Source organism: Pseudophryne corroboree, chromosome 9 (assembly GCF_028390025.1).
Source record: "Pseudophryne corroboree isolate aPseCor3 chromosome 9, aPseCor3.hap2, whole genome shotgun sequence".
NCBI lineage: Eukaryota > Metazoa > Chordata > Amphibia > Anura > Myobatrachidae > Pseudophryne > Pseudophryne corroboree.
This window is the reverse complement of record NC_086452.1, coordinates 479,111,700-479,255,878: the sequence shown is the minus strand read 5'-3', so window position 1 is coordinate 479,255,878 and position 144,179 is coordinate 479,111,700. Positions and strand designations below refer to the sequence as shown.

General features: G+C 51.1%; 2 protein-coding genes across 3 annotated transcripts; both read right to left on the bottom strand.

Annotated features, from left to right (window-relative positions):
- Positions 1-27,731: 27,731 nt before the first annotated feature.
- On the bottom strand, positions 27,732-99,967 carry USP4 (ubiquitin specific peptidase 4). Of its 2 annotated transcripts, none has more exons than XM_063941434.1 (22): positions 99,694-99,967; positions 95,680-95,807; positions 94,807-94,937; positions 94,608-94,734; positions 93,319-93,464; positions 90,777-90,835; positions 90,250-90,411; positions 77,973-78,084; positions 77,705-77,878; positions 76,355-76,513; positions 76,045-76,269; positions 75,876-75,959; positions 75,702-75,796; positions 70,692-70,880; positions 47,632-47,720; positions 47,258-47,497; positions 46,735-46,805; positions 46,238-46,353; positions 46,003-46,152; positions 42,196-42,299; positions 42,034-42,122; positions 27,732-28,517 (listed from the first exon to the last, which is right to left on the bottom strand). In XM_063941434.1, exons 1-22 carry the CDS (start codon positions 99,849-99,851, stop codon positions 28,365-28,367), a joined length of 2,961 nt encoding a protein of 986 aa, XP_063797504.1. In that variant the 5' UTR covers positions 99,852-99,967; the 3' UTR covers positions 27,732-28,364. The 2 variants fall into 2 exon arrangements, with proteins under 2 accessions (XP_063797504.1, XP_063797505.1); XM_063941435.1 differs by lacking the exon at positions 99,694-99,967 and adding an exon at positions 98,332-98,437.
- Positions 99,968-104,853: 4,886 nt separating this feature from the next.
- Positions 104,854-110,155, bottom strand: LOC134958687 (uncharacterized). The gene is made up of 4 exons (XM_063941436.1): positions 109,442-110,155; positions 108,988-109,360; positions 106,492-107,454; positions 104,854-105,007 (listed from the first exon to the last, which is right to left on the bottom strand). Exons 1-4 carry the CDS (start codon positions 110,025-110,027, stop codon positions 104,872-104,874), a joined length of 2,058 nt encoding a protein of 685 aa, XP_063797506.1. The 5' UTR covers positions 110,028-110,155; the 3' UTR covers positions 104,854-104,871.
- Positions 110,156-144,179: the final 34,024 nt, after the last annotated feature.

Below are 144,179 nucleotides of genomic sequence, written 5' to 3'. Positions count from 1 at the left end.
CAATGTTAGTGGTATGATGAAGACCTCCAGGTGCTCAGGGCCCCCAACCAGGAGAGCAGCCAAAGGTAAAACCACGTATCTAGCACACGGGAAAGAACAGGGGAGGGGGGGGGGGGGGGGGGCTCTACAGGTGAGAGGAAAGCCCCTTCCTCCGAGGGATAGAACATAGGCCCAAATGTATTAAGCCTTAAAAAGTGATAAAGAGTGATAAAGTACCAGCCAATCCGATCCTAAATGCCATGTCATAGGCTGGGTATGAAAAAATAACAGGAGCTGATTGGCTGCTGCCTTCTCTCTCCACTTTATCACTTTTCAAGGCTTTGTCCATTTGGGCCATAATCCTGACCGAGCAGGTGACTTACCTCAATGTACAGTCATGTCACAAATACCGTCACTACAGTCCATGTAACAAAGGACAGGGGGAGGCCAAACACCTCCCAGATTTTACAGGTTAAGAAAAAGCCAAGGTAAGCGCTATTCACCATGTTAGTACATGATCTAGAAGAACATGGAATACACCTTATGCACGATGTGGTCATTTCTTGGCACAAGCAGCCTTCAGGTCATTAGTGGTTCTTGGTGGATGTGTGTAGACCTCAGCTCTCAGATGGCTGCGTAGAGGCCTCTCATGAAGCTGTCAGATGGCCCAGTTGGCTGCGTAGAGGCCTCTCATGAAGCGGTCAGATGGCCCCGTTGGCTGCATCGAGGCCTCTCATGAAGCTGTCAGATGGCCCTGCTGGCTGCGTAGAGGCCTCTCATGAAGCTGTCAGACGGCTCCGCTGGCTGCGTAGAGGCCTCTCATGAAGCTGTCAGACGGCCCCGCTGCCTGCGTAGAGGCCTCTCATGAAGCGGGCAGATGGCCCCGTTGGCTGGATAGAGGCCTCTCATGAAGCAGGCAGATGGCCCCGCTGGCTGCGTAGAAGCCTCTCATAAAGCGGTCAGATGGCCCAGTTGGCTGCGTAGAGGCCTCTCATGAAGCGGTCAGATGGCCCCGTTGGCTGCATCGAGGCCTCTCATGAAGCTGTCAGATGGCCCTGCTGGCTGCGTAGAGGCCTCTCATGAAGCTGTCAGACGGCTCCGCTGGCTGCGTAGAGGCCTCTCATGAAGCTGTCAGACGGCCCCGCTGGCTGCGTAGAGCCCTCTCATGAAGCGGTCAGATGGCCCCGCTGGCTGCGTAGAGGCCTCTCATGAAGCTGTCAGACGGCCCCGCTGGCTGCGTAGAGGCCTCTCATGAAGCTGTCAGACGGCCCCGCTGGCTGCGTAGAGGCCTCTCATGAAGCGGGCAGATGGCCCCGTTGGCTGGATAGAAGCCTCTCATGAAGCAGGCAGATGGCCCCGCTGGCTGCGTAGAGGCCTCTCATGAAGCTGTCAGACGGCCCCGCTGGCTGCGTAGAGGCCTCTCATGAAGCGGGCAGATGGCCCCGTTGGCTGGATAGAAGCCTCTCATGAAGCAGGCAGATGGCCCCGCTGGCTGCGTAGAAGCCTCTCATGAAGCGGTCAGATGGCCCCGCTGGCTGCGTAGAAGCCTAACATGAAGCGGTCAGACGGCCCCGTTAGCTGCGTAGAGGCCTCTCATGAAGCTGTCAGACGGCCCCGCTGGCTGGATAGAGGCCTCTCATGAAGCGGGCAGATGGCCCCGTTGGCTGGATAGAGGCCTCTCATGAAGCGGGCAGATGGCCCCGCTGGCTGCGTAGTAGCCTCTCATGAAGCGGTCAGATGGCCCCGCTGGCTGCGTAGAAGCCTCTCATGAAGCGGTCAGACGGCCCCGTTAGCTGCGTAGAGGCCTCTCATGAAGCTGTCAGATGGCCCCCGTTGGCTGTGTAGAGGGTCCATTCACCATTACATTATTTCCTAAAATAATGATTAGCAGTTACCAATCGTTTTCTTATAACCACTGAAATTTGGGAGGTTATTTTTGCTGCACCCTGTGTAATATACCCGTATAACACTTCCAGGCGCACAGACCGGAGTAACCACACGGGGAGGTTTCATGTGCATATGAGGACACTGGGTAGGCACGTGCAGGGCTGGAAACATGGAGGTCACTGGTAACAGAGTAGAAGCAGTGGTGCTGTATGGATCCAGTCAGAATCCTGGCATTCGGGATCTCAGCACTCCGATTATCAATGCCGGGATCCTGAACGAATGTCTGCCATGGCAGCTGAGAGGTAAGCCGTGGCGGAGGTAGGAGGAGGTTACGTTTAGGCTGTGGGGGGGAAGGTTAGGCCGTGGGAGGAGTTAGGCTGCGGGGAAAGGGGAGGTTAGGGTTAGGCTGCGGGGAAAGGGGAGGTTAGGGTTAGGCTGCGGGGGAAGGGGAGGTTAAGGTTAGGCTGCGGGGGAAGGGGAGGTTAGGGTTAGGCTGCGGGGGAAGGGGAGGTTAGGGTTAGGCTGCGGGGGAAGGAGAGGTTAGGGTTAGGCTGCGGGGGAAGGGGAGGTTAGGGTTAGGCTGCGGGGGAAGGGGAGGTTAGGGTTAGGCTGCGGGGGAAGGGGAGGTTAGGGTTAGGCTGCGGGGGAAGGGGAGGTTAGGGTTAGGCTGCGGGGGAAGGGGAGGTTAGGGTTAGGCTGCGGGGGAAGGGGAGGTTAGGGTTAGGCTGCGGGGGAAGGGGAGGTTAGGGTTAGGCTGCGGGGGAAGGGGAGGTTAGGGTTAGGCTGCGGGGGAAGGGGAGGTTAGGGTTAGGCTGCGGGGGAAGGGGAGGTTAGGGTTAGGCTGCAGGGAAAGGGGAGGTTAGGATTAGGCTGCGGGGAAAGGGGAGGTTAGGATTAGGCACCATCGGAGAGGGTTAGGATCCGACTGCGGGTAAGGAGGGTTAGGGATTAGTGGTAACATCCTTACCTAGTAGGTGTTGGGATCCTGAGCGTCAGGATGCCGCTGTCAGTACTCTGACTACCGGCATCCCGATACCATCCCACACTGTATTACCTGCCCCGTTGCTGTAGGTTAGTGCACGTTAGTTACCCCTGGAGGTAAGAGAATAAGCAGTAGCGCTGTATTACCTGCCCCGTTGCTGTAGGTTAGTGCATGTTAGTTACCCCTGGAGGTAACAGAGAATAAGCAGTAGCGCTGTATTACTTGCCCCGTTGCTGTAGGTTAGTGCATGTTAGTTACCCCTGGAGGTAACAGAGAATAAGCAGTAGCGCTGTATTACTTGCCCCGTTGCTGTAGGTTAGTGCACGTTAGTTACCCCTGGAGGTAACAGAGAATAAGCAGTAGCGCTGTATTACCTGCCCCGTTGCTGTAGGTTAGTGCATGTTAGTTACCCCTGGAGGTAACAGAGAATGTAACAGGCGTATTGCACATTGTTATATACTCCAGCAGATGGAGATTTCTGCCAGACACAGGACCGTACATTATGATGTATAACCAGCACATCCCCACATTGTAGTTACACAGCCATGTACAGCCAAAGCCTGACCCTGACAACACCGGTATATACGTTATGAGAAGAACTTACCGTAGATAACAGTATTCCTCCTATAGTCCACAGGATCCACAGGATAACATTGGGATATGATGACACAACAGCGGATTTGCACCAAACGGTCAAAGCTTTTCGGCCTCCCAGCATGCAACAGGCCTGTCCATATATCCCCGCCTCCTGGCTCAGACTAATCAGTTGTTTTCCCAAAGCTTAAGGTAGGAGCATCATAAATAGCCCTAATCAGGTGAGAAGAACACAGCAAGTGAAAGGATACTCAAATCAGGTGCGTCAGGGTGGGATCCCTGTGGACTTAGAGGAGAAATCGATTTATCAACTTACCGTAACGATTATTTACGTAGACGTAACGTCTATCATAACGATTATTTCTCCTGCAGGGTCCACAGCTCATCCACAGGATAACAGTGGGATATCCCAAAGCAATTTAGTGGTGGGGACGCTCCTGATTGGACAGGAGAATCTTTTACCCGAATTCAGAGTCATGAGAGGCAAAGGTATCCAAGGCATAATGTCTAGTGAATGTGTTAATGGAAGACCATGTGGCTGCCCTACATATCTGTTCAGCAGAAGCACGACGTTGTGCTGCCCGTGATGGACATTAGCCGTCACAGGGAGATCAGCCTAAGAATATGCTTCCGAAATCATCATCCAAAGCCACCTCGCCAGTGTCTGCTTTTCAGCAGGCCATCCTCTCTTATGAAATCCGTGGAGAACAAAGAGAGAATCTGTCTTTCTGATGCACTGGTACGATCCATGTAGATCCTTAATGCCCGGACTACGTCCCATAGAAAGGTCCGGCCCTTGAAAAGCCGGGACTACAATTTCTTCGTTAATGTGGAATTTAGACACCACCTTAGGAAGATACCCAGATCTAGTTCTGAGAACTGCTCTATCTGGATAAAAAAAAATCAGAAATGGAGGACGACATAACAATGCCCCTAAATCTGACACTCTTCTAGCTGACGCCATAGCCAGTAGAAAGAGAACTTTAGCCATCAACCATTTAAGATCCACTTTATTAAGTGGTTCATATGGGGCAACTTGAAGGGCCTTTAGGACTAAGCTTAAGTCCCAAGGCACTGTAGGAGGAACAAAAGGAGGTTGAATGCGCAGCATTCTCTGGAAAAAAGTACGCACATCCTGTAGGTTGACAATTTTCTTTTGGAACCATACAGTCAGTGCTGACACTTGCACTCTCAAGGAAGCCACCCTTAAACCTTTATCTATTCCTGCCGGAAGGAATGCTAAGCCTCTGGAAACTCAAGACCTAGGGTCCATTTTCCGTTCACTGCACGAATATAGGCCTGCCATATTTGGTGATAAATGCGTGCTGAGGAGGGTTTCCGTGCTCTGAGCATTGTTTGAATTACCTGTTGTGGGAATCCTCTTGACTCCAGGATAGAGGTCTCAAGAGCCACGCCGTCAAAGACAGTCGATCCAGATGTCTGTGATAACAAGTCCCTTGAATCAGGAGATCTGGACGTTGAGGGAGTAGGAATGGAGCATCCATCGACAGCCTCTACAGATGTGTACCAATGTCTTCTGGGCCAAGCTGGAGGTATTAGTATCACGGCACCTTTTCCTTGTTTTACCTTTCTCACCAACCTGGGTAACAGGATGATCGGAGGAAACAGATACGCCAGATGAAAGTCCCATCTCACCGACAGGGCATCCACAAAGATCGCTCTGGGATCCTTTGTTCTTGATCCGTATGCGGGAACCTTGTGATTCTGACGGGATGCCATGAGATCTATCTCTAGCAACCCCCATCTGTCAACCAGGGTCTGGAAGACTTCCTGGTGTAGAGCCCATTCGTTTGCATGAATGGTGTGCCGACTGAGAAAATCCGCTTCCCAGTTTAGGACTCCCGGAACGAACACTGCGGACAAGGTTGGAAGATGAAGTTCTGCCCACTTTAACGTGTGACTTACTTCTTTCATTGCTTTCTGGCTGCGAGTTCCTCCCTGATGGTTGAGGTACGCTACTGCCGTTGCATTGTCCGAGTGGATTTGGACTGGTTTCCCCTGAAAGATGTCCTTTGCCTTGTATATGGCCCGAAGTTCTAATATATTTATTGGCAGGCAACTTTATTCCTTGGTCCATTGCCCCTGGAAGCAATTTCTTTCTGACACTGGCTGGCATCCGTTGTCAGAATTTCCCAATCTGATATCCAAAAGGGTCTCCCTTTGTCCAGATGAGATGTCTGTAGCCACCAGGCTAATGACCTTCTAACTTCCAGAGTAAGGACCATAGTCTGCGTTATCATCATCTGGTGAAACCCATTCCATTTGGTGAGGATCAGATGTTGCAGAGGCCTTGAATGGAACTGAGGATACGCTACCATGTCGAATGTTGATGCCATCAATCCCATCACACGCATTGCTGCGTGAATGGATACCTTTCGACTGTGTTCAAGCTCCTGGATCCTTAAGTGAAGTTTGGCTATTTTGTTCAGAAGTAAAGTTACTCTCTGAAGGCTCGAATCCAGTACAGCCCCCAAGTGAGTCATCCGTTGCGACAGAACCAGAGACGATTTTGCCCAATTTAAGAGCCACCCCTGCTTCTGCAGACACTCTATTGTTTGTTGCAGATGACACAGAAGCAATTCCTGAGACTGTGCCAGGATTAAAAGGTCGTCGAGGTATGGAAATATTCTTAACCCCTGCTGGCGGAGATATGCTGCCATAATCACCATCATTTTGGTGAATATTCTGGGGGCTGTGGCCAACCTGAGTGGAAGAGCCTGAAAGTGAAAATGCTGTTGGAGGATAGTGAACCTGAGATAGCGCTGACGGGACAGGGCTATAGAAACATGTAAATAAGCATCCCGGATATCCAGGAACACAAAATAATCCCCTGGTTCCATAGCCAAAATGATGGAACGTAAAGTCTCCATATGAAACCGAGGCACCCAAATGTACTTGTTCTTGTTTTTAGACTGAAGATGGGCCGGAACGATCCATTTGGCTTCTGTACTAGAAACTATTTGGAATAAAAACCCTGTCCTCGTGGTGCAGGAGGAACTAGAAAGATTACTCCTGACTGAAGAAATTTCTGAACTGCCTCTTGCAAAGCCCTGGCCTTCGTCTCTACCAAAGATGGGCTGGTACAAAAAAACCTTTGAGGAGGGATTTTTTGAAAGCAAAGGCATAACCGTGAGACCCCGCTTATTGCACCCAGGCATCCATGGTAGACTGCTGCCAGATCTGTGCTAATTGAAGAAGTCCATCTCCCAACCTGGGGTCCTCCAGGTGGAGGCCCGCACCATCAGGCTGATGGCTTATCTTCTGTTTTAGAAGCCGGTGCTCTGGTAGCCCAATGCTTTTTAGTCTTACCAGACTTGTTGTATCGGGACTGTTTGCCAACACCTTTTCAGTTTGCTTTTACTTGAGACCGAAAAGCTGGGATTTTAGGCTTGAATTTGTATGTGGAAGGAAACTTTACTTTCTTGGAGTATGCTCCCGACTCCAAAATACTGGTTAACTCTTCACCAAAAAGAATATCTAAAGTAAAAGGTAGAGACTCCAAAACCTACTTGGATTCTGAATCAGCTTTCCATGTACGTAGCCAAACTGCTCTGTGAGCGGCTACGGTTGAGGCTGATGCCCTGGAGGCAATTGTACCCATATCCTAAGCTGCTTCTTCCAAGAACATTGCAGCCTGTTTTATATGTGCAACATGGGATTTTTGCTCTCTAGACGTCATTGAAATTTCCCCCTCCAATGCATCCGCCCCCAGGCATCCACTGCTTTAGCCATCCAGGCTGAGGCCATGGCTGGTCTAAGGATTGCCCCAGACAGAGAAAGAGATGTTTTTTTAGAAACCCATCCACTCTCCTATCAGTGACATCATTTAACGATGTTGAAGGCAGAGGTAACGTAGATTTTCGCAATAATCGAATAACACGCGTATCTACTTTAGGGGCCACCTCCTGCTTTAAACAGTCCCCAGCCAGAAGAGGATAATTGGAATTCCATTTCCTAGGAATTTTAAATTTCTTACTGGGCGTAGCCCAAGCCTCTTCCATAATTTTCAGGAAACTCAGTCTTAACTGTTTTGGGATGTTTAAACACCGATGCCTTGGATTTTAACACAGGCTCTGCTGATTCTTCTAAGGATAGAATGGCTTTCAATGCATTCATTAACTCCGATATGTCCACTGAGCTGAGACCTTCTTCCTCATCCTCATATGCAGAACCAGAGTGTAATGAGTCTTCGTCCTCATGTGTAGACTGTGAAGATGTTGTTTCATGTCTATGTGATTTACTTACCACTGGCTTTTCAGCCTGTTTCTGTGGAGAGGCTACTGCTTCCCCTGCTCGAAATGATAAAACGCAGGTGGAATGCTGCACATAAGGGTTAATAGTGTAACCTATCCCTGGTACAGAAGTTGGAATTATCTGCTCAGCCGGATGTCTGTGCAAACATAGCCCAGGGGGGGGATCAACTTGCACCTGCGTCTGCCTTGAATTTTTCAAGAGACCTTGGTGAAAAGCTAAAACAATTTGCACACAACCCATTCTGAACCAGATCCTGAGAGGTTAACACAGCTTTACATGACAAACTTGATAAGAGTGTTGGTGTTGCTGTGAGTGTATTTTCCTCACCCTTGCCACTCTTAGACATAATAATCAGACACTTTCAATGTACTACATAATTTGTGACTGTAATCACTTCAAGATGTGTTAAAGTGACATACAATCCGACCCTACCCTGCGTTGCACCAGCATTGAGGATCAGAGTAAACAGAGAAAACTGACAGACGTATAGTAAAGTCAGCAATCACACTAGCAGTCAGTCACGTTATACATTAGTATAATAAGCAATATGAGCACATCATCAACTATAACTAAATTTCAAATACATAGGAGAAACATATTACTGCATTACCTTATATAAGTTTTAACTGTATTCAGATGCATAGCAAAAGAAACCGTACTATATAGATTAGACTCATATGCATTATGCACCTGTCCAACTATTCGTACTCACAAGGTAGATAGAGACTTAGTGCTGTATCACCCGGCTCAGGAGAGTGGGATACAGGGAGACTCACCTCACTTCCAGGAGCGATCAATGTTAGCGAACGCTGAGTGGATTCAGACGCTATTACTGTACACAACCGCTCCGTGAACCTATAGTGAACACGGATGCACCAGCCACACAGTTGCCTATGCTGCGACTGGGTCCTTTCAGATGCACAGCGTCTCAGACGGAAGCGGGAAACAGTTCATGGCGGGGGACTCGGAGGAAACTGGTCATGAACTGGGGGGAGGGTCGACCAGGAGGGCGTCTGACTCCCCACTGCTGACATCAACCCTAGGGATCCCTAAGGCCTAGTGCTGGTGCACTCTCAGTGGCAGCCGCGTCAGCGACTGTTCGGTAATCTCCTCCCAAAACCATGCGGCTGTGTCCGTGTTCCCCCTCTAAGCGGAACCGATGCCTTACCTTCTCACCGTGCTCCGGCCACAGCCTGGTAACGTCTGCTGGACCTGCTAGTATATTCGACACAGACGCCAGCCGAAACAGCACTGTACTCGTGGGTAAGCGTTGTCGCGACCCGGCGGAGAGTTGTTGGAGCGACTCTAAGGTATGTATAAGACACTTTTTAGAAAGATCACTAAGAAAAAATAAGAATTTACTTACCGATAATTCTATTTCTCGGAGTCCGTAGTGGATGCTGGGGTTCCTGAAAGGACCATGGGGAATAGCGGCTCCGCAGGAGACAGGGCACAAAAGTTAAGCTTTAGGATCAGGTGGTGTGCACTGGCTCCTCCCCCTATGACCCTCCTCCAAGCCTCAGTTAGGATACTGTGCCCGGACGAGCGTACATAATAAGGAAGGATTTTGAATCCCGGTTAAGACTCATACCAGCCACACCAATCACACTGTACAACCTGTGATCTGAACCCAGTTAACAGTATGAAAACAGAGGAGCCTCTGAAAGATGGCTCACTACAACAATAACCCGATTTAGTTAACAATAACTATGTACAAGTATTGCAGATAAACCGCACTTGGGATGGGCGCCCAGCATCCACTACGGACTCCGAGAAATAGAATTATCGGTAAGTAAATTCTTATTTTCTCTATCGTCCTAGTGGATGCTGGGGTTCCTGAAAGGACCATGGGGATTATACCAAAGCTCCCAAACGGGCGGGAGAGTGCGGATGACTCTGCAGCACCGAATGAGTAAACTCCAGGTCCTCCTTAGCCAGGGTATCAAATTTGTATGATTTTACAAACGTGTTCTCCCCCGACCACGTAGTCGCTCGGCAAAGTTGTAAAGCCGAGACCCCTCGGGCAGCCGCCCAAGATGAGCCCACCTTCCTTGTGGAATGGGCATTTACATATTTTTGGCTGTGGCAAGCCTGCCACAGAATGTGCAAGCTGAATTGTACTACAAATCCAACGAGCAATAGTCTGCTTAGAAGCAGGAGCACCCAGCTTGTTGGGTGCATACAGGATAAAACAGCAAGTCAGATTTCCTGACTCCAGCCGACCTGGAAAACTATATTTTCAGGGCCCTGACAACATCCAGCAACTTGGAGTCCTCCAAGTCCCTAGTAGCCGCAGGTACCACAATAAGCTGGTTCAGGTGCAACGCTGACACCACCTTAGGGATAAACTGGGGACGAGTCCACAGCTTTGCTCTGTCCGAATGGACAATCAGATATGGCTTTGTGAGACAAAGCCGCCAATTTTGACACTCGCCTGGCCGAGGCCAGGACCAACCGCATGTTCACTTTCCATGTGAGATATATCAAATCCACAGATTTGAGTGGTTTAAACCAATGTGATTTTTGGAATCCCCAAAACTACGTTGAGATCCCCCAGTGCCACTGGAGACATCAAAAGGGGTTGTATATGCAGTACTCCCTTGACAAACTTCTTAACTGAAGCCAATTCTTTCTGGAAGAAAATCGACAGGCCGAAATTTGAACCTTAATGGACCCCAATTTGAGGCCCATAGACACTCCTGTTTGCAGGAAATATAGGAATTAACCTAGTTGAAATTCTTCCGTGGAGCCTTCCTGGCCTCACACCATGGAACATATTTTCACCTAAACTGTGATAATGTTGTGCGGTCACCTCCTTCCTGGCTCTGACCAGGGTAGGGATGACCTCTTCCGGAATGCCTTTTTCCCTTAGGATCCGGCGTTCACCCGCCCCTGCGTCAACGCAGCTGCGGTAAGTCTTGGAACAGACATGATTCTTGCTGAATCAAGACCCTTCTTATCTCTTGAAGTTCCGGTTACCAAGTCCTTCTTGGCCAAACCGGAGCCACGAGTATAATTCTTACTCCTCTCCTTCCTATAATTCTCAATACCCTGGGTATGAGAGGCAGAGGAGGGAACACATACCCGACTGGTACACCCACGGTGTTACCAGAGCGACCCAGCTATTGCCTGAGGGTCTCTTGACCTGGCGCTTCAGGTGAAACGCCATCTTATGACCACCTTTTGGTCTTTCCCAACGGTTTACAATCATGTGGAAACTTCCAGATGAAGTTCCCACTTTTCCGAGTGGAATTCATTCCTGCTGAGGAAATTCAGTTTTCCACTCCCGGAATGAACACTGCTGACAGTGTTATCACATGATTTTTCGCTCAGCGAAAAGTTCTTGCTGTCATTGCCCTCCTGCTTCTTGTGCCGCCCCGTCTGTTTACGTGGGCGACTGCCATGATGATGTCCGACCAGATCAGCACCGCCTGACTTTGAAGCAGAGGTCTTCCTAGGCTCAGAGCATTGTAGATTGCTCTTAGCTCCAGTATATTCATGTGGAGAAAAGTCTCCAGACTTGACCACACTCCTTGGAAATTTCTTCCCTGTGTGACTGCTTCCCAGCCTCTCAGGCTGGCATCCGTGGTCACCAGAACACAGTCCTGAATGCTGAATGTGCTGTCCTCTAGAAGATGAGCACTCTGCAGCCACCCACAGAAGAGACACCCTTGTCCTTGGAGACAGGATTATCTGCTGATGCATCTGAAGATGCGATCCGGACCATTCGCCCAGCAAATCCCCCTGAAATTTTTTTGCGTGAGATCTGCCGAATGGAATTGCTTCGTAAGAAGCCACCATTTTTCCCAGGACTCCTGTGCATTGATGCACTGATACTTGGCCTGGTTTTAGGAGGTTTCTGACTAGTTCGGATAGCTCCCTGGCTTTCTCCTCCAGGAGAAACACCTTTTTCTGGACTATGCCCAGAATCATTCCTAGGAACAGCAGACGTATCGTCGGAAAACCGCTGCGATTTTTGGAATATTCCGACCTCCCACTGTTCTCTGGACCTTTCCCTTTTCAGGATATCGTCCAAGTAAGGGATAATTAAGATGCCCTTTTCTTTGAAGAGAGTCATCTTTTCGGCCATTACCTTGGTAAAGGCCCGGGGTGCCGTGGATAATTCAACGGCAGCGTCAGAAACTGATATTGACAGTTCTGTACCACGAACCATAGGTACCCTTGTTGAGAAGGGCAAATTTGGACATGGAAGTAATCCTTGATGTCCAGGGACACCATAAAGTCCCCCTTTTTTTTTTTTTTTTTTTCGGTTCGCTATCACTATTCTGAGTGACTCCATCTTGATTTGAACCTTTGTATGTAAGTGTTCAAAGATTTCAGATTTAGAATATGTCTCACCAAGCCGTCTGGCTTCAGTACCACAATATAGTGTGGAAGACTAATACCCTTTACCTTGATTGTAGGAGGGGTACTTTGATTATCACCTGCTGGAAATACAGCTTGTGAATTTTTTCCCAATACTGCCTCCCTGTCGGAGGGAGCCTTTGGTAAAGCAGACTTCAGGAACCTGCGAGGAAAAAATGTCTCGAATCTCCAAACTGTACCCCTGGGATAATACTTTGTACGATCTAGGGGTCAACTTGCGAGTGATCCCACTGCACGCTGAGACTCTTGAGACGACCCCCCACCTCACCTGAGTCAGCTTGCACGGCCCCAGCGTCCTGCTGAGGACTTGGCAGACTCGGTGGAGGGCTTCTGTTCCTGGAAAGGGGCTGCCTTTTGCCCGCATGCCCTTATGGGAACGGAAGGATTGAGGCTGAAAAGACAGTGTCTTTTCTCTGCTGAGATGTGACTTGGGGTAAAAAGGTTGGATTTCCCAGCTGTTGCCGTGGCCCCCAGGTCCGATGGACCGACCCCAAGTACCTCCTCTCCTTTATACGACCATACTTTCATGTGCCGTATGGGATCTGCATCACCTGACCACTGTCGTGTCCATAACATCTTCTGGCAGATATGGACAACGCACTTATCTTGATGCCAGAGTGCAAATATCCCTCTGTGCATCTCGCATATATATATATATATATATATATATATATATATATATATATATATATATAGACTGCATCCTCTTAAATGCTCTATATCACTAAAATATTTTCAGTCAGGGAATCCGACCAAGCCAACCCAGCACTGCATTTCCAGGCTGAGGCGATCGTTGGTCGCAGTATAACCACCGTATGTGTGTATATACTTTTTAGGATATTACTCCAGCTTCATATCAGCTGGCTCCTTGAGGGCGGCCGTATCTGGAGACGGTAACGCCACATGATAAGCGTGTGAGCGCCTTATCCACCCTAAGGGGTGTTTCCCAATGCGCCCTAACTTCTGGCGGGAAAAGGTATAACGCCAATATTTGCTATCGGGGTAAACCCACGCCTCATCACACACTTCATTTTATTTTATCTGATTCAGGAAAAACTACGGTAGTTTTTTCACTCCCACATAATACCCATCTTTGTGGTACTTGTAGTATCAGAAATATGTAACACCTCCTTCATTGCCCTTAACGTGTGGCCCTAATGAGGAATACGTTTGTTTATTCACCGTCGACACTGGATTCAGTGTCCGTGTCTGTGTCGACCGACTAAGGTAAACGGGCGTTTTAAACCCCTGACGGTGTTTTTGAGACGTCTGGACCGGTACTAATTGTTTGTCGGCCGTCTCATGTCGTCAACCGACCTTGCAGCGTGTTGACATTATCACGTAATTCCCTAAATAAGCCATCCATTCCGGTGTCGACTCCCTAGAGAGTGACATCACCATTACAGGCAATTGCTCCGCCTCCTCACCAACATCGTCCTCATACATGTCGACACACACGTACCGACACACAGCACACACACAGGGAATGCTCTGATAGAGGACAGGACCCACTAGCCCTTTGGCGAGACAGAGGGAGAGTTTGCCAGCACACACCAAAAACGCTATAATTATATAGGGACAACCTTATATAAGTGTTTTCCCTTATAGCATCTTTATATATATTTCTAACGCCAAATTAGTGCCCCCCCTCTCTGTTTTAACCCTGTTTCTGTAGTGCAGTGCAGGGGAGAGCCTGGGAGCCTTCCCTCCAGCCTTTCTGTGAGGGAAAATGGCGCTGTGTGCTGAGGAGATAGGCCCCGCCCCTTTTTCGGCGGGCTTGTCTCCCGCTCTTCAACGGATTCTGGCAGGGGTTAAATATCTCCATATAGCCCCCGGAGGCTATATGTGAGGTATTTTATGCCAAAAAATAGGTTTTCATTGCTTCCCAGGGCGCCCCCCCCCAGCGCCCTGCACCCTCAGTGACTGCCGTGTGAAGTGTGCTGAGAGCAATGGCGCACAGCTGCAGTGCTGTGCGCTACCTTAAGAAGACTGAGGAGTCTTCTGCCGCCGATTCTGGACCTTCTTCTTTTTTCAGCATCTGCAAGGGGGCCGGCGGCGAGGCTCCGGTGACCATCCAGGCTGTACCTGTGATCGTCCCTCTGTAGCTAATGTCCAGTAGCCAAAGAAGCCAATCCATCCTGCACGCAGGTGAGTTCACTTCTTCTCCCCTAAGTCCCTCGATGCAGTGATCCTGTTGCCAGCAGGACTCACTGTAAAATAAAAAACCTAAACTAAACTTTTCTAAGCAGCTCTTTAGGAGAGCCACCTAGATTGCACCCTTCTCGGCCGGGCACAAAAACCTAACTGAGGCTTGGAGGAGGGTCATAGGGGGAGGAGCCAGTGCACACCACCTGATCCTAAAGCTTAACTTTTGTGCCCTGTCTCCTGCGGAGCCGCTATTCCCCATGGTCCTTTCAGGAACCCCAGCATCCACTAGGACGATAGAGAAATAGTCTAAAAATAAAATAAAAAAGATTAAGGCTGCTAAAAACCAGCAGCCTGCCGCACCAAACACAAAACTGATTTGCCTGAGCCAGGAGGTGGGGATATATGGACGGGCCCGTTGCATCCTGGGAGGCCAAAAGGCTTTAACCGTTTGGGGCAAATCCGCTGTCGCTCCCAATGCTATCCTATGGATAATCTGTGGACCCTGCAGGAGAAATAGACTGTCATAACACTTCTGTTATTACACAGGAGCGGACACTCCGCTTGTGAAGGGGTTGGGGGAATGACGACTGGCTAATCTGGCTCAGACATCACACCAGGCCACTCTGTACACATTTCCTGATCGGATACAGCCAGACACACAGTGCCAGGTATACAGCAGATGCAGAGTCAGATAGCGCCACACCCTGCAGTCTCCCGCCCTGCTGTAATGTGTCTGTATTGTACCCGACAAGCATACACCGACACTGCCGCAGATACACGATTATTACATGCACACGTCCCCAAACAGGCAGAGCCTTTCCCCGGAGTGGTCTGGCTACAGTGCGGGGGGGAGCAGCAGCTGGGGAGCCATGGGGTATAACAATCCCTCCACATCCAGCATTGCTCTGCAGCTCCCTGACACAGAGAATACGTGGCGTGTGTCCCTGCCAGCTGCTGAGTCACTGCCAGCCATTTCCTGGATTGCCACACAACCTGTAGAAAGAAATCACAGTGTGACTGACCCTGTAACCCCCGTGTATGTATTCCTCATACTTCCAGCCCCATCCTCACTGCCAGAGTCACACTGCACAGCAGTGATCTGTAACCCCCGTGTATCTATTCCTCATACATCCAGCCCCATCCTCACTGCCAGAGTCACACTGCACAGCAGTGATCTGTAACCCCCGTGTATCTATTCCTCATACATCCATCCTCACTGCCAGTCACACTGCACAGCAGTGATCTGTAACCCACGTGTATCTATTCCTCATACATCCAGCCCCATCCTCACTGCCAGAGTCACACTGCACAGCAGTGATCTGTAACCCCCGTGTATCTATTCCTCATACATCCATCCTCACTGCCAGAGTCACACTGCACAGCAGTGATCTGTAACCCACGTGTATCTATTCCTCATACATCCAGCCCCATCCTCACTGCCAGAGTCACACTGCACAGCAGTGACCTGTAACCCCCGTGTATCTATTCCTCATACACCCATCCTCACTGCCAGAGTCACTGCACAGCAGTGATCTGTAACCCACGTGTATCTATTCCTCATACATCCAGCCCCATCCTCACTGCCAGAGTCACACTGCACAGCAGTGATCTGTAACCCCCGTGTATCTATTCCTCATACATCCATCCTCACTGCCAGAGTCACACTGCACAGCAGTGATCTGTAACCCACGTGTATCTATTCCTCATACATCCAGCCCCATCCTCACTGCCAGAGTCACACTGCACAGCAGTGACCTGTAACCCCCGTGTATCTATTCCTCATACACCCATCCTCACTGCCAGAGTCACTGCACAGCAGTGATCTGTAACCCACGTGTATCTATTCCTCATACATCCAGCCCCATCCTCACTGCCAGAGTCACACTGCACAGCAGTGACCTGTAACCCACGTGTATATATTCCTCATACACCCATCCTCACTGCCAGAGTCACACTGCACAGCAGTGACATGTAACCCACGTGGTATCTATTCCTCACTGCCAGTCACACTGCACAGCAGTGACCTGTAACCCACGTGGTATCTATTCCTCATACATCCGGCCCCATCCTCACTGCCAGTCACACTGCACAGCAGTGATCTGTAAGCCACGTGCATCTATTCCTCATACACCCATCCTCACTGCCAGAGTCACACTGCACAGCAGTGACCTGTAACCCACGTGGTATCTATTCCTCATACATCCAGCCCCATCCTCACTGCCAGAGTCACACTGCACAGCAGTGATCTGTAACCCACGTGTATCTATTCCTCATACAGCCATCCTCACTGCCATAGTCACACTGCACAGCAGTGACCTGTAACCCACGTGGTATCTATTCCTCATACACCCGGCCCCATCCTCACTGCCAGAGTCACACTGCACAGCAGTGATCTGTAACCCACGTGTATCTATTCCTCATACACCCATCCTCACTGCACAGCAGTGATCTGTAACCCACGTATATCTATTCCTCATACATCCAGCCCCATCCTCACTGCCAGAGTCACACTGCACAGCAGTGATCTGTAACCCCCGTGTATCTATTCCTCATACATCCATCCTCACTGCCAGAGTCACACTGCACAGCAGTGATCTGTAACCCACGTGTATCTATTCCTCATACATCCAGCCCCATCCTCACTGCCAGAGTCACACTGCACAGCAGTGACCTGTAACCCCCGTGTATCTATTCCTCATACACCCATCCTCACTGCCAGAGTCACTGCACAGCAATGATCTGTAACCCACGTGTATCTATTCCTCATACATCCAGCCCCATCCTCACTGCCAGAGTCACACTGCACAGCAGTGATCTGTAACCCACGTGTATCTATTCCTCATACAGCCATCCTCACTGCACAGCAGTGATCTGTAACCCACGTGTATCTATTCCTCATACACCCATCCTCACTGCCAGAGTCACACTGCACAGCAGTGATCTGTAACCCACGTGTATATATTCCTCATACATCCAGCCCCATCATCACTGCCAGAGTCACACTACACAGCAGTGATCTGTAACCCACGTGTATCTATTCCTCATACACCCATCCTCACTGCCAGAGTCACACTGCACAGCAGTGACCTGTAACCCACGTGGTATCTATTCCTCATACATCCGGCCCCATCCTCACTGCGTCACACTGCACAGCAGTGATCTGTAAGCCACGTGTATCTATTCCTCATACACCCATCCTCACTGCCAGAGTCACACTGCACAGCAGTGACCTGTAACCCACGTGTATCTATTCCTCATACAGCCATCCTCACTGCCATAGTCACACTGCACAGCAGTGACCTGTAACCCACGTGGTATCTATTCCTCATACACCCGGCCCCATCCTCACTGCCAGAGTCACACTGCACAGCAGTGACCTGTAACCCCTGTGTATCTATTCCTCACTGCCAGAGTCACACTGCACAGCAGTGACCTGTAACCCACGTGGTATCTATTCCTTATACATCCGGCCCCATCCTCACTGCCAGAGTCACACTGCACAGTAGTGACCTGTAACCCCCGTGTATCTATTCCTTATACATCCGGCCCCATCCTCACTGCCAGAGTCACACTGCACAGCAGTGACCTGTAACCCCTGTGTATCTATTCCTCATACATCCAGCCCCATCCTCACTGCCATTGTCACACTGCACAGCAGTGACCTGTAACCCACGTGGTATCTATTCCTCATACATCCGGCCCCATCCTCACTGCCAGAGTCACACTACACAGCAGTGACCTGTAACCCCCGTGTATCTATTCCTCATACACCCGGCCCCATCCTCACTGCCAGAGTCACACTACACAGCAGTGACCTGTAACCCACGTGGTATCTATTCCTCACACACCCAGCCCCAACCTCACTGCCAGAGTCACACTGCACAGCAGTGACCTGTAACCGTGTATATATTCCTCATGCACCCGGCCCCATCCTCACTCCCCAGAGTCACACTGCACAGCAGTGACCTTTAACCAACGTGTATCTATTCCTCATACATTCGGCCCCATCCTCACTGCCAGAGTCACACTGCACAGCAGTGACCTTTAACCGTGTATCTATTCCTCATACACCCGGCCCCATCCTCACTGCCAGAGTCACACTGCACAGCAGTGACCTGTAACCCACGTGTATCTATTCCTCATACATCCAGCCCCATCCTCACTGCCAGAGTCACACTGCACAGCAGTGACCTGTAACCCCCGTGTATCTATTCCTCATACATCTGGCCCCCATCCTATCAGAGTCACACTGCACAGCAGTGACCTGTAACCCACGTGTATCTATTCCTCATACACCCGGCCCCATCCTATCAGAGTCACACTACACAGCAGTGACCTGTAACCCACGTGTATCTATTCCTCATACATCCGGCCCCATCCTCACTGCCAGTCACACTGCACAGCAGTGACCTGTAACCCCTGTGTATCTATTCCTCATACACCCATCCTCACTGCCAGAGGCAGTGACCTGTAACCCCCGTGTATCTATTCCTCATACACCCGGCCCCCATCCTATCAGAGTCACACTACACAGCAGTGACCTGTAACCCACGTGTATCTATTCCTCATACATCCGGCCCCATCCTCACTGCCAGTCACACTGCACAGCAGTGACCTGTAACCCCTGTGTATCTATTCCTCATACACCCATCCTCACTGCCAGAGGCAGTGACCTGTAACCCCCGTGTATCTATTCCTCATACACCCGGCCCCCATCCTATCAGAGTCACACTACACAGCAGTGACCTGTAACCCACGTGTATCTATTCCTCATACACCCATCCTCACTGCAAGAGTCACACTACACAGCAGTGATCTGTAACCCACGTGGTATCTATTCCTCATACACCCGGCCACATCCTCACTGCCAGAGTCACACTACACAGCAGTGATCTGTAACTCTGAGAGACTGCACATGTAGCTCTACAATGTTCTTATATGACAAAGCAGCTGATTAGAGAGAACAGACAGCAGATAGTCAGGACGGGTCACCTGCATGCAGCAACAAGCATTATCCACTCTAGATGAAAGATGGAATCTGGCTTTGGTAAGGAACAGGGAGTGGCAGTAATTATGCTCGCCCAGGGCGGCACAGGCAGGGTGCGGGAGGAAGTACACTCACCCAGGAGGGCAGCACAGGCAGGGGAAGTACACTGGTCCAGGACGGCACAGGCAGGGCGCGGGAGGAAGTACAATGGCCAGGGCGGCAGAACAGGCAGGGCGCGGGAGGAAGTACACTGGCCAGGGCGGCAGCACAGGCAGGGCGCGGGAGGAAGTACACTGGACAGGGCGGCAGCACAGGCAGGGCACGGGAGGAAGTACACTGGACAGGGCGGCAGCACAGTCAGGGCACGGGAGGAAGTACACTGGGTCAGGAGGGCGGCAGAACAGGCAGGGCGCGGGAGGAAGTACACTGGCCCTGGAGGGCGGCACAGGCAGGAAGTACACTGGCCCTGGAGGGCGGCACAGGCAGGGCGCGGGAGGAAGTACACTAGACCCAGGAGGGCAGCACAGGCAGGGAGGGCAGGGGAAGTACACTGGTCCAGGACGGCACAGGCAGGGCGCGGGAGGAAGTACAATGGCCAGGGCGGCAGAACAGGCAGGGCGCGGGAGGAAGTACACTGGCCAGGGCGGCAGCACAGGCAGGGCGCGGGAGGAAGTACACTGGACAGGGCGGCAGCACAGGCAGGGCACGGGAGGAAGTACACTGGACAGGGCGGCAGCACAGTCAGGGCACGGGAGGAAGTACACTGGGTCAGGAGGGCGGCAGAACAGGCAGGGCGCGGGAGGAAGTACACTGGCCCTGGAGGGCGGCACAGGCAGGAAGTACACTGGCCCTGGAGGGCGGCACAGGCAGGGCGCGGGAGGAAGTACACTAGACCCAGGAGGGCAGCACAGGCAGGGCGCGGGAGGAAGTACACTCACCCAGGAGGGCAGCACAGGCAGGGAGGGCAGGGGAAGTACACTGGTCCAGGACGGCACAGGCAGGGCGCGGGAGGAAGTACAATGGCCAGGGCGGCAGAACAGGCAGGGCGCGGGAGTTAGTACACTGGCCAGGGCAGCAGCACAGGCAGGGCGCGGGAGGAAGTACACTGGACAGGGCGGCAGCACAGGCAGGGCACGGGAGGAAGTACACTGGGTCAGGAGGGCGGCAGCACAGGCAGGGCGCGGGAGGAAGTACACTGGCCCAGGAGGGCGCGTGAGGAAGTACACTGGCCCAGGAGTATGCGGGAGGAAGTACACTGGACCCAGGAGGGCAGCACAGGCAGGGCGTGGGAGGAAGTACACTGGACCCAGGAGGGCAGCACAGGCAGGGCGCGGGAGGAAGTACAGTGACCCAGGAGGGTAGCACAGGCAGGGCGCGGGAAGTACACTGGCCCTGGAGGGCGGCACAGGCAGGGCGCAGGAGGAAGTACACTGACCCAGGAGGGCAGCACAGGCAGGGCGCGGGAGGAAGTACACTGGCCCAGGAGGGCGCGGGAGGAAGTACACTGGCCCAGGAGTACGCGGGAGGAAGTACTCTGGACCCAGGAGGGCAGCACAGGCAGGGCGCGGGAGGAAGTACACTGGACCCAGGAGGGCAGCACAGGCAGGGCGCGGGAGGAAGTACACTGACCCAGGAGGGTAGCACAGGCAGGGCGCGGGAAGTACACTGGCCCTGGAGGGCGGCACAGGCAGGGCGCGGGAGGAAGTACACTGGCCCAGGAGGGCAGCACAGGCAGGCCGCAGGAGGAAGTACACTGACCCAGGAGGGCAGCACAGGCAGGGCACGGGAGGAAGTACACTGACCCAGGAGGGCGCGGGAGGAAGTACACTGACCCAGGAGGGCGCGGGAGGAAGTACACTGGACCCAGGAGGGCAGCACAGGCAGGGCGCGGGAGAAAGTACACTGGCCCCAGGAGGGCAGCACAGGCAGGGCGCGGGAGGAAGTACACTGGCCCAGTAGGGCAGCACAGGCAGGGCGCGGGAGGAAGTACACTTGCCCGGGGTAGCACAAGCAGGGCGCGGGAGGAAGTACACTTGCCCAGGGCGGCACAAGCAGGGCGTGGGAGGAAGTACACTTGCCCCGGGGCGGCACAGGCAGGGTGCGGGAGGAAGTACACTTGCCGAGGGCGGCACAGGCAGGATGTACACTTGCCCACGGTGGCACAGGCAGGACGCGGGAGAAAGTACACTTGCCCAGGGTGGCACAGGCAGGGCGTGGCAGTAACACGGATGCAGCACACACCTAGCTACTTATTACCCCAGCACAGAAACCTGCCCCATCAGTGTGTACAGCGCTGTTATCCCTGTAATACATTGTGGATGTGGAAAAGCACAGAACAGAGATATAAATGGCGCCCGTGTAGTGTTGGGGCAACAGTGACCTTCTCCGTAAGAATAATGAATTGCAGGTTAGTAGTCTGTCAGGCTGCCCACGGTACGTGTAAAGGTGTGTACACACGGTGAGATCTCTCCTTTGGGTTTTCACTATAGTTACAATCACAAGGAGAGTTACTGCAAATCGCAGGTCAATCTTAGCTATCTAGTACAAAGTGTCAAAAAATAAGATTTTACTCACCGGTAAATCTATTTCTCGTAGTCCGTAGTGGATGCTGGGGACTCCGTAAGGACCATGGGGAATAGACGGGCTCCGCAGGAGACTGGGCACTCTAAGAAAGAATTAGGACTACTGGTGTGCTCTGGCTCCTCCCTCTATGTCCCTCCTCCAGACCCCAGTTATGGAAACTGTGCCCGGAAGAGCTGACAGTACAAGGAAAGGATTTTGGAATCCAGGGTAAGACTCATACCAGCCACACCAATCACACTGTACAACTTGTGATAACATATCCAGTTAACAGTATGAACAACAAACGAGCATCACTCAACGGATGCCAACATAACATAACCCTTTATTAAGCAATAACTATATACATGTATTGCAGAAAGTCCGCACTTGGGACGGGCGCCCAGCATCCACTACGGACTACGAGAAATAGATTTACCGGTGAGTAAATTCTTATTTTCTCTAACGTCCTAGTGGATGCTGGGGACTCCGTAAGGACCATGGGGATTATACCAAAGCTCCCAAACGGGCGGGAGAGTGCGGATGACTCTGCAGCACCGAATGGGCAAACACAAGGTCCTCCTCAGCCAGGGTATCAAACTTGTAGAATTTTGCAAAGGTGTTTGACCCCGACCAAGTAGCAGCTCGGCACAACTGTAGTGTCGAGACCCCTCGGGCAGCCGCCCAAGAAGAGCCCACTTTCCTTGTGGAATGGGCTTTTACTGATCTTGGCAGCGGCAATCTAGCCGCAGAATGAGCCAGCTGAATCATGTTACAGATCCAGCAAGCAATAGTTTGCTTTGAAGCAGGAGCACCCAGCTTGTTGGATGCATACAGGATAAACAGCGAGTCAGTTTTCCTGACTCCAGCCGTTCTGGCTACATAAATCTTCAAAGCCCTGACTACATCTAGTAACTCGGAATCCTCCAAGTCACGAGTAGCCGCAGGCACCACAATAGGTTGGTTCAAATGAAAGGATGACACCACCTTCGGCAGAAACTGCGGACGAGTCCGTAATTCTGCCTTGTACATATGGAAAACCAGATAGGGGCTTTGACATGACAAAGCCGCCAGTTCTGACACACGCCTAGCCGAAGCTAAAGCCAACAGCATGACCACTTTCCACGTGAGATACTTAAGCTACACGGTCTTAAGTGGCTCAAACCTGTGGGATTTCAGGAAACCCAACACCACGTTGAGATCCCAAGGTGCCACTGGTGGCACAAAAGGGGGCTGAATATGTAGCACTCCCTTAACAAACGTCTGAACCTCAGGAAGAGAAGCCAGTTCTTTTTTAAAGAAAATGGATAGGGCTGAAATCTGGACCTTTATGGACCCCAATTTTAAGCCCATAGTCACTCCTGACTGTAGGAAGTGCAGGAACCGGCCCAGCTGGAATTCCTCTGTAGGGGCATTCCTGGCCTCACACCAAGCAACATATTTTCGCCATATACGGTGATAGTGCTTTGCTGTCACGTCCTTCCTAGCCTTTATTAGCGTAGGAATAACTTCATCCGGAATGCCTTTTTCCGCTAGGATCCGGCGTTCAACCGCCATGCCGTCAAACGCAGCCGCGGTAAGTTTTGGAACAGACAGGGTCCCTGTTGCAACAGGTCCTGTCTGAGAGGCAGAGGCCATGGGTCCTCTGTGAGCATTTCTTGCAGTTCCGGGTACTAAGTCCTTCTTGGCCAAACCGGAACAATGAGTATTGTTCTCACTCCTCTTTTTCTTACGAGGGTATGAGAGGAAGAGGAGGAAACACATAGACCGACTGGAACACCCACGGTGTTACTAGTGCGTCCACAGCCATCGCCTGAGGGTCCCTTGACCTGGCGCAATATCTTTTTAGCTTTTTGTTGAGGCGGGACGCCATCATGTCCACCTGTGGCAGTTCCCATCGATTTGCAATCTGCGTGAAGACTTCTTGATGAAATCCCCACTCTCCCGGGTGGAGGTCGTGCCTGCTGAGGAAGTCTGCTTCCCAGTTGTCCACTCCCGGAATGAACACTGCTGACAGTGCTTGCACGCGATTCTCTGCCAAACTAAGAATCCTGGTGGCTTCCGCCATTGCCACCCTGCTTCTTGTGCCGCCCTGGCGGTTTACATGGGCCACTGCGGTGATGTTGTCTGACTGAATCAGCACCGGTTGGTTTCGAAGCAGAGGCTCCGCTTGACTCAGGGCGTTGTATATGGCCCTTAGTTCCAGGATATTGATGTGCAGACAAGCCTCCTGACTTGACCACAGCCCTTGGAAGTTTCTTCCCTGAGTGACTGCCCCCCATCCTCGGAGGCTTTTATCCGTGGTCACCAGGACCCAGCCCTGTATGCCGAACCTGCGGCCCTCGAGAAGGTGAGCACTCTGCAGCCACCACAGAAGAGACACCCTGGCCCTGGGGGATAGGGTGATCAGCCGATGCATCTGAAGATGCGATCCGGACCACTTGTCCAACAGATCCCACTGAAAGATCCTCGCATGGAACCTGCCGAAGGGAATGGCTTCGTATGACGCCACCATCTTTCCCAGGACTCGCGTGCAGTGATGCACCGACACCTGTTTTGGTTTAAGGAGGTCTCTGACCAGAGTCACGAGCTCCTGAGCCTTCTCCGCCGGGAGAAACACCTTCTTCTGGTCTGTGTCCAGAATCATGCCCAGGAAGGGCAGACGCGTCGTAGGAATCAGCTGCGACTTTGGAATATTCAGAATCCAGCCGTGCTGTTGCAACACTTCCTGAGAGTGTGCTACGCTGATCAGCAACCGCTCCCTGGACCTCGCCTTTATGAGGAGATCGTCCAAGTATGGGATAATTTTAACTTCTTGCTTTCGAAGGAGCACCATCATTTCCGCCATTACCTTGGTAAATATTCTCGGTGCTGTGGACAGGCCAAACTGCAACGTCTGGAATTGGTAATGACAGTCCTGTACCACAAACCTGAGGTACTCCTGATGAGGTGGATAAATGGGGACATGCAAGTAAGCATCCTTGATGTCCAGAGACACCATAAAATCCCCCTCTTCCAGGCTTGCAATGACCGCTCTGAGCGATTCCATTTTGAACTTGAATTTCTTCAGATAAATGCTCAGGGACTTTAAATTCAATATGGGTCTGACCGAACCGTCCGGTTTCGGTACCACAAACATTGTGGAATAGTAACCCCTTCCCTGTTGAAGGAGCGGAACCTTTACCACCACCTGCTGGAGATATAATTTGTGAATTGCCGCTAACACTACCTCCCATTCCCTGGGGGAAGCTGGCAGGGCCGATTTTAGGAAACGGTGAGGGGGCATCACTTCGAATTCCAGCTTGTATCCCTGAGACACAATTTGTATAGCCCAAGTATCCACCCGTGAGCGAACCCACTGGTGGCTGAAATTTCGGAGACGCGCCCCAACCACTCCTGGCTCCGGCTGTGGAGCCCCAGCGTCATGCGGTGGATTTAGTGGAAGCCGGGGAGGACTTTTGTTCCTGGGAACTAGCTGCATGGTGCAGCTTTTTTCCTCTACCCCTGCCTCTGGCAAGAAAGGATGCACCTCTGACTTTCTTGCTTTTTTGTGATCGAAAGGACTGCATTTGGTAATACGGTGCTTTCTTAGGCTGTGAGGGAATATATGGCAAAAAATTTGACTTCCCAGCAGTAGCTGTGGAAACTAGGTCCGAGAGACCGTCCCCAAACAATTCCTCACCCTTATAAGGTAAAACCTCCATGTGCTTTTTAGAGTCGGCATCACCTGTCCATTGCCGAGTCCACAGGACTCTTCTGGCAGAAATCGACATTGCGTTTATTCTAGAGCCCAGTAGGCAAATGTCCCTCTGGGCATCCCTCATATATAGGACAGCGTCTTTGATATGCCCCAGGGTCAGGAAAATAGACTCCCTTGTCCATGGTATCTATTTCCTCAGACAGAGTATCTGTCCATGCTGCTACAGCACTACACATCCAGGCCGAAGCAATTGCTGGCCTCAGTAGAGTACCGGAATGTGTATAAACAGACTTCAGGATACCTTCCTGCTTCCTATCCGCAGGATCCTTTAGGGCGGCCGTATCCTGTGACGGCAGGGCCACCTTCTTGGATAAGCGTGTCAACGCTTTGTCTACCCTAGGGGAGGATTCCCAGCGTAACCTGTCCGTTGGCGGGAAAGGATACGCCATAAGTAATCTTTTGGAAATCAGCACTTTCCTATCAGGAGAATCCCACGCTTTTTCACATAATTCATGTGAAGGGGGAAAAGTCACCTCTTGCTTTTTCTCCCCAAACATATAAACCCTCTTGTCAGGGACAGGGTTTTCCTCTGATATATGCAACACATCCTTCAAAGCTATAATCATGTAGCGGATGGCTTTAGCCATTTTAGGCTGCAATTTTGCCTCATCGCCATCGACACTGGAGTCAGAATCCGTGTCGATATCTGTGTCAACAGTTTGGGATAGTGTGCGCTTTTGAGACCCTGACGGCCTCTGCGCTGTAGGATCAGGCATGGGTTGAGACCCTGACTGTCCCAAGGCTTCAGCTTTATCCAACCTTTTATGCAAGGAGTTTACATGATCATTTAACACCTTCCACATATCCATCCAATCAGGTGTCGGCGCCGTCGGCTGAGACACCACATTCATCTGCACCTGTTCTGCCTCCACGTAGCCTTCCTCGTCAAACATGTCGACACAATCGTACCGACACACCGCACACACACAGGGGATGCTCTAATTGAGGACAGGACCCCCACAAGGCCTTTTGAGGAGACAGAGAGAGAGTATGCCAGCACACACCCCAGCGCTATATGACCCAGGAATCACACAGTAACTTAGTGTTTACCCAGTAGCTGCTGTATTAGTGATTTATGCGCCTAAATTTATGTGCCCCCCCTCTCTTTTTACCCTCTTTCTACCTGGAGACTGCAGGGGAGAGCCTGGGGAGTTTCCTCTCAGCGGAGCAGTGGAGAGAAAATGGCGCTGGTGAATGCTGAGGAAGAAGCCCCGCCCCCTCAGCGGCGGGCTTCTGTCCCGCTTTCTGTGTTAAAATAATAGCGGGGGCTCATACATATATACAGTGCCCAGCTGTATATTTGTGACTTTTGCCAAGAGGTCTCTAATTGCTGCCCAGGGCGCCCCCCCCCCCTGCACCCTACAGTGACCGGAGTGTGTGGGAGCAATGGCGCACAGCTGCAGTGCTGTGCGCTACCTCATGTGAAGACAGGAGTCTTCTGCCGCCGATTTCGATGTCTTCTTGCTTCTGCCGGCTTCTGTCTTCTGGCTCTGCGAGGGGGGCGGCGGCGCGGCTCCGGGAACGGACGACCAAGGTTAAGTTCCTGTGTTCGATCCCTCTGGAGCTAATGGTGACCAGTAGCCTAAGAAGCGCAACCTAGCCGCAGTTAGTAGGTTTGCTTCTCTCCCCTCAGTCCCACGTAGCAGAGAGTCTGTTGCCAGCAGATCTCTCTGAAAATAAAAAACCTAATAAATACTTTCTTATTAGCAAGCTCAGGAGAGCTCACTAAAAGCACCCAGCTCTGTCCGGGCACAGATTCTAACTGAGGTCTGGAGGAGGGTCATAGAGGGAGGAGCCAGTGCACACCACATAGTACTAAATCTTTCTTAGAGTGCCCAGTCTCCTGCGGAGCCCGTCTATTCCCCATGGTCCTTACGGAGTCCCCAGCATCCACTAGGACGTTAGAGAAATCAGTGGTTCTGGGGGAGTTCAAGGGAAATCGCAGTCATCTCACCGTGTGTATGCACCTTACATTTGTCCAATCAGTGACATCACGAGGTTATAGTGGACGACACCATTACCATGGATATAATCCTGGCGCACAGTTATGTGTAATACAGATGCAGAGTTCCTATGTACAGTAATGTATTACAGCTCCGCATGGCGCTATGCATACGCTCATTCAGTAAAAACACCGGACGCCATAAACACTTTCTGGAACATGATAGCAGATATGAACTTTCAGCATGACTTTTAATTAACCCTTTTTTCTCCCAAAGTTGTCCACAGCACATTCTGCTTTATGTTTCATTACTGCCCCCTTGTGGCTGCAGGTCTGCATTGCACTCGGCATCCTGGCGCTTCTACATTGTACAGTGCTGGAGTCTGTCTGGGTAAAATAAAGAGCAATAAATAAGACCCACCCAAGAGAGAGGAAGAAAGGACACCCTGGTTCCTAAACGGGTGCGTCGTCATTTACTGGTTCCTTGTGGCCTCTTACACCGCGACTCCACAAGCGCTCCGGCCAGACTGCACCCAGGGCGGAAGAGGAACCTCAGGCAGCCGGGTAACACTAAGTGCTACAGTACTTTGTATTAAAAATAGACTTTGCAAAGGCTGCTGGTGTTCATTTCATTTCTTCAAATTAAAGATGGAGAAAAAATACTGAGAGCCAGGGAGTAATGATACTCCGTGCCGAGCACAGAGCGCACCAAACTATATATTAGCAATACCTCTTATACTGAACAGTTCTCTATAGGACTGTATGAGCACGCCTCAGTAGTTTCAGCTGTGTGTGTTGGAGATATGACGGGAAGTATGTACATAGCAGACAAGAAAGACGCCTCGCTGTCTGCCGGAACAAGCCATTAGTTAGTGTCCATTGAGTCTGAGTCTTTCTGTCTGTCTTGTTCCCCCAGATCCTCCTCTGCTGGGGGGCAGCTGAGAGATGCCGCGGGTGATGGGGCAGGAGCTTTACCACTATCCTGCCGCTGGTAGAAGAGCACGTAAGCCGCCTTCGTCTAGAAGAAGAGACAGAAGTTACTTTCCTGATAGGGTTCTAGAGCCGGCATTAACGCAACATTATACAGTAATATTAGTCAGCCGCCGACACAAGCTAAACAGTGACATTCAGGGTTCTAGAGCCGGTATTAGCGCATTATACAGTAATATTACTCAGCCGCCGACAGAAGCTGAACCGTGACCGGAGAATTCTAGAGCCGGCATTAGTGCAACATTATACAGTAATAAGACTCAGAGCCGACACAAGCTGAACAGTGACTGGAGGGTTCTAGAGCCGACATTAGCGTAACATTATATAGTAATATTACACAGCCGCCGACACAAGCTGAACAGTGACATTCAGGGTTCTAGAGCCGGTATTAGCGCATTATACAGTAATATTACTCAGCCGCCGACAGAAGCAGAACCGTGACTGGAGGATTCTAGAGACGGCATTAGTGCAACATTATACAGTAATAAGACTCAGAGCCGACACAAGCTGAACAGTGACTGGAGGGTTCTAGAGCCGACATTAGCGTAACATAATATAGTAATATTACACAGCCGCCGACACAAGCTGAACAGTGACATTCAGGTTCTAGCGCCAGCATTAGCGCACTATACAGTAATATTCCTCAGCCGCCGACACAAGCTGAACAGTGACATTCAGGTTCTAGAGCCTGCATTAGCGCATTATACAGTAATATTCCTCAGCCGCCGACACAAGCTGAACAGTGACATTCAGGTTCTCGAGCCGGCATTAACGCAACATTATACAGTAATATTCCTTAGCCACCGACACAAGCTGAACCGTAACCGGAGGGCTCCACAGCCGGCATTAGCGCAACATTATACAGTAATATTCCTCAGCCACCGACACAAGCTGAACCGTAACCGGAGGGTTCCACAGTCGGCATTAGTGCAACATTATACAGTAATATTACTCAGCTGCCGACAAGCTGAACCGTGACAGACGGGTTCCAGAGCAGGCATTAGCGCAACATTATACAGTAACAGTCAACGACACAAGCTGCACAGTGACCGACACTGGGGGTAATTCAGAGTTGATCGCAGCAGCAAATTTGTTAGCAGTTGGGCAAAACCATGTGCAGTGCAGGTGGGGCAGATGTAACATGTGCAGAGAGAGTTAGATTTGGGTGGGTTATATGGTTTCTGTGCAGGGTAAAATAAGAATTTACTTACCGATAATTCTATTTCTCATAGTCCGTAGTGGATGCTGGGGACTCCGAAAGGACCATGGGGAATAGCGGCTTCGCAGGAGACTGGGCACAAAGTAAAAGCTTTAGGACTAGCTGGTGTGCACTGGCTCCTCCCCCTATGACCCTCCTCCAAGCCTCAGTTAGGATACTGTGCCCGGACGAGCGTACACAATAAGGAAGGATTTTGAATCCCGGGTAAGACTCATTACCAGCCACACCAATCACACCGTACAACTTGTGATCTGAACCCAGTTAACAGCATGATAACAGAAGGAGCCTCTGAAAAGATGGCTCACAACAACAATAACCCGATTTTTGTAACAATAACTATGTACAAGTAATGCAGACAATCCGCACTTGGGATGGGCGCCCAGCATCCACTACGGACTATGAGAAATAGAATTATCGGTAAGTAAATTCTTATTTTCTCTGACGTCCTAGTGGATGCTGGGAACTCCGTAAGGACCATGGGGATTATACCAAAGCTCCCAAACGGGCGGGAGAGTGCGGATGACTCTGCAGCACCGAATGAGAGAACTCCAGGTCCTCCTCAGCCAGGGTATCAAATTTGTAGAATTTAGCAAACGTGTTTGCCCCTGACCAAGTAGCTGCTCGGCAAAGTTGTAAAACCGAGACCCCTCGGGCAGCCGCCCAAGATGAATTAAAATACAATGAGAGGATAGATCAAAGGCGATAAATTAAATTTAAGATAATACGTCACATATTTGGGTGTCCTTTCAGATGTTCACTCTTTCGATTGTCTCATGATATCCAGTTGTCAAACATGAAAAAAAAGAAAGATGATACACATGCATGGGTGGTATTGCTTGAAGCACTTATTTGAACACCCTCTAAGTGTCCAGAAAAGAGAAGCCTATGGTGCCGGGCCCAATTTGCTAGTAGATGAGGATAGTATCTCGCCACCACTCTCCCGATTTTTAAGGACGTACCGAAACTCACATCAGAATAAATGAGAATAAGTGTGTAAAGGTATCTTTAGAACTCTATATCCCACGTGATCAAAAACAGGAAGAAAGCTGCTCTAGAAGCGTACCCCACTCACTTGGGAGGGGGATTAATTCCACATGTAAAGGTATCTTTCAAGCCGGGTTCAGGAATAGCAACCGCAGTGGTTCAAAAATAATTTTATTAAGAGTCCATAAAATAACAATGAATTGCTTTTCTATGTGGTTTCCACTCTCTGGTCTGTACACAACATGCAGGTCAGGAATCATAGACAAAAACTGATGCAATCCGGATTTACACCAGTACAGTCATGTTATGTTGGACATACTCCAAAAGTGGTGTCCCATAAAAAACAAAATGATTGAATAAAAATGATGAAAAACTCACTACCTGGTTTCACCAACGACGTTTCGACCTCCTCGGTCTTTTTCAAGGTGCCCAAGATGAGCCCACTTTCCGTGTGGAATGGGCTTTTACAGATTTTGGCTGTGGCAGGCCTGCCACAGAATGTGCAAGCTGAATTGTACTACAAATCCAACGAGCAATCGTCTGCTTAGAAGCAGGAGCACCCAGCTTGTTGGGTGCATACAGGATAAACAGCGAGTCAGATTTTCTGACTCCAGCCGTCCTGGAACATATATTTTCAGGGCCCTGACTACGTCCAGCAACTTGGAATCCTCCAAGTCCCTAGTAGCCGCAGGCACCACGATAGGTTGGTTTAAGTGAAATGCTGAAACCACCTTAGGGAGAAATTGAGGACGAGTCCTCAATTCTGCCCTGTCCGTATGAAAAATTAGGTAAGGGCTTTTATAGGATAAAGCCGCCAATTCTGATGCGATTTTAGGAATCCCTACACTACATTGAGATCCCAAGGTGCCACTGGAGGCACAAAAGGAGGCTGTATATGCAGTACTCCCTTGACAAACGTCTGAACTTCAGGTACAGATGCTAGTTCTTTTTGGAAGAATATCGACAGGGCCGAAATTTGAACCTTAATGGACCCTAATTTGAGGCCCATAGACAGTCCTGTTTGCAGGAAATGCAGGAATCGACCCAGTTGAAATTCCTCCGTAGGGGCCTTCCTGGCCTCGCACCACGCAACATATTTACGCCAAATACGGTGATAATGTTGTACGGTTACATCCTTCCTGGCTTTGATCAGGGTAGGGATGACTTCATCCGGAATGCCTTTATCCTTCAGGATCCGGCGTTCAACCGCCATGCCGTCAAACGCAGCCGCGGTAAGTCTTGGAACAGACATGGTCCCTGCTGGATCAGGTCCTGTCTTAGAGGTAGAGGCCACGGGTCTTCCGTGAGCATCTCTTGAATTTCCGGGTACCAAGTCCTTCTTGGCCAATCCGGAGCCACGAGTATAGTCTTTACTCCTCTCCTTCTTATGATTCTCAGTACTTTTGGTATGAGAGGAAGAGGAGGGAACACATACACTGACCGGTACACCCACGGTGTTACCAGAGCGTCCACAGCTATTGCCTGAGGGTCCCTTGACCTGGAGCAATATCTGTCCAGTTTTTTGTTGAGGCGAGACGCCATCATGTCCACCTTTGGTTTTTCCCAACGGTTTACAATCATGTGGAAGACTTCTGGGTGAAGTCCCCACTCCCCCGGGTGAAGATCGTGTCTGCTGAGGAAGTCTGCTTCCCAGTTGTCCACTCCCGGAATGAACACTGCTGACAGTGCTATCACATGATTTTCCGCCCAGCGAAGAATCCTTGCCACTTCCGTCATTGCCCTCCTGCTTCTTGTGCCGCCCTGTCTGTTTACGTGGGCGACTGCCGTGATGTTGTCCGACTGGATCAATACTGGCTGACCCTGAAGCAGAGGCCTTGCCTGACTTAGGGCATTGTAAATGGCCCTTAGTTCCAGGATATTTATGTGAAGTGACGTTTCCATGCTTGACCACAAGCCCTGGAAATTTTTTCCCTGTGTGACTGCTCCCCAGCCTCTCAGGCTGGCATCCGTGGTCACCAGGACCCAATCCTGAATGCCGAATCTGCGGCCCTCTAGGAGATGAGCACTCTGTAACCACCACAGGAGAGACACCCTTGTCCTTGGAGACAGGGTTATCCGCTGATGCATTTGAAGATGCGATCCGGACCATTTGTCTAGCAGATCCAACTGAAAAGTTCTTGCGTGGAATCTGCCGAATGGAATCGCTTCGTAAGAAGCCACCATCTTTCCCAGGACCCTTGTGCACTGATGCACTGACACCTGGCCTGGTCTTAGGAGTTTCCTGACTAGGTCGGATAACTCCCTGGCTTTCTCTTCCGGGAGAAACACCTTTTTCTGTACTGTGTCCAGAATCATCCCTAGGAACAGCAGACGTGTCGTCGGAATCAGCTGCGATTTTGGAATATTTAGAATCCATCCGTGCTGTCGTAGTACTATTTGCGATAGTGCTACTCCGACCTCTAACTGTTCTCTGGACCGTGCCCTTATCAGGAGATCGTCCAAGTAAGGGATAATTAAGACGCCTTTTCTTCGAAGAAGAATCATCATTTCGGCCATTACCTTGGTAAAGACCCGGGGTGCCGTGGACAATCCAAACGGCAGCGTCTGAAACTGATAGTGACAGTTCTGTACCACAAACCTGAGGTACCCTTGGTGAGAAGGGCAAATTGGGACATGGAGGTAAGCATCCTTGATGTCCAGAGACACCATGTAGTCCCCTTCTTCCAGGTTCGCTATCACTGCTCTGAGTGACTCCATCTTGAACTTGAACCTTTTTATGTAAGTGTTCAAGGCTTTCAGATTTAAAATGGGTCTCACCGAGCCATCCGGCTTCGGTACCACAAACAGCGTGGAGTAATACCCCTTTCCCTGTTGTAGGAGGGGTACCTTGATTATCACTTGCTGGGAATACAGCTTGTGAATGGCTTCCAATACCGCCTCCCTGTCGGGGGTAGACGTTGGTAAAGCAGACTTCAAGAACCGGCGAGGGGGAGACGTCTCGAATTCCAATTTGTACCCCTGAGATACTACCTGCAGGATCCAGGGGTCCACTTGCGAGTGAGCCCACTGCGCGCTGAAATTCTTGAGACGGGCCCCCACCGTGCCTGAGTCTGCTTGTAAGGCCCCAGCGTCATGCTGAGGACTTGGCAGAAGCGGGGGAGGGCTTCTGGTCGTGGGAAGAAGCTGTCTGTTGCAGTCTTTTTTCCCCTTCCTCTGCCCCGGGGCAGATATGAGTGGCCTTTTGCCCGCTTGCCCTTATGGGGACGAAAGGGCTGAGCCTGAAAAGGCGGTATCTTTTTCTGCGAGGTGACTTGGGGTAAAAAGGTGGATTTCCCAGCCGTTGCCGTGGCCACCAGGTCCGATAGACCGCCCCCAAATAACTCCTCCCCTTTATACGGCAATACTTCCATATGCCGTTTGGAATCCGCATCCCCTGACCACTGTCGCGTCCATAATCCTCTTCTGGCAGAAATGGACATCGCACTTACTCTTGATGCCAGAGTGCAAATGTCTCTCTGTGCATCTCGCATATATAGGAATGCATCCTTTAAATGCTCTATAGTCAATAATATATTGTCCCTGTCCAGGGTATCAATATTTTCAGTCAGGGAATCCGACCAAGCCACCCCAGCACTGCACATCCAGGCTGAGGCGATTGCTGGTCGCAGTATAACACCAGTATGTGTGTATATACTTTTAAGGATATTTTCCAGCCTCCTATCTGCTGGCTCCTTAAGGGCGGCCGTTTCTGGAGACGGTAACGCCACTTGTTTTGATAAGCGTGTGAGCGCCTTATCCACCCTAGGGGGTGTTTCCCAACGAGCCCTAACCTCTGGTGGGAAGGGATATAGTGCCAATAATTTTTTAGAAATTAGCAGTTTTCTGTCGGGGGTAACCCACGCTTCATCACACACTTCATTCAATTCATCTGATTCAGGAAAAACTACGGGTAGTTTTTTCAGACCCCACATAATACCCCTTTTTGTGGTACTTGCAGTATCAGAGATGTGCAAAACCTCCTTCATTGCCGTGATCATGTAACGTGTGGCCCTACTGGAAAATACGTTTGTTTCTTCACCGTCGACACTGGAGTCAGTGTCTGTGTCTGGGTCCGTGTCGACCCACTGAGGTAACGGGCGTTTAATAGCCCCTGACGGTGTTTGAGACGCCTGGACAGGCACTAACTGAGCTGCCGGCTGTCTCATGTCGTCAACAGTTTTCTGTAACGTGCCGACACTGTCACGTAATTCCTTAATTACGGCCATCCATTCAGGTGTCGACTCCCTAGGGGGTGACATCACCATTATAGGCAATTGCTCCGCCTCCACATCATTTTCCTCCTCATACATGTCGACACACACGTACCGACACCCAGCACACACACAGGGAATGCTCTGATAGAGGACAGGACCCACTTAGCCCCTTGGGGAGACAGAGGGAGAGTTTGCCAGCACACACCAGAGCGCTATATATGTATAGGGACAACCTTACAATAAGTGTCTATCCCTTATAGCTGCTTATATCTGTTATTTTGCCAAATAAGTGCCCCCCTCTCTTTTTTACCCTGTTTCTGTAGTTGCAGGATGCAGGGGAGATTCTGGGAGCCTTCCTACCAGCGGAGCTGTGTGGGAAAAATGGCGCTGTGTGCTGAGGAGATAGGCCCCGCCCCCTTCACGGCGGGCTCTTCTCCCGCTTTTTTCTGGAAAACTGGCAGGGGTTAAATACATCCATATAGCCCAGGAGCTATATGTGATGTATTTTTTGCCAACTAAGGTAAATTCATTGCTTCCCAGGACGCCCCCCCCAGCGTCCTGCACCCTCAGTGACCGGAGTGTGAAGTGTGCTGAGAGCAATGGCGCACAGCTGCAGTGCTGTGCGCTACCTTATGAAGACAGGAAAGTCTTCTGCCGCCGATTTTGGACCTCTTCTTGCTTCAGCATCTGTAAGGGGGCCGGCGGCGCGGCTCCGGGACCCATCCATGGCTGGGCCTGTGATCGTCCCTCTGGAGCTAATGTCCAGTAGCCTAAGAAACCCAATCCACTCTGCACGCAGGTGAGTTCGTTTCTTCTCCCCTAAGTCCCTCGATGCAGTGAGCCTGTTGCCAGCAGGTCTCACTGAAAATAAAAAATAAGAATTTACTTACCGATAATTCTATTTCTCGGAGTCCGTAGTGGATGCTGGGGTTCCTGAAAGGACCATGGGGAATAGCGGCTCCGCAGGAGACAGGGCACAAAAAGTAAAGCTTTAGGATCAGGTGGTGTGCACTGGCTCCTCCCCCTATGACCCTCCTCCAAGCCAGTTAGGTACTGTGCCCGGACGAGCGTACACAATAAGGGAGGAATTTTGAATCCCGGGTAAGACTCATACCAGCCACACCAATCACACCGTACAACCTGTGATCTAAACCCAGTTAACAGTATGATAACAGCGGAGCCTCTGAAAAGATGGCTCACAACAATAATAACCCGATTTTTGTAACTATGTACAAGTATTGCAGATAATCCGCACTTGGGATGGGCGCCCAGCATCCACTACGGACTCCGAGAAATAGAATTATCGGTAAGTAAATTCTTATTTTCTCTATCGTCCTAGTGGATGCTGGGGTTCCTGAAAGGACCATGGGGATTATACCAAAGCTCCCAAACGGGCGGGAGAGTGCGGATGACTCTGCAGCACCGAATGAGAGAACTCCAGGTCCTCTTTTGCCAGGATATCAAATTTGTAGAATTTTACAAACTTGTTCTCCCCTGACCACGTAGCTGCTCGGCAGAGTTGTAATGCCGAGACCTCTCGGGCAGCCGCCCAAGATGAGCCCACCTTCCTTGTGGAATGGGCCTTAACCGATTTAGACTGTGGCAGGCCTGCCTCAGAATGTGCAAGTTGAATTGTGTTACAAATCCAACGAGCAATCGACTGCTTAGAAGCAGGCGCACCCAACTTGTTGGGTGCATACAGTATAAACAGCGAGTCAGATTTTCTGACTCCAGCTGTCCTGGAACATATTTTCAGGGCCCTGACAACTTCTAGCAACTTGGAGTCCTCCAAGTCCCTAGTAGGTGCAAGGCACCACAATAAGCTGGTTCAGGTGAAACACTGACACCACCTTTAGGGAGAGAACTGGGGACGAGTCCGCAGCTCTGCCCTGTCCGAATGGACAAACAGATATGGGCTTTTTTGAGAAAAAACCACCAATTTGACACTCGCCTGGTCCAGGCCAGGGCCAAGAGCATGGTCACTTTTTATGTGAGATGCTTCAAATCCACATATTTGACTGGTTTTAAACCAATGTGATTTGAGGAATCCCAGAACTACGTTGAGATCCCACAGTGCCACTGGAGGCACAAAAAAGGGGTTTGTATATGCAATACTCCCTTGACAAACTTCTGGACTTCAGGAACTGAAGCCAATTCTTTCTGGAAGAAAATTTACAGGGCCGAATTTGAACCTTAATGGACCCCAATTTGAGGCCCATAGACACTCCTGTTTGCAGGAAATGCAGGAAACGACCGAGTTGAAATTTCTTTGTGGGGCCTTCCTGGCCTCACACCACGCAACATATTTTCGCCACACGTGGTGATAATGTTGTGCGGTCACCTCCTTTCTGGCTTTGACCAGGGTAGGAATGACCTCTTCCGGAATGCCTTTTTTCCCTTAGGATCCGGCTTTCCATCGCCATGCCGACAAACGCAGCTGCGGTAAGTCTTGGAACAGACATGGTACTTGCTGAAGCAAGTCCCTTCTTAGCGGCAGAGGCCATAAGACCTCTGTAAGCATCTCTTGAAGTTCCGGGTACCAAGTCCTTCTTGGCCAATCCGGAGCCATGAGTATAGTTCTTACTCCTCTACGTCTTATAATTCTCAGCACCTTAGGTATGAGAAGCAGAGGAGGGAACACATACACCGACTGGTACACCCACGGTGTTACCAGAACGTCCACATCTATTGCCTGAGGGTCTCTTGACCTGGCGCAATACCTGTCCCGTTTTTTGTTCAGACGGGACGCCATCATGTCCACCTTTGGTATTTCCCAACGGTTTACAATCATGTGGAAAAAACTTCTCAATGAAGTTTCCACTCTCCCGGGTGGAGGTCGTGCTGAGGAAGTCTGCTTCCCAGTTTCCATTCCCGGGATGAAAAACTGCTGACAGTGTTATCACATGATTTTCCGCCCAGCGAAAAGTCCTTGCAGTTTCTGCCATTGCCCTCCTGCTTCTTGTGTCGCCCTGTCTGTTTACGTGGGCGACTGCCGTGATGTTTTTCCCACTGGATCAATACCGGCTGACCTTGAAGCAGAGGTCTTTGCTAAGCTTAGAGCATTATAAATTTACCCTTAGCTCCAGTATATTTATGTGGAGAAAGGTCTCCATACTTGATCACACTCCCTGGAAATTTTTCCCTTGTGTGACTGCTCCCCAGCCTCTCAGGCTGGGCTCCGTGGTTACCAGCATCCAATCCTGAATGCCGAATCTGCGGCCCTCTAGAAGATGAGCACTCTATAACCACCACAGGAGAGACACCCTTGTCCTTGGATATTGGGTTATCCGCTGATGCATCTGAAGATGCGATCCGGACCATTTGTCCAGCAGATCCCACTGAAAAGTTCTTACGTGAAATCTGCCGAATGGAATTGCTTCGTAGGAAGCCACCATTTTTACCAGGACCCTTGTGCAATGATGCACTGTTTTTAGGAGGTTCCTGACTTGCTCGGATAACTCCCTGGCTTTCTCTTCCGGGAGAAACACCTTTTTCTGGACTGTGTCCAGAATCATCCCTAGGCACAGCAGACGTGTCGTCGGGATCAGCTGCGATTTTGGAATATTTAGAATCCACCCGTGCTGATTGTAGCAGTATCCGAGATAGTGCTACTCCGACCTCCAACTGTTCCCTGGACTATGCCCCTATCAGGAGATCGTCCAAGTAAGGGATAATTAAGACGCCTTTTCTTCGAAGAAGAATCATCAATTCGGCCATTACCTTGGTAAAGACCCCGGGGTGCCGTGGACAATCCAAACGGCAGCGTCTGAAACTGATAGTGACAGTTCTGCACCATGAACCTGAGGTACCCTTAGTGAGAAGGGCAAATTTGGGACATAGAGGTAAGCATCCCTGATGTCCCGGGACACTATATAGTCCCCTTCTTCCTGGTTCGTTATCACTGCTCTGAGTGACTTCATCTTAATTTGAACCTTTGTAAGTGTTCAAAAAAAATTTTTTAGAATAAGTCTCACCTAGCCTTCTGGCTTCAGTACCACAATATAGTGTGGAATAATACCCCTTTTCTGTAGTAGGAGGGGTAATTTAATTATCACCTGCTGGGAATACAGCTTGTGAATTTTTTTCCATACTGCCTCCTTGTCGGAGGGAGACCTTGGTAAAGCAGACTTCAGGAGCCTGCGAAGGGGAAACGTCTCGACATTCCCATCTGTACCCCCGGGATACTACTTGTAGGATCCAGGGGTCCTGTACGGTCTCAGCGCCATGCTGAGAACTTGTCAGACGCGGTGGAACGCTTCTGTTCCTGGGAATGGGCTGCCTGCTGCAGTCTTCTTCCCTTTCCTCTATCCCTGGGCAGATATGATCTTATAGGGACGAGAGGACTGAGGCTGAAAAGACGGTGTCTTTTTCTGCAGAGATGTGACTTAGGGTAAAAAACGGTGGATTTTCCAGCAGTTGCCGTGACCACCAGGTCCGATGGACCGACCCCAAACAAGTCCTCTTCCTTTATACGGCCATACTGTGCCGTTTGGAATCTGCATCACCTGACCACTGTCGTGTCCATAACATCTTCTGGCAGTTATGGACATCGCGTTTATTCATGATGCCAGAGTGCAAATATCCCTCTGTGCATCTCGCATATATAGAAATGCATCCTTTAAATGCTCTATAGTCAATAAAATACTGTCCCTGTCAAGGGTATCAATATTTTTAGTCAGGGAATCCGACCAAGCCACCCTAGCTCTGCACATCCAGGCTGAGGCGATCGCTGGCCGCAGTATAACACCAGTATGTGTGTATATACTTTTTATTATATTTTCCAGCCTTGTCAGCTGGTCCTTGAGGACGGCCCTATCTATAGACGGTACCGCCACTTGTTTTGATAAGCGTGTGAGCGCCTTATCCACCTTAAGGGGTGTTTCCCAACGCGCCCTAACTTCCGGCGGGAAAGGGTATACCGCCCATAATTTTCTATCGGGGGGAACCCACGCATCATCACACACTTTATTTAATTTATCTGATTCAGGAAAAACTATGGTAGTTTTTTCACATCCCACATAATACCCTCTTTTGTGGTACTTGTAGTATCAGAAATACGTAACACCTCCTTCATTGCCTTTAACGTGTGGCCCTAATAAGGAATACGTTTGTTTATTCACCGTCGACACTGGATTCAGTGTCCCTGTCTGTGTCTGTGTCGACAGACTAAAGTAAACGGGCGTTTTAAAACCCTTGACGGTGTTTTTGAGACGTCTGGACCGTACTAATTGTTTGTCGGCCGTCTCATGTCGTCAACCGACCTTGCAGCGTGTTGACATTATCACGTAATTTCCTAAATAAGCAATCCATTCCGGTGTCGACTCCCTAGAGAGTGACATCACCATTACAGGCAATTGCTCCGCCTCCTCACCAACATCGTCCTCCTACCTGTCGACACACACGTACCGACACACAGCACACACACAGGGAATGCTCTGATAGAGGACAGGACCCACTAGCCCTTTGGAGAGACAGAGGGAGAGTTTGCCAGCACACACCAAAAACGCTATAATTATATAGGGACAACCTTATATAAGTGTTTTCCCTTATAGCATCTTAATATATATATAAGCATATCGCCAAATTAGTGCCCCCCCTCTCTGTTTTAACCCTGTTTCTGTAGTGCAGTGCAGGGGAGAGCCTGGGAGCCTTCCCTCCAGCCTTTCTGTGAGGGAAAATGGCGCTGTGTGCTGAGGAGATAGGCCCCGCCCCTTTTTCGGCGGCCTCGTCTCCCGCTCTTAACGGATTCTGGCAGGGGTTAAATATCTCCATATAGCCTCCGGAGGCTATATGTGAGGTATTTTTAGCCAAAATAGGTATTCATTTGCCTCCCAGGGCGCCCCCCTCCCAGCGCCCTGCACCCTCAGTGACTGCCGTGTGAAGTGTGCTGAGAGGAAAATGGCGCACAGCTGCAGTGCTGTGCGCTACCTTTAGAAGACTGAGGAGTCTTCTGCCGCCGATTCTGGACCTCTTCTTACTTCAGCATCTGCAAGGGGGCCGGCGGCAAGGCTCCGGTGACCATCCAGGCTGTACCTGTGATCGTCCCTCTGGAGCTGATGTCCAGTAGCCAAGAAGCCAATCCATCCTGCACGCAGGTGAGTTCACTTCTTCTCCCCTAAGTCCCTCGTTGCAGTGATCCTGTTGCCAGCAGGACTCACTGTAAAATAAAAAACCTAAGCTAAACTTTCCTAAGCAGCTCTTTAGGAGAGCCACCTAGATTGCACCCTTCTCGGCCGGGCACAAAAATCTAACTGGCTTGGAGGAGGGTCATAGGGGGAGGAGCCAGTGCACACCACCTGATCCTAAAGCTTTACTTTTTGTGCCCTGTCTCCTGCGGAGCCGCTATTCCCCATGGTCCTTTCAGGAACCCCAGCATCCACTAGGACGATAGAGAAAACCTATTTAAACTTTTACTCTAAGCAGCTCAGGAGAGCCACCTAGATTGCACCCTTCTCGTTCGGGCACAAAATCTAACTGAGGCTTGGAGGAGGGTCATAGGGGGAGGAGCCAGTGCACACCAGCTAGTCCAAAAGCTTTTACTTTGTGCCCAGTCTCCTGCGGAGCCGCTATTCCCCATGGTCCTTTCGGAGTCCCCAGCATCCACTAGGACGTTAGAGAAATACTAGCTGCTTTATTTTTTACACCGCAACTAAGATTTCAGTTTTAACACACCGCACCCAAAACTAACTCTCTCTGCATATATTACATCTGCCCCCCCCCCCCCCCCCTGCAGTGCACATGTTACATATGCCAAAACCCCCTTCCCGCACTGCACATGGTTTTGCCTAACCGCTAACAAATTTGCTGCTGCGATCAACTCTGAATTACCCCCAGTGTACGGAGCACCAGGTCTGTTCCCGACGTGTTAGGCCTATACGGTCAGTGGTGCAGGTGTAATGAAACCACCCACACCCACTAATGATAGGGTGATCCCGCACAACATCCTGAGAATGGGGTCTCCAGTCGCCCCCAAGCTGCTCTAGAAGGGAGGCGGGACACACAATGTGTGACAGCGGCTACGGCACCTCCCGGGGTAATTGTGAGCAGCTGTGTGACATCACCAGGGCAGGGGAATTATGGGGCAGTCTCAGTACAGTAATGTATATCAGCAGGAAAGCGGCACTGACCACAATCTGATCCTCAGATGCTGGCGACACACTGCTGTCATCAAAGTAATACCACTGCTCCGTGTCCTGGTTCTTCGCATAAGCTGTATCTGTGGGGACAAACACAATGACGTCACAGAGCGCACACAAACGCTGGCACCTCGCCTGGCGCTGCACACTTACAGTGTCCGCCTCCCATCCCGCCATAGTGATTGGAAACCGCCACAAGGTCATAGACGTAGGGATCTGCCGTCGGATCGCAGACAAACTCCGACATATTGAGGTTTCTGGAGATGATGGAACAAGGTTACTGTATTTCTGGCATACACGTGTGTGGATATATACATACAGCATAGCAATCACAGGAGCAGCACACGTGTGTGGATATATACATACAGCATAGCAATCACAGGAGCCGCACACGTGTGGATATATACATACAGCATAGCAATCACAGGAGCCGCACACACGTGTGTGGATATATACATACAGCATAGCAATCACAGGAGCCGCACACACGTGTGGATATATACATACAGCATAGCAATCACAGGAGCCGCACACACGTGTGTATATATACATACAGCATAGCAATCACAGGAGCCGCACACACATGTGTGGATATATACATACAGCATAGCAATCACAGGAGCCGCACACACGTGTGTGGATATATACATACAGCATAGCAATCACAGGAGCCGCACACACGTGTGGATATATACATACAGCATAGCAATCACAGGAGCCGCACACACGTGTGGATATATACATACAGCATAGCAATCACAGGAGCCGCACACACGTGTGTGGATATATACATACAGCATAGCAATCACAGGAGCCGCACACACGTGTGGATATATACATACAGCATAGCAATCACAGGAGCCGCACACACGTGTGGATATATACATACAGCATAGCAATCACAGGAGCCGCATACACGTGTGGATATATACATACAGCATAGCAATCACAGGAGCCGCACACACGTGTGTGGATATATACATACAGCATAGCAATCACAGGAGCCGCACACACGTGTGTGGATATATACATACAGCATAGCAATCACAGGAGCCGCACACACGTGTGTGGATATATACATACAGCATAGCAATCACAGGAGGCGCACACACGTGTGTGGATATATACATACAGCATAGCAATCACAGGAGGCGCACACACGTGTGTGGATATATACATACAGCATAGCAATCACAGGAGCCGCACACACGTGTGTGGATATATACATACAGCATAGCAATCACAGGAGCCGCACACACGTGTGGATATATACATACAGCATAGCAATCACAGGAGCCGCACACGTGTGTGGATATATACATACAGCATAGCAATCACAGGAGCCGCACACGTGTGTGGATATATACATACAGCATAGCAATCACAGGAGCCGCACACACGTGTGTGGTTATATACATACAGCATAGCAATCACAGGAGCCGCACACACGTGTGTATATATACATACAGCATAGCAATCACAGGAGCCGCACACACGTGTGGATATATACATACAGCATAGCAATCACAGGAGCCGCACACACGTGTGGATATATACATACAGCATAGCAATCACAGGAGCCGCACACACGTGTGGATATATACATACAGCATAGCAATCACAGGAGCCGCACACACGTGTGGATATATACATACAGCATAGCAATCACAGGAGCCGCACACACGTGTGGATATATACATACAGCATAGCAATCACAGGAGCCGCACACACGTGTGGATATATACATACAGCATAGCAATCACAGGAGCCGCACACGTGTGTGAATATATACATACAGCATAGCAATCACAGCAGCCGCACACACGTGTGTGGATATATACATACAGCATAGCAATCACAGGAGCCGCACACACGTGTGTGGATATATACATACAGCATAGGAATCACAGGAGCCGCACACACGTGTGGATATATACATACAGCATAGCAATCACAAGAGCCGCACACACGTGTGTGGATATACACATACAGCATAGGAATCACAGGAGCCGCACACACGTGTGGATATATACATACAGCATAACAATCACAGGAGCCGCACACACGTGTGTGGATATAAACATACAGAATAGCAATCACAGGAGCCGCACACACGTGTGTGGATATAAACATACAGCATAGCAATCACAGGAGCAGCACACACGTGTGTGGATAGATATATACATACAGCATAGCAATTACAGGAGACGCACACGTGTGTGGATATATACATACAGCATAGCAATCACAGGAGCCGCACACGTGTGGATATATACATACAGCATAGCAATCACAGGAGCCGCACACGTGTGTGGATATATACAAACAGCATAGCAATCACAGGAGCCGCACACACGTGTGTGGATATAAACATACAGCATAGCAATCACAGGAGCAGCACACACGTGTGGATATATACATACAGCATAGCAATCACAGGAGCCGCACACACGTGTGGATATATACATACAGCATAGCAATCACAGGAACCGCACACACGTGGATATATACATACAGCATAGCAATTACAGGAATCTTACACACGTGTGGATATAAACATACAGCATAGCAATTACAGGAGCCGTACACACGTGTGGATATAAACATACAGCATAGCAATTACAGGAGCCGTACACACGTGTGGATATAAACATACAGCATAGCAATTACAGGAGCCGTACACACGTGTGGATATAAACACACACTGTGGCATAGGCATTACAAGAGCCGCACATGCATTGAGAACAGACCTCACACATCAGCTACAGACAATGGTTCCCGGGGAGCTGCCGCATCAACACAGTGTGCAGCTGAGTCAGCACTCCGGGACTCTCTCCCCGCTGGTCACATAGCCAGCATACGTTACATAGATGTCCCCTTCTCCTGTCACAGGGAAGACCCCTCCTGACTATGAGATGCCGCCTCAGCACAATGTGCAGCTGAGTCAGCACTCCGGGAATCTCTCCCCGCTGGTCACATAGCCAGCATACGTTACATAGATGTCCCCTTCTCCTGTCACAGGGAAGACCCCTCCTGACTATGAGATGCCGCCTCAGCACATGGGACAATGTGCAGCTGAGTCAGCACATGGGACAATGTTCAGCTGAGTCAGCACTCCAAGAATCTTTCCCCGCTGGTCACACAGCCAGCATACGTTACATAGATGCCCCCTTATCCTGTTGCATAGATGCCCCCTTATCCTGTCGCAGGGAAGACCCCTCCTGACTATGAGATGCCCCCTCAGCACATGGGACAATGGGCAGCTGAGTCAGCACTCCGGGGATCTTTCCCCGCTGGTCACATAGCCAGCATACGTTACACAGGTGCCCCCTTCTCCTGTGGCAGGGAACCCCCCTCCTATGAGATGCCGCCTCAGCACATGGGACAATGTGCAGCTGAGTCAGCACATGGAACAATGTGCAGCTGAGTCAGCACTCCGGGGATTCTCTCCCCGCTGGTCACACAGCCAGCATACGTTACACAGATGCCCCCTTCTCCTGTCCCAGGGAAGACCCCTCCTGACTATGAGATGCCGCCTCAGCATGTGGGACAATGTGCAGCTGAGTCAGCACTCCGGGAATCTTTCCCCGCTGGTCACACAGCCAGCATACGTTACATAGATGCCCCCTTATCCTGTCGCAGGGAAGACCCCTCCTGACTGAGATGCCGCCTCAGCACATGGGACAATGTGCAGCTGAGTCAGCACATGGGACAATGTGCAGCTGAGTCAGCACTCCGGGGATTCTCTCCCTGCTGGTCACATAGATATTCCTGCCTGCATCCGACAACGATCTGATGCGGATCCTTATTACACAACACTGACTCCTATGGAGAGACCGGGCCCCCAGAGCAGAAGGTGTGCCTCTACTTTCATTGTTCCAGTCATGAGGGAATAAAACACATGACGTATAATGTGGGCAGTACGCTACATACATTACATAGTACTGTGTAATAACTTACCTAATGGGAAACTCTACCACAGCGTCCAGCTTGTCTCTCCAGTAGCGATTGTACGAGAAGCGTTTTAAATGCACTACAAGCACCTTTGGCAGAGACCATAGGTCAAACTTCTTGGTGGCCCTCTGATGCTTCCGGCAGTTTGGACAATACCTGTCAGAAGGTAAAGTAAAGTAGTCAGAGAGCTGTAGATACAGGCAGACCGGAGCACAGAGAGGCCGACTGCCATCACACTCACCAGGGGTCGTGTTCTCCGAGAACCTCCGTCTTTGTGAAGAGCTGGATGCAGTCTCTAAGTGCTACCGTCATCTTCTTCTTCTGAGGCTGTAGCATCGACTCGTGCTTATCAAAGGCCTGCACGGGACAGAGCGCATTACTACGTGGGAAGCCAGGCCAGGGGCCGTCTCACCGCACCCACATAGCGGAACACGTCACATGCCAGTGACCAAGCTGGGGGCTTAATGCTGTCCCAGTATGGACACACACCCATCAGGGCCCAGTGTAATACAGACATACAGAGCATCTTCTCTACACATTACTGGTGCAATGACTCCGAGAGCCCGTATCAGAATCTATCGTCTGACAACAGAACGTTATACAGCTCCTATTACTGGATGCCGAGTCCCAGACAATCTTAGTACATAACCAGTAACTACATCTTACAGGACTCAGCTGTGACGTAACAGTCATCTTACAATATTACAGGAAACCCTCCCCAATGCGTCAGGGACCTACCTCTGCCTCCTGATCATCGTAATACAGCTTCTTGGTTTCCGTATCCCAGTCTATTGCAACTGTGGAATAAGCTGAGAAATAAGAGGCCACAGTTACTTCCTCTCCCAGCTGTGGGGACAACACTGCAGGCCTACATAGCGTCACCACACAGCCAGTCCCTTATATACCAATCTCACCCATCATACAACGCACAAGAGTCTCACTTCCATACGAAGACTATAAGAGAGATACGAGACTCTACACCGGAAAGGGGAGGGAGTGAGCCATCCCTTACTGCAGTCTTTGGGTGCTCCCCCCTCCCTTACTGCAGTCTTTGGGTGCTCCCCCCTCCCTTACTGCAGTCTTTGGGTGGTCCCCCTCCCTTACTGCAGTCTTTGGGTGGTCCCCCTCCCTTACTGCAGTCTTTGGGTGGTCCCCCTCCCTTACTGCAGTCTTTGGGTGGTCCCCCTCCCTTACTGCAGTCTTTGGGTGGTCCCCCTCCCTTACTGCAGTCTTCATGTGATCACCAGAGAAACACACTTACAGGTGAGTTTTAGGAAGGAACCCTCAGCAGGCATGGAGCCCACATCCGACATGGCGTAAGGGTTCACCAAGCTGAAGGAGAACAGCCTCTTGTGGCAGTCCGGGGCTTTCTTTGGCATTTTATTACAGGGGCTGCAGCCCCCCTCTGAGCTTTCATACTCGGCACTATCGTCAGACTGCCCATTAGACTCCTCGGGGGATTCTTCTCGCTCATCGCCCTCCTGGTGGTCCATTTCCTCATCTTGAAAGTGAACAATATGTTAGTCAACACGAGACCCAGTAAATGATTTATCAGTTACAATCTGGTTTCCAAGGTCTGGATAGAGAAACCGCCTTAGGGGCGAACGTTGCGGCAATTTACACAAAACAACCTACCGTCATATATACCATTGGAGCCATTGCAGGTACTGCTCTCGCCAGTTCCGCAGGTGTATTCTTCTGGCAATGGAGACTTTATATAACGCCTGGGGGAAGAGAGACAATAATACGATAATGGCTACAGATAAGAGTCCGAACCAGCACCAGGAGGGACACTACCATCAATGGTGCAGATCTGGGGCAGGTGACCGGCACTTTTACAATGAGATCAGGTCATTCCCATCTGACAGAAGGACGAGACTCGCAGTGCTCCTGCAACAGTTACAGGCTGAGGCCGAGACTCGCAGTGCTCCTGCAACAGTTACAGGCTGAGGACGAGACTCGCAGTGCTCCTGCAACAGTTACAGGCCGAGGCCGAGACTCGCAGTGCTCCTGGCAACAGTTACAGGCCGAGGCCGAGACTCGCAGTGCTCCTGCAACAGTTACAGGCCGAGGCCGAGACTCGCAGTGCTCCTGCAACAGTTACAGGCTGAGGCCGGGACTCGCAGTGCTCCTGCAACAGTTACAGGCTGAGGCCGAGACTCGCAGTGCTCCTGCAACAGTTACAGGCCGAGGCCGGGACTCGCAGTGCTCCTGCAACAGTTACAGGCCGAGGCCGAGACTCGCAGTGCTCCTGGCAACAGTTACAGGCCGAGGCCGAGACTCGCAGTGCTCCTGCAACAGTTACAGGCCGAGGCCGAGACTCGCAGTGCTCCTGCAACAGTTACAGGCTGAGGCCGGGACTCGCAGTGCTCCTGCAACAGTTACAGGCTGAGGCCGAGACTCGCAGTGCTCCTGCAACAGTTACAGGCCGAGGCCGAGACTCGCAGTGCTCCTGCAACAGTTACAGGCCGAGGCCGAGACTCGCAGTGCTCCTGCAACAGTTACAGGCCGAGGCCGAGACTCGCAGTGCTCCTGCAACAGTTACAGGCCGAGGCCGAGACTCGCAGTGCTCCTGCAACAGTTACAGGCCGGGACTCGCAGTGCTCCTGCAACAGTTACAGGCCGAGGCCGAGACTCGCAGTGCTCCTGCAACAGTTACAGGCCGAGGCCGAGACTCGCAGTGCTCCTGCAACAGTTACAGGCCGAGACTCGCAGTGCTCCTGCAACAGTTACAGGCCGAGGCCGAGACTCGCAGTGCTCCTGCAACAGTTACAGGCCGAGGCCGAGACTCGCAGTGCTCCTGCAACAGTTACAGGCCGAGGCCGAGACTCGCAGTGCTCCTGCAACAGTTACAGGCCGAGGCCGAGACTCGCAGTGCTCCTGCAACAGTTACAGGCCGAGGCCGAGACTCGCAGTGCTCCTGCAACAGTTACAGGCCGAGGCCGAGACTCGCAGTGCTCCTGCAACAGTTACAGGCCGAGGCCGAGACTCGCAGTGCTCCTGCAACAGTTACAGGCTGAGGCCGAGACTCGCAGTGCTCCTGCAACAGTTACAGGCCGAGGCCGAGACTCGCAGTGCTCCTGCAACAGTTACAGGCTGAGGCCAGGACTCGCAGTGCTCCTGCAACAGTTACAGGCTGAGGCCGGGACTCGCAGTGCTCCTGCAACAGTTACAGGCCGAGGCCGGGACTCGCAGTGCTCCTGCAACAGTTACAGGCCGAGGCCGAGACTCGCAGTGCTCCTGCAACAGTTACAGGCCGAGGCCGGGACTCGCAGTGCTCCTGCAACAGTTACAGGCCGAGGCCGGGACTCGCAGTGCTCCTGCAACAGTTACAGGCCGAGGCCGGGACTCGCAGTGCTCCTGCAACAGTTACAGGCCGAGGCCGGGACTCGCAGTGCTCCTGCAACAGTTACAGGCCGAGGCCGAGACTCGCAGTGCTCCTGCAACAGTTACAGGCCGAGGCCGAGACTCGCAGTGCTCCTGCAACAGTTACAGGCCGAGACTCGCAGTGCTCCTGCAACAGTTACAGGCTGAGGCCAGGACTCGCAGTGCTCCTGCAACAGTTACAGGCCGAGGCCGGGACTCGCAGTGCTCCTGCAACAGTTACAGGCCGAGACTCGCAGTGCTCCTGCAACAGTTACAGGCTGAGGCCAGGACTCGCAGTGCTCCTGCAACAGTTACAGGCTGAGGCCGAGACTCGCAGTGCTCCTGCAACAGTTACAGGCTGAGGCCGAGACTCGCAGTGCTCCTGCAACAGTTACAGGCTGAGGCCGGGACTCGCAGTGCTCCTGCAACAGTTACAGGCTGAGGCCGAGACTCGCAGTGCTCCTGCAACAGTTACAGGCTGAGGCCGAGACTCGCAGTGCTCCTGCAACAGTTACAGGCCGAGGCCGAGACTCGCAGTGCTCCTGCAACAGTTACAGGCCGGGACTCGCAGTGCTCCTGCAACAGTTACAGGCCGAGGCCGAGACTCGCAGTGCTCCTGCAACAGTTACAGGCCGGGACTCGCAGTGCTCCTGCAACAGTTACAGGCCGAGGCCGAGACTCGCAGTGCTCCTGCAACAGTTACAGGCTGAGGCCGGGACTCGCAGTGCTCCTGCAACAGTTACAGGCCGAGGCCGAGACTCGCAGTGCTCCTGCAACAGTTACAGGCTGAGGCCGGGACTCGCAGTGCTCCTGCAACAGTTACAGGCTGAGGCCGAGACTCGCAGTGCTCCTGCAACAGTTACAGGCTGAGGCCGGGACTCGCAGTGCTCCTGCAACAGTTACAGGCCGAGGCCGAGACTCGCAGTGCTCCTGCAACAGTTACAGGCCGGGACTCGCAGTGCTCCTGCAACAGTTACAGGCCGAGGCCGAGACTCGCAGTGCTCCTGCAACAGTTACAGGCCGAGGCCGAGACTCGCAGTGCTCCTGCAACAGTTACAGGCTGAGGCCGGGACTCGCAGTGCTCCTGCAACAGTTACAGGCTGAGGCCGAGACTCGCAGTGCTCCTGCAACAGTTACAGGCTGAGGCCGAGACTCGCAGTGCTCCTGCAACAGTTACAGGCCGAGGCCGAGACTCGCAGTGCTCCTGCAACAGTTACAGGCCGAGGCCGAGACTCGCAGTGCTCCTGCAACAGTTACAGGCCGGGACTCGCAGTGCTCCTGCAACAGTTACAGGCTGAGGCCGGGACTCGCAGTGCTCCTGCAACAGTTACAGGCTGAGGCCGGGACTCGCAGTGCTCCTGCAACAGTTACAGGCTGAGGCCGGGACTCGCAGTGCTCCTGCAACAGTTACAGGCCGAGGCCGGGACTCGCAGTGCTCCTGCAACAGTTACAGGCCGAGGCCGAGACTCGCAGTGCTCCTGCAACAGTTACAGGCCGAGGCCGGGACTCGCAGTGCTCCTGCAACAGTTACAGGCTGAGGCCGAGACTCGCAGTGCTCCTGCAACAGTTACAGGCCGGGACTCGCAGTGCTCCTGCAACAGTTACAGGCTGAGGCCGAGACTCGCAGTTCTCCTGCAACAGTTACAGGCCGAGGCCGAGACTCGCAGTGCTCCTGCAACAGTTACAGGCTGAGGCCGAGACTCGCAGTGCTCCTGCAACAGTTACAGGCTGAGGCCGAGACTCGCAGTGCTCCTGCAACAGTTACAGGCTGAGGCCGGGACTCGCAGTGCTCCTGCAACAGTTACAGGCTGAGGCCGAGACTCGCAGTGCTCCTGCAACAGTTACAGGCTGAGGCCGAGACTCGCAGTGCTCCTGCAACAGTTACAGGCTGAGGCCGGGACTCGCAGTGCTCCTGCAACAGTTACAGGCTGAGGCCGAGACTCGCAGTGCTCCTGCAACAGTTACAGGCCGAGGCCGAGACTCGCAGTGCTCCTGCAACAGTTACAGGCCGGGACTCGCAGTGCTCCTGCAACAGTTACAGGCCGAGGACGGTACTCGCAGTGCTCCTGCAACAGTTACAGGCTGAGGCCGGGACTCGCAGTGCTCCTGCAACAGTTACAGGCTGAGGCCGAGACTCGCAGTGCTCCTGCAACAGTTACAGGCCGAGGCCGAGACTCGCAGTGCTCCTGCAACAGTTACAGGCCGGGACTCGCAGTGCTCCTGCAACAGTTACAGGCCGAGGCCGGGACTCGCAGTGCTCCTGCAACAGTTACAGGCTGAGGCCGGGACTCGCAGTGCTCCTGCAACAGTTACAGGCCGAGGCCGGGACTCGCAGTGCTCCTGCAACAGTTACAGGCTGAGGCCGGGACTCGCAGTGCTCCTGCAACAGTTACAGGCTGAGGCCAGGACTCGCAGTGCTCCTGCAACAGTTACAGGCTGAGGCCGGGACTCGCAGTGCTCCTGCAACAGTTACAGGCCGAGGCCGGGACTCGCAGTGCTCCTGCAACAGTTACAGGCCGAGGCCGGGACTCGCAGTGCTCCTGCAACAGTTACAGGCCGAGGCCGAGACTCGCAGTGCTCCTGCAACAGTTACAGGCCGAGGACGGTACTCGCAGTGCTCCTGCAACAGTTACAGGCCGAGGCCGAGACTCGCAGTGCTCCTGCAACAGTTACAGGCTGAGGCCGGGACTCGCAGTGCTCCTGCAACAGTTACAGGCTGAGGCCAGGACTCGCAGTGCTCCTGCAACAGTTACAGGCCGAGACTCGCAGTGCTCCTGCAACAGTTACAGGCTGAGGCCGGGACTCGCAGTGCTCCTGCAACAGTTACAGGCTGAGGCCAGGACTCGCAGTGCTCCTGCAACAGTTACAGGCCGAGACTCGCAGTGCTCCTGCAACAGTTACAGGCTGAGGCCGGGACTCGCAGTGCTCCTGCAACAGTTACAGGCCGAGGCCGAGACTCGCAGTGCTCCTGCAACAGTTACAGGCCGAGGCCGAGACTCGCAGTGCTCCTGCAACAGTTACAGGCCGAGGCCGAGACTCGCAGTGCTCCTGCAACAGTTACAGGCCGAGGCCGGGACTCGCAGTGCTCCTGCAACAGTTACAGGCCGAGGCCGGGACTCGCAGTGCTCCTGCAACAGTTACAGGCTGAGGCCGGGACTCGCAGTGCTCCTGCAACAGTTACAGGCTGAGGCCGGGACTCGCAGTGCTCCTGCAACAGTTACAGGCTGAGGCCAGGACTCGCAGTGCTCCTGCAACAGTTACAGGCTGAGGCCGGGACTCGCAGTGCTCCTGCAACAGTTACAGGCCGGGACTCGCAGTGCTCCTGCAACAGTTACAGGCTGAGGCCGAGACTCGCAGTGCTCCTGCAACAGTTACAGGCTGAGGCCGGGACTCGCAGTGCTCCTGCAACAGTTACAGGCCGAGGCCGAGACTCGCAGTGCTCCTGCAACAGTTACAGGCTGAGGCCGGGACTCGCAGTGCTCCTGCAACAGTTACAGGCCGAGGCCGAGACTCGCAGTGCTCCTGCAACAGTTACAGGCCGAGGCCGAGACTCGCAGTGCTCCTGCAACAGTTACAGGCTGAGGCCGGGACTCGCAGTGCTCCTGCAACAGTTACAGGCCGAGACTCGCAGTGTACAGACAAATTACGCTCTTTTAGAGTTAAATGGCAGCTGTGTGTATGGGCACAGATAATAGGATTTTGGTACTTACCAGGTAAATCCTTTTCTTTGAATCCATAGGGGGCACTGGAGTACTCTTGGGATATGGACGGCTTCCGCAGGAAACAGCACTGAATATTTAAATTTAGAACACTCCACCCCTCCATATCCCAGAGTACCTCAGTGTTTTTTACTGAGCCGAACAGGAACTATAGAGAGGTTGACAATGGAGTATTACATATAACATAACGGACAACAACGAAGTTGACACATAACGTTACTGACAACTAAACAGTTGACACCATAACCATCACTTGATAAATTTGAACCAGTCGGTGAGAGTGTGTTACCATAAGATCCTCTGAACTTACCACAAACCAGGTAAAACTGCTCTGGGTGGGCGTCCAGTGCCCCCTATGGATTCAAAGAAAAGGATTTACCTGGTAAGTACCAAAATCCTATTTTCTTTATCATCCACTAGGGGTCACTGGAGTACTCTTGGGACGTACCAAAGCTTCCCCCGTGGGCGGGAGAGCTGTTTGGCACCTGTAACACTAGGCGGCCAAAGCTAGATGCTGATGCCGCAAACGTATCAAACTTGTAAAAGCGCACAAACGTGTGCACTGAAGACCATGTAGCCGCACGGCAAAGCTGCGTCGTAGAAGCTCCCCGACCAGCTGCCCATGAAGTTCCCACAGAACGTGTGGAATGAGCGGTTACTGATGTAGGCGGCTGTAACCTAGCATGAAGGTAAGCCTGACGTATGGTCAGTTTTATCCACCTGGATAAGGTTTGTTTAGACGCTGGCCAACCCATCTTGGCAGCATCATAGAGAACAAACAACGTATCCGTCTTACGAACTGAAGACGTTCGGGATACATAAACGCGTAACGCGCGTACCACATCCAGAGTTCCAGAATGTGCTGTTAACACAGGAACTACTATTGGTTGATTGATGTGAAAAGATGACACTACCTTTGGTAAGAAAGCGGGATTCGTCCGAAGTTCCGCTCTGTCATCATGAAACACCAAATACGGTGGCTTGCATGACAAGGCACCCAAATCTGAAACACGCCTTGCCGAAGCTAAGGCTAGAAGAAAAATTGTTTTCCAAGTGAGAAACTTTATATCCACTTGCTGTAGGGGTTCAAAATATGAAGACTGTAAGAAATCTAAAACCAGATTCAAGTCCCATGGCGCTGTAGGTGGAATGAATGGAGGCTGAACTCTGAGGACACCTTGGAAAAAATAAGAATTTACTCACCGGTAATTCTATTTCTCGTAGTCCGTAGTGGATGCTGGGAACTCCGTAAGGACCATGGGGAATAGCGGGCTCCGAAGGAGGCTGGGCACTCTAGAAAGATTTATGACTACCTGGTGTGCACTGGCTCCTCCCACTATGACCCTCCTCCAAGCCTCAGTTAGGACACCGTGCCCGGACGAGCAGACATAATAAGGAAGGATTTAGAATCCCGGGTAAGACTCTTACCAGCCACACCAATCACACCGTACAACTCGTGATACTATATCCAGTTTGACAGTATGAAAACAACTGAGCCTCTCAACAGATGGCTCAACAATAACCCTTTAGTTAACAATAACTATTTACAAGTATTGCAGACAATCCACACTTGGGATGGGCGCCCAGAATCCACTACGGACTACAAGAAATAGAATTACCGGTGAGTAAATTCTTATTTTCTCTAACGTCCTAGTGGATGCTGGGAACTCCGTAAGGACCATGGGGATTATACCAAAGCTCCCAAACGGGCGGGAGAGTGCGGATGACTCTGTAGCACCGAATGAGAGAACTCCAGGTCCTCCTCAGCCAGGGTATCAAACTTGTAGAATTTTGCAAACGTATTTGCCCCTGACCAAGTAGCTGCTCGGCAGAGTTGTAAAGCCGAGACCCCTCGGGCAGCCGCCCAATATGAGCCCACCTTCCTTGTGGAATGGGCCTTTACAGATTTTGGCTGTGGTATACCTGCCACAGAATGTGCAAGCTGAATTGTACTACAAATCCAGCGAGCAATAGACTGCTTAGAAGCAGGAGCACCCAGCTTGTTGGGTGCATACAGGACAAACAGCGAGTCAGATTTCCTGACTCCAGCCGTCCTGGAAACATATATTTTCAGGGCCCTGACAACGTCTAGCAACTTGGAGTCCTCCAATTCACTAGTAGCCGCCGGCACCACAATAGGCTGGTTCAGGTGAAACGCTGACACCACCTTAGGGAGAAATTGGGGACGAGTCCTCAACTCTGCCCTATCCATATGGAAAATCAGATAAGGGCTTTTACACGATAAAGCCGCCAATTCTGACACTCGCCTGGCCGAAGCCAAGGCTAATAACATGACCACTTTCCACGTGAGATATTTCAGATCCACGGTTTTAAGTGGCTCAAACCAATGTGATTTTAAGAAACTCAACATCACGTTGAGATCCCAAGGTGCCACTGGAGGCACAAACGGGGGCTGAATATGCAGCACTCCTTTAACAAAAGTCTGAACTTCAGGTACTGAAGCTAGTTCTTTTTGAAAGAAAATCGACAGAGCAGAGATCTGTACTTTAATGGAGCCTAGTTTTAGGCCCATATCCACTCCTGCTTGCAGGAAATGCAGAAATCGACCTAGTTGAAATTCCTCTGTTGGGGCCTTATTGGCCTTGCACCATGCAACATATTTTCGCCATATACGGTGATAATGCGTTGCCGTAACATCTTTCCTGGCCTTAATAAGCGTAGGAATGACTTCTTCCGGAATACCCTTTTCCTTCAGGATCCGGTGTTCAACCGCCATGCCGTCAAACGCAGCCGCGGTAAGTCTTGGAACAGACAGGGCCCCTGCTGTAGCAGGTCCTGTCTGAGCGGTAGAGGCCACGGGTCCTCTGAGAGCATCTCTTGAAGTTCCGGGTACCACGCACGCCTTGGCCAATCCGGAACCACGAGAATTGTGTTTACTCCTCGCTTTCTTATTATTCTCAATACCTTTGGTATGAGAGGCAAAGGAGGGAACACATAAACCGACTGGTACACCCACGGTGTCACTAGAGCGTCCACAGCTATCGCCTGAGGGTCCCTTGACCTGGCGCAATATCTTTTTAACTTTTTGTTGAGGCGGGACGCCATCATGTCCACCTGTGGTTTTTCCCAACGGTTTACCAGCATCTGGAAGACTTCTGGATGAAGTCCCCACTCTCCCGGGTGGAGGTCGTGTCTGCTGAGGAAGTCTGCTTCCCAGTTGTCCACTCCCGGAATGAACACTGCTGACAGTGCTAGTACATGATTCTCCGCCCATCGGAGAATTCTTGTGGCTTCTGCCATCGCCATCCTGCTTCTTGTGCCGCCCTGTCGATTTACATGGGCGACTGCCGTGATGTTGTCTGACTGGATCAGCACCGGCTGGTGTAGGAGCAGGGATTTTGCTTGACTTAGGGCATTGTAGATGGCCCTTAGTTCCAGAATATTTATGTGAAGGGAAGTCTCCTGACTCGACCATAGTCCTTGGAAGTTTCTTCCCTGTGTGACTGCCCCCCAGCCTCGAAGGCTGGCATCCATGGTCACCAGGACCCAGTCCTGTATGCCGAACCTGCGGCCCTCTAGAAGATGGGCACTCTGCAGCCACCACAGTAGAGACACCCTGGTTCTTGGAGACAGGGTTATTAAGCGATGCATCTGAAGATGCGATCCGGACCACTGGTCCAACAGGTCCCACTGAAAGATTCTGGCATGGAACCTGCCGAAGGGAATTGTTTCGTAAGAAGCTACCATCTTTCCCAGGACCCGTGTGCAGCGATGCACTGATACCTGTTTTGGTTTCAGGAGGTCTCTGACTAGAGATGACAACTCCCTGGCTTTCTCCTCCGGGAGAAACACTTTCTTCTGGACTGTATCCAGAATCATACCCAGGAACAGTAGCCGTGTCGTCGGAACCAGCTGTGACTTTGGGATATTCAGAATCCAGCCGTGCTGGTGCAGCACTTCCTGAGATAGTGCTACTCCCACCAACAACTGTTCCTTGGATCTCGCTTTTATTAGGAGATCGTCCAAGTACGGGATAATTAAAACTCCCTTTCTTCGAAGGAGTATCATCATTTCCGCCATAACCTTGGTAAATACCCTCGGTGCCGTGGACAGTCCAAACGGCAGCGTCTGGAATTGGTAATGGCAATCCTGTACCACAAATCTGAGGTACTCCTGGTGAGGATGGTAAATGGGGACATGCAAGTAAGCATCCTTGATGTCCAGGGATACCATGTAATCCCCCTCGTCCAGGCTTGCAATAACCGCCCTGAGCGATTCCATCTTGAACTTGAATTTCTTTATGTATGTGTTCAAGGATTTCAAATTTAGAATGGGTCTCACCGAACCGTCCGGTTTCGGTACCACAAATAGTGTGGAATAATAACCCCGGCCTTGTTGAAGTAGGGGTACCTTGATTATCACCTGCTGGGAATACAGCTTGTGAATTGCCGCTAGCACCGCCTCCCTGTCTGAGGGAGCAATCGGCAAGGCAGATTTTAGGAACCGGTGGGGTGGGGACGCCTCGAATTCCAGCTTGTACCCCTGAGATACTATTTGCAGGATCCAGGGATCCACCTGTGAGCGAACCCACTGATCGCTGAAATTTTTGAGGCAACCTCCCACCGTACCTGGCTCCGCCTGTGGAGCCCCACCGTCATGCGGCGGACTTGGAAGAAGAAGCGGGGGAGGACTTTTGCTCCTGGGAACCTGCTGTTTGTTGCAGCCTTTTTCCCCTACCTCTGCCTCTGGACAGAAAAGACCCGCCTTTTCCACGCCTGTTTTTCTGGGTCCGAAAGGACTGAACCTGATAAAACGGCGCCTTCTTAGGCTGTGAGGGGACATGGGGTAAAAATGCTGACTTCCCAGACGTTGCTGTGGAAACTAGGTCCGAAAGACCATCCCCAAATAATTCCTCACCCTTATATGGTAACACTTCCATGTGCTTTTTTGAATCCGCATCTCCTGTCCACTGGCGAGTCCATAAGCCTCTCCTAGCAGAAATGGACAATGCACTTACTTTAGATGCCAGTCGGCAGATTTCCCTCTGTGCATCTCTCATATATAAGACTGAGTCTTTTATATGGTCTATGGTTAACAGGATCGTGTCTCTGTCTAATGTGTCAATATTTTCTGACAGTTTATCTGACCACGCAGCGGCAGCACTGCACATCCATGCTGACGCAATAGCTGGCCTAAGTATAATGCCTGAGTGTGTATATACAGACTTCAGGATCGCCTCCTGCTTTCTATCAGCAGGTTCCTTGAGGGCGGCCGTATCCGGAGACGGTAGTGCCACCTTTTTAGACAAACGTGTGAGCGCTTTATCCACTCTAGGGGGTGTTTCCCAACGTGACCTATCCTCTGGCGGGAAAGGGAACGCCATTAGTACCTTCTTAGGAATTACCAATTTTTTATCAGGGAAAGCCCACGCTTCTTCACACACTTCATTTAATTCATCTGATGGGGGAAAAACTACGGGTATTTTTTTCTCTCCAAACATAATACCCTTTTTAGTGGTAACTGTAGTTATATCAGAAATGTTTAACACCTCTTTCATTGCCTCAATCATGCAGTGAATGGCCTTAGTGGGCATCAGGTTTGACTCATCGTCGTCGACACTGGTGTCAGTATCAGTGTCGACATCTGGGTCTGCTTGAGGTAGCGGGCGATTTAGAGCCCCTGACGACCCATGCGACGCCTGGGCAGGCACGAGCTGAGAAGTCGGCTGTCCCACATTTGGCATGTCGTCGATTTTCTTATATAAGGAGTCTATACGTGCACTCATTACTTTCCATAAGCCCATCCACTCAGGTGTCTGCCCCGCAGGGGGTGACATCCCTTCTAAAGGCATCTGCTCTGCCTCCACATCATTATCCTCATCAAACATGTCGACACAGCCGTACCGACACACCGCACACACACAAGGAATGCTCCGAATGAGGACAGGACCCACAAAAGCCCTTTGGGGGGACAGAGTGAGAGTATGCCAGCACACACCAGAGCGCTATATAATGCAGGGACTAACTGAGTTATGTCCCCTATAGCTGCTTTTTATAATATATATATATATATATATATATATATATATATATATATTGCGCCCAAATTTAGTGCCCCCCCTCTCTGTTTTTACCCTGTTCTGTAGTGTAGACTGCAGGGGAGAGCCAGGGAGCTTCCTTCCAGCGGATCTGTGAAGGAGAAACGGCGCCAGTGTGTCTGAGGGAGATAGCTCCGCCCCTTTTCCGCGGCCTATTCTCCCGCTTTTTTCTGGATTCTGGCAGGGGTATTTACCACATATATAGCCTCTGGGGCTATATATTGTGGTATTTTTGCCAGCCAAGGTGTTTTTATTGCTGCTCAGGGCGCCCCCCCCCAAGCGCCCTGCACCCTCAGTGACCGGAGTGTGAAGTGTGCATGAGGAGCAATGGCGCACAGCTGCAGTGCTGTGCGCTACCTTGGTTTAGACTGATGTCTTCTGCCGCCGTTTTTCCGGACCTCTTCTTGCTTCTGGCTCTGTAAGGGGGACGGCGGCGCGGCTCCGGGACCGAACACCAAGGACTGGGCCTGCGGTCGATCCCTCTGGAGCTAATGGTGTCCAGTAGCCTAAGAAGCCCAATCAGACTGCAAGCAGGCGAGTTCGCTTCTTCTCCCCTTAGTCCCTCGCTGCAGTGAGCCTGTTGCCAGCAGGTCTCACTGAAAATAAAAAACCTAAAACTATACTTTCTTTCTAAGGGCTCAGGAGAGCCCCTAGTGTGCATCCAACCTCGGCCGGGCACGAAATCTAACTGAGGCTTGGAGGAGGGTCATAGTGGGAGGAGCCAGTGCACACCAGGTAGTCATAAATCTTTCTAGAGTGCCCAGCCTCCTTCGGAGCCCGCTATTCCCCATGGTCCTTACGGAGTTCCCAGCATCCACTAGGACGTTAGAGAAAAGTGTGTATAGACGGCAATAGAGCCAATCGTCTTTGAAAGTAAATTGACAAAGCAGATACCTGCACCTTTAGTGTAGATAAACGCAGTCCTCCATCTAAACCCGTCTGTAGAAATAACAAAAGGCAGGATAACTTGAAAGATGATGTCTGAAACTTCCGAGCTTCACACCAACCTATATAGGTACGCCATATTCTGTAATAATGAGCTGCCGTAACCGGCTTCCTAGCTCGTAACATGGTTGGTATAACTGATTCTGGGATGCCCTCTCTTCTTAAGAGGGCGGTCTCAACAGCCACCCCGTCAAACGCAGCCGCGCTAAATCGGGGTAAAGGAACGGACCCTGTTGTAACAGGTCTGGACGTAGTGGGAGCGGCCAAGGATCGTCTGCGAGTAGTTCTCGGAGATCCGAGAACCAAGCTCTCCGAGGCCAATGAGGCGCCACTAGTATGACTGTGACAGACTCTCTTTTGATCCGTTTTAGCACCAGAGGGAGCAATGGAAACGGTGGAAACAGATACACAAGGCTGTACGGCCACGCAACGGTGAGAACATCCACCGCCACTGCCTTTGGATCTCTTGTTCTGGACACATACTGGAGCGTTTGGTGATTGTGGCGAGACGCCATCAGGTCCACCTGAGGATAACCCCATCGCTGAACCAACATGTGAAACACTTCTGGATTTAATGCCCATTCTCCTGGATGAAAATCCCGACGACTGAGATAATCCGCTTCCCAGTTGTCCACTCCCGGAATGAACACGGCCGACAATATCACCTGGTGGTATTCCGCCCAATTGGGGATTCGAGCTACTTCCCGCATTGCCATGCGGCTTCTCGTTCCTCCTTGTTTGTTGATGTATGCGACCGCCGTCGCATGGTCTGACTGCACTTGGACAGTCTGAGAGCGAAGCATGTGCACTGCTTGTCGTAGCGCATTGTAAATTGCGCGGAGTTCCAGGACATTTATAGACCGCAATCTTTCGTGATCCGCCCAGAGACCCTGGAGCTGACAATTTTGAATTACCGCTCCCCAACCTCTGAGACTGGCGTCCGTCGTTAGAATTATCCAATTCCAGCCTCCGAACAGTCTCCCTGCGTTTAAATTGTGTTCCTTGAGCCACCAGAGTAGAGACACTCTTGCCCTTGGCGACAACCTCACCCTGTGGTGAATCTGCAGATGCGAGCCCGACCACTGGGCGAGCACATTCAGTTGAAATGGACGCGAGTGAAATCTTCCGAACTGAAGCGCTTCGAAAGCTGCCACCATTGTGCCTAAGAGGCGAATGCACAAGTGTACAGACACTGTGCGTGGCTTGAGCACTAATTGTACTAGATGGCGTAGAATTTGTACTTTCTGTTGTGGTAGGTAAATTCTTTGATTGACCGTATCGAGAATCATACCTAGGAATTGAAGGCGTTGAGACGGAATTAGATGTGATTTCTTGAAGTTGACAATCCAACTTGAGACGGAGCTTTGATGAGCAGATCGTCTAAATACGGAACTATTGTCACTCCCAGGGATCTGAGATGAGCTATCATCACAGACATCACTTTGGTGAATACCCGAGGCGCTGACGACAGGCCAAACGGTAGAGCCTGAAACTGGTAATGGTTCTGGCGTATTGCAAACCGCAAGAATTTCTGATGAGGCTGCCAAATTGGAATGTGTAAGTACGCATCCTTGAGATCTAGCGCAATCATAAATTCCTCTAAACCCGCAATCACGGAACGCAGAGACTCCATCTTGAATCTGTAGTAAGTTACGTACTGATTTAGACCCTTTAAGTTCAATATTGGTCTGACTGAGCCATCCGGCTTCGGTACCACAAACAGACTGGAATAGTAACCCTGACCCTGTTGGTGTACAGGGACCGGAATCAAAACTGCTGAATCCAGTAGGGACTGAATGGCAATTTGCAGAACCGCCCTCTTGTCGTCCGACAGAGGCATTCCTGTTTTGAAAAACCGCAGAGGCGGAAGACAGTCGAACTCTATTTTGTAACCTTTTAACACTAAATTGCGGATCCACCCATCCGCGGATGTGTGGAACCACGCCAAATGGAACGTCTGAAGGCGTGCTCCCACAATCGGAGAACCGAGATGGGCTGGTAGCCCGTCATGCCACTGGTTTGTCGGTAACCTTAGCGTCCTGGCGACTTGTGTTGGTTTGTTGGAAACCACGTCCACGTCTAGCAGGCGTGGCTGTTCCTCTGCCACGTCCTCGAAAGGACTGAGGTCTAAAGGATTTGAACGAAGGTCCAGCGTACCTCCTTCTTGATACCGGTGGAGGCAATGGTAAGAAAACAGACTTACCTCCCGTAGCCTCAGCAATCCATGCGTCCAATTCAGGACCAAACAACTTCTTGCCATCGTAAGGCAACGCCTCTATACCTCGTTTGACCTCTGCCTCCACATGATAAGCACGCAGCCAGAGTGCTCTTCGTGCCGTAACTAGCGACGATGAAATACGAGAAGTGAGCTGACAGACGTCAGTAGAAGCTGTACAGAGATACTCTACAGCCTCACCCATTTGATTTGCAAGTAGTATCAGGTTTTCGTCATGTAAAGCAGATTTGAGTTCTGTAATCCATATTATGAGCGCCTTAGTGACCCAAATGCCAACCAATCCAGGTCTCAGCATCACTCCTGCTGCTACATACATGGACTTTAGCATAGTTTCTATCTTGCGATCTCAAGGGTCTTTAAGCGTAGTAGCCGCTGGCACTGGTATGGTTAATTTCTTGGTAAGCTTCGACACTGACGAATCAACTATTGGTGGATTCTCCCATGTACATGTTACCGAGTCTGGAAACGGGTAACTAGACTTAAATCTGCGAGGTATAGAAAACCGTTTATCTGGATTCTGTCGTGTTTCTACTAACATCTGATTAAGAGATTCCGAGACAGGAAAACTTATTGGAGTTTTTTGTCGTTTAGTAAATACGACCTGATCATTTGTGAGAGGCTCCTCAGTTTCAGTAAACTTCAGAGACTGACGCACCGCTCTGATGAGATCATCAATGCCGGAATTGTTAAAATCCTCACTATCTGACTCCACTTCGCCCTCCTCACCCTCATCTTGTTCCGTGAGGTCTGGCATGGAATCGTCAGAATGCAACATAGCAGAAACTGGAAAATCATAAGACATATGAAATTTATCCCGTTTACCCAAAATGGATTTGGACCTTACGCAAGGCGGAGACGCCTCCGTTAGTTCTGGCGGTCTCACTCTAGACTCAGATCTTGCCGTTTCCCGCTCCTGTCGAGCGGCGGTCAATTCTGATTGCAACCCAGCCAGTACATTTGCTAACATTTCCCAAGGAGGGGTCGGTGAGGAAATAGGCTGTAAAACTGGAGCAGAAATTGTATTCTGAACCGAATCCACAAAACATACTGTACATGTGGTAGATCCATCCGGTAACACACTGCTACAGACTTTGCAATTATGCTTTTTAGTTTTTGCTGGTGCCTTACTCATTATGGCGACAGACAATACAATACACAAACACAGACACTTGCACGACTCAGTAAAATAGTAGTAAGGTGTCTCTATATATATATATATATATATATATATATATATATATATATATATCTGGCCAAATGCAGTACACGTGGCCAGTACTATGAAATGTGATCCCAAATTCCCACTAACACCCCTGCGCCTCCGGTGGAGTAGAGATGTAGTACTGGAACGTTCTGGAATCACAGCAGGAAGACACAGGAAGCATGGTTAAAAATGGCTGCCATGCTTATACATACAATGACAGTGCAGGTTCTATTCCCACTGATATCCTAAATAGCCTGTGTAACCATCCCTGTCAGTCCTACATATATATATATATATATACATCATACTGCCATGCTGCTGCTGTACCTTCTCTCCCCCCCCCGCGGATGCAGCGAGGGGCCGGGCAGCGGGTTCGTGGGGAAGCCAGCGGGACCTGGAAGCGGGACGGGGAGCGCGCTGTGATGCGCCATGAGTAGCAGAGCAGCTGAACAAGCGGCGGCGTGAGCAGCGGCCGGGCTTCTGAGAAGCGGCGGCCGGAGCAGCGGCCGGGCTTCTGAGAAGCGGCGGCCGGAGCAGCGGGCGGGCTATGCGAAGCGGCGGCCGGAGCAGCGGGCGGCTATGAGCAAGCGGCGGCCGGAGCAGCGGGCGGTCCATGAGACACGGCGGCCGGAGCAGCGGCGGCGCCTGCAATCAATGTCCCCACACCTCGGGGCGGCAGCGGGAGCTGTCCGCCCCGCACACATACCTGCACTTCGTTGTGATGAGGCTCCGACGGGGCTTCTCAGTAAGCGCCGGCCAGCCTGTGTACAGAAGATGTGTGTGTGGCTGTGAGGGTGCTCATTTAGTGAGGACCGACACGCCCCTGCTGCTATCAGCAGCTTGCACTATCCCTGACCCTGCCTTTTGGAAGGGGGAAAGGGATGTAATAAAAATAGAAAAAATATTCCAAAAAAAAAATAAAATTCAAAGTAATTGTGGACTCAGCCACAGAGCTGTTACTACGTCGAGCACAGAAAAAACACTGAGGTACTCGGGGATATGGAGGGGTGGAGTGTTCTAAATTTAAATATTCAGTGCTGTTTCCTGCGGAAGCCGTCCATATCCCAAGAGTACTCCAGTGACCCCTAGTGGATGAAAATAAGAATTTACTTACCGATAATTCTATTTCTCGGAGTCCGTAGTGGATGCTGGGGTTCCTGAAAGGACCATGGGGAATAGCGGCTCCGCAGGAGACAGGGCACAAAAGTAAAGCTTTCCGATCAGGTGGTGTGCACTGGCTCCTCCCCCTATGACCCTCCTCCAAGCCAGTTAGGTACTGTGCCCGGACGAGCGTACACAATAAGGGAGGAATTTTGAATCCCGGGTAAGACTCATACCAGCCACACCAATCACACCGTACAACTTGTGATCTAAACCCAGTTAACAGTATGATAACAGCGGAGCCTCTGAAAAGATGGCTCACAACAATAATAACCCGATTTTTGTAACTATGTACAAGTATTGCAGATAATCCGCACTTGGGATGGGCGCCCAGCATCCACTACGGACTCCGAGAAATAGAATTATCGGTAAGTAAATTCTTATTTTCTCTATCGTCCTAGTGGATGCTGGGGTTCCTGAAAGGACCATGGGGATTATACCAAAGCTCCCAAACGGGTGGGAGAGTGCGGATGACTCTGCAGCACCGAATGAGAGAACTCCAGGTCCTCCTTAGCCAGGGTATCAAATTTGTAGAATTTAGCAAACGTGTTTGCCCCTGACCAAGTAGCTGCTCGGCAAAGTTGTAAAGCCGAGACCCCTCGGGCAGCCGCCCAAGATGAGCCCACCTTCCTTGTGGAATGGGCATTTACATATTTTGGCTGTGGCAGGCCTGCCACAGAATGTGCAAGCTGAATTGTATTACACATCCAACTAGCAATAGTCTGCTTAGAAGCAAGAGCACCCAGTTTGTTGGGTGCATACAGGATAACAGCAAGTCAGTTTTCCTGACTCCAGCCGTCCTGGAACATATTTTCAGGGCCCTGACAACATCTAGCAACTTGGAGTCCTCCAAGTCCCTAGTAGGTGCAAGGCACCACAATAAGCTGGTTCAGGTAAAACACTGACACCACCTTAGGGAGAGAACTGGGGACGAGTCCGCAGCTCTGCCCTGTCCGAATGGACAAACAGATATGGGCTTTTTTGAGAAAAAACCACCAATTTGACACTCGCCTGGTCCAGGCCAGGGCCAAGAGCATGGTCACTTTTCCTGTGAGATGCTTCAAATCCACAGATTTGACTGGTTTTAAACCAATGTGATTTGAGGAATCCCAGAACTACGTTGAGATCCCACAGTGCCACTGGAGGCACAAAAGGGGGTTGTATATGCAATACTCCCTTGACAACTTCTGGACTTCAGGAACTGAAGCCAATTCTTTCTGGAAGAAAATCGACAGGGCCGAAATTTGAACCTTAATGGACCCCAATTTGAGGCCCATAGACACTCCTGTTTGCAGGAAATGCAGGAAACGACCGAGTTGAAATTTCTTTGTGGGGCCTTCCTGGCCTCACACCACGCAACATATTTTCGCCACATGTGGTGATAATGTTGTGCGGTCACCTCCTTTCTGGCTTTGACCAGGGTAGGAATGACCTCTTCCGGAATGCCTTTTTCCCTTAGGATCCGGCTTTCCACCGCCATGCCGACAAACGCAGCTGCGGTAAGTCTTGGAACAGACATGGTACTTGCTGAAGCAAGTCCCTTCTTAGCGGCAGAGGCCATAAGACCTCTGTAAGCATCTCTTGAAGTTCCGGGTACCAAGTCCTTCTTGGCCAATCCGGAGCCATGAGTATAGTTCTTACTCCTCTACGTCTTATAATTCTCAGCACCTTAGGTATGAGAAGCAGAGGAGGGAACACATACACCGACTGGTACACCCACGGTGTTACCAGAACGTCCACAGCTATTGCCTGAGGGTCTCTTGACCTGGCGCAATACCTGTCCCGTTTTTTGTTCAGACGGGACGCCATCATGTCCACCTTTGGTATTTCCCAACGGTTTACAATCATGTGGAAAAAACTTCCCGATGAAGTTTCCACTCTCCCGGGTGGAGGTCGTGCCTGCTGAGGAAGTCTGCTTCCCAGTTTCCATTCCCGGGATGAAACACTGCTGACAGTGCTATCACATGATTTTCCGCCCAGCGAAAAGTCCTTGCAGTTTTTGTCATTGCCCTCCTGCTTCTTGTGTCGCCCTGTCTGTTTACGTGGGCGACTGCCGTGATGTTTTTCCCACTGGATAAATACCGGCTGACCCTGAAGCAGAGGTCTTGCTAAGCTTAGAGCATTATAAATTTACCCTTAGCTCCAGTATATTTATGTGGAGAAAAGTCTCCAGACTTGATCACACTCCCTGGAAATTTTTTCCCTGTGTGACTGCTCCCCAGCCTCTCGGGCTGGGCTCCGTGGTCACCAGCATCCAATCCTGAATGCCGAATCTGCGGCCCTCTAGAAGATGAGCACTCTATAACCACCACAGGAGAGACACCCTTGTCCTTGGATATAGGGTTATCCGCTGATGCATCTGAAGATGCGATCCGGGCCATTTGTCCAGCAGATCCCACTGAAAAGTTCTTGCGTGAAATCTGCCGAATGGAATTGCTTCGTAGGAAGCCACCATTTTTACCAGGACCCTTGTGCAATGATGCACTGTTTTTAGGAGGTTCCTGACTAACTCGGATAACTCCCTGGCTTTCTCTTCCGGGAGAAACACCTTTTTCTGGACTGTGTCCAGAATCATCCCTAGGCACAGCAGACGTGTCGTCGGATCAGCTGCGATTTTGGAATATTTAGAATCCACCCGTGCTGTTGTAGCAGTATCCGAGATAGTGCTACTCCGACCTCCAACTGTTCCCTGGACTATGCCCTTATCAGGAAATCGTCCAAGTAAGGGATACTTAAGACGCCTTTTCTTCGAAGAAGAATCATCATTTCGGCCATTACCTTGGTAAAGACCCGGGGTGCCGTGGACAATCCAAACGGCAGCGTCTGAAACTGACAGTGACAGTTCTGCACCACGAACCTGAGGTACCCTTAGTGAGAAGGGCAAATTTGGGACATAGAGGTAAGCATCCCTGATGTCCCGGGACACTATATAGTCCTCTTCTTCCTGGTTCGTTATCACTGCTCTGAGTGACTCCATCTTGATTTGAACCTTTGTAAGTGTTCAAAAATTTTTTTAGAATAAGTCTCACCTAGCCTTCTGGCTTCAGTACCACAATATAGTGTGGAATAATACCCCTTTTCTTGTAGTAGGAGGGGTAATTTAGTTATCACCTGCTGGGAATACAGCTTGTGAATTTTTTTCCATACTGCCTCCTTGTCGGAGGGAGACCTTGGTAAAGCAGACTTCAGGAGCCTGCGAAGGGGAAACGTCTCGACCTTCCAATCTGTACCCCTGGGATACTACTTGTAGGATCCAGGGGTCCTGTACGGTCTCAGCGCCATGCTGAGAACTTGTCAGAAGCGGTGGAACGCTTCTGTTCCTGGGAATGGGCTGCCTGCTGCAGTCTTCTTCCCTTTCCTCTATCCCTGGGCAGATATGATCTTATAGGGACGAGAGGACTGAGGCTGAAAAGACGGTGTCTTTTTCTGCAGAGATGTGACTTAGGGTAAAAAACGGTGGATTTTCCAGCAGTTGCCGTGGCCACCAGGTCCGATGGACCGACCCCAAATAACTCCTCTTCCTTTATACGGCAATACACCTTTGTGCCGTTTGGAATCTGCATCACCTGACCACTGTCGTGTCCATAACATCTTTTGGCAGTTATGGACATCGCATTTACTCATGATGCCAGAGTGCAAATATCCCTCTGTGCATCTCGCATATATAGAAATGCATCCTTTAAATGCTCTATAGTCAATAAAATACTGTCCCTGTCAAGGGTATCAATATTTTTAGTCAGGGAATCCGACCAAGCCACCCCAGCTCTGCACATCCAGGCTGAGGCGATCGCTGGTCGCAGTATAACACCAGTATGTGTGTATATACTTTTTATGATATTTTTCCAGCCTCCTGTCAGCTGGTCCTTGAGGACGGCCCTATCTATAGACGGTACCGCCACTTGTTTTGATAAGCGTGTGAGCGCCTTATCCACCTTAAGGGGTGTTTCCCAACGCGCCCTAACTTCTGGCGGGAAAGGGTATACCGCCCATAACTTTCTATCGGGGGGAACCCACGCATCATCACACACTTTATTTAATTTATCTGATTCAGGAAAAACTATGGTAGTTTTTTCACATCCCACATAATACCCTCTTTTGTGGTACTTGTAGTATCAGAAATATGTAACACCTCCTTCATTGCCTTTAACGTGTGGCCCTAATAAGGAATACGTTTGTTTATTCACCGTCGACACTGGATTCAGTGTCCCTGTCTGTGTCTGTGTCGACCGACTAAAGTAAACGGGCGTTTTAAAACCCCTGACGGTGTTTTTGAGACGTCTGGACCGGTACTAATTGTTTGTCGGCCGTCTCATGTCGTCAACCGACCTTGCAGCGTGTTGACATTATCACGTAATTTCCTAAATAAGCCATCCATTCCGGTGTCGACTCCCTAGAGAGTGACATCACCATTACAGGCAATTGCTCCGCCTCCTCACCAACATCGTCCTCCTACATGTCGACACACACGTACCGACACACAGCACACACAGGGAATGCTCTGATAGAGGACAGGACCCACTAGCCCTTTGGAGAGACAGAGGGAGAGTTTGCCAGCACACACCAAAAACGCTATAATTATATAGGGACAACCTTATATAAGTGTTTTCCCTTATAGCATCTTAATATATAAGCATATCGCCAAATTAGTGCCCCCCCTCTCTGTTTTAACCCTGTTTCTGTAGTGCAGTGCAGGGGAGAGCCTGGGAGCCTTCCCTCCAGCCTTTCTGTGAGGGAAAATGGCGCTGTGTGCTGAGGAGATAGGCCCCGCCCCTTTTTCGGCGGCCTCGTCTCCCGCTCTTAACGGATTCTGGCAGGGGTTAAATATCTCCATATAGCCTCCGGAGGCTATATGTGAGGTATTTTTAGCCAAAATAGGTATTCATTTGCCTCCCAGGGCGCCCCCCTCCCAGCGCCCTGCACCCTCAGTGACTGCCGTGTGAAGTGTGCTGAGAGGAAAATGGCGCACAGCTGCAGTGCTGTGCGCTACCTTTAGAAGACTGAGGAGTCTTCTGCCGCCGATTCTGGACCTCTTCTTACTTCAGCATCTGCAAGGGGGCCGGCGGCAAGGCTCCGGTGACCATCCAGGCTGTACCTGTGATCGTCCCTCTGGAGCTGATGTCCAGTAGCCAAGAAGCCAATCCATCCTGCACGCAGGTGAGTTCACTTCTTCTCCCCTCTGTCCCTCGTTGCAGTGATCCTGTTGCCAGCAGGACTCACTGTAAAGTAAAAAACCTAAGCTAAACTTTCTCTAAGCAGCTCTTTAGGAGAGCCACCTAGAATTGCACCCTTCTCGGCCGGGCACAAAAATCTAACTGACTTGGAGGAGGGTCATAGGGGGAGGAGCCAGTGCACACCACCTGATCGGAAAGCTTTACTTTTGTGCCCTGTCTCCTGCGGAGCCGCTATTCCCCATGGTCCTTTCAGGAACCCCAGCATCCACTAGGACGATAGAGAAAAAGAAATAGCGGCCACATCTTACAGATCCATGTGGTGGTACTAAGGGTGAGGATGACAACAGTGGCATGTGTTTCTGGCTACTGATGGGTGTGGTCTCATTACTGAATATAAGTGACAATAATGCATGACGGCGCATACAGTACATTAAGCCAGCCGCGCCCAGTGTAGTCACATGATCTGTATTCTGTATGACTCAGCATAACATACGCCACCTGAAGGGATACGCCACCCTACCCGTATCATCTCCTCCCACATGATCTTACAGCCCCCATATATAACAGCTGAGTTACACCGGTCTGGACACAGAGCCCTACACAACACAAGTGGTAAAGTCTGATATGATTTAGAAAACGTCACCGCTCTTGGTGGCTCTACTTGCCGCACTTTGAGACACGGCAGACATACTTGGGGGTGGATACAAGGTGTAGACACTTGTGTGGTGACAGAAGATGCCCGCGCTTTACAGAGACTATATGAGACATGGGACGCATTTAGCGTTAGTTGTATATAAATGGTAACTGCACGCGGAGCATAGGATAACACACTTACTGGATTCTCTCCAGGACAAGGTTATACAGCATGTCCACCGTCAGGTTGTGCCTAGGTACGGAGATCAGCAGCGGTTGTCCGTACAGGATGGTACCCGTTGAAGTGCTCTGTCGGAAACGTCTTTCCCGGAAGCAGATGGGCATCGTAACCCACTCCGAATCGTCGCCCTTCGAAGACTTCACCTCATAACTGCACCGGAGACAGAGAGCGCAGGATGAGACATTGTGGTGTGATGGGGAACCGTCCACCACATAGACATGTCATACTTACCGGGAAATCCATTTCCTCACAGTATATAGGGGGCAGTGCAACACCACCCCTCACATAGGGTGTGTCTGAGAGGTGACTCTGTGTCCCCCTATATACAGAGAAGAAATGGAGTCTTCTCATACAGCGGCAGCAGGAAGTCCAGCCGTTATGGAACTAGGACGGAAGATACCAATCACTTGTAGGACGGCCATGCTGAAGTCAGCCTCGCTGCGGCCTAGACCTTACACCAGTGAGGAACTCTGGACTGGCTGATAAACATTTGGGAGCAGCATTAACTCGTAGGGATGTGGGGATAGCTCCTGAGGGAGAGAAGAGCGGGGTCTTCCCTGGTAACTACAACAGGGAGCCATTCCTTTTCTCCAGTGACTGGAGTCCCCCAGCAACACTCCCACACACTCTGCTTTGTCTTGTTGTCCAGTGGAGGATGGGAAGAGGCAGACGGATGTCCTCAGCATTCACACAGCTCCACTTGGGTAGAGGGAGGCTATGCAGAGCGACAGTTCCACATGAAGCAGCTGTGGAGGCCAAGGACAGACACTACAACCAGGGTGGAGGTAGGAGCAGGAATAAAAGCAGGGGTATTCACCATGAGGCCATCCCACTGCTGGACTATACATGCCAGCATGCGCTAAAAGCAAATCTGTAGCAGAACATGCTGGGATGTGTAGTTCCACAGTAGCTGGGAAAACCCTGGATTAAAGTGCACGTCACCAGGTTCTTACACCCCATTATCTTATGCACACCCTACAGGCGTACCGGCACTGAGTGCTCTAACAGGACCTGCAAAGCCAGTAGAGACGCCTCCCAATAACCAAGGACACCACAGGAAGAAGACGCCAGTAGAGACGCCTCCCAATAAGCACAGACACCGCAGGAAGAAGACGCCAGTAGAGATGCCTCCCAATAAGCCCAGACACCACAGGAAGAAGACACCAGTAGAGACGCCTCCCAATAAGCAGCGGACACCGCAGGAAGAAGACGCCAGTAGAGATGCCTCCCAATAATCAAGGACACCGCAGGAAGACGACGCCAGTAGAGACGCCTCCCAATAAGCCCGGACACCGCAGGAAGACGACGCCAGTAGAGATGCCCCCCAATAAGCCCAGACACCGCAGGAAGACGACGCCAGTAGAGATGCCTCCCAATAAGCCCAGACACCGCAGGAAGACGACGCCAGTAGAGATGCCTCCCAATAAGCCCCGACACCGCAGGAAGACGACGCCAGTAGAGATGCCTCCCAATAAGCCCCGACACCGCAGGAAGACGACGCCAGTAGAGATGCCTCCCAATAAGCAGCGGACACCGCAGGAAGAAGACGCCAGTAGAGATGCCTCCCAATAAGCAGCGGACACCGCAGGAAGAAGACGCCAGTTGAGATGCCTCCCAATAGGCCCAGACACCGCAGGAAGAGGACACCAGTTGAGATGCCTCCCAATAGGCCCAGACACCGCAGGAAGAAGACACCAGTTGAGATGCCTCCCAATAAGCCCAGACACCGCAGGAAGAAGACGCCAGTAGAGACGCCTCCCAATAAGCCCAGACACCGCAGGAAGACGACGCCAGTAGAGATGCCTCCCAATAATCAAGGACACCGCAGGAAGACGACGCCAGTAGAGATGCCTCCCAATAAGCCCAGACACCGCAGGAAGACGACGCCAGTAAAGATGCCTCCCAATAAGCAGCGGACACCGCAGGAAGAAGACGCCAGTTGAGATGCCTCCCAATAGGCCCAGACACCGCAGGAAGAAGACGCCAGTAGAGATGCTTCCCAATTAAGCACCGGACACCGCAGGAAGAAGACGCCAGTAGAGATGTCTCCCAATAAGCACCAGACACCGCAGGAGGAAGAAGCCAGTAGTGATGCCTCCCAATAAGCACCGGACACCGCAGGAAGACGACGCCAGTAGAGATGCCTCCCAATAAGCACGGACACCGCAGGAAGAAGACGCCAGTAGAGATGCCTCCCAATAAGCCCAGACTCCGCAGGAAGAAGACGCCAGTAGAGACGCCTCCCAATAAGCCCAGACACCGCAGGAAGACGACGCCAGTAGAGATGCCTCCCAATAAGCCCAGACACCGCAGGAAGACTACGCCAGTAGAGATGCCTCCCAATAAGCACGGACACCGCAGGAAGAAGACGCCAGTAGAGATGCCTCCCAATAAGTACGGAAACCGCAGGAAGACGACGCCAGTGGAGGTGCCTCCCAATAAGCCCAGACACCGCAGGAAGAAGACGCCAGTAGATGTGCCTTCCAATAACCAAGGACACCGCAGGAAGAAGACGCCAGTAGATGTGCCTCCCAATAATCAAGGACACCGCAGGAAGAAGACGCCAGTAGAGGTGTCTCCCAATAAGCTCTGACACCGCAGGAAGAAGACGCCAGTAGAGGTGTCTCCCAATAAGCTCTGACACCGCAGGAAGAAGACGCCAGTAGAGGTGTCTCCCAATAAGCTCTGAAACCGCAGGAAGAAGACGCCAGTAGTGATGCCTCCCAATAAGCACAGACACCACAGGAAGAAGACGCCAGTAGAGATGCCTCCCAATAAGCAGCGGACACCGCAGGAAGAAGACGCCAGTAGAGATGCCTCCCAATAAGCAGTGGACACCGCAGGAAGAAGACGCCAGTAGAGATGCCTCCCAATAAGCCCAGACACCGCAGGAAGACGACGCCAGTAGAGATGCCTCCCAATAAGCCCAGACACCGCAGGAAGAAGACACCAGTAGAGATGCCTCACAATAAGCCCAGACACCGCAGGAGGAAGACGCCAGTAGAGATGCCTCACAATAAGCCCAGACACCGCAGGAAGAAGACGCCAGTAGAGATGCCTCCCAATAAGCCCAGACACCGCAGGAAGAAGACACCAGTAGAGATGCCTCCCAATAAGCACAGACACCGCAGGAAGAAGACACCAGTAGAGATGCCTCCCAATAAGCACAGACACCGCAGGAAGAAGACGCCAGTAGAGATGCCTCCCAGTAAGTACGGAAACCGCAGAAAGAAGACGCCAGTAGATGTGCCTCCCAATAATCAAGGACACTGCAGGAAGATGACGCCAGTAGAGGTGTCTCCCAATAAGCACGGACACCACAGGAAGAAGACCCCAGTAGAGATGCCTCCCAATAAGCCCAGACACCGCAGGAAGAAGACACAAGTAGAGATGCCTCCCAATAAGCACAGACACCGCAGGAGGAAGACGCAAGTAGAGATGCCTCCCAATAAGCCCAGACACCGCAGGAAGACGACGCCAGTAGAGATGCCTCCCAATAAGCCCAGACACAGCAGGAAGAAGACACCAGTAGAGACGCCTCCCAATAAGCGCAGACACCGCAGGAAGACGACGCCAGTAGAGATGCCTCCCAATAAGCACGGACACCACAGGAAGACGACGCCAGTAGAGATGCCTCCCAATAAGCACGGACACCACAGGAAGACGACGCCAGTAGAGATGCCTCCCAATAAGCACGGACACCACAGGAAGACGACAACAGTAGATATGCCTCCCAATAAGCACGGACACCGCAGGAAGAAGACGCCAGTAGAGATGCCTCCCAATAAGCACGGACACCACAGGAAGACGACAACAGTAGATATGCCTCCCAATAAGCCCAGACACCGCAGGAAGAAGACACCAGTAGAGATGCCTCCCAATAAGCACAGACACCGCAGGAAGAAGACACCAGTAGAGATGCCTCCCAATAAGCCCAGACACCGCAGGAGGAAGACGCAAGTAGAGATGCCTCCCAATAAGCCCAGACACCGCAGGAAGACGACGCCAGTAGAGATGCCTCCCAACAAGCCCAGACACCGCAGGAAGAAGACACCAGTAGAGATGCCTCCCAATAAGCACAGACACCGCAGGAAGACGACGCCAGTAGAGATGCGTCCCAATAAGCACGGACACCACAGGAAGAAGACGCCAGTAGAGATGCCTCCCAATAAGCCCAGACACCGCAGGAAGAAGACACCAGTAGAGACGCCTCCCAATAAGCCCAGACACCGCAGGAAGAAGACACCAGTAGAGATGCCTCCCAATAAGCCCAGACACCGCAGGAAGAAGACACCAGTAGAGATGCCTCCCAATAAGCCCAGACACCGCAGGAAGAAGACACCAGTAGAGATGCCTCCCAATAAGCACAGACACCGCAGGAGGAAGACGCAAGTAGAGATGCCTCCCAATAAGCCCAGACACTGCAGGAAGACGACGCCAGTAGAGATGCCTCCCAACAAGCCCAGACACCGCAGGAAGAAGACACCAGTAGAGATGCCTCCCAATAAGCACAGACACCGCAGGAAGACGACGCCAGTAGAGATGCCTCCCAATAAGCACGGACACCACAGGAAGAAGACGCCAGTAGAGATGCCTCCCAATAAGCACAGACACCGCAGGAAGACGACGCCAGTAGAGATGCCTCCCAATAAGCACGGACACCGCAGGAAGAAGACGCCATATCACTCTCCGAAGCAGCTGTACTGCTATGGGGACCAGCCGAGAAGAGGTGGTAGATAGATGACCTCATCAGATAATCATTAATGGCTAAGAGACTGTCAGATATAAAACATTCTTGTAAAGTTTCTGTTTACATAAAACAAACACGTATTAGTTTAAAGAAAAAACCTAATTTCCAGAAATGCCATCTACGGAGCGATGATAAGTGTTGTGCAAGTTCTGAAAGTCTCTACACTGCTCCCTACAAATCCAATGTAACTGTGCTATACAGCGGGACCGGCCAGTACTTACACAAAGATATCGTCCCTGTCCATGATGTGGCTAAGCATCTCGTCCATCTGGAAGATCTTGTGGAAACGATGGTTGTACACGTCGGTCACCACCATCTGAGACACAAGGAGAGGACAAGTCAGGGCGTGCACTATGCCGGCCAGTCAGGAGGACAGCCATACGGTAAGTACTTACGTTCTCCGCTGGCACGCCAGATAGCTTAGATAAGGCGGAACACAAGTCCGAGACTGTCCCCATCTTAGGTACAATCAGCCGATACTGCAGCAAGATAGGAGGATGATCGTTATTTCCGCCCCGTTACTGTATCCGTCCCCCTCCTAACCACACACAGACAATACTCTACCTGGTTGGGCTTGCACTGTGGGTCCGAGCGGACCAGGAACACCTCCATAGCGCGGTCCTTCTTCATGGGGAGCGGTAAGGTGAGATAACAAAAGGGGTCAAAGGTCACAGAGACTTTAGCGCACTCTGGGCACACAAGTGTAGATTTAAAAAGGCCGTGGAAAATGTCTACAATGATAGAGTGGTTCCGTCGCAGGTGATTGTCCCACGCTTCGCTGGCCACGATCTGTAGATGGGAGAGAAAAGGGGAATCATGTAATAAAAAGAAGCCGGATGTGTATTATATGAACGATGTACATAATGCCCCGTACCGGGTCTGGCCGGCCATTAGCGTCTTTCAGCTCTAGGTACGGCTTCTTCTTCACCCTGTTGAGGTCCTCGTGAAGCCCGTCTAGCAGAAAGGCCAAGAGCTCCTGGGAGTCCTGCTGCTGATAGCCAGAGAACTGCGGGGCGAAGCGTCCGACTTGTGTCTGAGAAGATAGAGGTGCAATATACGGAGGTCAGTGCATCGGGTACATGCGTCACCGCGCATCATCGGGAGCCATGGGGCAGTGCTCACATACCCAGGTGGGGGGGCCAGCCCACGGCACAGAAACCTGTGCTCCTTCCCTGGTAATAGAACTACAGCAGTCAGGAGCCTGGGTGTGGTCTATGCAAGAACAGGCGCAGCTTATACTTATGGGTGTGACTTATGTAAATTCAGGCATCGTTTATGCGTGTGGGCGTGGCTTATGTAAACTCAGTCATTATTTATGTGTGTGGGCGTGGCTTATGTAAACTCATTCATTATTTATGCACGTGGGAGTGGCTTATGTAAACGCAGTCATTATTTATGCGTGTGGGCGTGGCTTACATAAATCCAGGCATTGTTTATACGTGTGGGCGTGGCTTATGTAAACGCAGTCATTTATGCATGTGGCTTACGTAAATCCAGGCATTGTTTATATGTGTGGGCGTGGCTTATGTAAACGCAGTCATTTATGCATGTGGCTTACGTAAATCCAGGCACTGTTTATGCGTGTGGGCATGTCTCATGTAAATTCAGGCAGCGTTTAGGCGTGTCACATGTAAATTCAGGCAGCGTTTAGGCGTGTCACATGTAAATTCAGGCAGCGTTTAGGCGTGTCGCATGTAAATTCAGGCAGCGTTTAGGCGTGTCGCATGTAAATTCAGGCAGCGTTTAGGCGTGTCTCATGTAAATTCAGGCAGCGTTTATGTGCGTCTCATGTAAATTCAGGCAGCGTTTATGCGTGTGGGCGTGGTTTATGTAAATTATGGCACTGTTTATGCATGTGGGCGTGGCTTACGGAAACAGTCATGTGTGTGGGCGTGGCTTATGGAAACTCAGTCATGTGTGTGGGCGTGGCTTATAGAAACCCAGTCATGTGGGTGTGGCTTATGGAAACTCAGTCATTATCTGTGTGTGGGCGTGGCTTATGGAAAGTCAGTCATTATCTGTGTGTGTGGGTGTGGCTTATGTAAATTCAGGCACTGTTTATGCATGCGAGCTTTACGCTGGAAGGCTACACGATGGCCTCAGCTACGCTCCTGGAAGGGCCACACCATAGACAGCGAAAGCAACGCAGCGAGACAGCTATATCAGACAGGGAATCCAGTTTGTCCCTCACACACCTCAGACCGCTCTGGCCTGGCGCACTTACTTTGAACATGCGTGGCGCCACGTACGAATGCTCTCCTGACCAGATCTGATGGATCAGGTCCGCATATGCTGTAGCGATCTCTCCTTTCATCCCAAGGGGATTGTCCCGGTTGATCTCATCCTTATACGCATCGGTAAGGAAGTACTCGGTCAGGGGCGGAGTGTTACTCAGGCACTAGAGCAGTAACAGAAGGCGATACTATGAACACTCTGCAGAATAACAGCACGCAGCATTATGGGTACACACTTACACAGCGAGGCCACATTACCTGCAGAGCAGAGTTCATGAAGCACGTGTTCCCGAGATTACTCAGGCCGCAGAGCCCCGGTTTACTGGATGGCTCCCTGTAGCTGTAGGAATTATAGGATGACCCATATCCCCTATAAGAAAGGAAGGGAAAGGTTATTACATGGGTGGATACATAAAATAAGAATTTACTTACCGATAATTCTATTTCTCGTAGTCCGTAGTGGATGCTGGGGACTCCGTCAGGACCATGGGGAATAGCGGCTCCGCAGGAGACAGGGCACAAAAATAAAGCTTTAGGATTAGGTGGTGCGTACTGGCTCCTCCCCCTATGACCCTCCTCCAAGCCTCAGTTAGGATACTGTGCCCGGACGAGCGTACACAATAAGGAAGGATATTGAATCCCGGGTAAGACTCATACCAGCCACACCAATCACACCGTATAACTTGTGATCTGAACCCAGTTAACAGTATGACAAACGTAGGAGCCTCTGAACAGACGGCTCACAACAACAACCCGAATTTGTTTGTAACAATAACTATGTACAAGTATTGCAGACAATCCGCACTTGGGATGGGCGCCCAGCATCCACTACGGACTACGAGAAATAGAATTATCGGTAAGTAAATTCTTATTTTCTCTAACGTCCTAAGTGGATGCTGGGGACTCCGTCAGGACCATGGGGATTATACCAAAGCTCCCAAACGGGCGGGAGAGTGCGGATGACTCTGCAGCACCGAATGAGAGAACTCCAGGTCCTCTTTAGCCAGGGTATCAAATTTGTAGAATTTTGCAAACGTGTTTGCCCCTGACCAAGTAGCAGCTCGGCAGAGTTGTAATGCCGAGACCCCCCCGGGCAGCCGCCCAGGATGAGCCCACTTTCCTTGTGGAATGGGCCTTGACAGATTTAGGTTGTGGCAAGCCTGCCACAGAATGTGCAAGTTGAATTGTGCTACAAATCCAACGAGCAATCGTCTGCTTAGAAGCAGGAGCACCCATCTTGTTGGGTGCATACAATATAAACAGTGAGTCAGACTTTCTGACTCCCGCCGTTCTTGAAATATATATTTTCAATGCCCTGACAACGTCCAGCAACTTGGAATCTTCCAAATCGCTAGTAGCCGCAGGCACCACAATAGGCTGGTTCAGGTGAAACGCTGACACCACCTTAGGCAGAAAATGAGGACGTGTCCGCAGTTCTGCCCTGTCCGTATGGAAAATCAGATATGGTCTCTTATATGATAAAGCCGCCAATTCTGATACTCTCCTGGCTGAAGCCAGGGCCAGTAGCATGGTTACTTTCCATGTAAGATACTTCAACTCCACCGATTTGAGCGGCTCAAACCAATGGGATTTGAGAAAATCCAAGACTACATTAAGATCCCACGGTGCCACTGAGGGCACAACCGGGGGCTGTATATGTAGTACTCCTTTTACAAAAGTCTGGACTTCAGGAACTGAAGCCAATTCTTTCTGGAAGAAAATCGACAGGGCCAAAATTTGAACCTTAATGGACCCCAATTTGAGGCCCATAGACAATCCTGTTTGCAGGAAATGTAGGAATCGATGAAATTCCTCCGTGGGGGCCTTCCTGGCCTCACACCACGCAACATATTTTCTCCAAATGCGGTGATAATGTTGTGCAGTCACCACCTTCCTGGCTTTTACCAGTGTAGGAATGACCTCTTCCGGAATGCCTTTTTCCCTCAGAATTCGGCGTTCAACCGCCATGCTGTCAAACGCAGCCGCGGTAAGTCTTGGAATAGACACGGTCCCTGCTGAAGCAGGTCCGGTCTTAGAGGTAGAGGCCACGGATCCTCCGTGAGCATCTCTTGAAGTTCCGGGTACCAAGTTCTTCTTGGCCAATCCGGAGCCACTAGTATCGTTCTTACTCCCTTTTGCCGTATAATTCTCAGTACCTTTGGTATGAGAGGCAGAGGAGGGAACACATACACTGACTGGAACACCCACGGTGTTACCAGAGCGTCCACAGCTATTGCCTGAGGGTCTCTTGACCTGGCGCAATACCTGTCCAGTTTTTTGTTGAGGCGGGACGCCATCATATCCACCATTGGTTTTTCCCAACGGTTCACAATCATGTGGAAGACTTCTGGATGAAGTCCCCACTCTCCCGGGTGTAGATCGTGTCTGCTGAGGAAGTCTGCTTCCCAGTTGTCCACTCCCGGAATGAATACTGCTGACAGTGCTATCACATGATCTTCCGCCCAGCGAAGAATCCTTGCAGCTTCTGCCATTGCTGTCCTGCTTCTTGTGCCGCCCTGTCTGTTTACGTGGGCGACTGCCGTGATGTTGTCCGACTGGATCAACACCGGCTGACCCTGAAGCAGGGGTTTTGCCAGACTTAGAGCATTGTAAATCGCTCTTAGCTCCAGTATATTTATGTGAAGAGACATCTCCAGGCTTGACCATACTCCCCTGGAAGTTTCTTCCCTGTGTGACCGCTCCCCAGCCTCTCAGACTGGCATCCGTGGTCACCAGGACCCAGTCCTGTATGCCGAATCTGCGGCCCTCTAACAGATGAGCACTCTGCAACCACCACAGAAGAGACACCCTTGTCCGTGGCGATAAGGTTATCCGCTGATGCATCTGCAGATGCGATCCGGACCATTTGTCCAGCAGATCCCACTGAAAAGTTCGTGCGTGGAATCTGCCGAATGGAATCGCTTCGTAAGAAGCCACCATCTTTCCCAGGACTCTTGTGCATTGATGCACAGACACTTTCCCTGGTTTTAGGAGGTTACTGACAAGTTCGGATAACTCCCTGGCTTTCTCCTCCGGAAGAAACACCTTTTTCTGAACCGTGTCCAGAATCATTCCCAGGAACAGCAGACGTGTCGTCGGGGTCAACTGAGATTTTGGAAAATTCAGAATCCACCCGTGTTGTTGCAGCACTAGTTGGGTTAGTGCTACTCCGTCCTCCAGCTGTTCTCTGGACCTTGCCCTTATCAGGAGATCGTCCAAGTAAGGGATAATTAATACGCCTCTTCTTCGCAGAAGAATCATCATTTCGGCCATTACCTTGGTAAAGACCCGAGGTGCCGTGGACAATCCAAACGGCAGCGTCTGAAACTGATAATGACAGTTTTGCACCACGAACCTGAGGTACCCTTGATGTGAAGGGCAAATTGGGACATGTAGGTAAGCATCCTTTATGTCCAGGGACACCATAAAGTCCCCTTCTTCCAGATTCGCTATCACTGCTCTGAGTGACTCCATCTTGAACTTGAATTTTTGTATGTACAGGTTCAAAGATTTCAGATTTAGAATAGGTCTTACCGAGCCGTCCGGCTTCGGTACCACAAATAGCGTGGAGTAATACCCCTTTCCCTGTTGTAGGAGGGGTACCTTGACTATCACCTGCTGAGAAAACAGCTTGTGAATGGCTTCCAATACCGTCGCCCTGTCTGAGGGAGACGTTGGCAAAGCAGACTTTAGGAACCGGCGAGGGGGAGACTTCTCGAATTCCAACCTGTAACCCTGAGATACTACCTGCAGAATCCAGGGGTCCACCTGTGAGCAAGCCCACTGTGCGCTGAAATTCTTGAGTCGACCCCCCACCGCTCCCGAGTCCGCTTGTAAGGCCCCAGCGTCATGCTGAGGGCTTTGCAGAACCCTGGGAGGGCTTCTGTTCCAGGGCAGGGGCTGCTTGCTGCCCTCTCTTACCCCTTCCTCTGCCCCGAGGCAGATATGACTGTCCTTTTGTCCGCTTGTTCTTATAGGACCGAAAGGACTGCGGCTGAAAAGACGGTGTCTTTTTCTGTTGGGAGGGGGTCTGAGGTAAAAAGGTGGATTTTCCGGCAGTTGCCGTGGCCACCAGATCCGATAGACCGACGCCAAATAATTCCTCCCCTTTATACGGCAATACTTCCATATGTCGTTTGGAATCCGCATCACCTGACCACTGTCGCGTCCATAAACTCCTTCTGGCAGATATGGACATCGCATTTACTCTCGATGCCAGAGTGCAAATATCTCTCTGAGCATCTCGCATATAAAGGAAAGCATCCTTTAATTGCTCTATAGTCAATAAAATACTGTCCCTATCCAGGGTATCAATATTTTCAGTCAGGGAATCCAACCAGACGACCCCAGCACTGCACATCCAGGCTGAGGCGATGGCTGGTCGCAGTATAACACCAGTATGTGTGTATATACTTTTTAGGGTAGTTTCCATTCTCCTATCAGCTGGATCCCTGAGGGCGGCCGTATCAGGAGACGGTAACGCCACTTGTTTTGATAAGCGTGTGAGCGCCTTATCCACCCTAGGGGGTGTTTCCCAGCGCGCCCTAACCTCTGGCGGGAAAGGGTATAATGCTAATAACTTTTTTGAAATTAGCATTTTTCTATCTGGGTTAACCCACGCTTCATCACATACATCATTTAATTCCTCTGATTCAGGAAAAACTACAGGTAGTTTTTTCACCCCCCACATAATACCCCTTTTTGTGGTACTTGCAGTATCAGAGATATGCAAAGCCTCCTTCATTGCCGTGATCATATAACGTGTGGCCCTACTTGAAAATACGTTTGTTTCATCACCGTCGACACTAGATTCAGTGTCTGTGTCTGGGTCGACCGACTGAGGTAAAGGGCGCTTTACAGCCCCTGACGGTGTCTGAGACGCCTGGGCAGGTACTAACTGGTTTGCCGGCCGTCTCATGTCGTCAACTGATTTTTGTAATGTGCTGACATTATCACGTAATTCCATAAACAAAGCCATCCATTCCGGTGTCGACTCCCTGGGGGGTGACATCACCATTATCGGCAATTGCTCTGCCTCCACACCAACATCGTCCTCATACATGTCGACACACACGTACCGACACACAGCAGACACACAGGGAATGCTCTTATCGAAGACAGGACCCCACTAGCCCTTTGGGGAGACAGAGGGAGAGTTTGCCAGCACACACCCAAGCGCTATAATATATATGGGAACAACCTTATATAAGTGTTGTTCTTTATAGCAGCTTAAATATATCAAAATATCGCCAAAATATGCCCCCCTTCTCTGTTTTACCCTGTTTCTGTAGTGCAGTGCAGGGGAGAGTCCTGGGAGCCTTCCTCACAGCGGAGCTGAGCAGGAAAATGGCGCTGTGTGCTGAGGAGAATAAGCTCCGCCCCCTATTTCGGCGGGCTTTTCTCCCGTAGTTTTAGATAACTGGCATGGGTTAAATACATACATATAGCCTCAATGGCTATATGTGATGTATTCTTTTGCCATAAAGGTATTAAATATTGCTGCCCAGGGTGCCCCCAGCAGCGCCCTGCACCCTCCGTGACCGCTTGGTGTGAAGTGTGTGACAACAATGGCGCACAGCTGCAGTGCTGTGCGCTACCTTCATGAAGACTGAAGAGCCTTCTGCCGCCTGTTTCCGGACCTTCAATCTTCAGCATCTGTAAGGGGGGTCGGCGGCGCGGCTCCGGGACGAACCCCAGGGTGAGACCTGTGTTCCGACTCCCTCTGGAGCTAATGGTGTCCAGTAGCCTAAGAATCCAATCCATCCTGCACGCAGGTGAGTTGAAATTCTCTCCCCTAAGTCCCTCGATGCAGTGAGCCTGTTGCCAGCAGGACTCACTGAAAATAAAAAACCTAAAAACTTTTTCTAAGCAGCTCTTTAGGAGAGCCACCTAGATTGCACCCTGCTCGGACGGGCACAAAAACCTAACTGAGGCTTGGAGGAGGGTCATAGGGGGAGGAGCCAGTACACACCACCTAATCCTAAAGCTTTATTTTTGTGCCCTGTCTCCTGCGGAGCCGCTATTCCCCATGGTCCTGACGGAGTCCCCAGCATCCACTTAGGACGTTAGAGAAATCAGGGTGATACAGTAAACATATGCCTGCCAGCAGGGGACCCAGTGCACCTTTATAATTGGTTTCTGCATCAATTCCCCCTAAATAAGAACTGCCACACTGGAACCAGAGGTTTGGGCAGATGGAACAAAGCTAGAATTCCCCCCTCTGATGACTGGCCAATGGGGGCAGTTTGTGTCTATGCTCCATAGCGGGAGATTCACATAAGAGGAGGGGAGAGGGAGAGGGAGGGGAGAGGGAGGGGGAGGGGACACCCCCCCCGTACTGGCGCTGGACCTGCCATCTGCCTGTATGGATGTAATGCAGCCAGGGACCAGCAGCTCCGCGGTCTGCTCTACAGATAGTATAAATCTCCTGCAGTATAATGTCCAGCAGCACCCCCCGTACTGGCGCTGGACCTGCCATCTGCCTGTATGGATGTAATGCAGCCAGGGACCAGCAGCTCCGCGGTCTGCTCTACAGATAGTATAAATCTCCTGCAGTATAATGTCCAGCAGCTCCCCCTGTACTGGCGCTGGACATGCCATCTGCCTGTATGGATATAATGCAGCCAGGGACCAGCAGCTCCGCGGTCTGCTCTACAGATCGTATAAATCTCCTGCAGTATAATGTCCAGCAGCTCCCCCTGTACTGGCGCTGGACCTCCCATCTGCCTGTATGGATGTAATGCAGCCAGGGACCAGCAGCTCCGCGGTCTGCTCTACAGATAGTATAAATCTCTCCTGCAGTATAATGTCCAGCAGCTCCCCCTGTACTGGCGCTGGACCTGCTATCTGGGTGTATGGATATAATGCAGCCAGGGACCAGCAGCTCCGCAGGTCTGCTCTACAGATAGTATAAATCTCTCCTGCAGTATAATGTCCAGCAGCTCCCCTGTACTGGCGCTGGACCTGCCATCTGCCTGTATGGATGTAATGCAGCCAGGGACCAGCAGCTCCGCGGGTCTGCTCTACAGATAGTATAAATCTCCTGCAGTATAATGTCCAGCAGCTCTCCCTGTACTGGTGCTGGACCTGCCATCTGCCTGTATGGATGTAATGCAGCCAGGGACCAGCAGCTCCGCGGTCTGCTCTACAGATAGTATAAATCTCCTGCAGTATAATGTCCAGCAGCTCCCCCTGTACTGGCGCTGGACCTGCCATCTGGGTGTATGGATATAATGCAGCCAGGGACCAGCAGCTCCGCGGTCTGCTCTACAGCCAGTATAAATCTCTCCTGCAGTATAATGTCCAGCAGCTCCCCCTGTACTGGCGCTGGACCTGCCATCTGGGTGTATGGATATAATGCAGCCAGGGACCAGCAGCTCCGCGGGTCTGCTCTACAGATAGTATAAATCTCCTGCAGTATTATGTCCAGCAGCTCCCCCTGTACTGGCGCTGGACCTGCCATCTGCCTGTATGGATGTAATGCAGCCAGGGACCAGCAGCTCCGCGGGTCTGCTCTACAGATAGTATAAATCTCTCCTGCAGTATAATGTCCAGCAGCTCCCCCTGTACTGGCGCTGGACCTGCCATCTGGGTGTATGGATGTAATGCAGCCAGGGACCAGCAGCTCCGCGGTCTGCTCTACAGATAGTATAAATCTCCTGCAGTATAATGTCCAGCAGCTCCCCCTGTACTGATGCTGGACCTGCCATCTGCCTGTATGGATGTAATGCAGCCAGGGACCAGCAGCTCCGCGGTCTGCTCTACAGATAGTATAAATCTCCTGCAGTATAATGTCCAGCAGCTCCCCCTGTACTGATGCTGGACCTGCCATCTGCCTGTATGGATGTAATGCAGCCAGGGACCAGCAGCTCCGCGGTCTGCTCTACAGATAGTATAAATCTCCTGCAGTATAATGTCCAGCAGCTCCCCCTGTACTGACGCTGGACCTGCCATCTGCCTGTATGGATGTAATGCAGCCAGGGACCAGCAGCTCCACGGGTCTGCTCTAAAGATAGTATAAATCTCCTGCAGTATAATGTCCAGCAGCTCCCCCTGTACTGGCGCTGGACCTGCCATCTGCCTGTATGGATGTAATGCAGCCAGGGACCAGCAGCTCCGCGGTCTGCTCTACAGATAGTATAAATCTCTCCTGCAGTATAATGTCCAGCAGCTCCCCCTGTACTGGCGCTGGACCTGCCATCTGGGTGTATGGATATAATGCAGCCAGGGACCAGCAGCTCCGCAGGTCTGCTCTACAGATAGTATAAATCTCTCCTGCAGTATAATGTCCAGCAGCTCCCCTGTACTGGCGCTGGACCTCCCATCTGGGTGTATGGATGTAATGCAGCCAGGGACCAGCAGCTCCGCGGTCTGCTCTACAGATAGTATAAATCTCTCCTGCAGTATAATGTCCAGCAGCTGCCCCTGTACTGACGCTGGACCTGCCATCTGCCTGTATGGATGTAATGCAGCCAGGGACCAGCAGCTCCGCGGTCTGCTCTACAGATAGTATAAATCTCTCCTGCAGTATAATGTCCAGCAGCTCCCCCTGTACTGGCGCTGGACCTCCCATCTGGGTGTATGGATGTAATGCAGCCAGGGACCAGCAGCTCCGCGGTCTGCTCTACAGATAGTATAAATCTCTCCTGCAGTATAATGTCCAGCAGCTCCCCCTGTACTGGCGCTGGACCTGCCATCTGCCTGTATGGATGTAATGCAGCCAGGGACCAGCAGCTCCGCGGTCTGCTCTACAGATAGTATAAATCTCCTGCAGTATAATGTCCAGCAGCTCCCCCTGTACTGGCGCTGGACCTGCCATCTGCCTGTATGGATGTAATGCAGCCAGGGACCAGCAGCTCCGCGGTCTGCTCTACAGATAGTATAAATCTCCTGCAGTATAATGTCCAGCAGCTGTCCCTGTACTGACGCTGGACCTGGCATCTGCCTGTATGGATATAATGCAGCCAGGGACCAGCAGCTCCGCGGTCTGCTCTACAGATAGTATAAATCTCCTGCAGTATGATGTCCAGCAGCTGCCCCTGTACTGGCGCTGGACCTGCCATCTGCCTGTATGGATGTAATGCAGCCAGGGACCAGCAGCTCCACGGTCTGCTCTACAGACAGTATAAATTTCTCCTGCAGTATAATGTCCAGCAGCTCCCCCTGTACTGGCGCTGGACCTGCCATCTGCCTGTATGGATGTAATGCAGCCAGGGACCAGCAGCTCCGCGGGTCTGCTCTACAGATAGTATAAATCTCCTGCAGTATAATGTCCAGCAGCTGCCCCTGTACTGACGCTGGACCTGCCATCTGCCTGTATGGATGTAATGCAGCCAGGGACCAGCAGCTCCGCAGGTCTTCTCTACAGACAGTATAAATCTCCTGCAGTATAATGTCCAGCAGCTCCCCCTGTACTGGCGCTGGACCTGCCATCTGGGTGTATGGATGTAATGCAGCCAGGGACCAGCAGCTCCGCGGTCTGCTCTACAGATAGTATAAATCTCCTGCAGTATAATGTCCAGCAGCTCCCCCTGTACTGGCGCTGGACCTGCCATCTGGGTGTATGGATATAATGCAGCCAGGGACCAGCAGCTCCGCGGGTCTGATCTACAGATAGTATAAATCTCCTGCAGTATAATGTCCAGCAGCTCCCCCTGTACTGGCGCTGGACCTGCCATCTGGGTGTATGGATGTAATGCAGCCAGGGACCAGCAGCTCCGCGGTCTGCTCTACAGATAGTATAAATCTCTCCTGCAGTATAATGTCCAGCAGCTCCCCCTGTACTGGCGCTGGACCTGCCATCTGGGTGTATGGATGTAATGCAGCCAGGGACCAGCAGCTCCGCGGGTCTGCTCTACAGATAGTATAAATCTCCTGCAGTATAATGTCCAGCAGCTCCCCCTGTACTGGCACTGGACCTGCCATCTGGGTGTATGGATGTAATGCAGCCAGGGACCAGCAGCTCCGCTCTACAGATAGTATAAATCTCCTGCAGTATAATGTCCAGCAGCTCCCCCTGTACTGACGCTGGACCTGACATCTGGGTGTATGGATGTAATGCAGCCAGGGACCAGCAGCTCCGCGGTCTGCTCTACAGATAGTATAAATCTCCTGCAGTATAATGTCCAGCAGCTCCCCCTGTACTGGCGCTGGACCTGCCATCTGGGTGTATGGATGTAATGCAGCCAGGGACCAGCAGCTCCGCGGGTCTGATCTACAGATAGTATAAATCTCCTGCAGTATAATGTCCAGCAGCTCCCCCTGTACTGGCGCTGGACCTGCCATCTGGGTGTATGGATGTAATGCAGCCAGGGACCAGCAGCTCCGCTCTACAGATAGTATAAATCTCCTGCAGTATAATGTCCAGCAGCTCCCCCTGTACTGACGCTGGACCTGACATCTGGGTGTATGGATGTAATGCAGCCAGGGACCAGCAGCTCCGCGGTCTGCTCTACAGATAGTATAAATCTCCTGCAGTATAATGTCCAGCAGCTCCCCCTGTACTGGCGCTGGACCTGCCATCTGGGTGTATGGATGTAATGCAGCCAGGGACCAGCAGCTCCGCGGGTCTGATCTACAGATAGTATAAATCTCCTGCAGTATAATGTCCAGCAGCTCCCCCTGTACTGGCGCTGGACCTGCCATCTGGGTGTATGGATGTAATGCAGCCAGGGACCAGCAGCTCCGCGGTCTGCTCTACAGATAGTATAAATCTCTCCTGCAGTATAATGTCCAGCAGCTCCCCCTGTACTGGCACTGGACCTGCCATCTGGGTGTATGGATGTAATGCAGCCAGGGACCAGCAGCTCCGCTCTACAGATAGTATAAATCTCCTGCAGTATAATGTCCAGCAGCTCCCCCTGTACTGACGCTGGACCTGCCATCTGCCTGTATGGATGTAATGCAGCCAGGGACCAGCAGCTCCGCAGGTCTTCTCTACAGACAGTATAAATCTCCTGCAGTATAATGTCCAGCAGCTCCCCCTGTACTGGCGCTGGACCTGCCATCTGGGTGTATGGATGTAATGCAGCCAGGGACCAGCAGCTCCGCGGTCTGCTCTACAGATAGTATAAATCTCCTGCAGTATAATGTCCAGCAGCTCCCCCTGTACTGGCGCTGGACCTGCCATCTGGGTGTATGGATATAATGCAGCCAGGGACCAGCAGCTCCGCGGGTCTGATCTACAGATAGTATAAATCTCCTGCAGTATAATGTCCAGCAGCTCCCCCTGTACTGGCGCTGGACCTGCCATCTGGGTGTATGGATGTAATGCAGCCAGGGACCAGCAGCTCCGCGGTCTGCTCTACAGATAGTATAAATCTCTCCTGCAGTATAATGTCCAGCAGCTCCCCCTGTACTGCGCTGGACCTGCCATCTGGGTGTATGGATGTAATGCAGCCAGGGACCAGCAGCTCCGCGGGTCTGCTCTACAGATAGTATAAATCTCCTGCAGTATAATGTCCAGCAGCTCCCCCTGTACTGGCACTGGACCTGCCATCTGGGTGTATGGATGTAATGCAGCCAGGGACCAGCAGCTCCGCTCTACAGATAGTATAAATCTCCTGCAGTATAATGTCCAGCAGCTCCCCCTGTACTGACGCTGGACCTGACATCTGGGTGTATGGATGTAATGCAGCCAGGGACCAGCAGCTCCGCGGTCTGCTCTACAGATAGTATAAATCTCCTGCAGTATAATGTCCAGCAGCTCCCCCTGTACTGGCGCTGGACCTGCCATCTGGGTGTATGGATGTAATGCAGCCAGGGACCAGCAGCTCCGCGGTCTGCTCTACAGATAGTATAAATCTACTGCAGTATAATGTCCAGCAGCTCCCCCTGTACTGGCGCTGGACCTCCCATCTGGGTGTATGGATGTAATGCAGCCAGGGACCAGCAGCTCCGCAGGTCTGCTCTACAGATAGTATAAATCTCTCCTGCAGTATAATGTCCAGCAGCTCCCCCTGTACTGGCGCTGGACCTGCCATCTGGGTGTATGGATGTAATGCAGCCAGGGACCAGCAGCTCCGCGGGTCTGCTCTACAGATAGTATAAATCTCTCCTGCAGTATAATGTCCAGCAGCTCCCCCTGTACTGGCGCTGGACCTGCCATCTGGGTGTATGGATGTAATGCAGCCAGGGACCAGCAGCTCCGCAGGTCTGCTCTACAGATAATATAAATCTCCTGCAGTATAATGTCCAGCAGCTGCCCCTGTATTGGCGCTGGACCTCCCATCTGCCTGTATGGATGTAATGCAGCCAGGGACCAGCAGCTCCGCGGTCTGCTCTACAGATAGTATAAATCTCTCCTGCAGTATAATGTCCAGCAGCTCCCCCTGTACTGGCGCTGGACCTCCCATCTGCCTGTATGGATGTAATGCAGCCAGGGACCAGCAGCTCCGCGGTCTGCTCTACAGACAGTATAAGTATAAATGTTTCCGGCAGAATCACAGCCAGTGTGGCATCGGGTCCAGGATGTAAACAACGTGCGCACAAGGCTGGCATATACCAGCTCACACTGACCCCATCTCCTCTCACTTACCCTTTGCCCAAGCTGGGGCTGTTCAGGCCGTAGCTGCTACTAGTGTCTCCGTTAGTGATGGTGGAGGATGAGGTGGATGAGGAGGAAGGTGATGAGGAGGAGTAGCTGCTTGCCGAGGATTTCCCAGAGGTAGTATACGTTCTACTTGTTGCCGTACTTGACCTACAAAGCCAAACATACACATTATTATATGTATATATCGGGTCCTTGGCTCCACCCAACATAGGACGACACTCATTAGATCGTCCACTGAAGGTCGACATGGAAGGTTGACATGAGTTTTTGGTGTCGTTTTCTCCGTAAAGTGACGGGGAACCCAAATTACTGCACCGTGTCCCCTCACTTCACTCGGCACAGGTTACCGTTTCAATCGTAGTCCACGTGGATCGTTAAGTATGAAGAAAATGTAAAAAAATGAAGAAAAAAAAAGTGAAAAACCCATGTCACCATTTTGACCTGTCGACCTAGTACATGTCGACCTAATGACCGTATCCCATATATATTACACTCTTCCTGACTTCACTTACTTTGTCTGAGACTGCCTGGGCCACGTACCATCCGGGTTCCTCTGTTCTATGACCAACATCTGTTATAAGACATAAGAGTCAGACAGGCAGTATTAGGTCAGCAGTAAGTCAGACAGGCAGTATTAGGTCAGCAGTAAGTCAGACAGGCAGTATTAGGTCAGCAGTAAGTCAGACAGGCAGTATTAGGTCAGCAGTAAGTCAGACAGGCAGTATTAGCTCTGCAGTAAGTCAGGCAGTATTAGCTCTGCAGTAAGTCAGACAGGTAGTATTAGCTCTGCAGTAAGTCAGACAGGCAGTATTAGGTCAGCAGTAAGTCAGACAGGCAGTATTAGGTCAGCAGTAAGTCAGACAGGCAGTATTAGGTCAGCAGTAAGTCAGACAGGCAGTATTAGGTCAGCAGTAAGTCAGACAGGCAGTATTAGGTCAGCAGTAAGTCAGACAGGCAGTATTAGCTCTGCAGTAAGTCAGACAGGTACTATTAGCTCTGCAGTAAGTCAGACAGGTAGTATTAGCTCTGCAGTAAGTCAGACAGGTAGTATTAGGTCAGCAGTAAGTCAGACAGGCAGTATTAGGTCAGCAGTAAGTCAGACAGGCAGTATTAGGTCAGCAGTAAGTCAGACAGGCAGTATTAGGTCTGTAATAAGTCAGACAGGCAGTATTAGGTCAGCAATAAGTCAGACAGGCAGTATTAGGTCAGCAGTAAGTCAGACAGGCAGTATTAGCTCTGCAGTAAGTCAGACAGGTAGTATTAGCTCTGCAGTAAGTCAGACAGGTAGTATTAGGTCAGCAGTAAGTCAGACAGGTAGTATTAGGTCAGCAGTAAGTCAGACAGGCAGTATTAGGTCAGCAGTAAGTCAGACAGGCAGTATTAGGTCAGCAGTAAGTCAGACAGGCAGTATTAGCTCTGTAATAAGTCAGACAGGCAGTATTAGCTCTGTAATAAATCAGACAGGCAGTATTAGGTCAGCAATAAGTCAGACAGGCAGTATTAGCTCTGTAATAAGTCAGACAGGCAGTATTAGCTCTGCAATAAGTCAGACAGGCAGTATTAGCTCTGCAATAAGTCAGACAGGCAGTATTAGGTCAGCAATAAGTCAGACAGGCAGTATTAGCTCTGCAATAAGTCAGACAGGCAGTATTAGGTCAGCAATAAGTCAGACAGGCAGTATTAGCTCTGCAATAAGTCAGACAGGCAGTATTAGCTCTGCAATAAGTCAGACAGGCAGTATTAGGTCAGCAGTAAGTCAGACAGGCAGTATTAGCTCTGCAGTAAGTCAGACAGGCAGTATTAGGTCGGCAATAAGTCAGACAGGCAGTATTAGCTCTGTAATAAGTCAGACAGGCAGAATTAGCTCTGCAATAAGTCAGACAGGCAGTATTAGCTCTGCAATAAGTCAGACAGGCAGTATTAGCTCTGTAATAAGTCAGACAGGCAGCATTAGCTCTGCAGTAAGTCAGACAGGCAGTACTGGCTCTGCAGTAAGTTAGACAGGCAGTATTAGCTCTGCAGTAAGTCAGACAGGCAGTATTAGGTCTGCAATAAGTCAGACAGGCAGTATTAGGTCTGCAATAAGTCAGACAGGCAGTATTAGCTCTGCAGTAAGTCAGACAGGTAGTATTAGGTCTGCAGTAAGTCAGACAGGCAGTATTAGCTCTGCAGTAAGTCAGACAGGCAGTATTAGGTCTGCAATAAGTCAGACAGGCAGTATTAGCTCTGTAATAAGTCAGACAGGCAATATTAGCTCTGTAATAAGTCAGACAGGCAGCATTAGCTCTGCAGTAAGTCAGACAGGCAGCATTAGCTCTGCAGTAAGTCAGACAGGCAGCATTAGCTCTGCAGTAAGTCAGACAGGCAGTATTAGCTCTGTAATAAGTCAGACAGGCAGTATTGGCTCTGCAGTAAGTCAGACAGGCAGTACTGGCTCTGCAGTAAGTCAGACAGGCAGTATTGGCTCTGCAGTAAGTCAGACAGGCAGTATTAGGTCTGCAATAAGTCAGACAGGCAGTATTAGCTCTGCAATAAGTCAGACAGGCAGTATTAGCTCTGCAGTAAGTCAGACAGGTAGTATTAGGTCAGCAGTAAGTCAGACAGGCAGTATTAGGTCAGCAGTAAGTCAGACAGGCAGTATTAGGTCAGCAGTAAGTCAGACAGGCAGTATTAGGTCTGTAATAAGTCAGACAGGCAGTATTAGGTCAGCAATAAGTCAGACAGGCAGTATTAGCTCTGCAGTAAGTCAGACAGGCAGCATTAGCTCTGCAGTAAGTCAGACAGGCAGTATTAGCTCTGTAATAAGTCAGACAGGCAGTATTGGCTCTGCAGTAAGTCAGACAGGCAGTACTGGCTCTGCAGTAAGTCAGACAGGCAGTATTGGCTCTGCAGTAAGTCAGACAGGCAGTATTAGGTCTGCAATAAGTCAGACAGGCAGTATTAGCTCTGCAATAAGTCAGACAGGCAGTATTAGCTCTGCAATAAGTCAGACAGGCAGTATTAGCTCTGCAGTAAGTCAGACAAGCTGCTTGGCTCCACGGCGGTCACCATTACCTGCCCTTGGTATAATCCAGCATCCTGCACGGTGTTGTCTGGCTTAGTGAGCTGCTCATATGTGTTAGTCATGTATCTGTTCCACAGACGGGTTTCCTTATCCGCAGGAATACTGAAGATGTTCCTCATCTCCTTCTCTATGGTATCTGTTATTGGAGAGACATTACAGGAATGAGGTGCGTGGGCACAGGGGACGGGACAGCAGTGGGTGAGGTGCGTGGGCACAGGGAAGCAGTGGGTGAGGTGCGTGGGCACAGGGGACGGGGCAGCAGTGGGTGAGGTGTGTGGGCTCAGGGGACGGGGCAGCAGTGGGTGAGGTGTGTGGGCTCAGGAGATGGGGCAGCAGTGGGTGAGGTGCGTGGGCACAGGGGACGGGGCAGCAGTGGGTGATGTGTGTGGGCTCAGGGGACGGGGCAGCAGTGGGTGAGGTGTGTGGGCTCAGGAGATGGGGCAGCAGTGGGTGATGTGTGTGGGCTCAGGGGACGGGGCAGCAGTGGGTGAGGTGCGTGGGCTCAGGAGATGGGGCAGCAGGAGATGAGCTCACAAAATAGGGTAGCAGTTGTGTGGTGTGGACTCGGAGGATGGGGCAGCATGGGGTGACGTGAGCGATCGCGGGTGAAGCAAGAGGTGAGGGGTATGAGCTCAGCGGACGGGGCAGAAGGGGGTGAGGAGTGTGGAGTCAGGGGACGGGGCAGCAGAGGGTGAGGGGTGTGGGCACAGGGGACGGGGCAGCAGAGGGTGAGGAGTCAGGGGACGGGGCAGCAGAGGGTGGTCTCAGGCAAAGGGGCAGCAGGGGGTGAGGGGTGTGGAGTCAGGGGACGGGGCAGCAGGGGGTGAGGGGTGTGGAGTCAGGGTACGGGGCAGCAGAGGGTGAGGGGTGTGGAGTCAGGGGACGGGGCAGCAGAGGGTGAGGGGTGTGGAGTCAGGGGACGGGGCAGCAGAGGGTAAGGGGTGCGGAGTCAGGGGACGGAGAAGGAGGGGGTGAGGGGTGTGAGCACAGGGGACGGGGCAGCAGAGGGTGAGGGATGTGGGCACAGGGGACGGGGCAGCAGAGGGTGAGGGATGTGGAGTCAGGGGACGGGGCAGCAGGGGGTGAGGGGTGTGGGCACAGGGGACGGGCAGCAGGGGGTGAGGGGTGTGGGCAGCGGGGACAGGGCAGCAGGGGGTGAGGGGTGTGGGCACAGGGGACGGGGCAGCAGGGGGTGAGGGGTGTGGGCACGGGGCAGCAGAAGGTGAGGGGTGTGGGCACAGGGGACGGGGCAGCAGGGGGTGAGGAATGCTACGCTCACCTATACTGTCCGCCTTGCTGAAGTGACGTGACACCACATTGTCTGAATCGCTGTTCTCACACAGTTTCAGCTCAATGAGGTAAACCTCCACTTTGCAATGCTTCACAAACATGCCGTGCTCCACCACCTGCAAGAGAACCACAGCATGTAAGATCCATTCCAGCGTCCCGTCCCGGGTCTTCTGCTCCCACACACTTACCTTTCTCACGATGGGCTCCTGGCCCTCCACACTCCCGTACCAGCACATCAGCTTATTCCACGCTTCAGTCGGCACAAGGACATAATCCAGCTCATCAATCAGATGTTCCTTTAATACTTGAGTATCGGGATCTAGAGCAACACATGAAGGGGGGGACAAATCCAATTTTGTTTGAAAATGACAATAAATGTATCGTAAGGTCTGATTTATGGTCATTAAGCTCCTGGATGAAAACGACGGGCAGAGACACTGCAGCCGATACAATGAGCTCCCGCTGTGGCAGAACATCTCACAACACGAGACGTTCCGCTCATCCCCTGTAGTGCTGGGATAAGGGAGGACGCACAAAGGTACATAGCGCAGGTTATCAAGCCTCTCACCCCATACAACCCCCCCGTAGAGTATATTCATTTTCCTAGCTGCTGACAGACCTTTGTGAGAGCCTGGAAGACCCTCACACCTGATGTCGGAGAGTGTAGGATCACCGGGAATACGGATAATGACATTCCTGAGATGGCGGTGCCCTGATCAGTCACCAGGAAGATTGGCGCACTCTATCCACTACGGGGCTAATTCCAACATCGTGTGCGTTAGGGGCTAATTATATCGTCATAATGTTCGCAACAGGGCTATTAACGGCATCATGTGCGCTACGGAGCCAATTATATCATTATGTGCACTATGGTGCTAATAATGGCATCATGTGCGCGAGGAAGCTCATTATAACGCCCTGATGTTCGCTATGGGGTAATTAAAACACGTGCGCTATACTAATGACAACATCTGAATGTGCGCTACTGGCGGGGTACTTCGCCATACTAGCGATACCCCTCCTCCACAGTCTCTGATGTGATCACAGGGTGGTTACTGTACCTGTAAACAAGCCAGAATTATCCACGGCCCCCGGAAAGAAGCTGCTCTCTCCCACATTGTACAAGTCCCAGGAGTCAAAGCCAACGTATTTCTTCCACTGCTTGAACCATCGGCTGTCAACGAGGTACCTGAAAAAAAATCACACGGGCAACCATTAACAGGAAGATCCCAGGAGCCACGACTGGTGCGGCTCGGCCAACAGGTAGCACTCTAATCTCAGATCGGAGGACGGAAAGCCTGGGCAGCTGATGGATGAAATGTGGTATACCCCAACAGCAGCATACATAAAACCTCTCCCTGCGGCTCATACAGCAACGATAGGAAAATAAGTGGACATAACACCAGGCAAGGACACGCCCCCAATGTGAAATCCACGCGTTTCAAGTCTAACTGGTCTACTAAGGCTGGTCTGACTCGTGTACGAAGACCAAAGCCACATCTGTGACTTACAGGCCCAGGGCAACCCCTTACATTCTGTATAGTAGTGGACAGCATATGGCGGCACCACGTGTCTGTATTCCTGGCAGCGGCACCAACAGCACCTCTATAAAAGCATCTGGGGGAGGAGCTGCCAGCGGCGGCCTGGAGACATGACCCAGAAAGGTAAAATACGCCGCTCAGTGTCACCCTGGCCCCATTACTCCCAGATGAAGGTTTTTAGGACATTTGTACAGCAATCTGATGCAGGAATTTGAGCTGCTGTGACATCACTGCCCCTGTGCAGGAATAATCAGTCACTGATAACCTCACGGACACATGAATGTCTGCTATTCAGCATTGGCGTTATACTTTACTACAGATTGGGACAGTGACAGTAATTCTATGCGAGTATGGCTGGTGGAAGTACGAGGATTGCACAATGATGGGAGTAGGTGTTCCACCTCCTCCTAGGAGGCCTCTGGTGCCTGCACTGCCAGTTTTACCGCACGGTCTGTACTAGTCAGCCAGACTCCCTGTATACTGGGACATGCACACGCCCTGCTTTCCGGGGCGTTATACTACAGCACCCGAAAATGAAACAAAAAACACTTCCCGTAGTAGCTGCCCAGAGTCTCCTCACCCTGTACTGACGTCCGTGTGATCACCCACACAGCTCCACCCGCTACACGAAACAGGGTCCCGTGCAGCCGAAACACTACATAAACTACTAGTGCTATAATGCCCCTACAGGGTAGCCTACAAAATAGCGCAGAGATGGGCGACAGGTGGCCCGTCAGCCCTTTCCTCTGCTTTAAATGCCTCAATGGTCTCAGCTCGTACTGCCTGAGATTTGCCCATCACCCTAAAGTCGAGTACACAATAGACGATGTACAAACCCGATTTCATCGATGGTCCTCCCTATTTCCCTTGAACAAACGATATAGTGAATGCACACTGCAATCCGATAAATCGTGCGGCATTAGGTTGTTTGGTCGGTAAGGAATCTATGTATACATTAGGTGGTGCGCACACTCTGGACGATATCATCAGATCTGCGATAAGCGAAGCACCCAGACAGCGCCATGACCTCTACAGGACAATGCTGCCATGAGATCACTGAGAGGCGTCTCTTAGGGAAGCATGTAAAATACCGGCGCCACAGGCTAATCTCCCTCTGTGGGTGTCCACGACAAACATGGAGGGAGACTATAACCTGTGGCGAGCGCAGCCAGCAAGGGGCTTCCTAGCGCTTGCCCCGCTGTCGGCATACTGGTGGCCGGGATCCCGATGTCTGTATTCTGACGGTCGGCATCGCAGCCGCCGGTTATTCATACTGATCCCGTCATAATAGGTACTGAGCGGCCCCTGAAGTGCGCCAGGTTACCGGTCACTAATGGTTTACAGACGCACTGCCTAGAAACAGCACAATAAGCACTAGGGGGGGGGGGGGGGGTCTATGTACTAAGTCTTGGCGAGAGATAAAGTACCAGCCAATCAGCTCCTGTCATTTTTTAAACACAGCCTGCAACATGGCAGCTAGGAGCCGATTGGCTGGTACTCACTCACTCTCTCTCTCCACGGCTTAGTACAGATGGAGCCTCTGTTATCTGGGCTTCTCTGCTGCACCTAGGCACACCATGGGTTATTAGCATAAGCCCTTCATCTATTGTTCTCCGCTGCAATACAATACAGACCGCCATATTACCAGCGACGGGTCACACATGGGGAACCACAAACTTACAACCAGAGACGGACATTAGACCCTAAGCGCGCCGCGAGGCTTCCCCTAGGTCCCAGGCCAGAGAGGACCGCTGCACGCAGACTACAAACACTTATGGATCAATGAGTCAACAGTCAGCAGGTCGACATGGAAATTGCTGACACATAAAAAGGTCAACATGGCTTTTTAATGTTTTTTTGGTGTCAAAATGTTCCTTATAGCACATGGACCAGCAATTAGTGCACAGCTGCGCTCGCCATACCGCGCACAAGCTGCCGCGCTCGGCTCAGGTTACTGTTCCCAATTGTAGTCTGTAAAGTATGATAAAGTAATGAATATTAAATAAAAAGTTCATGTTGACCTTTTCATGTGTCGATCAGTGTCATGTGAACCAGTTGGTGCCGACCTTTTCACTGTCGACCTATCACCCAGATACTCTACAGACAGCCCATACCAATCCAGTCAGTCCTGGGTGTATATAGCATGGTCACACCCCGCAGGGCGGATCGTACCCCGCCGGCGGCACTCCGGATTCTGCTGTGGACAGTATGGATGCTCTATAACCCATTCCTGCCGCACCATCCTCACACAGAGGCAGCCGACATCGGCCACTGCACGGATAGTCGCTGGCAGGTATCAGTCACCTGGCCCATTCCCAGGGATCACTGGGTATTACACAGTATAATGCGACAGTCTCCGGGGATTAGATTGCTGCTAGTACCGAGGGGGGCCCTGGACGTGAGACTGGTACCAATCGGGACTCCCTGCCATGCTGCTGGTACCGAGGGGGGCCCTGGACGTGAGACTGGTACTGAGGGGGGCCCTGGACGTGAGACTGGTACCGAGGGGGGCCCTGGACGTGAGACTGGTACCGAGGGGGGCCCTGGACGTGAGACTGGTACCGAGGGGGGCCCTGGACGTGAGACTGGTACCGAGGGGGGCCCTGGACGTGAGACTGGTACCGAGGGGGGCCCTGGACGTGAGACTGGTACCGAGGGGGGCCCTGGACGTGAGACTGGTACCGAGGGGGGCCCTGGACGTGAGACTGGTACCGAGGGGGGCCCTGGACGTGAGACTGGTACCGAGGGGGGCCCTGGACGTGAGACTGGTACCGAGGGGGGCCCTGGACGTGAGACTGGTACCGAGGGGGGCCCTGGACGTGAGACTGGTACCGAGGGGGGCCCTGGACGTGAGACTGGTACCGAGGGGTACTCCCTGTCATGCTGCTGGTACCGAGGGGGGCCCTGGACGTGAGACTGGTACAGAGTGGGGCCCCTGGTGGGGCTGTAGGCAATGTGAGGGGCCCCTGGTGGGGCTGTAGGCAATGTGAGGGGCCCCTGGTGGGGCTGTAGGCAATGTGAGGGGCCCCTGGTGGGGCTGTTGGCAATGTGAGGGGCCCCTGGTGGGGCTGTAGGCAATGTGAGGGGCCCCTGGTGGGGCTGTAGGCAATGTGAGGGGCCCCTGGTGGGGCTGTAGGCAATGTGAGGGGCCCCTGGTGGGGCTGTAGGCAATGTGAGGGGCCCCTGGTGGGGCTGTAGGCAATGTGAGGGGCCCCTGGTGGGGCTGTAGGCAATGTGAGGGGCCCCTGGTGGGGCTGTAGGCAATGTGAGGGGCCCCTGGTGGGGCTGTAGGCAATGTGAGGGGCCCCTGGTGGGGCTGTAGGCAATGTGAGGGGCCCCTGGTGGGGCTCCTGGCCATGAGAAGGGCCCCTGTGGGCTCCGCCCTCTCCTCCCATGACAGGCCCAGGCCCATGACACAGCAGAGCGGCTCCCGGAGGCCCCGCGCCTGGGTCACCGGCCCCCTCCCCCCGCAGCCCTGTCAGTAGCCGGCACGCTCCCAGCCGTTGCCGCTTCCTCCCCCCGGGCCCCGCTCACCACTCGTCTCCCTTCTTCAGCGGCGCCTTCAGCAGCTCCCCCATCTCACTCTTCTGCTCCTCGGGCTCCGGGCGGCCGGCGGACTCCGGTGCCGGTATGCGGGCTGCTCGGTTCGGCGGTGCCGGTACCGGTTCTCCTCCGCCTCCCCCCTCCGCCATGGCTGCGCTAAACTCCGGCGGCGCGCGCGTCCTCAGAGCCGCCCTGACGCAGACCGCGACGGGCGCGGGCACATGGAGAAGGAGCGCGCCCTCTACTGGCGGACGGGGAATAAGGTCGCGCATGCGCAGGAGCGGACGTACTCCCAGCGCTACAGCACCACGTGACGGCGGAAGCTCCGCCCACACCCTGAGATAAGGCGGCCTCGGGCAGTCTGACTCTGTACTACACCTCCCAGCACACCCTGCCTGCACTACACCTCCCAGCACTCCCTGCCTGCACTACACCTCCCAGCACTCCCTGCCTGCACTACACCTCCCAGCACACCCTGCCTGCACTACACCTCCCAGCACACCCTGCCTGCACTACACCTCCCAGCACACCCTGCCTGCACTACACCTCCCAGCACTCCCTGCCTGCACTACACCTCCCAGCACTCCCTGCCTGCACTACACCTCCCAGCACTCCCTGCCTGCACTACACCTCCCAGCACACCCTGCCTGCACTACACCTCCCAGCACACCCTGCCTGCACTACACCTCCCAGCACACCCTGCCAGAGTACAGCCTGCACTACACCTCCCAGCACACCCTGCCTGCACTACACCTCCCAGCACACCCTGCCTGCACTACACCTCCCAGCACACCCTGCCAGAGTACAGCCTGCACTACACCTCCCAGCACACCCTGCCTGCACTACACCTCCCAGCACTCCCTGCCTGCACTACACCTCCCAGCACACCCTGCCTGCACTACACCTCCCAGCACTCCCTGCCTGCACTACACCTCCCAGCACACCCTGCACTACACCTCTCAGCACTCCTTGCCTGCACTACTCCTCCCAGCACACCCTGCCTGCACTACACCTCCCAGCACACCCTGCCAGAGTACAGCCTGCACTACACCTCCCAGCACACCCTGCCTGCACTACACCTCCCAGCACTCCCTGCCTGCACTACACCTCCCAACACTCCCTGCCTGCACTACACCTCCCAGCCTACCCTGCCAGAGTACAGCCTGCACTACACCTCCCAGCACACCCTGCCTGCACTACACCTCCCAACACTCCCTGCCTGCACTACACCTCCCAGCACTCCCTGCCTGCACTACACCTCCCAGCACTCCCTGCCTGCACTATATCTCCCAGCACGCCCTGCCTGCACTACACCTCCCAGCACGCCCTGCCTGCACTACACCTCCCAGCACTCCCTGCCTGCACTACACCTCCCACCACGCCCTGCCAGAGTACAGGCTGCACTACACCTCCCAGCACGCCCTGCCTGCACTATACCTCCCAGCACGCCCTGCCTGCACTATACCTCCCAGCACGCCCTGCCTGCACTACACCTCCCAGGACTCCCTGCCTGCACTTCACCTCCCAGCACTCCCTGCCTGCACTACACCTCCCAGCACGCCCTGCCTGCACTATACCTCCCAGCACGCCCTGCCTGCACTGCACCTCCCGCCACGCCCTGCCTGCACTACACCTCCCAGCACTCCCTGCCTGCACTACACCTCCCAGCACACCCTGCCTACACTACACCTTCCAGCACGCCCTGCCTGCACTACATCTCCCAGCACACCCTGCCAGAGTACAGCCTGCACTACACCTCCCAGCACACCCTGCCTGCACTACACCTCCCAGCACGCCCTGCCTGCACTACACCTCCCAGCACGCCCTGCCTGCACTACATCTCCCAGCACGCCCTGCCTGCACTACACCTCCCAGCCCGCCCTGCCTGCACTACACCTCCCAGCATTCCCTGCCTGCACTATATCTCCCAGCACGCCCTGCCTGCACTACACCTCCCAGCACGCCCTGCCTGCACTACACCTCCCAGCACTCCCTGCCTGCACTACACCTCCCAGCACGCCCTGCCAGAGTACAGCCTGCACTACACCTCCCAGCACGCCCTGCCTGCACTACACCTCCCAGCACGCCCTGCCTGCACTAAACCTCCCAGCACGCCCTGCCTGCACTACACCTCCCAGCACTCCCTGCCTGCACTACACCTCCCAGCACTCCCTGCCTTCACTACACCTCCCAGCACGCCCTGCCTGCACTACACCTCCCAGCACGCCCTGCCTGCACTACACCTCCCAGCACTCCCTGCCTGCACTACACCTCCCAGCACTTCCTGCCTGCACTACACCTCCCAGCACGCCCTGCCTGCACTAAACCTCCCAGCACGCCCTGCCTGCACTATACCTCCCAGCACGCCCTGCCTGCACTACACCTACCAGCACGCCCTGCCTGCACTACACCTCCCAGCACTCCCTGCCTGCACTACACCTCCCAGCACTCCCTGCCTGCACTACACCTCCCAGCACACCCTGCCTGCACTACACCTCCCAGCACGCCCTGCCTGCACTACACCTCCCAGCACGCCCTGCCAGAGTACAGCCTGCACTACACCTCCCAGCACACCCTGCCTGCACTACACATCCCAGCACACCCTGCCAGAGTACAGCCTGCACTACACCTCCCAGCACACCCTGCCTGCACTACACCGCCCAGCACGCCCTGCCTGCACTACACCTCCCAGCACACCCTGCCAGAGTACAGCCTGCACTACACCTCCCAGCACACCCTGCCTGCACTACACCTCCCAGCACACCCTGCCAAAGTACAGCCTGCACTATACCTCCCAGCACACCCTGCCTGCACTACACCTCCCAGCACGCCCTGCCTGCACTACACCTCCCAGCACACCCTGCCAGAGTACAGCCTGCACTAAACCTCCCAGCACGCCCTGCCTGCACTATACCTCCCAGTACGCCCTGCCTGCACTTCACCTACCAGCACGCCCTGCCTGCACTACACCTCCCAGCACTCCCTGCCTGCACTACACCTCCCAGCACTCCCTGCCTGCACTACACCTCCCAGCACACCCTGCCTGCACTACACCTCCCAGCACGCCCTGCCTGCACTACACCTCCCAGCACACCCTGCCAGAGTACAGCCTGCACTACACCTCCCAGCACACCCTGCCTGCACTACACCTCCCAGCACACCCTGCCTGCACTACACCTCCCAGCACACCCTGCCTGCACTACACCTCCCAGCACGCCCTGCCTGCACTACACCTCCCAGCACGCCCTGCCTGCACTACATCTCCCAGCACGCACGTCCTGTACTACATCGCCCAGCACTCCCTCCCTGCACTACACCTCCCAGCACGCCCTGCCTGCACTACACCTCCCAGCACTCCCTGCCTGCACTATATCTCCCAGCACGCCCTGCCTGCACTAAACCTCCCAGCACGCCCTGCCAGAGTACAGCCTGCACTACACCTCCCAGCACACCCTGCCTGCACTACACATCCCAGCACACCCTGCCAGAGTACAGCCTGCACTACACCTCCCAGCACACCTTGCCTGCACTACACCGCCCAGCACGCCCTGCCTGCACTACACCTCCCAGCACTCCCTGCCTGCACTACACCTCCCAGCACTCCCTGCCTGCACTACACCTCCCAGCACGCCCTGCCTGCACTACACCTCCCAGCACGCCCTGCCTGCACTATACCTCCCAGCACGCCCTGCCTGCACTACACCTCCCAGCACGCCCTGCCTGCACTACACCTCCCAGCACTCCCTGCCTGCACTACACCTCCCAGCACGCCCTGCCTGCACTACACCTCCCAGCACTCCCTGCCTGCACTACACCTCCCAGCACGCCCTGCCAGAACTACACCTCCCAGCACTCCCTGCCTGCACTACACCCCCCAGCACGCCCTGCCTGCACTACACCTCCCAGCACGCCCTGCCTGCACTACACCCCCCAGCACGCCCTGCCTGCACTACACCTCCCAGCACGCCCTGCCTGCACTACACCTCCCAGCACTTCCTGCCTGCACTACACCTACATCAGTGTTTCTTTCGATGGATGACCATGTCAGTTTTTTGCATAGATTTCGTGTGTATAAATTCCGACATAAGCGTCAAAACATAAAAAATATATATAGATCACGGTCAATCCATAAAAAAGATATTTATTTAAAAAAAAACATACATTTAGGGTACAACACGGGCACAAACAATAAAGGCCGAAACATGTTGACCAGCTGAGAGTGTGGACCTTTCGTTTTACTATTTAGGTAGGAACTGGAACTGTTTTTTTTTTTTTTTAAATACTTTTTTGTTTTAAGTACAGCATTTTGTGTTTTTGGATGCATAAGTTAAGCTGCTTCAACATCTGATGAACTTTTGCACACTTTTTATTGTTTGTGCCCGTGCCTCATGGTCATCCATCGAAAGAAACCCTGATGTGTTTGAACATAGGTGGTCATTCCGAGTTGTTCGCTATGTTTTTCGTTCGCACAACATATTCGCAAAGTTGCGATTATGTTGTAAAATTGCGAACATCCGCCCCCAACGTACATTTGCTATTTCGTACGCAGTACTACACAAAGTAGGCGTATGCCAAATCACAACGCATTAATGCGAATCCATCGCATACGCACACTCCTCATCGTAAAAAAACGATCTCATCGTAGATTTACGCATTCCTCTTAAATGTGCTAAGGTTTGTGCAAACAAACGCACAGCAATTTTTTTTTTCCTAATTTAGATGACACCTTGCAATTCAAACTCAGCAAGCGTCCCTCAATTATAAATCCAATTAGTGTAATAATTGATTGTGTGCATCACCAATTAAGTCTGCAAAGAATACCTCAAGAACACTTTGTAGGCATAATTGGACATTACCATGTTTTTTTTTAAAGAAGTGCAAGAGATGTGTAAACTGTGCCTGACATAAATGTAAATAGCATAATTTGGTGTGGATGTTTAGTGTGTGAATGTATGTGTTTACATGTTTATTTTAAAAATAAGCTACTAACTAACCTAATTTGTATGTAATAAATAAGACTTAAACTCGTAATTTGTTTGTGTTTTTTTTTGTTAGGTAACCAATTTCTGCTTTGCAATATGCTTTAATATTTTGGCATTAAACACATCACAAGCGCATAACAGTAAATTAATTTTTTTTATTTTTGGAACATTTTTTGATTTAAGTTTTTTATAAACATAATTTTTGTTTATTTTTTTTTACAATAAATTTGCCAAATTGTTTACTTCGGCCAACATGGCCTCCAAATTTGCCTTCATCCGCCCAACGATGCCTGCCAGGCTTGTGGGATCTCCAATGGCACCATCTGAAATGCAGAGTCAAAATGCAAATTAAAACATAACTCGCATTACCTATTACATCACAATCCCAAAAAGCACACTTTCATATCAAATGATATACATCATGGATGTATAAATGACAAAACAGTAGCATACCAACACACAAGCATACTCAGCAATGTTTGGCCTAGCAAAATTTCAATGTGTAAAAGTCTACCACACCATGATGTACATTTACTAAGGGGGTCATTCCGAGTTGTTCGCTCGCAAGCTGCTTTTAGCAGCTTTGCACACGCTAAGCCGCCGCCTACTGGGAGTGAATCTTAGCATATTAAAATTGCGAACGAAAGATTAGCAGAATTGCGAATAGACACTTCTTAGCAGTTTCTGAGTAGCTCCAGACTTACTCGGCATCTGCGATCAGTTCAGTGCTTGTCGTTCCTGGTTTGACGTCACAAACACACCCAGCGTTCGCCCAGACACTCCTCCGTTTCTCCAGCCACTCACGCGTTTTTCCCAGAAACGGCAGCGTTTTTTCACACACTCCCATAAAACGGCCAGTTTCCGCCCAGAAACACCCACTTCCTGTCAATCACATTACGAACACCAGAACGAAGAAAAAACCTTGTAATGCCGTGAGTAAAATACCTAACTGCATAGCAAATTTACTTTGCGCAGTCGCACTGCGGACATTGCGCATGCGCATTAGCGACTATTCGCTCCGTTGCGTCAAAAAAATAACGAGCGAACAACTCGGAATGACCCCCTAAGATGGGAGTTATATTTAGGGTGTGATGTTGTCCATAGCAACCAATCACATTCTACTTCTCTTCTAGAAGGTTGGAAATAACTGAAACTTTGTTTTTGTTTGGTTGCTATGTTCAACATCCAATCTTGAATCACACCCCCAAATTAGTACATGTAACCCCATACTGGTCATCATTCACATCTGTAGTGAAGCAGACTTGTCTTTTGTGCTGTTTTGCCCTGCATCATCACACTGCATATCAACATCTTCAGAAGGACAACATATCCTAGCATGCCCACACTCCCTGAAAGCCTGCCTTACTAAATAAATAAGGTCAAACAGGTTTTGAAAAAGCAAATAAGCATTTTGTGAGTGTAACTTTCACAACACAAATCATTGTGTCGTTAGGCTGGCTAACAAAGTGACTCCTGCGACTTTTTTTTTTAAATATTGCAATACCCAAGCTCAATTGTAAAAGTAAAACCACACAAAAATGAACACTCTGGTCTAAATGTGTTGCATATAATGTTTCACATACAAACCTTGTTGTGCAGACAAACCTGTCGACATAGTGATTAGCAACCAGATGTAGACACTGTACATATAATGTCCCGCACACAAATGTGAATGCATCATCCATACCATGATGAAGAAGACAAGCATTTAACCTTGTCAAAAGATTGGCTACAGTACAACACTGCATTTATTTGAATGTGTTTTGTATTTATAAAATTTAAAAATAAGTAATGTGTGCGAACTTACTCTCCTCTGCCACTTGTCCACCTCCCTCTAGTGGCTCCGGGGCCTCTGCAGCCCATTCTGTAGGCGACGTTGGCTGGCTGGGGGATGGAGGCTGGATGGGCGACGTTGGCTGGCTGGGGGATGGAGGCTGGATGGGCGACGTTGGCTGGCTGGGGGATGGAGGCTGGATGGGTGAGTTTGGCTGGATGGGGGATGGGGGCTGGCTGGGGGATGGAGGCTGGATGGGTGAGGTTGGCTGGATGGGGGATGGGTGCTGGATGGGGGAAGGAGGCAGGATGGGGGAAGGAGGGTCCAATTGGGTGAGAGGATGGAAGGGGGAGGTACTTACAGAGGGTGTTTGGGAATGATAGGGTGAGGGTGGTGGTGTGCTTTTTTGGGACACAGAGGGGGAGGGGGGCAGAGAGGGGAATTTGGAAAGAGAGTGGGATTGGGCTGGAGAGTGGGCTTGGGCTGGAGAGGGGGAGTTGGAAAATGAGGCTGAGGTGGCTGGAGAGGGTGAGGTGGCTGGAGAGGGTGAGGTGGCTGGAGAGGGGGATTGGGCAGGAGAGGGGGATTGGGCAGGAGAGGGTGAGGTTGCTGGAGAGGGTGAGGTGGCTGGAGAGGGGGATTGGGCAGGAGAGGGGGATTGGGCAGGAGAGGGGGATTGGGCAGGAGTGGGGGATTGGGCAGGAGAGGGTGAGGTGGCTGGAGAGGGTGAGGTGGCTGGAGAGGGGGATTGGGCAGGAGAGGGGGATTGGGCAGGAGTGGGGGATTGGGCAGGAGAGGGTGAGGTGGCTGGAGAGGGGGATTGGGCAGGAGTGGGGGATTGGGCAGGAGAGGGTGAGGTGGCTGGAGAGGGTGAGGTGGCTGGAGAGGGGGATTGGGCAGGAGAGGTGGAGGGGGAGCCAGAAGGGGATGGTGTTTGTGGATGTGCGTGTTGTCGCCTCCCTGCACCAGCAGCAGCACCTTGCCGTTGTGCTCGCCCTAGAATGACATATGTAATTTTTAGGTTTTAACATATACATTTAGAACATCCGCATATTCATATTACTCTGTTCTGTCCCATGTTAAAGAGACAGGGGTAACATTACTGAGTTATTAAAATGTTTATACTGGTGATGTTGTCCTTAGCAACCAATCATAATATAATTAAACTTTCTTAAGCACCTTCTATCCGAGAATATATAGAATCTGAATGTTTGTTATAGCCAACATCACCAGTTCTCAAAACCACCAACATTTTTTAAAATAAAACACTGAACAGGTTATTGTGTTCAGTTGTGAGCCTGTGTAGTAATTATGCCCAACAACATACAGTCAGTACCATACCTCCCAACATGACCCTCTCCAGGAGGGACAGAATGTTGTGCTCCGTCACTTCCCTCTTTAATGTATGACTGCCATCATCTGTGCTGAAACACCTTTATTCACTAAATTAAGTGACAAGTCCAGAAGCAGAGTATTCTGTCCCTCCTGGAGAGGGTCATGTTGGGAGGTATGCAGTACTGCTTGCCCTACCCACACACACTCATGCTTATTGTAAGTGTGCAAATTTTCACACTCTCACTTAGTGAAAGTATGCAAAGGTTATGCGTAAAATCCATCATGTGCCGAAATGTTACTTACTGCGCCCACGTAGGGTCCGGATCTGTTGACGTAGCTCAGCCAACAAGTCCGGCGTACGCCTTCGCAGGTCGCTCCAGCGCCTCTCCAGCTGGATAATGGTCCTCCGGCTGCGGATGCGGCTTCTTAACAAGCGGCGGACCTCCGCGTAGGCCTCGCGCTTTACCCGATTTGGGATAAAGCGCCCTACGCGGCGGTCCATCACCGCCACCAGGACGCGGAGCTCACGCCGTGTGAACGGTTCAGCACGCATCATGGCAATGGCGTTTTCCATATATGGGCATATATTTATAGTGTGTGTTGGCATGTGATTGGTGTAAAATCTGTGCTGTCATCTAAATTAACTTTATTGATGTGTGCATTGAATAAACTTTATTGCTGTCTGCAGTGCTGTGAAGAGCAGAGGGGTTATTTCGCTAAAGCGGAAATTCGCAGTCGCGGAAGAACATGATAATAAAAGAACCTACCCTCACAATTCCACACACACACACACACACACACACGCACGCACGCACACACACACACATATTTTTACTAAAATATTTGTGACAATCTGTGTACTCACCACATTTTGGAGGAACAATCAGCTGTACAGTCAGAAAGTTTTCAACATTTAGTATCATATGTTGTGCATTTGTTTTTGAAAACAGGATTAGTATAAAAAAAAAAAAATCACAACATTTTAACAACGGAAAAATATTTTCAAAACAAAAAAAACATTGTAAGGTTAACATGTTTGAATATTTACAGAAACAACTAATAACATATTCACACACACCAAAACAATTACACAATGAACTTTCAAAAGCTACCTAAATGACATCAGAGCAAAATGAACATAAACATACAGTGACTTTGTGTTATATTTTTATAATTTGTTAAAAATCACTATACCTGAAAAATTCCCGAACAATGCGTGCCCTTACTTCATTTCCCCTCCGGGAAACACTCCCCCCACCGACTCTTCGCCCAACCCCTGGCTCCTCATCTGGCAATTCCTCTGTGTGAAGAAGCTCATCGCGACTCCTTACAGCGATGTTATGTAGAATTGCGCACAGGACCACAATTTTACTTACCATCTCCGGCGAATACATGATGTCGCCACCAGTGCGGTGGAGCACACGAAAGCGTCCTTTAAGGACACCAATCGTGCGCTCCACCAGCTGTCTAGTGGCAGTAAGCGCGGAGTTAAATGCCGTCTGTGGTCCTGGCCTGGGCTTACTGTAAGGAGTCATGAGCCAGGGGGTGCAAGGATATCCACGGTCTCCTGTTTGATGAGAAGAAAAGAAAATAATTAGAATGTAATTTTTAAAAATATTATTGTAAGTAAATAAATAAAAACACTCACCCAATAACCACATGTCTTGTCCTTCCATCGATCTTAATCTGTGCCATATCCCTGATTGTCTAATGACATGGGCATCATGGGAGTTCCCCGTGAACTTAGCATTCAGGGACAGGATCTGGAGGGATGGCCCACAAACAACCATTACATTCAGAGAATGAAACCGTTTCCTGTTTCTATAAATTTCTTCATTATGTCTTGGTGGTACAATAGCTACATGTGTGCCATCCACAACCCCAATAACATGTGGGAAGCAACTACCACCTTCCTCAAATTGCCGCTTCACCACATCTAGGGCCCCAACATCCAAAGGCATAGCAATAAATTGCTTAACGCGCTTAATAAAAGCCTGGCTGACACGCCGCAGGACCTTACTGAACTGGCCCTGCGACATGCCAACCAGATCGCCCACAACATGCTGGTATGAACCAGTGGCCACAAAATGTAACACAGCAAGGAATTGTGTCAATGCTGGTATTGCTGTAGGATACCTAATGGATTGTTCTAGATCACTCTCTATTATGGAGAGAGTGTCTAGGATTAGATGAGGTGACAGCCTGTATCTGCGCAAAACCACATCATCAGGCATCCCAAAAAGGAGGACACGGGTACGGAAAATTGGTGGCCTAGCACGCCTCCGTTGCCTTGGATGATGAGGAGCCGGTTGCGGTTGGAGGGCTTGCAGCGGTTGGGGTGGGAGTGGTTCCGTGGGTTGGGGTGGGAGGGCTTCAGCTGCCACATGAACGGACATCACCAACTTAAAATGAAGGTAAGAATCATTTTAAAAAATTACAAAAAAAAAACACACATTGTCAGCCATAATCAAAGACAAAGTGTATGGGTGTTAACTTACTGCAGGAGCATACTCCATTTCTTCAAGAATAAAAAACGGTCCCAAAACACAAAATTGAAAAAAAAACAAAAAGAAACCTTTAGCTAATTATTTCAAACATAGGTTAACATCACAAATCCAAAAGTATTTGAGAATTCAAACATACCCATATAACAACTGCCACAATATATATTCAAACAACTAAGTAGGAATAATGTAAATTAGTTTGTTAATTAAAAAAACCTTTAAAAAAAAAAGGGTGTCCTTTAGTAGCTAATACAGCAAAAATCAGCCCTACTTTGTCAAAAGTAAATGCTTTGTAAACCAAGAAATAACACCTACTAGATAGAGAAATGGGCAATAAAAAAATAAGATACACACTTGCTACAAACACACTCCAGGACACACAGGGATAGACTACTTACCTGGTCAATAAATGAAGTTTCAAATTTATTAGAAAAAAGAACAAAAAATCAGCCAACTTGGTCAAAATCAAAATCTGGAACCTAAATCCAACAATGAGACTCCTACAAGAGACACAGAAGCAGTCTAAGAGATCATATAGACAATTACAACAAACAGCAGCACACACAGGGATAGTCTACTTACCTGGTCAATAAATGAAGTTTCTTATTTGTTTGAAAAAAGAACAAAAAATCTTCCTACTTGGGCAAAATCAAAATATGGAAACTAAATCCAACAAACAGACACCTACAAGAGACACAGAAGGAGTCTAAGAGATCATATAGACAATTACAACAAACAGCAGCACACACAGGGATAGTCTACTTACCTGGTCAATAAATGAAGTTTCTTATTTGTTTGAAAAAAAGAACAAAAAATCTTCCTACTTGGGCAAAATCAAAATATGGAAACTAAATCCAACAAACAGACACCTACAAGAGACACAGAAGGAGTCTAATAAATCAAACAAACTGTGTGAACAATATAACATACACACTGTAAAGTACAGGTAAGAAAAAAAAACATATGGCATACTAAACCATTAAAATAACAAACAGATATCCTCCAAAATACATAAACCCAGTTCCATTGCACCACCATACATACTTGGCTTGATAATTGACTAATGTAGGAATACTCACAAAAGAAACTTAGCAAAAAAAACGCACTACGCTATACAAAATGTTTAAAGCGAATAAACGGACATCTGTCTGCAAGACAATGCAAAAATTACTCACTGCAAAGTTGTACCAAAGACGACCACCTTCAATGATAACACACAGCAGTTTTTATCATCATACACCCACTCACACAGGCTGCAAACAAGGCTCTTAAATAAGCAGTACAATCAGTCACACAATTAGCATAATTAACACCTGTGTGATTTTTCGCAACGCACGTAGCTATAAATACCTACACACCTGTGCGTACAGACTTGTCATTAGCAACATGGCTACTCGTGAGGATTTGGCAGCAGAGATGGACCGCGTGCAGCGGCAGTAGGCGGCATTGGCACAAAGACAAATAGCATTGCGTCGGCAAATGCTGGAATCCGCCTCTGCGGATTCTGAAGAAGCAGGACTCAGTACTAGAGACATTCCAGCTTCTGATACCCAGCAGTTAGGAGGGGTTACCCTGCCAGATAGACATACTGGGGAAACCGAGGGAGATTCAGCATTAGCCACACAACCACAACATACACAAGCAGCTAGTGACGAGGAAGATGGTGAGGAGGAACAGGAACAAAGCTCACAGGCTACTTCAAGGCGAAAAAAAAGGCAGCCCGCATTCACTAAGAGGGAGTTGCGTGTTTTGGTCACACAGGCCATGTCCAAAATACATAGAGGACCAAAAAACATGGGTGCTGCTACCAAAGATCGAATCTGGAGGGACATCACTCATTCTGTGAATGAAGTCGGCTCTATAGTCCGAACATCACAGGAAGTTAGACGACGGTAAGTGTATATTGGCAGTCCATTATCTGTGCAAAGTATTCTTAAAAAGCTAGTTACATGTGATGTTGTCTATAGCAACCAAATGCAGAACATGTGTCCTATATATTAAAGCAGGAATTTATTTAAAAAATATACCTTGCCCCATATTTTTTCAAATATATGTAGTTGGGCCGACTTCAAATCCCGCCTGAAGGGCAAGAGGTCTGCGGAGTGGAATGCCTCGAGGGCTACAGGGGGCGGACCAGCTGTCGCTGTGGAGTATACAGAGTTGGAGGAGATGGCCATGGACTGTGTCAGTTATGAGGAGGGGTCAGGGGTGTCTTATATGGACACGGACCTGCCTGAAATACTGACGGCACATGACTTGCCAGGTAAGTTTACACACATATTTGTATTGTTTAATTGCTTTTGTTACAAAAGTCTCATATTGTTTTTTTTCTACTCTTTTTCCACACATTCTTCTATTTGCTTTGCACATAACACAGCACAGGTGGGTGAGCAGGTAGAGTCACAGGAGGGTTATGTGGCTGAGGCTGAGGTGGAGGGACCTAGTGTGTCTGCCAGTGTGGGACCCCAAATCCCACCTATCCAGGTTCCAACTGGCCCCCCCACCCAACCCTCTGCTATCACGGAAATCCTGCTTGAAATAGCAAGGTATGGTGAGAGCCTAAATGCTTTTCAGGACAGGATGATCCGGGAGGTAAGCCAGATAGCTGTCCGGCTCACTGAGCACAGAACCAGTGTGGAGCAAGGTGTTGCTCAACTCTGCCAAGGTCTGGCAGAGCTCAGGCAGGGACAAGATCAACTTGCCTCCTCATTCCAAAGCCTTGCAAATAACATCTTGCAAGGGCTCCAGGCCATCGCTGTCTCCCTTGCCCACAGTGGCAGAGAGCCAGCCACATCGGCTCCCTCCCCTGCCCAGGAAGAACATCCCACTGGGCAGGGCACACGAAGGTCGCTCCGCAGACCAAGCCAAGAAGAACAGCATCAGGCGGGGGAAAAAAAAGAAAGTGATGTCTCTCCAGATGGGCAGCACCCATGTTTTTCATGTTGTCTCTATGTATTTTTTGTGTTGGCTTGTGTGGCCAGAATGGCTAACTCCCTCTTAGTGAAATTTATTATTTCTGTTTTGATATATTGTAGCCTGTGAGCTTTTTTACCTGTACACCAGAGCCATCTTCCTCTTCCTAGTGTGCTGTGTATTGTTGTGTTTGTGCGCTGACTCCTTGTCACACCTCGCGGGCAGCGGCGGCCGCGCTTGCCTCTGCAGGTGTCCTGGATGGCCTGGCGCCTCTCTCCTCCGGCGGTCTCGGGGGTCCGGCGTCGGGTCGGCGGGTCTCTCCGGCGGCTTCCCGGAGCGAGGGCGCCGCCATGTTGACTGGGACTAGGTAGGCGGAGCGGGGCTGACGTCATCTGCCCGCTCCGCCAATCAGGCAAAGGCGGGAGGTTTAAAGCCAGACGCCGAGCAGAGATCCGGCGCCTGTGTATCATCAATTCTGCCTGTCAGAAACCGTGATCTCCAGAGCTCCCTTGTTCCTGTTACTGCTGTGCTTCCAAGCAAATCTGTGTTTCCAGCATCTCAGCGTTCCCGAGCACCTCCGTGCCTCCCAGCACCTCCGTGCCTCCAAGCGCCCGAGCGCCATCACGCACCTCCGTGCCTCAGCGCCCGAGCGCCATCACGCACCTCCGTGCCTCAGCGCCCGAGCGCCAACACGCACCTCCGCGCCTCCAAGCGCCCGAGCGCCATCACGCACCTCCATGCCTCAGCGCCCGAGCGCCTCTACGCACCTCTGTGCCTCCAGCACCTCAGTGCCTCAGCACCTCAGTGCCTCAGCACCTCTGTGCCTCCAGCACCTCAGTGCCTCAGCACCTCAGCGCCTCAGTGCCTCAGCACCTCTGTGCCTCCAGCACCTCAGTGCCTCAGCACCTCAGCACCTCTGTGCCTCAGCACCTCTGTGCCTCCAGCACCTCAGTACCTCAGTACCTCAGTGCCTCTGTGCCTTCAGCACCTCAATATCACCAGCACCTCTGTACCTCAGCACTCAGCACTTTTACAAGTCTTGTTTTCCAGGAGACCTTCAAGCATTCCTCCGTGCTTCCTGCTTACCGTCTTCATCCTGTATGAGGAAGACCTACATCCGGCCATCTCTACTGCGACCCAGTAGCGGTTCCTCTTCCCGGTCACCGGAAGAAGCCCCGAGTCCACAACACCCTCCGACCAGGTCAGTGATACTCCTGAATCTTTCTCAGTTCCCCAAATATATTTGTCTGGCAGGGTGTTTACACCATATTATTTATTTGCATTTAAATTATTATTTTGTCAGAAGATGGAGTTTCCCTAGTACTGAGTTCTGCTATGTCATTTGTGTCAGTGGCATCTGCTTGCTGCTTGGTCCATCTTTGCCTGTGATACTCACCTGTAGCCATGTTGTTTGGATCACTAAATATATTACAGCAGTAATAAAACAAAAAATAAAAAAAAAGTTTGTGTACTTTATTAAAGTAAATGCATTATGTTAATCTTAGTCCAGGAAAGTTTAGCAAAGCATATAGACACTTGGGGAACAAGGGAACAATCCGAAAAAACATACAAGCATTGCATCTTTAAAAATGCAACAGGTATGCCTTGCACCACACTTTAATGTCCATATTATAAAAATAGTCACAACTCTGGTTTTGTTTTACTATGGGCAACAGGACATAATTTTAAACATTGTCAGATATTCTAACCAAAGATAAAAGTTATATTTAAGCAATAAATTAAGTGTATGCTGCATTATGTTGGTCCTGATATTTGGGATATACAAAGGTAACATTTTATGTAGTTTAGATGTTGCTGATGTAGTTTTGCAGTTTTGATAATTTCACTTGTTTGCATTTGGTAGTATTTAACACATTAAAACATGCACTTAACATGAATGTTTATCCAAAAACTTGACTCACAATAAAAACCTTATTTGGCAGCGTTACAGATTTATAGGTGCTTAGAATAAACATGTAATGTGTCCACACAATTGCTGTTTACAGTATTTCAGCAGAGCAGTGTTTAGCAAGTAATTGGACAACAGATGAATGGGCTCTCCAATTAACTGCTAATTATTGCATACACACTTGTAACACTACTTCGCAAATGCAGAGTAACTGCAGACGTACTCGGTTGCTGCGTCAAGATTGCGAGGAATTGATATGTTAAGTTTAACTACGAAAATGCATTTCTGCGAAAACACGCCTACTGCTAGTTGCATACTCCCACACTAGACGCCCACTTTCACGCCCATGTCGTCAGATTGCGAAGTCGCGCCTCTGTCACGCCTTCGCCACTCCCCGTTTTCGTTTCTGTGTAACGAGCGGTTTTCTTTGTAGTATTTCTGCTCAAGTGTCGTATCGCTATGCTAGCGCATGCGTATTTCCGCTTTTGCGCATGCGCGTTTAGTTGTTTTCTGCCCGTTTGCGATGCGATGATTCACTGCGATCAACTCGGAATGAGGGCCATAATCTTTACTGCCGTGAGTAGGGTACGCCTTACATTCATCTTACACAGTGGAAAAGATACCTTTATATGTTTCAAATACACCTCGCTTGTGTGAGTGAGGTACGCTTACTATCTTGGTAAAGGGGATCTTCTCTCAAACCATAGATTCTTTGACACAAGAGGTGGATAAAAAAAGATACCTTTATAGGCCTGTTCATTTCATTTGGGAAGTGAGTTTGGGTACGCCTCTTCAGTTGATGTGCATTGCTGTGTGAACGTCTTTTACATTGGAAGAGACCTGTGTATTATTTGAAACATTACTACACATATATATACCATCTCTCTTTTTATGCCAAACCGGAGAGGCTGAAAAATTCTTTGGAAAAAGGAAGAAGGCCATCCATGCTGCGGCTTGAAAATTCCATCACTTCCATATACTTCAGGGATGTTCTTTTGTTGAGTATTTCTGTATTTTTATTTTAAGCGCCTGTTATTCTGGGTCCCACAAATGTGTTTCTAATTGTGGTATAATTTGAACATTTGGTGAGGTTCTTCCTGTGGTGAACTAGTTTATAGGCTGCTTTTGTGTATTGCGCCAGTTACCAGGGATTTACAAACCATTATTTATCCTGCCAGGGTACAGCCTGCACTACACCTCCCAGCACACCCTGCCTGCACTACACCTCCCAGCACGCCCTGCCTGCACTACACCACCCAGCACGCCCTGCCTGCACTACACCTCCCAGCACGCCCTGGCTGCACTACACCTCCCAGCATACCCTGCCAGAGTACAGCCTGCACTACACCTCCCAGCACTCCCTGCCTGCACTACACCTCCCAGCACGCACTGCCCGCACTACACCTCCCAGCACTCCCTGCACTACACCTCTCAGCACACCCTGCCAGAGTACAGCCTGCACTACACCTCCCAGCACACCCTGCCAGGGTACAGCCTGCACTACACCTCCCAGCACGCCCTGCCTGCACTACACCTCCCAGCACACCCTGCCAGGGTACAGCCTGCACTGCAACTCCCAGCATGCCCTGCCTGCACTACACCTCCCAGCACGCCCTGCCTGCACTACACTTCCCAGCAGTCCCTGCACTACACATCCCAACACACCCTGCCTGGGTACAGTCTGCACTACACCTCTCAGCACACCCTGCCTGCACTACACCTCCCAGCACGCCCTGCCTGCACTACACCTCCCAGCACGCCCAGCCTGCACTACACCTCCCAGCACGCCCTGCCTGCACTACACTTCCCAGCAGTCCCTGCACTACACCTTCCAGCACATCCTGCCAGGGTACAGCCTGCACTACACCTCCCAGCACGCCCTGGCTGCACTACACCTCCCAGCATACCCTGCCAGAGTACAACCTGCACTACACCTCCCAGCACACCCTGCTTGCACTACACCTCCCAGCACGCACTGCCCGCAGTACACCTCCCAGCACTCCCTGCACTACACCTCTCAGCACACCCTGCCAGAGTACAGCCTGCACTACACCTCCCAGCACACCCTGCCAGGGTACAGCCTGCACTACACCTCCCAGCACGCCCTGCCTGCACTACACCTCCCAGCACACCCTGCCAGGGTACAGCCTGCACTGCAACTCCCAGCATGCCCTGCCTGCACTACACCTCCCAGCACGCCCTGCCTGCACTACACTTCCCAGCAGTCCCTGCACTACACATCCCAACACACCCTGCCTGGGTACAGTCTGCACTACACCTCTCAGCACACCCTGCCTGCACTACACCTCCCAGCATGCCCTGCCTGCACTACACCTCCCAGCACGCCCAGCCTGCACTACACCTCCCAGCACGCCCTGCCTGCACTACACTTCCCAGCAGTCCCTGCACTACACCTTCCAGCACACCCTGCCAGGGTACAGCCTGCACTACACGTCCTAGAACGCCCTGCCTGCACTACACCTCCCAACATGCCTTGCCTACACTACACATCTCAGATATATGAGGCATCTCGCGCTGCATGGTGTACTGAGGCTGGATGTATGAGGCATCTCGCGCTGCGTGGCACTAAGGCTGGATGGATGAGGCATCTCGCGCTGCTTGGCACTGAGGCTGGATGTGTGAGGCACTGATGCTGGATGTAGGAGGCATCCTGCGTTGCGTGGCACTGAGGCTGGATGTATGAGGCACTGATGCTGGATGTAGGAGGCATCTCGCGCTGCGTGGCACTAAGGCTGGATGGATGAGGCATCTCGCGCTGCTTGGCACTGAGGCTGGATGTGTGAGGCACTGATGCTGGATGTAGGAGGCATCCTGCGTTGCGTGGCACTGAGGCTGGATGTGTGAGGCACTGATGCTGGATGTAGGAGGCATCCTGCGTTGCGTGGCACTGAGGCTGGATGTGTGAGGCACTGATGCTGGATGTAGGAGCCATCCTGCGCTGCGTGGCACTGAGGCTGGATGTTTGAGGCACTGATGCTGGATGTAGGAGGCATCCTGCGTTGCGTGGCACTGAGGCTGGATGTGTGAGGCACTGATGCTGGATGCACGAGGCATCTCGCGCTGCGTGGCACTGAGGCTGGATGGATGAGGCATCTCGCGCTGCGTGGCACTGAGGCTGGATGTGTGAGGCACTGATGCTGGATGTAGGAGGCATCCTGCGTTGCGTGGTACTGAGGCTGGATGTGTGAGGCACTGAAGCTGGATGTAGGAGGCATCCTGCGTTGCGTGGCACTGAGGCTGGATGTGTGAGGCACTGATGCTGGATGAAGGAGGCATCCTGCGTTGCGTGGCACTGAGGCTGGATGTGTGAGGCACTGATGCTGGATGTAGGAGGCATCCTGCGTTGCGTGGCACTGAGGCTGGATGTGTGAGGCACTGATGCTGGATGTATGAGGCATCTCGCGCTGCGTGGCACTGAGGCTGGATGGATGAGGCATCTCGCGCTGCGTGGCACTGAGGCTGGATGTGTGAGGCACTGATGCTGGATGTAGGAGGCATCCTGCGTTGCGTGGCACTGAGGCTGGATGTGTGAGGCACTGAGGCTGGGTGTAGTGGTGGTATATGGCTGTTGTAATGTGAGTGTCAGCCTCCTGTACATTCATTGCTGCCTCTTGTTCTCCACAGTGCCATGTTACTCAGTGCTGTCCACTGTCCTCTGCTGCCACCTAGTGGGTCACTGCTAATACTGTGCAGATATCAGTTATACTTTGCAGACCTGGGCCAGTATTTACTAAAAATCCGAGTTTGGCCGATTTGTGGTTTTTTTTCTAAGTCCCAATCCGGGAATTAACTAAGCACCAATCTCGGCAGTGTTTGGACTATTCCAAATGGTTTGAATGACAACGTTCAGAAATACGAAAGAATAGACCATCGGTCAAACGCGGCTGTTATTTCATAGAATACGGGCATTCACTATTCATTCGTATTTGGGTGTTAGTTTCTGAGGGCTCAAGTGCGGGTCTGTTTTTTTTCGATTCGTTAAAAAAAGCAGCAAAAAAATAGACCTGCTTTTTCCAGTCGAGTTTGGATAACCATGCACGGATCACTGACATCTGTGCATGGTTATCTATGGGAAAGGGTCTGTTTAGTGTAAAAACTGAGAAAAAAATTGCGTGGGGTCCCCCCTCCTAAGCATAACCAGCCTCAGGCTCTTTGAGCCGGTCCTGGTTGACAAAATATGGGATAAAAAATGACAGCGGTTCCCCCATATTTGATCAACCAGCACCGGGCTCTGCGCCTGGTCCTGGTGCAAAAAATACGGGGGACAAAAAGAGTAGGGGTCCCCCGTATTTTTTGTACCAGCACCGGGCTCCACTAGCTGGACAGATAATGCCACAGCCTGGGGTCACTTTTATACAGCGCCCTGCGGCCGTGGCATTAAATACCCAACTAGTCACCCCTGGCCGGGGTACCCTGGAGGAGTGGGGACCCCTTCAATCAAGGGGTCCTCCCCCCAGCCACCCAAGGGCCAGGGGTGAAGCCCGAGGCTGTCCCCCCTATCCAAGGGCTGCGGATGGGGGGCTGATAGCCTTGTTGAGAATGTAAGAATATTGTTTTTTGCAGAAGAACTACAAGTCCCAGCAAGCCTCCCCCGCAAGCCGGTACTTGGAGAACCACAAGTACCAGCATGCGGGGGAGAAACGGGCCCGCTGGTACCTGTAGTTCTACTGCAAAAAAAATACCCCCAAAAAAACAGGACACAGACACCGTGAAAGTACAACTTATTACATTCATTCCGACACACACATACTTACCTATGTTGACACGCCGACTCTGGCCATGTCTTCATCTGTCGAATCCGGGGTACCTGAAAATAAAATTAAACTCACCTAAAGCCAGTGTGTCCTGTTCTTTTTTTTGTAATCCACGTACTTGGCAAAAAAAAAAAAAAAACGGAAACCCGACCACGCACTGAATATGTAAATTAACAGTTAGGAGCTGATTGGCTGGTGCCTTTATCACCTTGCACATATCACTGGTTTATCACTTCCTTATGCCTTCTCCAGGTTAATACATCTGCCCCAGTATCCCAAGGTTACAGGTTGGAATTTCAAGACCTTCCCCATGCCGATTTTTCAAATCAGCCTTGCCAGTTTCTGCTCGGGACAGCGCAAATGTCCTGAACGCAATACACAAATTATGCCAAGACAGGGTCATTTCCTTGGTTCCTGCCGAACAAAAGAACCAAGGTTTTTATTCAAGCCTGTTTGTGGTGCCGAAGCCGGATGGCTCGGTCAGACCGATTTTAAACCTAAAATCTCTGAATCTTTATTTGAAAAGGTTCAAGTTCAAGATGGAGTCCCTAAGAGCGGTGATCTCCAGCTTGGAAGAAAAGGAATTTCTGGTGTCAGTGGACATAAAGGATGCATACCTGCATGTCCCCATTTACCCGCCACATCAAGCATACCTGAGGTTTGCGGTTCAGGATTGCCATTACCAATTCCAAACGTTACCGTTCGGACTCTCCACGGCTCCGAGAATATTTACCAAGGTGATGGCGGAGATGATGGTTCTCCTTCGCAAGCAAGGAGTCAACATAATTCCATACTTGGACGATCTCCTCATAAAGGCGAGATCCAGGGACAAGTTACTCCAGAACATAACATTATCCCTGACGGTGCTTCAACAGCACGGTTGGATCATCAACTTTCCAAAATCACAATTGGAACCGACGATGAGGTTATCATTTCTGGGAATGATACTGGACACCGGGGTACAGAGAGTATGTCTACCAGTGGAAAAGGCTCAGGAGATCCAGAGCATGGAGACCACGAAAAGCATCGATTCATCAGTGCATTCGCCTGCTGGGGAAAATGGTAGCGGCTTACGAGGTGCTACAATATGGCCAATTCCATGCCAGGGTTTTCCAGTGGGACCTACTGGACAAGTGGTCCGGGTCGCATCTCCACATGCATCAAAGGATAATCTTGTCAGCAAAAGCCAGAGTTTCGCTCCTGTGGTGGCTACAGTTTCTCACCTCCTGGAGGGACGCAGGTTCGGGATACAGAACTGGATCCTGGTGACCACGGATGCAAGTCTCCGAGGTTGGGGAGCAGTCACGCAAGGGGAAAGCTTCCAAGAAAGATGGTCAAGTCAGGAAACTCTTCTTCACATAAACATTCTGGAATTGAGAGCTGTGTACAACAGCCTTCATCAAGCGGCACATCATCTTCAAGGTCGTCCCATTCAGATCCAGTCAGACAATGTAACAGCAGTAGCTTACATAAACCGTCAAGGTGGAACAAAAAGCAGAGCGGCAATGGCAGAGGTGACAAAGATACTCCTCTGGGCAAAAAGACATGCAAAGGCTCTGTCGGCAGTTTTCATTTCGGGAGTGGACAACTGGGAAGCAGACTTCCTCAGCAGACACGATCTCCATCCAGGAGAATGGGGCCTCCACCCAGAAGTCTTTGCGGAGGTAGCAAGTCGTTGGGGCGTTACTCAAGTAGTTATGATGGCTTCATGTCTCAACAAGATGCTTCAGAGATATTGTTCCAGGTCGAGAGACCCACAAGCAATAGCAGTAGACGTACTGGTGACCCAGTGGCTGTTTCAGTCAGTGTATCTGTTACCTCCACTTCCACTAATTCCAAAAGTTCTCAAGATTGTCAGAAGAACAAGGGTTCGAGCATTTCTCATTTCCCCAGACTGGCCAAGGGGGGCCTGGTATCCAGATCTTCAGGAGTTATTACTGGAAGATCCTCTGCCTCTTCCTCTTTGCGAGGACCTACTTCAGCAGGGGCCGTTAGTTTATCAAGACTTACCGCAGCTGCGTTTGACGGCATGACTGTTGAGCGCCAGATCCTAGCCCGTAAGGGTATTCCTACTGAAGTCATTCCCACACTTATTCTGGCCAGGAAAGGGGTAACGTCCAAACATTACCATCGTATTTGGAGGAAATATGTATCTTGGTGCGAATCCAAGAATGCTCCTGCGGTGGAGTTTCAATTGGGATGGCTTCTCCTATTTCTACAGGCGGGTGTGGATGCTGGTTTGAGATTAGGATCTATCAAGGTCCAAATTTCGGCCTTGTCCATTTTCTTTCAGAAACAATTGGCTTCCCTACCTGAGGTCCAGACGTTTGTGAAGGGGGTTCTGCGCATCCAACCTCCCTTTGTGCCTCCTGCGGCGCCATGGGATCTTAATGTAGTGTTGCAGTTCCTTAAATCGGACTGGTTTGAGCCTCCACATGAATTTGTTGTTGGCCTTGGCTTCAGGCAGGCGTGTGTCTGAGTTAGGGGCTCTGTCTCACAAGAGTCCTTATTTGATTTTTCATGAAGATAGGGCTGAACTGAGAACACTTCAGCATTTTCTTCCAATGGTTGTGTCGTCTTTCCATATCAACCAACCAGTGCTGGTGCCAGTGGCGTCTGACACCTCAGCCGTTTCCAAGTCCCTGGATGTCGTCAGGGCATTGAGGACTTATGTTACAAGAATGGCTCGAATAAGGAAAACAGAATCTTTGTTTGTCCTCTATAACCCCAACAAGATTGGGGGTCCTGCTTCTAAGCAGACTATTGCGTGCTGGATCAGAGGTATCATTCAGCGCGCTCATTCCACGGCACGATTGCCGTTACCGACTTCTGTAAGAGCCCACTCTACTAGGAAAGTGGGTTCATCCTGGACGGCTGCCCGGGGGTGTCTCGGCATTGCAAATCTGCCGAGCTGCTACTTGGTCAGGGGCAAACACGTTTGCTAAGTTCTACAAGTTTGATACCCTGGCTGCTGACGACCTTAAGTTTGGTCAGTCAGTTCTGCAGGAACAGTAGCACTTTCCCGCCTGTACTGGGAGCTTTGGTACATCACCATGGTACTAAAATGGACCCCAGCATCCTCTAGGACAGGCATTCCCAACCACGGTCCTCAAGGCACAGAAACAGTGCAGGTTTTAGTGATATCCAGGCTTCAGCACAGGTGACTTATTTAGTAGCTCAGTTATTTTGATTTAACCATCTGTGCTGCAGCCTGGATATCACTAAAACCTGCATTGTTGGTGTGCCTTGAGGACCGCGGTTGGGAATGCCTGATCTAGGACGTAAGAGAAAATAGGATTTTAATTACCTGCCGGTAAATCCTTTTCTCGTAGTCCGTAGAGGATGCTGGGCGCCCGTCCTGTGCTTCTTTTTTTCCTGCAGTTTTACATTTTATCTTTTTACACAGGTGAGGAGCATAGAGCGGTGGGTTAGGATGAGAGCTTACACTCTATAGGGGACAGACAGACAGGGGTGACACAGAGGAGAGACAGTGAGTGAGGAGCATAGAGCGGTGGGTTAGGATGAGAGCTTACACTCTATAGGGGACAGACAGACAGGGGTGACACAGAGGAGAGACAGTGAGTGAGGAGCATAGAGCGGTGGGTTAGGATGAGAGATTACACTCTATAGGGGAGGGACAGACAGACAGGGGTGACACAGAGAGGAGAGACAGTGAGTGAGGAGTATAGAGCGGTGGGTTAGGATGAGAGCTTACACTCTATAGGGGAGGGACAGACAGACAGGGGTGACACAGAGAGGAGAGACAGTGAGTGAGGAGTATAGAGCGGTGGGTTAGGATGAGAGCTTACACTCTATAGGGGACAGACAGACAGGGGTGACACAGAGGAGAGACAGTGAGTGAGGAGCATAGAGCGGTGGGTTAGGATGAGAGATTACACTCTATAGGGGAGGGACAGACAGACAGGGGTGACACAGAGGAGAGACAGTGAGTGAGGAGCATAGAGCGGTGGGTTAGGATGAGAGATTACACTCTATAGGGGAGGGACAGACAGACAGGGGTGACACAGAGGAGAGAGACAGTGAGTGAGGAGCATAGAGCGGTGGGTTAGGATGAGAGATTACACTCTATAGGGGAGGGACAGACAGACAGGGGTGACACAGAGGAGAGACAGTGAGTGAGGAGCATAGAGCGGTGGGTTAGGATGAGAGATTACACTCTATAGGGGAGGGACAGACAGACAGGGGTGACACAGAGGAGAGACAGTGAGTGAGGAGCATAGAGCGGTGGGTTAGGATGAGAGCTTACACTCTATAGGGGAGGGACAGACAGACAGGGGTGACACAGAGGAGAGACAGTGAGTGAGGAGCATAGAGTGGTGGGTTAGGATGAGAGATTACACTCTATAGGGGAGGGACTGACAGACAGGGGTGACACAGAGGAGAGACAGTGAGTGAGGAGCATAGAGCGGTGGGTTAGGAGGAGAGATTACACTCTATAGGGGAGGGACAGACAGACAGGGGTGACACAGAGAGGAGAGACAGTGAGTGAGGAGCATAGAGTGGTGGGTTAGGAGGAGAGATTACACTCTATAGAGGAGGGACAGACAGACAGGGGTGACACAGAGGAGAGACAGTGAGTGAGGAGCATAGAGCGTTGGGATAGGATGAGAGATTACACTCTATAGGCAAGGGACAGACAGGGGTGACATAGAGGAGAGACAGTGAGTGAGGAGCATAGAGCGGTGGGTTAGGATGAGAGCTTACACTCTATAGGCAAGGGACAGACAGGGGTGACATAGAGGAGAGACAGCGAGTGAGGAGCATAGAGCGGTGGGTTATGAGGAGAGATTACACTCTATAGGCAAGGGACAGACAGGGGTGACATAGAGGAGAGACAGTGAGTGAGGAGCATAGAGCGGTGGGTTAGGAGGAGAGATTACACTCTATAGGGGAGGGACAGACAGACAGGGGTGACACAGAGGAGAGACAGTGAGTGAGGAGCATAGAGCGGTGGGTTAGGATGAGAGCTTACACTCTATAGGGGAGGGACAGACAGACAGGGGTGACACAGAGGAGAGACAGTGAGTGAGGAGCATAGAGCGGTGGGTTAGGATGAGAGCTTACACTCTATAGGGGAGGGACAGACAGACAGGGGTGACACAGAGAGGAGAGACAGTGAGTGAGGAGTATAGAGCGGTGGGTTAGGATGAGATTACACTCTATAGAGGAGGGGCAGACAGACAGGGGTGACACAGAGGATAGACAGTGAACGAGGAGCATAGAGCGGTGGGTTAGGATGAGAGCTTACACTCTATAGGGGAGGGACAGACATACAGGAGTGACACAGAGGGGAGACAGTGAGTGAGGAGCATAGAGCGGTATGTTAGGATAAGAGCTTACACTCTATAGGGGAGGGACAGACAGACAGGGGTGGCACAGAGGAGAGACAGTGAGTGAGGAGCATAGAGTGGTGGGTTAGGATGAGAGCTTACACTCTATAGGGGAGGGACAGACAGACAGACAGGGGTGACACAGAGGAGAGACAGTGAGTGAGGAGCATAGAGCGGTGGGTTAGGATGAGAGCTTACACTCTATAGGGGAGGGACAGACACTCTATACACTCTATAGGGGAGGGACAGACAGACAGGGGTGACACAGAGGAGAGACAGTGAGTGAGGAGCATAGAGCGGTGGGTTAGGATGAGAGCTTACACTCTATAGGGGAGGGACAGACAGACAGGGGTGACACAGAGGAGAGACAGTGAGTGAGGAGCATAGAGCGGTGGGTTAGGATGAGAGCTTACACTCTATAGGGGAGGGACAGACAGACAGGGGTGACACAGAGAGGAGAGACAGTGAGTGAGGAGTATAGAGCGGTGGGTTAGGATGAGATTACACTCTATAGGGGAGGGGCAGACAGACAGGGGTGACACAGAGGAGAGACAGTGAACGAGGAGCATAGAGCGGTGGGTTAGGATGAGAGCTTACACTCTATAGGGGAGGGACAGACAGACAGGAGTGACACAGAGGGGAGACAGTGAGTGAGGAGCATAGAGCGGTATGTTAGGATGAGAGCTTACACTCTATAGGGGAGGGACAGACAGACAGGGGTGGCACAGAGGAGAGACAGTGAGTGAGGAGCATAGAGTGGTGGGTTAGGATGAGAGCTTACACTCTATAGGGGAGGGACAGACAGACAGGGGTGACACAGAGGAGAGACAGTGAGTGAGGAGCATAGAGCGGTGGGTTAGGATGAGAGCTTACACTCTATAGGGGAGGGACAGACAGACAGGGGTGACACAGAGGAGAGACAGTGAGTGAGGAGCATAGAGCGGTGGGTTAGGATGAGAGCTTACACTCTATAGAGGAGGGACAGACAGACAGGGGTGACACAGAGGAGAGACAGTGAGTGAGGAGCATAGAGCGGTGGGTTAGGATGAGAGCTTACACTCTATAGGGAAGGGACAGACAGACAGGGGTGACACAGAGGAGAGACAGTGAGTGAGGAGCATAGAGCGGTGGGTTCAGTGGTGGAACAAGCAAGCGGTGGGCCCAGGTGCAACAAAATGCTTTGGGCCCCCCCCCATCCCATCCAAGTCCACCCCACGGGCAGTGCGCGCCGTAGGCGCGCGCAAAAATACATAGTGGCGTGGCTTCGTGGGGAAGGGGTGTGTCCACAAAATAATACCAATTCATAAAACGGTGCACAGTAGTCTCCATTCTTCAAATTACGCCGCACAGTAGCACCACTACACCAGGTAGAGACCCTTTTACTCCTTACAGCGAACAGATTCCCCTTTTTACACATAACGGCAGACAGCGTGCACTTTTTACACATAACGGCAGACAGCGTGCACTTTTTACACATAACGGCAGACAGCGTGCACTTTTTACACATAACGGCAGACAGCGTGCCCTCGTTACACATAGCGGCAGACAGCATACACTTTTTACACAATGGCAGACAGCGTGCCCTCGTTACACATAGCGTCAGACAGCGTGCACTTTTTACACATTACGGCAGACAGCGTCCCCATTTTACACATTACGGCAGACACCATACACTTTTACACATAACGGCAGATAGCGTGCCCTTTTTACACATTACGGCAGGCAGATTCTACCTTTTTACACATAGCGGCAGGCAGATTCCCCATTTTTATACATAGCGGCAGGCAGATTCTACCTTTTTACACATAGCGGCAGGCAGATTCCCCATTTTTATACATAGCGGCAGGCAGATTCCCCATTTTTACACATTGCGGCAGGCAGATTCCCCATTTTTATACATAGCGGCAGGCAGATTCCCCATTTTTACACATTGCGGCAGGCAGATTCCCCATTTTTACATTGCGGCAGGCAGATTCCCCATTTTTACACATTGCGGCAGGCAGATTCCCCATTTTTACATTGCGGCAGGCAGATTCCCCATTTTTACATTGCGGCAGGCAGATTCCCCATTTTTATACATAGCGGCAGGCAGATTCCCCATTTTTACACATTGCGGCAGGCAGATTCCCCATTTTTACATTGCGGCAGGCAGATTCCCCATTTTTACATTGCGGCAGGCAGATTCCCCATTTTTACACATTGCGGCAGGCAGATTCCCCATTTTTATACATAGCGGCAGGCAGATTCCCCATTTTTATACATAGCGGCAGGCAGATTCCCCATTTTTATACATAGCGGCAGGCAGATTCCCCATTTTTACACATTGCGGCAGGCAGATTCCCCATTTTTATACATAGCGGCAGGCAGATTCCCCATTTTTACATTGCGGCAGGCAGATTCCCCATTTTTACACATTGCGGCAGGCAGATTCCCCATTTTTACATTGCGGCAGGCAGATTCCCCATTTTTACATTGCGGCAGGCAGATTCCCCATTTTTATACATAGCGGCAGGCAGTCCCCCCTTTTTACACATTGCGGCAGGCAGTCCCAACAAATAAAAAAAGAAAGAGACAGAAAGAAAGAAAGAGAAAGAAAGAAAGAAAGAAAGAAAGAAAGAAAGAAAGAAAGAAAGAAAGAAAGAAAGAAAGAAAGAAAGAAAGAAAGAAAGAAAGAAAGAAAGAAGAATTATACTTACCCTCTCTGTTGGCTCAGGCTCCTCGGTGCAGCAGCTTCCCGGGCAGTAGAGAAGAAGGAGGAGGGAGGTGGAGGAGGGAGCCGCAGCAGCGCTGTGTTACTGGTGGAGGCGCTGCTGCTGCTGCCCCTCTGCTTCCCTATAGGCTGTTCTCAGAGACAGCCTATAGTGAAGCAGAGGAGCAGCAGCAGCAGCGCCTCCACCAGTAACAAAGCGCTGCTGCGGCTCCCTCCTTCACTGAGAGACTGTGACCTGTTTGTATATGAGGGAGGGAGGGACGGACCCTCCTCCCTCCTTCGTGTGTGGGTGGCCAGAATCGTTCCTTATGACGGGCGGGTCACGGGAGCGCTGGTGTGCGGCTGCGGCATGACATACAATGAGTCATTGTGACTCATTCATGTAATGCCGGCCGGCGGCTGTGGGCCCTTGAGTGCGGCGGGGCCCCAGTGCAATGCACTGCCTGCCCCGCCAGTAGTTCCGCCCCTGGGTGGGTTAGGATGAGAGATTACACTCTATAGGGGAGGGACAGACAGGGGTGACAGAGAGGAGAGACAGTGAGTGAGGAGCATAGAGCGGTGGGTTAGGATGAGAGACTACACTCTATAGGGGAGGGACAGACAGACAGGGGTGACACAGAGGAGAGACAGTGAGTGAGGAGCATAGAGCGGTGGGTTAGGATGAGAGACTACACTCTATAGGGGAGGGACAGACAGACAGGGGTGACACAGAGGAGAGACAGTGAGTGAGGAGTATAGAGCGGCGGGTTAGGATGAGAGCTTACACTCTATAGGGGAGGGACAGACAGACAGGGGTGACACAGAGGAGAGACAGTGAGTGAGGAGCATAGAGCGATGGGTTAGGATGAGAGATTACACTCTATAGGGGAGGTACAGACAGACAGGGGTGACACAGAGGAGAGACAGTGAGTGAGGAGCATAGAGCGGTGGGTTAGGATGAGAGCTTACACTCTATAGGGGAGGGACAGACAGACAGGGGTGACACAGAGGAGAGACAGTGAGGGAGGAGCATAGAGCGGTGGGTTAGGATGAGAGCTTACACTCTATAGGGGAGGGACAGACAGACAGGGGTGACACAGAGGAGAGACAGTGAGGGAGGAGCATAGAGCGGTGGGTTAGGATGAGAGCTTACACTCTATAGAGGAGGGACAGACAGACAGGGGTGACACAGAGGAGAGAGACAGTGAGTGAGGAGCATAGAGCGGTGGGTTAGGATGAGAGATTACACTCTATAGGGGAGGGACAGACAGACAGGGGTGACACAGAGGAGAGACAGTGAGTGAGCAACATAATAACATAATACATTTGACAGGGGCAGGTTATGCAATATACAACATTTTTGGTCTTACAAATAAAGAATCCTGTTATCGGATGTTCTCTCCCATATTTATCCATGATTGTATTCTGGTTTTGGATATGTCTGCAGATTTTGCATGTTCCACATGGAAAGCTACCTTGTACGGTGGCTGTTTTGGGAGACCTGGCTATAAAATGGCTTCTGACTAATCGGTCTTTCAGGTTAGGGGACCTCCTCCAGCTCATTGCCACCTGATCCTTAAGGAGTGCGTCCAAATCCGGGTCTGTGCGTAGGATCTGCCAGTGATCTTGAATTATCCGTTTAATGTTGCGCCATTCTGCACAGAAATTTCCTACGAATCTGACTTCAGTGTCTTTAGTGAGTGTTTTTCTTTCCTTAAAGATGAGATCTTCTCTTCCTATAGCTCTTAAACGAAAACATCAGTTATGGAGCTTTTCTTTCAGTCTAAATAATAAAACAACAATGTATTCCTCCCTTCTTTAGCTTTTACTTTGTAACTTTCCCTATATTCTTTTTAATGGCTACCTATACCACCATACATGTTTTCATAAGAAGCAAATATACATATAAAGGTTAACATATACATATGATAGGTATAATATATATACATATTAAAGATAATATAGATGAACGTCTACACAATAGTGTATATAATAATTTAAAGCAGCAGAATCATTCCATCCCCCTTTTTTCTGTCAAATTAAGAGGCATTCTTCTACTCTCATTAAATAAGATTCAGATTCAATATGGAATAATTCCGATCTTTTTCAGTCTAATTATCATTAATTACTATTAATTATTACTATCATTAATCTTACTCATCTTATTAGTATTAAGAGGATATATCAGGTCTTTTTCATTACTTTATTATTATTATCTGTTGTTAATTTTTATTTTATTTTTTGTTAATATTACAACTATCCCTCCACATACAATACTATCTTTAGACCAATAGCTCATTTAGTATATCATTTAGTCTCCTAACAATAATTAATACCCGGCACCGCACTGGCGGCAGTTAATCAATTATTTTCAGGTCTTTTTTATGCATCAGACTATGCATAGACTGCAATAGTTTTGCTTATTACCTCTTCATTCCGCCACAATAAAATTATAAATACAGTAACACTCTTAGCCCCATCTATTAGCTCAGAACAGGCACTCACCAGCCTTTTAATATCAATTAAATAGTTGTCACCGCAACAGCGGCAGTCAATGGCTTAACTGGCTGTCAATCAGTATGATTATACAATCTGATAGGCACTTGCCCAAATAAAAGTAAACCGAGGGACACCCACTCAGGACTGTTGGTGAACAAGCCCTGCCTTTAGGGTGAAACGTACGTACAGCTAGGATACGTCATTGTGACGTCATTCCGGAATCCCCGTGCTGAGAACACGGCGCCGGACACGGGCATCAGAGAGGCACAGGACACATACACGCCAGCGGCACCAGCGATTAGAGCGCAGATTCCATCTCCACCGACAGTCATGCATTATAGTTACTATAAATAGGGATAAAATGCAATGGCTGACAGCAGCATCAGTCAGAAATTTTAGTCAAATCATCATGCATAGGAGACCACAAATAGGTTGAACTCGATGGACAATTGTCTTTTTTCAACCTCAGATACTATGTTACTATGTTACTATTCAGGTGCCCCTCTCATTGAGGTGCGGTGAGTGTGATTTCCCTGCAATGACCTAGCGGCTATCAGGGACACTCTGAACTCACAGCCCTCAACAGTAGTAGACACAGCTCTTCTTTCTTCATATCTGCGCCGTCCGCACTACTCTCTCACCTCCTATTCACTGTGGGATTTTTCCACACATAGGAAGGCAGCAGAAGTGGTCGGGTACCCGGAGCTAGTTCTATTCTAAATACTATAATTCTGCATATTAGAGCATAACATCTAAGACAGGTGCATAGAGTTCAACTTCACAAATCATTGTCTCTCCCCATGTACTGTTTATGCCCGATGTGGTGGGAGAAATGACTCCAACATTGTTTCTATACCACATGTTAAGATTATGTATCACCTATGTTTATTCACCAGGCAGTGATACATTGCTTCCCTATTTTGTTAACTTCTGGCTCTTACATTAATGTCAGTCTAATTGGATGACTTTAGGCGAACATTTACTTGATGATTTATTAGACACAGCAAATTCGCACACATAAAATGGCACAAAGCAGTGTTAACGCACACCGGATCATCGCTTTCTTTAAAAAACGCCTGAGCCATGTGAAGAGAATTTGACGACATGCTGATTTGCATTCCAATGGGTAAGCATATTGAATACAACTACGTTTACTAACTAGTAAGGGTAGAATATTGTCACATTACCATGATTACTTTTAATGAATTAAATTAAAATTGTTTTTAAACAATAATTTAAAGCAAGGAGTGCCCCCAAAAAGAGGCTTTCTTCTCTGTCCCGTTATTCTCCTTTTTCGGGACAAAAAAACCCTTTAAGACTTTCATGAGGGCGGTGTCAGTGGAGTGGAGGATGGAAGCCAGACTGGAATGGGTCCAGCAGGGAGTGGGAGGAAAAGACAAGACAGTGGGGCAGTTGTAGACAATACACTCCGACAGGAGAGTGCCTGATGAGAGGGAAAGATTCAAGAGATGGACAAGTTGGAAACAGACAATGGGAGCAGAGGAGGCGGGAAGGGATAGGATCAAGTGGAATTGGGTGAGGACCTGACTAGGGCCATGACTTTATCACAAGGGAGAAGGAAGTCAGAGTTGGTAAAATGAAAGTGTCGCAAATATCACAGGAATCCATCGCGACGGACAAGGTATACTACAACAAATTGGTACAGGACACTAATATCTGTTTCTTCAGGATTCATAGGGCTCCACAGGGAAACATCGGGGTTGTAGGTGGTGGATGCGAGTCCGGGCACCAAACAGTTAAGCTTTCAGCCTATCCCAGAATGCTTGGCTCCTCTCCCCTATAACCCCGCCTATGTGCTTAGGCATTCAGTCTTTAGTTGGTGCCTGCTGGAAGCGGGGGCACTGTGACGGGGCTGCTGAGGTAGCCCCAAAGCATTTTACTTTTTTCTATTTTTTTCTCCGGGCTATCAGTGCTGTAAATCTGTACGACTTCAGAGCTGCAACCTCCACATCCCCCGCCGGCGGCGCTGAAACTCCCACACGGCCAGTGCCTCAGACAGGACCTTGCGGCAGGGGACCACACACCGTGACTAGCACCGTTTGCTGCTGGGACCCCGGGACTGCGTGGCCAGCAACGGGGGGCAGGTAAGAGGGTCCCCTCACCGGGATCCGTGTCCAAACTGCCGCACATCCAGGGAAATGGACCACGGCACTGGTGTGGACACTATGCGGGCAGGGACTTCACTAGACCACCAGGGCTCTATCGGGCCCAGGTTAAGGTGTTAAAACATCTATTAAGTCCCTTCCTGTGCCTGGGGTGGAAGACCAGTATAGGGGAGGCGGCACCTAACCTGTAGTCCCTCCCCCTAGTTCTGGGCACCAGTCTACTGCAGATTTTCCCACCTTTGAGCTGCTTATACCTCCCTCCTCCCCTCAGAGACCCGGGCAGTCAGTTTACAGCAAGGCAGCAAGCAGGTCTCCGGGAACGCTGGGCTCGGGGTAATTCAGATCTGATCGCTGCTGTGCGTTTTCACACAGTGGGCAATCAGGTCCTAGCTGCATATGTACCGCAATGCGCACGCGTATCGAACAACAACAAAGGGCATCGCCGGTCAGCGACGGGATGGTGCGAAAAATCCTATCACACGGCCGTTTGCAAGGTGATTGACAGGAAGAGGCCATTTGGGGGTGGTAACTGAGCGTTTATTGGGAGTGTCCGGAGAAACCCAGGCGTGCCCAAGCGTTGTCAGGGCGGGTGTGTGACGTCAGCTCCGCCCCGATCAGCCCGTTCTCATCGCACTGGAGGAGTAAGTCCTGGGCTGCGCACACACTGGATTTTTGCAGCTCGACGTACACATGGGATCGCACACTTGCACGGCGAATATACACTCCTCCTGGAGGCGGCGACTATCTGAACGCAGGACTGCAGAATTAGCAGCCCAGCGAACAGGTCTGAATCACCCCCTCAGTCTCCCTGTAAATACATCTGCATACCTCCCAACTTTTCAATTTTGTAAAGCGCGTGCTCCCGGAAAAGGGGTGTGGCCTAAAAAGGGGGCATGGCTTTGCGGATGACCCGCAATCGCGAGCCATGCCCTGTTTTCGTCACTGAGGGGGCATGCCCAGCGCTCTGTGAGCCGCTGGCATGCCACCTCTAACTCCAGCAGCTAGACGCCATCCTCTAAAAGATGCTGAATACGATGACCGGTGCGGTGTTTACACCGGGGGCCCGGTTAGCGGGTCCCTGGTGTCATGTGGCGGCTAAAGGGTGTGGCGTTCGCTGGCTGCGAGCTGCAGTGCCCGCCGCGGACCTAAACACTGGCGGTATGGAGGGGGTGAAAGCTTCCTTATTATTACACTTAGTACCTCATATCACAAGGGTACTGGTTAGAATTTCAAGAGCTACCCCCTCTCAGATACTTCAAGTCAAGCTTACCAGCTTCACCTGTAGCAAGGGTTACCTTGCAAGACACCATACAAAAGCTACTGCTAACAGGGGTTATTGTTCCAGTGACACCCCGTCTCACAACAGGGGTTTTATTCAACTCTGTTTGCTGTACCGAAACCGGATGGTTGGGTACACCCAATACTGAACCTCAGATCTCTGAATCTGAACCTACGTGTGTTCAAGTTCAACATGTAATCCCTATGGGCGGTGGTCTACGGCTTGGAGGAAGGGGAGTTCCTGGTATCCTTGGATATCAAGGATGCATATCTACCCATCCCCATGTGGCCTCCTCATCAGGCTTACCTCAGGTTCGCTATACTGGACTGCCGCTTACAATTTCTGGCATTACGCTTTGGCCTTTCCACAGCTCCAAGGGTGTTCACAGAAGTCATGGCAGAGATGGTGCTGCACTTGTGCAGGATGGGAGTGAACATTGTTCCCTGTTTGGACAATCTCCTGATAAAAGCTGCGTCCAGAGAATGTCTGCTACACGCAATAGACTTGACTACGTGTCTGTTTACGGACCACGGGTGGATCCTAAATTTCCAGAAGTCTCACCTGGACCCGTCACAGAGAATTCAGTTCCTAGGAATGATACTGGACACAGTATCTCAGAAGGTATACCTTCCCAGGGACAAGGCCTTGGCAATCCAAGTTATGGTTCGCTCGGTCCTCAAACCTTGCAGGATCTTGGTCCACCTTTGCATTCGTCTACTGGGCAAAATGGTGGCCTCATACGAGGGAGTCCAGTACGGCAGGTTCCATGCCCGCCCTTTCCAACTGGATTTACTGAACAAACGGTCAGGGTCTCACCTACACATGCACCAACTTGTGTCTCTGTTGCCAAGAGCACGGATTTCCCTGTTGTGGTGGCTACAAGTCCCTCACCTTGTGGAGGGTCGGAGTGTCTGTCCCCAGTCATGGATACTGCTAACAACGGATGCCAGCCTCCGAGGTTGGGGGGCAGTGCCCCAAGGGGCCGAATTCCAGGGGAAGTGGTCAACTCAGGAATCTGCACTTCCGATAAATGTACTGGAACTCAGGGCGATTTACAATGCCCTTCTGCAGGCCTACTCTCTTCTCACGCATCAAGCCATCCAGGTACAGTCGGACAGCGCCACGGCGGTGGCATACATAAACCGACAGGGAGGAACAAGAAGCAGGACCGCAATGCAAGAGGTGTCAAGGATACTCCTATAGACGGAGGCCAACGCAAGGACCATCTCAGCCATATTCATTCCAGGAGTGGACAACTGGAAAGCGGATTTCCTCAGCAGGCACGACCTCCATCCGTGGGAATGGGGCCTTCATCCTCAGGTGTTTCAACAGCTGGTTCACCAGTAGGGCTGTCCACAGATAGACCTGATGGCTTCTCGTCTCAACAAGAAGCTCCGGAGTTACTGTTCCAGAATGAGGGATCCGCAGGCGGCTGCTGGATTTACCAGTTCGTGTACCTGTTTCCTCCAATCCCTCTCATTCCAAGAGTTCTTAAAAGACTCAAAAGGGAAAGCGTTCAGGCAATTCTGATTGCCCCGGTTAGGCCTTGACGGGCCTGATATACGGACCTCCTGACCATGTCTCTGGAGGCACCCTGGCCTCTGCCGCTGCTCCCAGACCTTCTTCAACAAGGACCATTCATCTATCCAGACTTACAGCGGCTTCGTTTGACAGCTTGGAGGTTGAGAGGGAAATTCTAGCCAGAATAGGTCTCCCCTCCAAGGTGATTTCCACGATGGTCCAGGCCCAGAAACACTACCACCATATCTGGCAGAAATATGTCTCCTGGTGTGAAGGTAGAAAATATGCTCCTGCAGAGTTTTGACTTGGTCGTTTTCTACTCTTCCTACAAGCAGGAGTGGATAAGGGCCTAAGGTTAGGCTCCATCAAAGTCCAGATTTCAGCTCTCTCCATCTTCTTCCAAAAACAACTTGCTGTTTTGCCGGATGTTGAGACTTTTCTGAAGGGAGTTCTTCACATTCAACCGTCCTTCGTCCCTCCCACGGCTCCATGGGATCTAAATGTAGTCTTCGGATTGGGGGCATTATCTTGTAAGAGCCCGTATTTGATATTTCACGAGGATAGGGCGGAACTCGGGACTCGCCCGCAGTTTTTGCCGAAAGTAGTGTCCGCTTTTCACGTAAATCAACCTATAGTGGTTCCAGTGTTGGCTGACACATCAATTACTCCAAAGTCCTTGGACGTGGTGAGGGCTTTGAGAATTTACGTCAACAGGTCAGCTCATCACAGAAAATCTGACTCACTTTTTGTCGTTTATGACGCTACCAAGATTGGTCGTCCTGCTTCTAAGCAGTCCACTGCTTGTTGGCTGAGGTTGACAATTCAACAAGGCTATACTTTGGCGGCTCTGCCGCTGCCGACTTCTATCCAGGCCCACTCCACTAGGTCAGTGGGTTCTTCCTGGGCGGCTGCCTGGGGTGTCTCAGCCTTACAGTTGTGCCGTGCAGCTACTTGGTCTGGTTCGAACATGTTTGTGAAGTTCTACAAGTTTGACACCTTGACCAGAGATGGCCTTCAGTTTGGTCAGGCGGTTTTGTAGGGATTTCAGCACTCTCCCACCCTGTGACAGGACGATACCGTACGGAAGCACTCGCAGCTTCCGCGTCCCGTTGACTGCGCACAGAATGGAAGGTCAAGCCGCACGAGGCCTGACCACATAGGGGATTCCCGCTTACCGTCAGTAACCGCCTGTTACTGACTCCACCCACTGCGCTGTGGGCGGGTTCTCGCTGCCACCACCAAACTCCTAACCTGCCGTGGCGTTTGGAACCACGGTTCTGCTCTGTATGTGCCGACGCACTGCTTTACCACACCTGTGTGGTGTCGACGAATCCCCACTAGCCACTTGCTAGGCCTCTACCGGTAGCTGGCGGAAGGCGGAGCTTGGAGACGTCAGGTGCTTCCCTGGACAGCCGGAGGACGGGGCTAGGTTTGGCCTAACCCTGTTGGTCACAAGATGAAGCAGTCTTCTTGAGGCAAAGGTGTTTATTGCTCAAATAACCTTTAAAAAGGCTCCTCCCTATTGCTAGGGGCAACAGCATACAATTAAGATGTTTCAGCAGAAGAAGATGTTACAATACACTCTGGAGGCACGCAGGTCTCCTTTTTATCTCAGTTCTACACACAGTACCACAGGGGGGTAAGCCCTCCCTGTCTTCTCCAACCAATCAGGTTATCGCAGAAAATATAAAGAAATACAAGTTTACATTTCAAAAGTTAAGACTTAGATAAAGCACATTCCTGCTCCTCTTCATATATAACCAGACCAGTGGCTTTCCCAAACACAATCTGATTACCATGTTCCTGTCACTTTCACAAATGTAAATATAACTTGCATTTCAATTGCATTCACCCTCTCACACATAGACAACGTTCTTATATTGTGAATGAAACATAATCTGCATCACACATAATGCAGCCTAAGAAATGTTACATCAAACTGTTGTTGAATGAAACCCACTAGTTTGCATTTGTGAAACACAATCTGATTAACATGTTCCTGTCTCCTCTAACATCTCCATGCAAACCCAGTTCACACAATATTCAGAGAAGACAGCAACAAATCCTTTCACCTGCATGTGTCTATAAAGTTACACAGAGACACATCTCAATCTCAAACAAATGGCTTGTCCATACACCCCTTTCCAGGTGCCAGGGTCATCAGCATCTCAATCCCTAGGTGAGAAGCTTCCAAGCCATTTGTCCACAAACGTAAATGCATTTTAAAACCAACACAGCTTACACATTCCTTCTAAGTGCTGGCATTTGCTGCAATGTAAATGTGCAGTCTTACAACTGTGCCTATTGCCTTAAATATAACATTGGTGAAAACACAGTATTAAATATATTCTTAAATACCCGGTGCCTAGCACCCACACTATATTTAAAGATGGCGCTTAGCACCAGTGCACAGTTTTAAAGTGGCGCCAAGCGCCCATTGTCCTGTTAAGGGCGCCGGGCACTAGGGGTTAACCCCTTCAGTGCCGCACGTGTGGCTGGTTGGTCTCTCCGGCCACACTCCTCCCCCCCCCATTCAAGCGGGTCAACCAGGGACCCATGTCCCAACGATTTGGGTCCTGGTCCCGCAGTCCATTGGGGTGAAGAGGACGCTACCTGGGGGTTGTAGGCTCTGGCCTAGACAGTTCATCCATAGTGCAGTGGGCCTCTCTTCGTGGGTGCACAATGTTCGAATAGTCCACCTGAAGTCCAAGTTCAAGGCTCCACCACAAAAGTCTGTCCAATTTCCCCAAGGTAGGTTGCCGCCACCTAACAGGTAGGTGGTAAATCACCACAGTGGGGGGCCGGTTACAAACAAGTGCCACCCACGGTGTCCCAACTGTGGCATACCCCACCTCCCACAATAGCAGTATACTGCTCAACCAGGCCACAGGGTGCTCCTGCCCATATGGCTCTTTCTGGCTCGGTACTGCTCCCAGTCCGTGCAGTGGCGCAGTAGTTCGTAACACACAGTCCTGGTCAAGAGTGTGCGCCATCAGCACTGGAGCGGGTACTCGAGCCTCTTTCAATGACTGGAATGCCAACTCACAAGCGGGTGCAAAGTCCACTGACTTGGGAATGCCCTTCCTAGCCATCCCTGTCAAGGGGTTCACTACAGGACTAAAGTTAATGACAACATGTCCGTAGGGCCTTACAGGTTCTAAGGTCAGTACCGGTCTGGGTGATGTGGGTCGGGGACAGCCTCTGGTTGCCTCCACCCCCTCTGGGTTGGGCCTACCCCTGTCTCCTCCCACATGGTGCCCCAGGCACTGCACCTCCGTCATACCTATCTGGCAACTGTCTGCCCTAACTGTCAGACCTGCCCTCCAATCCTCTTCTGTCGACCTATGACTCGGGAAACCTACCCTGTCACCTAGGCCTACTCCTTCCTCCTCGTCCGCTATCTGTGCCACAGTGATGGCGGCCAGACCACCAGCCTCTGGATCCTGTGTGGCATCCACTACAGGGAGGCTGCGTGTCTTCCCCGATCTACTGCGCACAGGCAGGGGACCTGCTATGTCCACAGCAACTTGCTGCAAGGGTTCTCCTATGGGCAGAGGCCCAGAGACAACACAACCGCTGGAGTGCCCTGGCTGCCAACTCATGGCACCAGCCTTACAGTTGGTCTGGGCGTCATCCGACATTCCAGACCAGGGTAAGCTCTGTGTCAGGCACTTCAGGGTACGGTTTGTCTCCGGGTTACTGTCCAAAGGGGTTTCGCTGGCAACCGACACCGGTTGCGCAGGAACGTTCCCTGAGGGGACCAGTTGGACACATTCCCTATCTGGTCTATCCCCTCCCACTTTCCTGGCTACCCTGTACCTTAACCCTTCCCGCCAGGTCAAACTTCCCGCCCCAACCCTGTCAAGGCCGCTGCCAGAGTGGCGCCTCATGCCTTTCGGGGACGGGTCAGAGAGTTGAGCCTCCCTAAGCTCCTGCCTGTGGCCCTCAATCTCTCCTAAATTGGGACGCTCTACAGGGGGATCTAGGTGGGGACTACTAGGGTCAGTCTGGTAGGGGTCAGTCATGGAAAAATCAGTGTGGTTTCTCATACTCACCGCCGGAGTTGGCAAACCACTTGGGTCAGGAGCATCATTGGGCACCCCCACAGGATCACACGAGCTGGAACCGACATCCTCTGCGTTGCTAGGGGACGTAGGCATACCAGAGGCAAAAGGCATGCGGGGTCGATGTACTGATCTAGCCGCTGTAATCTTTTCCTCTGGGCTGGTTGATGCTGTGGTTGGCTGTGCTGGCAGTTGTCTAGCAGCTGTAGTCTTTTCCTCTGGGCTGGGCTGTGCTGGAGTAGCTGATGTCAACGGTGGGTTTGGAACTTGACTCCGGGGAATGGCGCCAACAAACGTAGTGACGATCCCACCACCCAGATCATTTCCTAGGACCACATCAGTTGGGAGACCATCCATGACGGCAACTTCTCGCAACTCTGGTCCAGCTCCCCAGTCCAGGTAGACTCTTGCCATGGGAACCGCTTTTTCTGTTCCTTCTGCCAGGGTGATCGTGGCAGTGCGACCCTGCAATACTGCAGCAGGATCTATAAGGTGGGGGCTCACCACAGTGATTGAGGCCCCAGAGTCTCTTAGGCCTTCCCCCTGCAGGGGTCCCACGTGGACCGGCTGCAGGTGCCTCCACATGTTGTGTAGGGGCTGTTTGGCCATGCAGGTGACTCTCTCCGCAGAGTGCACCTGTCTCTCGCCACACTCCATCGGACTGACTGGAGGGGGAACAGTCTCTGTAGGCTCATCTCCTCTCGACAAACAAGCGATCCGGGCTCCAGCACTCGGATTTGGGGCACGAGTCTGGGGTGCTTGGGATGCAGGACAGTTCATCCTCAGATGTCCGATTTTCCCACAGCCGTAGCACTTCTTCTCCAGTCGTGGCACCGATGATCTCTGATCAGTTGCAGGGACGCTGCGGTGCGGTTGCTGGCCAAGAGCACCCGGGTTGGAAGATGCTTGTCTTTGGGGTTGATGAGCTGAAGAGGGGGGTCCCCTTGGTGGTACAGTCTGTTGGAGCTGGCTGCTGGCGGGGCGCTTCTGCCCCCGTGGCCGAATTGCCACATACTTGTCTGCTAATTGGGCAGCCATCTTTAAGCTGGGTGGCTCCCGATCTAGCACCCACTCCTTCACTTCTTGGGCGCACCGGCGGTAGAACTGCTCCCTGCAGATCAGGTCGATCAGTGCGTCCCATGTAGTGGCTTCCGAATCCTTCACCCACTTCACCACGTACTGCCGCAGCTGGGTGGCGAACTGCTCATGGGTGCTGCTAGGATTCTTAGGCAAGTCTCTGAATTTCTTCCTGTAAGACTCTGGAGTGATGAAGAATCGCTGGAGGAGGGCCTTTGCGACTTCGTCGTAGTTCCCACAGTCCTCCGTCGCCACTCCTCGATAGGCCTCCAAGGCCTCTCCATGCAGAGTGGGCACAAGGTGTCTCACCCACTCTGACTTGGGTAGATCATGTAGTTTACAAGTCCTTTCAAAAACTTGTAAATGTCCATCAATGTCCCCATCACTGTCTGCAAACTTGGCAAACTGAATACGTCCTGATCTGTGTACAACAGCTGACAACGGCTCCCGGGGTACCACGGCCTGTGGTGCCCGCTCTGCATGCCACATCCGAATGACAAGCATGCGTTCTTGCTCCGTTGCCCTTTCCCCCAATTCCGCTAGCCGATCTGCTAGGGTATCCGGGCCGCCCCCCCTGGGACGTTGGGATCCTGGCCCTGCTAGGGATTGCTGGGAAACATTGCTGCTGTGAGAAAGGGCGGGGCTTGTGGTTCTCACCGGTTCCTTACGACGGTCCACTGTTGGGCCGTCCTCTGCGATGCTGACGCCGTCAGTGCTTTCCACCTCCGTCCGATGAGACTCCTCCACGCTCCTGGGCGCCGCCTGCATGACGCTCCTGGACGCGTTGAAAGGGATATCCACACCCTTCCCCTGGCATACGATCTCCAGATCCTCCTTGGACATTCCGCCGAATTCCGCCATCTTGTGCGTCCTCCTGCGCTGCAGTTACTCCTCTCCTGAGTAACTCGGCTTCTCCAATCGGGTGATGAAAAGCCGCCTGGGAATATCCCACTGCTGCCACCAATTTCTGTGACAGGACGATACCGTACGGAAGCACTCGCAGCTTCCGCGTCCCGTTGACTGCGCACAGAATGGAAGGTCAAGCCGCACGAGGCCTGACCACATAGGGGATTCCCGCTTACCGTCAGTAACCGCCTGTTACTGACTCCACCCACTGCGCTGTGGGCGGGTTCTCGCTGCCACCACCAAACTCCTAACCTGCCGTGGCGTTTGGAACCACGGTTCTGCTCTGTATGTGCCGACGCACTGCTTTACCACACCTGTGTGGTGTCGACGAATCCCCACTAGCCACTTGCTAGGCCTCTACCGGTAGCTGGCGGAAGGCGGAGCTTGGAGACGTCAGGTGCTTCCCTGGACAGCCGGAGGACGGGGCTAGGTTTGGCCTAACCCTGTTGGTCACAAGATGAAGCAGTCTTCTTGAGGCAAAGGTGTTTATTGCTCAAATAACCTTTAAAAAGGCTCCTCCCTATTGCTAGGGGCAACAGCATACAATTAAGATGTTTCAGCAGAAGAAGATGTTACAATACACTCTGGAGGCACGCAGGTCTCCTTTTTATCTCAGTTCTACACACAGTACCACAGGGGGGTAAGCCCTCCCTGTCTTCTCCAACCAATCAGGTTATCGCAGAAAATATAAAGAAATACAAGTTTACATTTCAAAAGTTAAGACTTAGATAAAGCACATTCCTGCTCCTCTTCATATATAACCAGACCAGTGGCTTTCCCAAACACAATCTGATTACCATGTTCCTGTCTCTTTCACAAATGTAAATATAACTTGCATTTCAATTGCATTCACCCTCTCACACATAGACAACGTTCTTATATTGTGAATGAAACATAATCTGCATCACACATAATGCAGCCTAAGAAATGTTACATCAAACTGTTGTTGAATGAAACCCACTAGTTTGCATTTGTGAAACACAATCTGATTAACATGTTCCTGTCTCTCTAACATCTCCATGCAAACCCAGTTCACACAATATTCAGAGAAGACAGCAACAAATCCTTTCACCTGCATGTGTCTATAAAGTTACACAGAGACACATCTCAATCTCAAACAAATGGCTTGTCCATACACCCCTTTCCAGGTGCCAGGGTCATCAGCATCTCAATCCCTAGGTGAGAAGCTTCCAAGCCATTTGTCCACAAACGTAAATGCATTTTAAAACCAACACAGCTTACACATTCCTTCTAAGTGCTGGCATTTGCTGCAATGTAAATGTGCAGTCTTACAACTGTGCCTATTGCCTTAAATATAACATTGGTGAAAACACAGTATTAAATATATTCTTAAATACCCGGTGCCTAGCACCCACACTATATTTAAAGATGGCGCTTAGCACCAGTGCACAGTTTTAAAGTGGCGCCAAGCGCCCATTGTCCTGTTAAGGGCGCCGGGCACTAGGGGTTAACCCCTTCAGTGCCGCACGTGTGGCTGGTTGGTCTCTCCGGCCACACACCCGTTTTGGGAGCTTTGGGACTTCCCCACGGTACTAAAGTACAGTTCCCAGTATCCACTAGGACGTTAGAGAAAATAGGAATTTAATACCTACCGGTAATTCCTTTTCTTGAAGTCCGTAGTGGATACTGGGCGCCCGCCTCAGTGCTTCCTTTTTCCTGCTTAGTACGTTGTAAGTGTTCTTGGTTGGGTCTGCTGTTGCTTTCCCTGTTCCATGTTGGATTAGTTTTGCTAATCTTGTTGTTGGTTAGCATTGCTACCTTCTGTTTTGGTTGGCATTGCTATCCTTTTAATGTTTGTTGGTTCGTTACCTCACTGCAGTTTCTGTGTATATCTTTCTCTCAAGGTATGTCCGTCTCTTCGGGCACAGTTTTCCTAGACTGAGTCTGCCGGAGGAGCATAGAGGGGAGGAGCCAGCACACACTGTTGATTTCTTAAAGTGCTCTTATGGACCCGATCTATACCCATGGTACTAAACAACAGTTCCCAGTATCCACTACGGACTACGAGAAAAGGAATTACCGGTAGGTATTAAATTCCTGTTTTCTATACCCTGTGCACAGGTGCTTTCAGGGTTATTTCTTACAGCAACAATTAGCTCTTTATAGTCACATACTACACTCTGTGTATCTATTACATTTACTATAACAGAGTGTAAGGGCGCCCTAATTGTTTTACTAAAATGTCTAACAAAACGGGATGTAAACAAGCAGATTCCCCTGTTGCTCTCATGTAGAGTCTGCTCTGCGGGGTTATCTGCAGAGGATGTTATACAGGATGACCTCTGTGCTAATTGTTACACACCTCCTAATCAGTCCACAACTCCTGCTCCTACGCAGGAGCCTCCTTGGGCGGCTTTCTCTCAACTGTTAGGTACTTTGGTGGACCGACTTACGCCCGCTATGAGACCCCCTATGTCACTGCCACTTAATATAGTACCACTTGTGAATCCACCCTGAGTGGATACCCTTTCTCTGACAGGGAATAAATCAGCCACTGGTTCCTTCAGACAGGCTACATCTTCTCAATCCCCTGTGTTATCAGATGCTGATGTGTCCTCTGAGGAGGAGGAGGAGGGTGAGGATACATCTCCTTCTGTCCCAGACTCCTGTGCAGCAGATGAGGAGGCTCCCATTATGGTTGATGTATCTGCCTTAGTTTAGGCTATTAAACCAATTCTTCAACTATCAGAGGAGGAACCCACACCTGTTGCTAAGAAAAGTGATGTGTTTAAGAAACAAAATATACTCAGAT

What these genes read in the sequence shown, in the direction of transcription:
- LOC134958687 (XM_063941436.1), bottom strand. Translation starts at nt 110,027, where the DNA reads ATGCCTGATGATGTGGTTTTGCGCAGATACAGGCTGTCACCTCATCTA. An exon ending in ATTGTTCGGGAATTTTTCAG is followed by an intron (nt 107,455 to 108,987) that starts GTATAGTGATTT and finishes ATGTCATTCTAG; the next exon opens with GGCGAGCACAACGGCAAGGT. An exon ending in TGGACAAGTGGCAGAGGAGA is followed by an intron (nt 105,008 to 106,491) that starts GTAAGTTCGCAC and finishes TCTGCATTTCAG; the next exon opens with ATGGTGCCATTGGAGATCCC.
- USP4 (XM_063941434.1), bottom strand. Translation starts at nt 99,851, where the DNA reads ATGGCGGAGGGGGGAGGCGGAGGAGAACCGGTACCGGCACCGCCGAAC. An exon ending in CTGGATTATACCAAGGGCAG is followed by an intron (nt 90,836 to 93,318) that starts GTAATGGTGACC and finishes GTCTTATAACAG; the next exon opens with ATGTTGGTCATAGAACAGAG. An exon ending in TGGCGCCACGCATGTTCAAA is followed by an intron (nt 76,514 to 77,704) that starts GTAAGTGCGCCA and finishes CTATCTTCTCAG; the next exon opens with ACACAAGTCGGACGCTTCGC.